Source organism: Carettochelys insculpta, chromosome 17 (assembly GCF_033958435.1).
Source record: "Carettochelys insculpta isolate YL-2023 chromosome 17, ASM3395843v1, whole genome shotgun sequence".
In the NCBI taxonomy this organism is placed as follows: domain Eukaryota; kingdom Metazoa; phylum Chordata; order Testudines; family Carettochelyidae; genus Carettochelys; species Carettochelys insculpta.
This window is the reverse complement of record NC_134153.1, coordinates 27,884,447-28,014,038: the sequence shown is the minus strand read 5'-3', so window position 1 is coordinate 28,014,038 and position 129,592 is coordinate 27,884,447. Positions and strand designations below refer to the sequence as shown.

Here is a 129,592-nt window from a genome sequence, read left to right as displayed (position 1 = left end):
GCTGCCAGCCAGGGCTCCATGCCCCACCCACCTTCCAGATGCAGGGCCCTGGGGTCCCTCTGCTCTTCCCAGTTTTTGGAATTCTTTGGTGAGACAGGCAACCACACTGGGGATCCCACAGCGAGGGCTGCCTGTCCCATGTAAGTTTTCCAAAAATCTGGCAATCCTAATTAACTGGCATGTGTTATTCTAACAGCAAAGTTTTAGAGGAGTGGCCATGTTAGTCTGTTTCTGCAAAAATAACCAGGTATCGTGTGGCCCTTTAAAAGATTAACCAATTTATACCCCAAAAGCTTATGCCCAAATAAATTTGTTTTAGTCTTTAAGGTGCCTCATTGTTTTGACAAAGTATTATTTCATCACCTACAATTGGTTAAGAATATACTAAGAGCATATTAACTGGTTCATAGCTTAGACTGGGTAATAATTAAACCATAAAGTGTTTTAACATGTGCTGCAAAGAGCTGCAGAAGACACATAAAAGAGCCAACTTGCAGCATGTGAGCCTCAGTTTGAGTAACCATGTTAGAGTTTGATTGACAGGAATTCACATGATAAATTTTGATGTTTGATATTGACTACTTGTGTAATGGCTAGGATTAACTTTTTGCATTTCAGTGCCTACTGCTACTAACTAATTGTCTGACTGACCCTTCCACCTCCATTAGTTTCCCATAACTGAAAATTATTAGAGAGGTAGCCGTGTTAAGTCTGTATCTTCGAAAACAACAAGAAGTCCTGGGGCACCTTATAGACTAACAGATATTTTGGAGCATAAGCTTTTGTGGGCAAAGACCCACTTCATCAGATGCATGAGTGGGATGGGGTGTGGTTTCAGAGGGGTGTTTAAAGAGAGGAGTCCCAGTAAAAGGGAGGGCCAGAGCTGACAAGGTCTATTCACCCTGACTGAATAAACCTTGTCAGCTCTGGCCCTCCCTTTTACTGGGCCCACACTCTTTAAATACCCCTCTGAAACCAAGCCCCTCCCCCCACTCATGCATCTGGTGAAGCGGGTCTTTGCCCACAAAAGCCTATGCTCCAAAATATCTGTTAGTCTGTAAGGTGCCACAGGACTTCTTGTTGTTTTCGAACATAACTGAAAATGTAAAACAATAAAAGAAAAAAAAACTTTAAAGTGAACACCGACAGCCATTTCTCTATCTCTCTCAATCAGTTTCTTTCAAGTCTTTTAACAGATGTAGGGCATTGAGGACAATCCTTTATGCAGAGACCCCAAGATAAAACATGTCCCATGCTGCCAGGTTGCAAGTGCTGAACCCCTAAGTATTGTGGGGTTTAAAAAATTGTTACATTTTAAACAGTTGCTGTGCTCTAGATTCTGTTTATGTGCTTACTGGTTTCTCAGATCTAGGTTAGATCTGCACTGGAAAGTTTTGCTTGCACATCTATATCAGGCATCAGGTGTGATCTCTGACCCACATAACTGTTCCAGCAATAGCACCAAGGGTAGACAGCTATTCTGGCAAAACAGTGCTTCTCACAGTAAACAGTACTTTATTTCAGAGGCAAGGGATGTAATAAACTATCCAGGCAAAAATGGCTACAAATCAATATATACTGAGCCCACAATTGGATGCTTTAAAGGTCTACTTAACGGTAGAGCTAGATCAGCAAATCAACCTAGTTCAGGTACAGTTTATACAATTCTTTTGCCAGCATAACTTAAATGAAGACAGTCTGTTCTGGTCTGGCTATGGTCTGAAGAAGTGGGTCTGTCCCACGAAAGCTCACCTAATAAACTCTTTTGCTAGTCTTTAAAGTGCTACTTGACTGCTTTTTGTTTTAAACGAAGACAAAGCTACACCAGCAAAGGAACATTTTTGCCCACATAACTGTGCCAACATTGGGGCTTTTGCTAGTATTGTTGTCGGTTAGCGCTGTGTTTGTTTTCACATGCCAAACCAACAGTAATGCTAGTAAGATTTTCTGGCAATAGACCAGATCCAAGTGTAGCTCTGATTATAGTCTAGATTAGACACAGCTAATGTGTTTTTATACCAGTGTATCTACACTGCCCCACCCAGCTATTGCTGACACTTTTCAGTATAGCTTGTACGGATTCCTGTATAGCCCTGGCCTGAGCCTTTAGGATGCACCTGGATTTTTTTGAGATATCCTCTACAACGAGGAAGACTAGAGACATTCATTAGGAAAAAGAAGCAATCTCAGATTCACAGCTAAAAATTTGTTCCTAGGAGATAATGCTTTAAGAAAAATACATCATTAGAGGGCTGCACACTTTGTTACTTCCCTAGGCTGAGCATTTTGCACGTAGCAGAGGGTCCTTGCATTTCTCTCTTCCCAGACACAAATTCCGTTTTTCTCCCTGCCCTCCTCCTCCTCTGTTTTAGGTGCTCTCTTCCCCTTCCCTTCCCTTCCCTCAGTCCTGCCCTCCAAGCCAGGGTCTATGTCTGTCTGTCTGCCTGTCCTTTCCCCATTCTTCCTCCCACACCAGCAGCTCTGAATACCTATCATTCACCCAACTGCCATGCAGGAGATCATGGGTGTGCATTCTCCCCCTTCACCTCATTCTCCTTTCCTCACCATGGCAGGGGCTCAGCATGCCTCCCTATTTCCCCTTCCTGGATCTCTTGGTATCCTCTATGCCAGGGGCTGTGTATGCACCCCTTGCTCCCCCCTCCCCTCTGACCTCCAAACCATTCTTCTTCTGTCTCCCTAAGACATGTCATTCAGGATGTCAGTAGGTTTAAACTGCACTAGGAACACAGCAGAGCTCTTATTGGGGTACTGTTATGATGGAAGGCTGCCTGGAGCTCATTCTTTGATCTACAGTCACCCACGCTAGTTGGACTTGCTCAGTTTGCTAACCAGCTGCCTGACGATGTATGCACTTCCTACTTGTCCTTCCTAGCTTTTTGATTTTCATCCAAAGCAATAAGGTTTTGTCCACTGATACCTACAGCCGTCCCTGAAATTTTGGAGTTCAAATGCAACATTCAAAAGTTATCACATTGTGGACAAGCACAGAAAATGTTTCTGCCGCAAGTGTAAGATTTCATTTCACCTGTCTAACCTGGAAAAGAAGTTAAGTTGAAATTGGTCTTAGCTACCCACTATTATCTAAGCCCTACCTAAATTTGATTTTTTTCTAGTCCATAGTCAACACTGCTCTTTATGTTTGATCTCATCTGTTATGTCTCAAAAATGAATTCAGCAGTGCAAGCTAAAGAAGAGGGAAGCAGTAGCAATCTGGCTCCTGGAGTGACCATATGATGGATAGTTTTGGAAGTGAATCACCTTTTGGTGACAGGCAAGCCTTCTGAATGTAGTATGAACCAGCACCAGCAGAGGAGAAACCCAAACAGGACAGGATGGATATGGCTGCTCAAGATGCAAGCTTGATTTGTGAAAAGTTTCCTTAAATTCACAGAAGAAAATGAACAGACAAATGTATGATGCAGACCATAATACCCTGCATGACTCAGTTCCAGTTAAGCCTAAAGAAAACCCTTTGTGATACAACAAGACAGCACAGTCTGTATTTGAGGTAATAGGGAGAACCTAAGGAGAACTACAGGATCTTTGTCCTACAAGTTCAGTAAAGAATCCCCATTAAATTCATTACAACTACGTCAAGTTTCTTCCTACCATGAGTGCTAGATACCCCAAGGACATATGCCCCAAAGTCATTGTATTTTATACCAGATGGCTGATGGTTTGGGGGGTGGGGGGGATCACCAATTAAGTTCATTTACCTTCATGCTTTATTAAATCTTTGAGCAAGATGGTGACAACTCACAGAACCTTAAAACCAGCCACATTTCAGTTGCTTCTTAATCTTTTTCCTCTAGCACTCTTTATTGTGCACATAAATCACATGACAGAACAGCAGTATGACTGTTGTAATTAATCTTAAGTGATGCTTTTACATAACATTACCAGATTCTCGTGGTTTTGGCAATTTTTATTTGTTATAATTCCATAGTTGTTTGGTAAACTCCTTTGAAGAAAGATTACGTCTGACTGTAATAAGAGATACAATCTTAAAATCTTGGTTGTTTATTTGGATACATTTTGAAGTTACAATAATAAAGATCTCCCACCATTTAAAAAAAAAAAAAAAAGCAGATAATCACATAAATATTGCTTTTTTTTTCTCCAATCACAGCAACACCACCACATAGGAAACACTGTTACAGTAAACTTAATCGAATCATTACATAAAAGAGGACAAAAAGATCATTTAGAAAAGTCAACCATCAGTTTCGAATACAAATATACAAAAGACACAAAATTCTGATAGAACAGTTAGCCTGACAAGAACATTCTGCATAGACCACAACATTTGACCTTAAATGCACTAATCCTCTTCATGCCACACACACACTAAAATACTAGTACAAGGATAAAAAACATCATGGATATTTACTATTACTGAATATTCTTAAATAAGGCACTTCTATGTTTTAATGCTCCAAATACGCCACTGTGCATTGTGAAAAAGGTGCATAGGAAGAATCACAAAAGTGCTCTGTGTAAGCCTGAAAGCTTATTTCTTTCACAAACAGAAGTTGGTCCAATAAAAGATTACTTTGCCCGCACCGTCTAATATTCTGGGACCATAATGGCTATAACATCGCAAACAACAGTGCATAAAAGCAGATCATGCACTAACTCACTCCACCTGTCTGTGGCCATTTGTATCAGGAAAAAGTATGTCAGAGGCCCAGTATTTTTTCCTCTAGTTGATATTGTACGGTATAGTTTGGCCATCAGTATCATTTTTCAGTCAAATGCCCCTGCCTGCAGGGGTTGCCAAAAACAAGATTGAGCTTGGACATGATTACAGAGCATAAAAGTGTCTGTCTATCTATTTTTCAGAAGGAGACCTTTAAAGCAGTGTTCTCTTCAGTAGCTGAAGTCTAGAATAACCAGAGTCATTGGGTTATGAGAACACTGACCTAGAATAAGATGTCTAAGTGCAGGAGAGTAGCTAAACATAAGAAGTTCAACAAGGGTTATTCACATGCTGGAGATCCTTTAATATCACAGTTTGTTGGCCTGTGCTGTAGTGGCTTTTAGCAGAACCACCAAATACTGCCTTCTCAGTTTAAGGTTTGTTTTCAGACAGCTATCATGACAACACTGGCTTGCAAGGTAATATTTAACTTTGAGTGGACAGTGTTCACCTCTCTATGCTCCAACGTGGCCTTATGGCTGCAGAGACGTTCCTCTCAGGCAACGGTGGAGATACTTGCATTATGATATTTGACTCACACTTTGTCTCCCTGGAGGCATACAACCAGCTCTGTTTCCTTCTCCTGTTTCCTACAAATGCTCTAAGGTAGAAAATCTCCATTCTCAAGAAGTTTTCCTTCATCAGGTCTCTGGAAGCCTTTGTTCTCCTGAGCAGCTGGTCAAACATTCCACTCTTCTTGCAATTGAATGATAATTTGGAGTTGATAGATTTCGACCGTGCGAAAAGGATCCGGAATTCCAGGTCAAAGTGTGCCACCACTGGGCCTGACAGAATCAGGATATTGCTGCTGCTTAGTTTCCCATCAGTCCATGTAAAACTTAAGAATAAAGAAAATTCTCATTGATGTTAATGTATTAAATTAAATAATACACCAAAGAGTGAAATAGTGCTTATGTGCATTCTCTTTCAATGCAAGCAACTAGATTCTTATTGTACTATGGATAGTTATCAACATAAATTTTAGGGCAAACATCAGATACAATAAACAGCCCATGCGAAAAACAGTTTTGTACTGTTATCCTTTGCCCCACAATCCAAACAAGTCAGAGGAGTCAAGGACATGAAAAGAAATAGTGTACTTGCCTGTAAGAACCGGTTGTCACTCTTATGCCATCAACCAAGAGAAACTTTTCTTGGACCTTCCCCACAATTTTGACTCCTGACCTTGTGCAATACGTATTTCCTGATAAAGTTCGAATTCTCATCAGCTATTTTAAAAGAGAAAAAATTAATTAATTTTGACATATCAAAATGAAATGGATTCTGCCTAAGAGGGAAACACAACACAAATGATAAAATGAGAGCCTGAAGACCTCTTTTGATCAGCTAGCATGAGATGCTACTGAGTGGAATAAGATTCACTCTCTTTAGGAGCCAAATGGACATTCTAGGGGGTTCTTGCTCTCTCAGGCTACGTCTGCATTAGCCTCAAACTTCGAAATGGCCACACAAATGGCCATTTCGAAGTTTACTAATGAAGCGCTGAAATGCATATTCCGCGCTTCATTAGCATGCGGGCGGCCGCGGCGCTTCGAAATTGACGTGGCTCGCCCCGACGGGGCTCCTTTTCGAAAGGACCCTGCCTACTTCGAAGTCCCCTTATTCCTGCGAGCAGATGGGAATAAGGGGACTTTGAAGTAGGCGGGGTCCTTTCAAAAAGGAGCCCCATCGGGACAAGCTGCACGGCGGCAAGCCACGTCAATTTCGAAGCGCCGCGGCCGCCCGCATGCTAATGAGGCGCTGAATATGTATTTCAGTGCTTCATTAGTAAACTTCGAAAATTTCGAAGTTTGGGGCTAGTGTAGACACGGCCTCAGGGAGACGAACATTAATTTAAAATTTGAACCAGAATTTAGTGTCCCTCTTTGTAAAGCAGCGAGTCTTGGACTGACAACACCACACAAGCTTTTGTCCTTAAGGAAATAGAAAATGGACTAAACTGAACTGAAATCTCCTTTGTGTCCTTACAAAAGAGTGACTAAAATATAGTGGATTATGTATTTATCCTGTATTAATTCCCTCCTCCCACTAAATAATTTATGGCTGTGGGAAGAAATCCTCTCTTTCAACAGATTTTTTACAAATAGGGAAGAGAACTTAAAATTATCTAGACCAAAAATGTTCAGACATTCAATAGGAAGACTGCTAATTGTAAGGAAAATCAATGTACTTTATGGGATGACACGAACATAAAGGTTCAAGCTATAGATATTTAAACAGAGAAAGAAGTGTCTGCAGTGCTTCCAACAATCCCATAACAAGGGGTAAAATGATCACTTCAATATAATACATAGGTGTTAGTGTACGTCCAAAGAAGTCATCATTTGGGCAGTTAATGTCTTGTTTTTCAAGATCAGTTAAAGTTTACAAAATAGAGCTGCATGAATCATATTTCTTTTGGAAATCCAGATATTATGGTGGCAATAGGGCCAATAATCAATTGTTTGTTGCCATGAATATAAAGCTTACCTTCTCTTGCTCAAGATCAACTTCTAGATTTCTGCACATTTTCAGAAAGTGGGGAAAAGAAGCACAGTCTAAAAGGATGTACACACTAACACTCCGTTTTCTACAAGCTTCCAGGAGGTCTTTGAAGATATCAATGTCTGTGAAAGTATCCATAACCACAGCAATAACCTGAAACAATGTACAGAAGAAAACATTAGTTCAAGAAAGCCTTGGGAACCTGGGTCTTATTTTTCTCGGCACCCCAGGAGAGATTTAGAAGGGGCACAGGGGCTCATGCAGCAATTTAGCTTCCAAATTAAATAATTCCTTAGTTGATTTCCTTTTACAAATATCATCTTTCCTGGACAAGTTTCTGTTTTCCTTGCCTTTTTTTTAAAATAAGTGGTATTTCCTTGTGGTATAGTCACTCTGTCCTGTCATTCCTAGCTGCATTCCTAGGCCCACTGATTTAGGGGGAGGGGCGATTGAACAGAGGCCTGAGACTGCAGCAGCTAGAGTCTCAGCCCCCTTGGAATTCCTGCTGGAATGCCACTCCACCTGCCTCTGAGGGCTGCAGGGTGGTTGGGAGGGAAGGGCAAGCCATATAGATGAAGCTGCAAAAAAAGGATCCACAAAACTAAACTTGTAGCTGAAGCACACAACGCTACATTAGATGTTGAGAGGGATAACACTGAATGACTTCTTAAAGATATTCAAAAGATTCGATCAATGAGACACAATCATTTCTGAGTCCAAATCAGTAGCACAAGGTATTGACAGTTTATCCGAGTTTCTCCCAGTCACAGCCTGACATCTCAATCTTATACAAAAAGGCACCATCAAGTCAATTCTTTCTTATTATTATTGACTCCATCAAATCTGGTCTTATATATCAGTGAGTCATTGTGCTAAATTTGTACCCTTTTTGGATTCCTTTGGGAGTTCAGAGAACTAGGTGATGAAGATCTATATTCAGTGGCTGAATGATTTCAACAAAGGTACAGCAATGAAATTTCACGAGGTCTCTGTGATGAGACTGTCTTCCTGAAATGTATACCTTCCACCAACTTTAAATCACACTGCACACCAAAAGAACTGCATCAAGCAAAATCAGCTGTGTTTTCTTATATCACAAATGCATTATGTATTTTTGTCAGTCTCCCTGCATCCGTGGCTTCAGGTGAACGCACATTCAACTTGTTAAAACAAGTAAATAACTATCATTCCACAATGGGACAGGAGTGTTTCAATGGGCTCACCACGTTTAACATTGACGGTGATGTTGCAAATAACTTTTATTCTTCTTCAATTATAAACAAGTTTGCACCCGACAGAGCCAGAAAAGCATTCCTAAAATGAAGAGTTTTGCTTGCAGCAGAAACTCACAATTAAAGTTACATTTTTAAAATCCATGCTATTGGTATAATGACTTAATTGTTAATAAATAAACATCTCAAGTGGTCTTTTTCATATATTCTTTTGGTTGTAGTGTGACCCTGGCGATGGGAAGGTAGATTGAGAGAGCCCAGGCCCTGACCTTTCGCCCATATTCCAGGAAAGTTTTATAAGACACTGGACCCCCCGCATTTGTTCTGCATGTCAGACCTCTGATGCCAAGGGACTAGTTTCTGGAGAAGGAGAATTTCCATCAGGAAGGAGAAAGGATCCCTGCCTTGAAGCCTTTGTCCCTCTTCCTTCCTTCTCCTGCAGTGCTGGGCCAGGGCCCACCCTGAAAAGAAGCTTCAGGACAACCAGGAACATCACAAGTTCTTTGCAAGAACAAAACCACTGAAAAGAGCCACTGCTTTAAAGGCAACAGATAACAACGCAAAGTGCAGGTTTCAGTGGCCAACCCAGGCGGCCGGACCAGCGGGTCTCACCCCCCCACTCAGCGCCCGCACCGTGGGCCGGGACTCACCTCGCGGGCCGAGCGGATCTGCCGGCGCACCGCCTCCTTGCAGCTGTAGACGCTCTCCCCGAAGCCGGGCTGGAAAAGCGCCTCGGCGCGGGTGAGGCCGCGGAAGGAGCCGCTGGCGAAGGCCGGCCAGCCCAGCTCCAGCTCGGGCGGCTCCACGTCCGACTGCTCGGGGAAGTAGGTGAGCGAGGAGCCGTCCAGCGAGGCGCTGAGCGAGGGCTCGGCCACCCCGGCCTCGGGCTCGGCCACCCCGGCCTCGGGCTCGGCGGGCGGCGCGGCCGCCTGGAGGATGGCCTGGATCTCGGGCTCCGACAGGAAGCCGGGCACCTTCTCCCGGCGCAGGAAAGCCCGGAAAGCGGCGCGCCCGCCCGCCACCAGCTCCTCCAGCGCCAGCCGCTGCGCCTCGCTGTACAGCTCGGGCGAGCCGGGCTCCCCGCGGGGCCAGCGCCCGGGCGCGTCCTCCAGGCACTGGGACTGGTTGGCCATGGCGCGCCGGGCAGAGTCGCGCCGCTGCCGCTCCGGAGCCTTTTATAGGGAGTTTGAAGCCAGCCCACGCCCCCCTCCCCGCTTCTCCTCCGCTCCCCAGCAGCGCCGGCCCGGCCTCCGCCTGCACCTTCCCCGCTGAAGGCAACTGGGGTTGCCGAGTTCACGCGGCTGGGGGCTTCCGCCTGCCCCAGCTCCCGGCGAGGTTCTGACTCAGGCTGGGCTGGGAGCAGTAGTGGGGCGGGGATGGGCCGATTTTTCCCACGCTAGATCCAAGCCCCGTATAAAGCTTTCGGCGCGCTGCTCCGCGGCCGGGCCTCGCACGGGGCTGTGCCCGCTGGAAAAGGCTAGATCCAGAGCACTGGAGGGGCCCTGCCACCTCGGTACAGGGAGCCAGCGCTTGCCTGGTACCGCTGAAACCGCACGTAGGGAGCTACACCGCAGCATAGGGCACCTGGTACTCTGATTTCTCACCCTAACAGGAAGGAGCCCTTCCGAACGTAGGGAAGGGCTGAGTGCCCCCTGCCCAGCCAGCAAGCAGCCCAGAGGAAGGGAAGGCGTTACTGCCCCCTGCCCAGCCAGCAAGCAGCCCAGGGGAAGGGAAGGCGTTACTGCCCCCTTTAGCCGTGGCTGAACAAGCTAAAGCTCCCGTGTCCCAGGTGGAGGCTACATTAAAGTCATTCTCCCCTTTGCCTTAGAATGAACAAACGCAGGGTCTTCAGCACAGACCTGTTCACTTCCCCTCATGAAAGCCCACGTCCAAAAACAGGTAGTACAAAGACTGATTTCTTCCATGACTAGTTCTAGATCTTAAGTAGGTCTATCACCTACTAAAGCATTTTGTTAGCCTTTAAAGTGCTACGTGACTGCTTTTTGTTTTGTGAGTATACAGACTTACACTGCCACTTCTCTGTAACTATTCTTCTATGTGCTAGAGTGGTTAATAGTAGAACCAATTCCAGCCTCAGTTAGCTGAATATAATCCAGGTACCCCAGCAACTCAGACTAGGAGTCTTGAAACAAATAGAAGAACCCCTGAGAAGGAAAAGTCATATTTAAGAAAACCCACAATGCCAAATTCACTGTTCACATTTATTTGTGAAAGTACTATACTTTGAGGAGCGGAAAATACCATATAGCAGTCCAGCATTAACACATCCTAATAAGGACGTGAATCTTCAGGGTTCATAATAGAATGTGAATTGCTACCATATGAAGCATGGAACAAATCCCTCTACTGGCTGTTACTGTGTATATTGACAACCTCTGCAGAAGCTGATGAAACAACTTCGGCCACCTGAGCTCCCTTTTCCACTTGTTGAAAACAGTGTTAACAGAGAGCTTTAAAAGTAGATGCTCCTGTCCTCACAGTTGCATAGTACAAGCAGGGTAGCATAAAAACAGTGAATTCTCAGACTTCCCCAGGTGGGGAAGCAGCAATTACTGCAGGGATAGGTGTAGCTACCAACAAGAATCCAAGAAGAGGCTGATATTAATAGACAAATGTTACTGCATTGAGCCAGCTTGTATTGTAGGCAAGTTGGACTTCATGTCTTTCTATTCATCAGCATATAGAAGAGAATCTATTAAAAAGCTGTTTTGTATCAACCATTGGCCACATTTTTATAATATACATTTCTAAGACCTGAAATTACAGCTGTACAAAAGTGACAATGGGATTGACCACTGAAGGTTCTGTTCATGCAGTTATCAGCAAGTACTAGAGTTTGCCCATATTACTCATCATACAACTTGACATTTGTGCAACATCATTGTGACAGCAGGAGGTTGCAGGCTTGTCAGCTTAGCACATATCAGAGCACCTACTGTGTAGAGAAGAGAGGTGCTAGATGGGCTGTTCACAGTTATGGCAAAGGCCAGAAGTCACCCATGCTCCCCTCATGAATTAGATTATACTGAACAGTTTTTATCCTTACAACTTATACCAGGTGTAACATTATCCAATTAAAATGGCCATCGATCATGGTTACCATCAGTTATATAATTGTAACTAGTTGTACAAAGCATGCCAAGGTGTTGCTGGAAAGCTTATGATTATGTTATATGCATGCATCTACTAGTTTTGTGTTTGATGTTATGAGTATTGGCTATGAAGCATGTGGCCACCATATTGCAAAGGGACTATTCAAGTTGAATAGCCCACTGAGCCATGATTGACTCTCAATGGACCTAGGGAGACTCCCATCCACACCTGATGAACATTCCTGTAAAACATTAAAACTAGAATAAAGACAATGGTGTTACTATACTTGTCCATGAAAAATAGAAATTCCTCTACTGCGGAGGGAAAAAGAAAAGGCCCTGGATACCCCACCATTCTACCTTGTTCCTGCATTATTGCTCCAGTCTATTTGTATAAGTCATTCTATCAAAGAAAGTGGGGTCCTTCCAAAGATTTGAAAGTAACCAGAGACAAGCTAGCAGTTGATTCCATCAGTCCGAAAAAAAAAACGCTTTGCAATACTTATAGTTTATAAATCTTTATATACTAAAGATTGGGAACAGCAAGATTTTGGGTAAGACCTGATATATGTTGACTTGGGAATATCACTGGTCCTTTGGGATCAGAAGAACCTTTAATTGTAGACATGGGTTTTCATAAACCACTTGTCCCAGTAAGGAGTGCCAGTGGGTGGTGATAATGGAGACCTGGTACATCAGAGATAATTACTTGTATGACTTTGTTATCTAGTGTGCTGAAACAGAAGTTTTTATGCTACTTTACAAGTGAGAACACCCATTTTAGGCATGGCTGCCTCATTTGAGCAATTCACCTTGAATAGACACTCTCACTAAAGAGCTTTGGTTTTATATTTAAAAAATGCAGAAGGACAAAAAGCTAGAAAATTGGCTAGTTCAGTACCTTTTTGAGTTTCATTAGTTTGTAATTAAACAGAGTGCATACAGCCAGAAACAAAAACTATTCAATCTTTATGAAACCTCATGACAAGCTTGCAAACAAACCCATATCCAAAATTCATCACTGAAGTCAGATTAGAAACAAAAAGTCTTTATTGCAGATTTGTATTGCTATCTCCCCATATTGCTTTTTAATATGTTTTATTTTCAAAATAAAGTTAAGTAAAGCCCCACATTAAACATGAATTACCTTCGTTAGTGTCAATCAGAATAAGATCTCAGAGCCCAGTTTGAACAAAGTCATTGATTCAATAACTTTTTGAAGTATAAATAAGTTAAAACCATAAGACTGACAGTACTACAAAAGCCAGTAATGATCCAACAGGGATTGGAGAGCAAGCATCCCTAGACGGGATGAATCTTCTTATTATTACATATTTTAAAAAGTGGAAGTACTTATGGCATTAAAACATATTTAAAAAAATTTCAATGCTCTGTTTAACAACTTGCATAGAGCGAGACAGTGTTGGCAAGTTGCCACCCTCCTCACACACAGATACCAGCATGCACCGTAAGAATCAGCAACCAGTAGTAAAGGATTGTGCAGTGAGCTCAGAGCTCCAGTGTTTTATAGCCAACTCCACAGTTGCTTATTTGAACAGTGAAGCATCTCGGAGATTGAATAGGCTCGTGCTGATTTCACCCCTCTGTTTTATGTGGCAGCTTGTATAACTTTCAGGCAAACGTCCCCTTCGGGAGAGGATAGCAACCATATGGCTCAGTTTGGACCGGATAACAGAGTAGTGGAACTGCCTCTCTTTATGCAGATTTTGGAAGTACTCTGTCTTCTGGCTCCCAGAGTATTCAGTGGACCTCAGTGATGACAGTGAACTGGTGGAGCTTGCCAGAGAACACTGGGAAGATGATGAAGAAAGGGACCGTGAACTAGAAGATGTGGACTTTCCAGATGAAGGCGATCCTTCTTTAGATTGTTGTCGCTGAAACAGAGGCTCTTGTACACTCTCCTTGCCTGTCTGTGTCATGGCACTCTTCTGTGGTACTGCTGTTTGAGTGCCTGTCATTCTAGCATCAACAGATGTTTGGGTACCACATGCTACCATCACAACACTAGTTTGTGTGACAGCATTAGATAGAGTCACATTGGGCTTTTTCTCCCCAGGTTCAGTTTGAGTGGATGTGCTGTTCACCTCCTTTGGTTTCATGATGGCCTCATGACTTCCAAAGCAGTCCTCTTTACCAGTGTAGGAAGGCCTCAAGTTACAGGATGTGCCTCCTTCAGCATCATCAACCAAATCAGTTATTTTCAGTCGTTTTTTGGGAGTGCTTGACAGTCTGGCCAATTCTCCTCTCAAGAGGTTTCCTATAGCGTAGTCTTTAGGGGATTTTGTTCCATGGACCAGATCAAATATTCCACTGCTCCTGCAACTGGGTGGCAGTTCAAAGTTGATTGGCTTTGACTGTGCATAAAGGATCCTGAACTGCAGGTCAAAGTGTTCAACCACTTGGCCGGACAGCAGCAACAAGTTACTGCTGTTCAGCTTCCCATCAGTCCATGTGAAGCTATTGGGGGAAAAAACCCACAAGTTTTACAGTTAGTTTCCCTTTAATCAGTACATTAGAATGACTATTACCGTTCTATCCACTAGGTGACAAGGATTTATTAGGAGGCCGAGTCTCTAACTTTGTGCTAGGGCAGCTCATCCAGTAAAGTTCTCATGCCATGAATGAGACTTTGTGCCACAGTGATCTAGTCTTACAGTTAATTATACAGAACCCAGGTGAGATAATGCATTGTTGCGTTTTCAGAAACCCACCACACACTTAGATGACATCTCTGATTCAGCAGCAAAAACTGAGGGATATGTAGGATTGACCTTCCACAACAGGCTGTGTGTGTTAGAATACAAGTCAGAAGTTCCCCAAAATTGGAGAAGTTAATGAAATAGCATAATAGGGACCAGACCCTGCCAGAAACAAGGTTTTCCTCCTCACGACCCTTTTCAATTAAGCTAAATGCTCAACTGAAATGCAGACACTCCGAGAAATTAACCTACCAAACATATGGTGAGGGGACAAACACACCAAAGAAGTAGCAGGAACACTATATCATGAGACTTGTCCCAAATGAACAAACTACATTGTCTGCAGAAGCCCAAAGCAACATGGGCATTCCAATTAAACCACCCAGGTCCAGAGGGCATTTTCTATAGACAGTTTGACAACAAATTAATCTAACGCCAGTCATCTCCCCCAACATTATACAAGGCTGACTCAAGAAGTTCATGCAGCATTAAACAGTAGAACTACCATTATAGCTTTTGATCCCATCCTGTACTTTTCATATTAAGTCTTGCAGAAATCTCCTACCTCAGGCACCTTAAAAAATGCAAAGGCTCCCAGTACTTACCTATAAGAACCTGTTGTCACTTTAATGCCATCAATTAACATGAATTTCTCATGGACTTTCCCAACAATTTTGGCTCCTGACCTCGTGTAGTAAGTGTTCCCTGTTATAGTTCGAACTCTCATCAGCTGTTTGAAAGAAAATAATTGAATCAGTTCTCTTCCACATATAAACCACACAATGTAGGAAAGAGGAATGAATCTGAATTCTTTAGTACTACTTACTGGCCAACAAGTGTTGATACTTAGTGACATAATTATTGTTTAGGACATCAGCATAGAAGCAAGTGTGGCTCATGGTGCACATCTTTACACAAGTCATGTTCCAGATCAGAGATGTCACAGTTTGCAGAGATGGTCTAATTCCATTTTTAATTATTGGTCGTTAGTCAAAGCACAGGTTAGGACTACAGTAAACCCTCACTTTATGCATCTTCAGGTTGCGTGACACTCACTTTAACGTGAGGTTTCACAGAGTTTGAAGATGCGGGGCTGTCAGCCTGCCTAGCTTCTGGCAGCTACATGCAGCTAGGCAGGCAAAGAGTCCCTTCCCGCTGCCTTCCCACAGTGGCGCTAGGCACCACTCTGGTCAGGTAGGGCGAAAGCTTTTAGCTCACTTATCTGCTCACTGCTGTGGGCAGCCAGGTGGGCTCAAACCCCCTTGCCAGAGCAGCACTGCTGTCAAGCTGACAGTGGCTCTGCTCTGGGAAAATAGCAAGAAGGGTTTTAGCACCACTGGCTGCAGGCAGCTAGGAGGGCTAAAATCCCCTTGACCCCCCACCCCTGGATGAGCTCCCCTCCAGAGCCCCAGCTCAGCCCCAACCCACGCACAGGCCTCCCAGCCCCTAGTGCACTACAGCCCCGCACAGGGCTCAGGCTCCAGCCCCCAGTGTGGCACACAGGGCTCAGGCTCCAGCCCCCCCACAGACCCATATCAGCTCCAGTCTCCTGCTTCCCCTGCAGCCTTAACCCACCCCAAGCTTAACCCCTTGGCCCCAACCCACCCCCAAAGCCCCCTAAACTTATCCAAAATTTGGGATTTGTGTGGGTTACAAGGAACGCAACCTCACGCACCCCGAGGGAATACTGTACACTGAAACTCCCACCTGTGTCAACTGGAGGGCTGTGCAATGATCCAAGGTAGAAATGGCCTCGTCAGTAGTAACTGAACTTTAAATATTTAGTGATTTGCTACCAGATTTCCCAATGAGTGTTGCTGAGTGTGACAAAGGCTTTCCCTCAGGGTTATCATTATCTCTTCCCTATATTTACCCCCCAACCACCTTTTGTCTCTCTGCATTTTCTTCCCTGAAGGAGCTTCCAAATTGTACCCTCTTTCTCAGTCTGTCCTCCAGTGTCAGTGGGTTTTAGCACCAACCTCTCAGTGAGTGTCAATCAGGCGCAGGGGAGCTCACATTTCAGCATATCCAAAAACTTAAGGCAACACCACATAGATTTGTGCGTGGATCATTCCTCAGCCACAAGAGGCAGAATGTTTTCATTATAATAATTGAAGTGGATTCTGAAGAACTGGAACATTGCCCATGACCCACATGGCTACATCCTGTGTCAGACATATGTCACTTCATTCAAAAAAGCACACGTTACGAGGGTGGGGGAGAGAACAAATGCTACAAAAGCCACCTACATTGTCGTATTGTTTGCTTGCAGGGCTTGTTCTATTTATTAGCAGACTCACTTGAGCAGAAGTCACTGTGCAAGTAGTCCTCTAGCATGCAAGTTCATCAGGACAAGGATAGTCCCTTCCTATACATATGGCACTCAGCACAGTAGGGCTGCTCACTCTGTGACCTCTGCTTTGTATTGCAATGCAATATAGATAAGTTGGGATAAGGGCAAATGCGCTTCTTCAGCATGGCTCATGCTGGCTTAGGAAACCTATTCTGTTGAGTTAGTGCAGGGTCCATGTTCAAATCCTGCAGCTTTACCCCCCCAGCCACTGGGATATGCAGAGGCTTCCAAGGAAAGAGTATATAAAACAAAGTCCAGGCAGCATGTGAAATACAAGTGTGTTTTTCCAAAGTTTATGCTATACTTTACCACAGAAAACTCCACTGAAACTTACACCTTCCTGCTCAGGATAGACTCTTAGACTTTTGCACATTTCCATGAAGTGAGGTAGGAAATCTTGGTCCAGAAGGATGTAGACTGGGACCTTCCGCTTTGTATAGGCTTCCTGAAGGTCGCTGAAGATATCAGTATCTGTGAAGGAATCCATAACCAGAGCGATCACCTGCAGAAATAGATAAAGCCTATGAGGCCCTGCGTCTCATACAAGTAAACATGACTTTACCTGCCTAGATCAGCAGCTCCCCAGTCGGTTCTCATTAAACAGTATTATACAGCTGGACACATTTCCCTTTCATGCTTTTTTTTTTGGCAAAATAATTGTTGTATTCCCTTACTTTAGTCAAGCCCACTGTGCCCCAGAGCATACAGGATTATTCCCACCCCAGTTGATGGTCTCACAAGTTAGTTTGCTTATCTGCACAGCCTTGCATAACAGCATCTTATTTCAGCACCTGGGGAACTGGTGTGGCACAGTCAGCATTCTTTCAGAGCTGGCTCCACTCCCTTGCTCCCAGATATGCTGGGTGGAGCGCCTCCTGTTGCACAGGTTTGCCTTAGCCCTAAAGTTGCTGATCTGTGCACTGTAGCATGGGAAAGTTTTGCTGTAAAAGCTTCTGTCTAGACTGGACAGGCTAATGCACCTATTCCTGGAGTAACTGACCATCTCACAAGCAGCTGTGAATTTATCCTCACATCATGTCAGTGTGCAAGGGTTATATCACCATCCCCATGCACACAGAGATTAAGCCACTTACCCATGGCCCCAAAGGGAGTCTGGGGCAGGCCTGGGAACTGAGTCCTGACAGAGCCAGGTATTAACTGTTTGAATTTCAGTCCAGTGCCTTCACCAGAAGATCATTCCAGCAGCATTTGCACTATTGCACACTGTTAATAATTCCCCTAGCATAACCAGGGCTCAAGATAGGAAAGCCCTTCTCTTCGAGGCCACTAAGAATTAGAACCACAGCCATGAATACTCTAGCAACCCCTAGGTCACCACAGAGCGAGGTAAGCACATTTACCTTGGGGATGAGGGAGATGAGGAAAAGAATTCAGGTTGATAGTTTTTGCCAATATTCTAAAGCACCAGTACATCCTGGGAGAGCAGCTATACAAGTAATGCAAGTTTATGGGAGTTGTGCTTATTCAGTGTATCATCAACCCCTCACTCCTCTCACCTGCCCTCCACCCAGCAAGGCAGATATGGGTTCATGGCATAACCACTACTTGTGCAGCATTGCTCACAAGCACAGAGTTACCTCCCATAAATACAGAGGCTGATTCATTATAGGGCTCTTTTACATACTTTGCTTTATCTAATTCTTGACTCCCCCTCCTTCTACCCCTCTGCTCTCTGATTTGCTCACCTTGATAATTTTTCTGATTTGTCCACCTTGATTACTATTTTTGGTCCTCTGTGCCTTAAAATATTGAGTTTGTTCTGGTCTGGCTATGGTCTGAAGAAGTGGGTCTGTCCCACAAAGCTCACCACCTAAAATGATTTTGTTAGTCTTTAAAGTGCTACTAGACTGCTTTTTTGTTTTCAGAGACTTTAATTTGTCATCCTACCCTGTTTAAAGTACTGGTAATTACAGTCTGCAGAAATACCCAGGCATTTTTAAACAGATTTGCTTTCTGAATATATCCTAACACGACTTTAGTGTAGGACACATTGGCAGAAATCACAACTTCAATGGGTATTGGAAAGATACCCACCAAAAGTAGATGAATTTTTTCCCCCCAACTCCATCATTTTCACTTGAATCCCAGTTCTAAGAGTCATGCATACCTGAGAGGAGCAGTACCATGTGATTTATGGGTCCAGTGAAAGAAAACAGATTGAACTTTAGCACTTGCAACTATCTACAATCCAAGAAGTATTCACAAGAGGTTGGTGAATAATTTAAGAAAACAAGTCGGTGAGACAAGGCCTACCCAGCAGAGGGAGGGGAGGGGAGGGGAAAAACCCAACACCCCCTCCCATTCAATTTTTGTCTACTTCTGCTTCCATTAAGTCAATGGTGTACCTAGTCCTATACCTATCTCAGAGCTGGAAGGGGTCTTCAGGTCACTGAGTGCAGTCCCCTGTCCTCTCAGCAGGACCTATCACCATCTCTGGAAGATGGATTAAAAGGAGGAGGGGAAAAAAAAAAATCTGCCCCAGACCCCTAAATGGCCCCCTCAAGGATTGAGCTTACAATGCTGGGTTTAGCAGGCCAATGCTCAAACCACTGAGCTACCCCTCCCCTTAAAAAAGAAGCAGCCCTTTTTGAAATTCAAAAGGGAACTGTTAAGCCAGAAATGGGGCCTTTTGGAAAGCCCATTCTAAATTGGTCAGACAAGTCATGGGCCACACCTTCACCAACACTCGCAATTTGAAAAGTGCCACTAGCAACTGTGCTTTTAAAAGGTTTGTCTCCACTAGTCAAAAACTGACATCTAGCCCCAGCTCATCTCCAGCTCCCAGGACTCAGGCCAAGTGTGGTGCACACCTTAAGGCTGGGACTGAAGCACAGCCTCTAGGACCCTGCCAGGAAGAGTATCAGAGCTCAGGCTGTGGCTGGAGCCTGCGTATGTACACACCCAGCCCAAGTCAGCAAGCACAGCTGTCTTATAGTATATACTTCCCCCCAGGCCCCCCCCACCTTTCCCTTTGCATACTTGAACTACAGCGGCAGACACTAAAATACCAGTGGGTAGACACAATCTTTCTGGTTCACAGGGTTCAAGTGACATTCTTGGGAAAGCTAGTGACTGCATTATGCTCACACTTTCTGGCTTCAGGGCATTTCTGCCAGTGCCTCAGTCACTAAGGGCCCCAAGGTTCAAATCAAATCGTGATCTCACCAGTTGTTAGGCAATAATAATCAGCTGCTTTTGACAGTCATGTCTCACCGATTAATTATGTTTTGTCCAACATATCTACACCCTTCCCTCTTTTGGGTATGTGCATGACCTCAAGCGAGAAGTTCATTAATCCCCTCTTCCCCCATATACAAGCCTCACTCTTTGAGAGTTTTTTTGGTATACGTTGTGACTATCTAGCTGCACAGCCTTACAACTAGGAAAATGGCAATACTGCTCCCTGGACTGACCATCGGAAGAGTAATTATGATCCATTTGGCCAATGTTTCTTCCTCCAGGTGGTCACTTGTGCTGCAAATGAGCTCCTCAGTTCAACAAACAGTAGCGCTCACCGAGATCTGAAGTGGCATTGGAACCCTGACCTCGTCCACCCATGTCATAGAACCACTTGTCTACCCCCTCAACTGTCCCTTTAGTCTGGAGGGAAATATGCATCCAGAGACAATTAAGCCTGGTTATAAGGCTATGGAAAGGGAGGGAAAAGAGTGAATTCCATGAAGAGACAGACTGCATTTACAGTTTTCGCAAAAAGTTATTAGGAACCTGGTTTTCTATGGCATATTACAGATGTACACCATACGAAGCTGTTTGCATGCAGGCATGGGTACATACTAGACCAGAGAAGTTGCCTGGAAGCTGGGTGTGTAAGTGGGTGGGCAGGAAAAGAGACAGACATTCTGTCCTTGGATCAAACTGCTCATGGCCTACAGAAGTCAAGGGACTTTTCACACAAATAAGGTGGAGGACTCTTGGGTAGTTGCGTTCCACCCCCTAAATACTGGTTACCTTTTCTTAAGCCTGGTCTACACTAGGTGGTTAGGTCAAATGTAGCTGACTTGGGTCACTTTTCTAAGCAGTTGGTGCACACTACAGGGTCTGTTCCACTGACTTAAAGGTGTCCCAAAAGTTGAAACACTTGTGGCAGAGGGTACATATCACTACTTTGATTGGCTGGAATTCTGGCCAGTCAGAGCAGCAGATGGTACTACCTCGGAGCAAAGGGAGGGAACACAGAGCCATGCCCATCTGGCAGTAAGCAGGTAAGTGTACCCTCACCACCCACACCCATTGTCCCTCAAACAGTCCTGCACCCCTCCCACACAGGACCCCACTCCCACCTCCTTCCTGCAGTCCCTCCCACCCTGCTCCTGCTCCCTCATCTCCACACACAGATCCCCTCCCTCTCCCGTAAACCCCCCCACCCTCAGCCCATTCCTGTAGCCACTCCCACCCAGAACCCCACACGCAGCCTGCTCCTGCACCCCACTCCAGCCCAGATCACCCAGTGCACGCCCACATCACTTGTTCCCAGGCAACTCCCGCACCCTCCCTCCTGGCCAGATCCCATAGCTCTGCCATAGGTCAGCTGCCCCAACCTGAAGATGTTTCTGCCCACCCTTTACAGGATGATCCAGGCCTCCACTTTAGTGTGCATTCTAGGCCACAGGAGCATGTGTTGCTTCAGGTGAACAGTGTGACCAGTTTCTGTCATTGAAGGGTGACTGTCCAGTACAGCGGGGTGTAAGTTGCTCAGTCTCCTGCTGTTACCTTTCCACGCACCAGCTACACACACGTTGTGACAAGCTGGTTTAATAGCTGCACCTCCTTTGTTATTTGCAGTACCTCAGTCACTATTTTACTTCTCTAAACTGGAGTTTTAATCCCTCCTTGTAAACAATGGAGCAGGTGAGGGCAAGATACAGGCTTGTGCCATACTGTGTGTGGAGCTACTGCTGCAAGGGGCACATGGTGTGCAGATGCAGACACTAGCTCTAGCAGCTGTGCACTTTCAGTGGCATGTGGCAGACAGCCCACTTGAGGGCCCCCCTGAGCTGGTAGGCAGGAGCTGCCTACTACTGTAAGTACCTCCAGACCAGAGCCTGCACTTCACCTCCCTCCAACTCTCCGTCCCAGGTCAAAACCCAGACCTCCCTGAACCTTAACACACACTCCATAGCGCTCTCCTAGGTCAGAATCCTTTTCTGCACCCATACCTGCTCCTGGGCCCTGTCCCCCCTCCTGAATCCCAGTCCCCTGCCCCAAGCTCCATTCTGCACTTAACCTCCAGCACTATCAGTTACCCAGCTCCTGAAGGGCCCCACCCCACCCATCAAAAATTATTGCCCCCTGGAAAATAGAGAATGCTACTTTAGCAACCTTTCCTGAAGCACAACAGCTGGAATTGATTAGCCCCTCAAGGCACTGACCTGGCCTGATTTAGCAACTTTCCTATGTGATTAAAAAGCCAAGATAAAGAAACAATTGCTCCCAACATTTGGGAACATCTGCGCAGACTTGGGGCATTTCATAACAGAGGTAATCCCTGAAGAAGAGGCCAGTCTCATATGGTTTGAGTTATGTACAAGTCACAGCAAGCAATTCTGATTTCAAGTCGCTTCTGGCACCTCTGACTTGTAGGAGAGGTGGGTTTGCCCCAGCAGATAGGATTATCCAGTAACACTGCCCTGGCTGAATCGGAGACTTCTAGAATTCGTATCAGTGCTGAAGTAATATGCTGGAGTTAAGTACATTGCTGAATACTCTGAAGTGTTTCTAGCCATCCCACCACCTCTGGACTTCACCTTCCTGGGTGAAGTACATTTCCACTGGACTAGTCAAAGTTACTTCTTGTTGCATGTCCACATCTACCTCCGAACCACTCAACCCCACTCCTTCCACTGTGCATGTGTTAGTTAGGTACAGAAACACAGAAAAGTGCTGGGCAGACCACAACTCAGAGCCAAGCACAAGTAGATCTGTGTTTTCATTCAGGTATTTTAGATTTTCCACAGCCACCTCTAGGACAGGACTTCCTGGCATTTAGTAGCCAGCCTAGTTATGGGCTTGTTCCATCCCTTCAGGCCTACAACTCTGCCAGCTCTTCTTTAACCCCTGAGTCAGGGACCTGCTGTTACTATTGAATAAGCCCTTGACCCATCCAGCCATGGCCAATGGGAGCAGTAGGGGACAGTGTGAGCAGAGCCACATGTTCTGTGGGCGAGCAGAGCCACCCCTCCTCTGCATAGACTTTCCCCACCTCCTACATAGTCCCACACCTGCAACTTGTGCCTACACCCTCTCACCCCCCTACACAACCTCCCCATTCCTGCACCCTTGCACCATCCAGACCCTGTACCCCCCCCGATCCCAAGCAGACCCCTCTTCCAGAGGGAGCCCCTCATTTTTGGCCCCATGTCAAAGCACAGGGAGCCCCACAAAATTTACTAGCCCTGGTCCTCCAGAAGTATTAATCTGGCTGTAGGGGAGTGTGGTGTCTCAGTGGGGGGGAACACATCAAAGAGAGTTGTTCCTCCATGCCCCCACCCCATGCTTCTCATTTGTGTGTGGCTTGACACTGATTTTCCTATGAATCAGTGGCCCCACCCCGCAGAAAAGGCTCCTCACTCCTGCTCTGTACACTGCATATAGAAGCAAGCGAGACATACCACGGTAAGAAAGGAAGAAAATAAACTCTTTCTATCTCCCAGTTTATGCCCTAAAGTCAAACCTGGCAGTGCGAGGCAGGTAATGAGCAAGACTTTCAGTTGTTGGATGCCCACTTGGTTCTTAGCATTGTAGGACCTTAGGCTCTGCTTATGCTACAGTTACACAGCTATGGTGTTGCACCTATACTGCTGTAGTGCCACCGAAGACGGTTTGTTCTTTGACTATGGAAAAACACCTGTCCAAAGGAGTTAATACACATCTCCAGGCAGTAGTAGCTTTGTTAATGGAAAAATTCTATCAACTTAACTGCACTTCTGAAGATTAAGTTGATATAGCTGCGGCAGGAGAGGTGTGAACATTTCTCAGCCCAGAGTGGACAAAGCTTATAGGAACTATGGTTGTCCAGAGATCTGGGCACTACTTCAGTGGCGATAAACAGCTATTCTAAATGTTACTCCACTGTGACAAAACAGCATCGAGCCCATTGATCTAGCAATAGTAGGATAGAAGTGAAAGTTTTTGGTCATGTTAATCAGCCACATGAGGTGAAGGGCCTGGTTTAAAATGTCTAACTGTAACCACCAGAAACAAATGCTTTCCCACTGGCTCAGTCACTGGTGGAAAAACCCAGTAATTGTGATAGCCTCAGTTGCTGAGAAATCTGCTAGACTCTACACAGGGGCTCAGTGTTACTTTGCTGCACCACTAGTAGGCATTGGATGTCAAAGTGACAAGTCCCCCTGCAACACCATTCCTTGGATACTAGCTACTAGAATAAATAGATTATACTTGCTTTTTTCCCCCCCACCTCAGACATCTGGCTGATGGGGAGAAGCAGCACAAACATGCAAATACAGCAGAACAGAACATAAAGGACTTCTAGGTTGTCTTTTTGCCAGCTTCCATTTTAGGCATCTTCAATCCCACTTGCCAAAAAGCTAAATCAGTGTGAAATTGACATGATTTGACAGTTTCATAGCTCCTTGGGGGCTCCCATTGGCAGTGGTGACACTGGCTAGCATGAGGTGTAGTTTTACTCTACTGATGCAGAGCAAGAGATATAAACATCAATTATCTACAGACTAAAGAGCTGAGGAGTGGAGGGGAATCACAACATTGTTATGGCCTAAAGGGTTCACCCTTCAATGGCAGAAACTGGTCACATACACAGAATGGGAAGTGACTGTCTAGGAAAGAGTATGGCAGAAAGATCTAGGGGTTATAGTGGACCACAAGTTAAATATGAGTCAGTGTGATGCTGTTGCAAACAAAGCAAACATGATTCTGGGATGCATTAACAGGTGTGTTGTGAACAAGACAAGAAGTCATCCTTCCGCTCTACTCTGCGCTGGTTAGTTCTCAGCTGGAGAGGCAGTTCTGGGCACTGCATTTCAAGAAATATGTGGAGAAACTGGAAAGGGTCCAGAAAAAAAAAGCAACAAGAACGATCAAAGGTCTAGAGAACATGACCTATGAAGAAAGGCTGAAAGAATTGGGCTTGTTCAGTTTGGAAAAGAGATAAGGGTGGACATGATAGGGGTTTTCAGGTATCGAAAAGGGTGTCATAAGGAGGAGAGAGAAAACGTGTTCTTCTTGGCCTCCGAGGATAAAGCAAGAAGCAATGGGCTTAAACTGCAGCAAGGGAGGTTTAGGTTGGACATTAGGAAAAGTTCTCGACTGTCAGGGTGGTCAAACACTGGAATAAATTGCCTAGAGAGGTTGTGGAATCTCCATCTCTGGAGATATTTAACAGGTTAGATAAATGTCTATCAGGGATGGTAGAGACAGTACTTGGCCCTGCCATGAGGGCAGGGGCTGGACTCTATGATCTATCAACGTCCTTTCTAGTCCTAGCATTCTATGATTTGTAGATAAAATCCTGGTGCATCAGTGGGAAGCTACCTCAGCAAGATCTTAGAAAAGCAACACAGCATCTACTATGGAGCTGCATAAGACAAGATCTGTAGGCACTTTTGCCCAAGACAAACTTCAGCTCATAAGCAATGGAACACTGGAGTGAAAAGATTTGTAATGTCTTGGCAAGCAGCATAAAGGGAGGATGGAATTTTACCTTTATGTAATTAACAGTTACATCGCTTGAAGGGAAACAATTAATGAGCGAGTCCCTGATCCAAAACAGATCCTCAATAAAAAAAATCTAGGGCGTTTAAAGCATATGCAAGTTTGTGCATGATGTTTTTTCTACAAGATGGTAAAACAGATCAATGCATTAATAAAGTACTGTTTAATAGGTTTAGTTTTCTTTTTTTTAAAAAGAGTTCCTTTACCCTTTCTGCCATATAGAAACTATTTCTAAGAAAGAAGTGCTAAATTAATAACATTTTTAGTGTTAGATTTATAATTCTCTTAATCTTGCTAAGTTTAGTTTGACTCATTTGTTCTGAAGGAATTAAGCATCACGTGTTGAAACGATACACACATCCTAATATTCTGGCTAGACTAACATGTTAGATGCACAGTTCGTATTACATTAAGTGCAACTTTTGTACAGGGCTAGGCAAAGCTTCTGTTTTCTACAAGAAGTTGACATGACTAATTACAAAGAGAAAAAACCAGACACCACATGCTAAGCAAGGCATGTGCACAGGGCCATTCAGCCTTCACTTAAGCAGAGTGCTGCATACAGCATGGCAAGAATAAATGTCAGAAGGTCTGAGCATAGATTACATATAGTCTCCTGTGGAGTTTCATTCTCCTCATAGGAGAAAAGCTATTTCATATTCCATAGCTAAAGCAATTACGACACTAAAGATGTTCTCCTGCTGTAGTCCACATCAGCTGGAGGAGTCACTGTTAAGAGGTCTATGTCCACACAGCTTTAGACAGTCAACAGGTTTAGCCTCACAATGGGGCCAGTATTGGTCCCTGCTACACTCAAGACATGTTATAACCACTCAGGGTACAGCCGGGTGATGATCAGCCCTGACATCTCAGGTTGGGGGGGTTTATTTTGAGCTCTCATACCAGAGTCCTAAAGCAGGGGTTCTCAACAAAATTTTTGGTGGTCTCAAAGCGAGGCCATTAACTCTTGAGGCAATTTAGATAATTCTTCCTAAAATACTTACATCAGCTTTACGGAAAATATCCACATCTTGTCCAAATTTATGGATGGATATAAGGTTGGTTTCTGCAGACTCAAATCGTATTAAAAGTAATGTACGGTTGTCTATACTCCTCACTGGACGAGAGCAGAACAGAACCACAAATAAGGTGCTTTGCCAGTTCTTGCCTCTTCCCCTGCTCCCATTTTGCTTCTTTGGTTGCTTTTTTAGACTTGCTATCTAGTAAGTCTGTTGTGAAAAGCCATATTAATAAACATACAAATCAGTTTTAGAGCAGACTAACTCAGCTCTGCCAAGCCTGGGGACAAATTAAGCCCCTGGACAGGGAAGGATGAGCTTGGGTTAGAGTTGGGAACACAGCCTGAAGCCCCAGGGCTGGAGCCTGCCATCTGAATGTGCAAGCCTGAATCCCAGAACCTGTGACACTCACTGGCTGCCTGCTCCTTCAGCTTGTGTGTCTGCAGAGACGGGACAAGGCCCAGGCACTATGTACAGCCCTTGGGTTATAGCAGCAAGAAAAGTCCCCGACAACACATGGGAATAAAACTACAGCTTTAGCTCAGCCTGTTTCAGTGCCGCCTTCCCTCCTCTCTCACACTTGACATACATCTTAACACACAGCCAAACATTCCCTCAGTTTGGATTACATTAGACTGGTTGGGGAGGCCCAAATGTTAGTTTGGGCAGGCAAGGATACTCTCCCCACTTGCAGCCCAAGAATCTGAAGCCCCAGGCATGACCTAAAAGGGTTCCCTCCAGACAAGCACAGGGCAATACTTTTTGATCAGTGGTCCCAAGCATTTGTAAGTGGTCAAGGGCTACAGAGATCAGACCTCCCTGGTCTGGCACCCACAGGACCTGAGCAGTCCCTGAAGAGGGAGTTTGTCAGACCACGGGATGTCAGGCCACTCCAGGCCGGCCCACCGGGGGGTTCCGCTCCCCACCAGGAGTGCCGTCTCTGCCAGACCGCTGAGCTTCCAGCCACTGGCTACCACTGTGGCTGGGCTCTCTGGACAGATCATGGATGTTAGTGGACCAGAGAGGTTCAGCATGTACTTTTCTATGCTATTAATGGAGGAGGTGCAGGAAGGGGCTCGGGGCAGGGGGTTGGGAGGCAGTTTGGATGCAAAAGTGGGTGCTGACCTGAGGCAGGAGTTTAGGAGGGATGCAGAGGGTTTGGACTGTGACAAAGGCAGGAAGTTGAGGTGCAGAAAGGAGTAGGGTGCCAGGTGCAGGCTCTGACTGGGAGACCCTTACCTAGGCAGCTCCCAGCCAGCAGCTCAGTGGGACCCTTGGGCAGGCTCCCTCCTTGCAGTGCTGCCACATGCTACTCAAAAACTGTCCAGCTGCTGGGGTCAGCATCTCTCTGTAGGGTACACACCATGGATGCAGGGGGGGCTCTGCCAGCTGCCTGCACCCACGAACACAACACAGCCAACTTCCATCAGCCACAAACCAGGCAACAGGAGCTGCAAAGATTGTGCTGTGGGAGTGCGGCTGCACAGGGAGAGCCTCTCCCCAGAGGGAGCAGATGCAGCGCAGACATGCACATGCTGGCTCCAGCAGCTGGATGCCTTGAGCAGTGTGTGTGGGCATGGCGGGCAAGGAACCCACCCAAAGTTCTACTGGGCTGTAGAACCTTGGCAGCCCGCACTTTGCCCACCTCAGGTCCAGACCCATGAGTTGTGCATCATCCCTGCCCTGTAAAAGGGCAACTCAGGTTACACCCTGCAGCTGTAATCGGCAAACTAGACTGTTTTCAAACATCCTCCAGAATGTAAGTCATTCCCAGCTGCTTCTGTTTGAACTGCATCCAGCCTGCCCTTGGCTCTTGCCAGCTTTACCATCATAACCAGGTGACCCCAAAATTTTGCCCCAGGAACATATGACCTGTCCATACAAATAGATTAAGTCCATTATTCCTTTAAGAGATTCATCAGCACCCCAAATGAAGTTACCCAAACTCTTCTGTTTGAGCACACAGTGCTGGATTAAAAGAAGCAAAACAAGTTTATTAACTACAGAGAGATTTTCAGCGAGCACCACTAATGAGGCATGGAAGTCAGAAACCGTTCCAAGAAAAATAACACTTTTCACAGCTTTCAGCCCCCTCCCACACTTTAATAGCTTTTTCCATCTCTTCAGGTGAGAGTGAAGATGAGGGCACTGGACGCACACGCGGGGCCTTTGTCCCCGCCTTGACAAACGTTTGCAGCTGAGACTCAGAGACAGCCTGTGGGTAGGATGCTTCCTGCTTCCCTCCCCACCACCCTGTCAGCTTCCTGCTCTTCCTATCCTTGGCGGTTCCGTTCACTGCTCAAACACCCAGGAGGGCTTTGTCTGCACTTGGGAGTTTAAAGCCAGCCCCAGCAGCGGGGCCGTGGCACCAGCGCTGGGAGAGAGCTCGCTCTCCAACCTTGTAGGGAAAGCACCGCCCGGAGGGGAGCAGCTCGCAGGGCGGGGAGCCCGTTCGCACTGGCCCTTTACAGCACAGTAACGTGAGAAACACCCCGCCTCACCCGCCGGCAGCAGCGGAGCTGTACGGACAAGCCCGGGCTCTGCGTGGAGATTTCCAACGGGTCAACACCCTACAGGGGAACCTAAGATCTCCCCTTAGGCCGTGCGGCCGCACTGCGCCGGCAGAGCCGCTGGCCGAGAGCGAACGAGGGGCTTGCAAACGACACCGCAGCAGGCGCAATGCGGCGTGCGGAGCGCGGCCGGGAGTTAATGGGGGGCGTTTAAGGAGATGAACGGGAAAACCATCCCGCAGCCGGGCGAGCGAGGGGCAGCCCCGGGGGCGCCGGGGGTTGTTCATGCTGCAGGGGGTTAAACTCTCCCCCGCAGCCCAACGCCGCTGGGGCTGGAGTAACCCCACACCAGGGAAGCGAGGAGCCGCCAGCCCGCGCAGGGGAGGGAAATCACTCCACGCCCGGGGGTGACGCCGCCAGCCGCCCGAACCGCGGAGCGCAGCGCGCCGGGCCGGGACTCACCTCGCGGGCCGAGCGGATCTGCCGGCGCACCGCCTCCTTGCAGCTATAGACGCTCTCCCCGAAGCCGGGCTGGAAAAGCGCCTCGGCGCGGGTGAGGCCGCGGAAGGAGCCGCTGGCGAAGGCCGGCCAGCCCAGCTCCAGCTCGGGCGGCTCCACGTCCGACTGCTCGGGGAAGTAGGTGAGCGAGGAGCCGTCCAGCGAGGCGCTGAGCGAGGGCTCGGCCACCCTGGCCTCGGGCTCGGCGGGCGGCGCGGCCGCCTGGAGGATGGCCTGGATCTCGGGCTCCGACAGGAAGCCGGGCACCTTCTCCCGGCGCAGGAAAGCCCGGAAAGCGGCGCGCCCGCCCGCCACCAGCTCCTCCAGCGCCAGCCGCTGCGCCTCGCTGTACAGCTCGGGCGAGCCGGGCTCCCCGCGGGGCCAGCGCCCGGGCGCGTCCTCCAGGCACTGGGACTGGTTGGCCATGGCGCGCCAGGCAGAGTCGCGCTGCTGCCGCTCCGGAGCCTTTTATAGGGAGTTTGAAGCCAAACGAGGAGCCGCCGCCGCCGGGGATTGGGGCAGCCGCTGCCCCGCCTCCCCCGCCCTGGTTGGCTGCTTTGAATGTGTCTGGCCGCCCCCGAGCCCCTCCCAGGGCTGGGCTGACCCGGCTGCCGGCGTCGCTGCTCTGGGGCCCCGCGGGCACAGCCAGGAGCCCCTCTGCCGGGCTCGCCGCTGCGCCCGGGCCTTTCCCCTGCTGGAGAGGGGCGCCGCGGAGAGCCAGCCGGCCCCTCGGCCTCCTGCCCCCGCTTTCCCCGGGACGGGCCTGGCTGGTAGGGGACGATGGACTCCCGGGCACCGGGCTGTGTTTAACAGGAGGCACCACGTGGCTGTAGCAACCAGGAAAAACACCAAGGGGGCAGATAGACCCGTCTCGTAGTACTGGACGGGCCCGTTCCCTGCACTCACAGCGGGACCTAGCGCCAGCCCCGTCCGATTATTTATTTTTTTTAAATCTGTTTGTTCCAGATCCCTCAATGGCCCCCTTAAGGACTGAACTCCCAACCCTGCGTATAGCTGTCCCCAAAGAGGGGTATACAGGCGCAGACGCTGGCAGTGGGGTGCTGCTATCACTCTTGCCTCCCCCTACCTTGAAGTGGTTTCATTATATCCAGGGATCACCGTTTGGTTCAATAGCTCTCGGTACCCGCACTATAAAAGTTGCTCAAGCCCCCGGGGTATGCGGAAAAGAAGAGAAGCCATCAAAACCGCCGTGGGAAAAGCCCTGCGGCCGGTAGCACAGACGCGAGACACCGCTAATTCACTGCCAGCTCCAACTTGCAACCCTCGTTCTCTTCAGAGAGCTGTGTCTTCACACAGAAAAGAGGTGCATTTCCCACCTGTGCTGGACCGCTAGTGAGGACACCTCCATGGCCATTTTAAACATCACCCAGCTGAGGTACATTAACACCCCTTCAGCCTACAATCCCATGTCTTCACATATGGCTTAAATACAAGTTACTCAACATGGATGTATTTAGACTTCTTTTCCAAGCAAAGACAAGAGCCTGTACGGGGGCTGGAGCTGCTGGTATTTGTGATGGAGGGGAGGGTATACACACCTTCCCTGACTCTAGGGCTTATCTATAGAGGAAAATTAAACTGGTGTAACTGTGCATGCTCTTTTTCTAATATAAGCCAAGCTGAAAAAAGTGGGTCTATGTAGAGCATTAGAGCTGCATAACTAGCAAAACTTAATTTGCACATGATTTAAGGGGCTTAATCCTTTCCCTCCTTCTGCTGCAAGGGTCTGTTCCCAAACCTGCAGCCACTCTCCTGCAGCAAACAGACAGTGACATTGATGAAGGACTAGTATGACAGTTGCACAGTGGTCTGTTTGCTATGAGGGAGTGGGGGAGGAGGTCAGATTTATACTGCTCCAGTTACACTTGTGATGGTTATGCTGAGGCCCCAGTAAAGAGAGCAGCACTAGATCCTTGTTTGCAATAGATGAGGTACTCGTACTCAAGCAATTAAGTTACTGGGGCTCAAGAAATATTTTTACTTTCATAACTGACTTGGCAAGCCCAGAGGCGCCAGTGCTGTGAACTGCCAAATCCAGAGGTGCTGAGCCTCTCTTCTGGCACAAATTAAGTGCTGTGCTGCAATCTATCCTGGAGATGACAAAAGCATCAAACATAACCTCCAAGTCCTCAACTGTGGAAGAAGGTGATGGTTATTGGGTATTTGACAGTGTATGAAAGAAGTCTCTGCTACTACAGCAAGCTGTTTATACAAAATTAGTGGAATCCACCCTGAGCACAAAGTTCCACGCAACTTTCAAAGTGGTAATTAAGGATACCAGACCATTGCTTTGTTCCCACAGTACTAAGCTCACATCTGTCAATCATATGTTGATTTAACCTCACTGTGTTTCTTCCCCTTGCCTAGCTCTTCTAACCAGACAATTTTGGCAAAAAAGTCCATGGTTGTGTCATAAGAGGACACACATTCAGGTACAGTGCCCACCATGGTGGTAACATTGTTATATTAAAAATCATGCCATAGATTTCAAACATTAAAAAAGTAAATAAAGACCCCAATGGCAGTTCCTGCTATTGTCAAAAGAAATTTAATGTATATTTTTAAATTAAAAAATTCAGTCAGTCATTCTGTTAAAGACACTGAGAAGTCAGATACTAATACTGTCATACACAGCCTATTGGCATGAGAGATTTACCTAGTCTGAGATTTAATCTGTTGCTTCAATGTGTTAAGAAACCAACTTTTCATAGTTACAGTAGCAATATGAACTTAATCCCATACAATATCAAATATCTTTTTTAAAAAGTTTTAAATATATTACTCTGCCAAAATGCCATTTTATACACAAAGCTGCTAATACAATATACAATTCTTATATTTTTTTTACATAAAATACATTTTGTCCAGTTTTATGTATACATCATTACTACAAGTCAATGGAATCATGAATTATTGCAGAGGGCTGGTCAGCCTGTGGACACGTACTGGATATGCAGCAGCCAAAACTAATTGTACAAGGCCTACAGATGCCAGAAAAGTTAGTTTACTGCTTCCTTCTCTCCTGGTGAAATTAAAAACATTGCAGCCTGGATGTTGAGAAGTCAGATAAAGGTCCAACAAGAGGTACATTTACATCTGCTGTTTGGAAACCTCCTCTCCACTGGCTCCCACTAGGTGGCATGATAGTTTACCTGGGTTCAGGCACAGGACTGAATAATACCAGCTAACCAAAATGCCTGACTCATCTTTCTCCTAGATCCTCCACCATTGCTATCACCAAGAGAATGGAGCAGTGGAGAATAACAAGCTCTAAGTTTGTCATAGCAGGTGCTTCTTTAAATAATCCAGTCAGATGTTTCTTGTGTAGGCAAGTGTATATTGGCAGCTTTACTGCATGAAGACAGAAGGATCAGGCCTGGAAACTGCTAGTTAACGCCAAATCCCATTCTAGAGCCTTAGAAGAATTACAGTGGCCTGTAGTAATGGACTACATCTTGTGATACAACCATTGTGTTTGGGCACTTATTATACAGCCCTGAAATCCTTTTTGGGGTAAAGGGGATGTGCCAATGTCTGTTAAAACACACAAGGACTCTGATCTCAATTTGCACCCGCATGACCCGAGAAAATCAAAGCTAGCCTGAAGTTTTCACCTTACACAAGTTTTCGTTCATAAATCAGCCAGTTACTAGCAAGATAGTATTTTAGGAAGAACATTTCCATGCTCATAGTGCCTGCACCAGGACATCAGAGCTAGAACAAAGATTTTATTGCTGGCAGCAGACAATGTTGGAATCAAATCACCACTAGCAGAGAGGAGCCAGAGCTGAGTATAACTTAAACTGAACTCTTCATGGTGGTGTGCATCTAAGGTTAGACCATGGCCTTAAACTAACACAACTAGAACTCATTATGCTTTTATTCCAAGTATCACAGGACTGTGAGAAATCTCTTATTTCAGTTTAAATAGAGACATGATTGCGGGGGTGGGAGGGACAGGAAGAATCCCTCTACTTCCTCTCACTGGAAGAGCAGAGAACAGATAGGTGGGAACAAAAGAAGCAAAACAAAAATTTGCCCCTGGCATTGAAGAATTTTCAGAGGAAGTGAAATTTTGAAGAAAAGGTTTTCCTTTGAAAGTGTATTTTGTCAAAATAGTTGAAGCTTACTGTACAGAGAAGCTGCCTTTTTAGCCAGTGTGGTAGAACAGAAATATGCCTACAGATGCAGGAGAACCCCCTGAGGCTGGCTGAAACCAATTAAGCCACTGAGATCTGCTAATGTATAATTCTAGTGCTTCCCAGGGTGAGGTATTCTTATTTCAGAATATGACTGATAGTGTTTCCAGCACTGACTACTGGGGGAACAGATGCCTGACATCAAGGTGGTATGTGCAAAGAATAAAGCTCCGTGCAATTCAGAGGCTTGTAAGTGCTCAGTTGTACTGCAAACTCATCAGCAAAAAGTCCGTTTGCATTATAAAAATTCACCATATCCATTAGGTATTGCCCTGTCTCATTATTTCTATTTACCTGATCTCTCCCTGTCACCATCACCCACTTCCTTCCCTGACATGGGACTCCCTGTCCTGTGTAACATCACCTCAGGGCCCAAGCTAGAATACTAGAACCAAACCTTCAGAGGAAATTCAGAACCAGGTCCAAACGGAGGCCTCATTCTATGATGGCGTGGGCAAATAGCAGCCTGCGAGCCAGATCCAGTCTGCCAGGGTTAGGGTGACCTGTATTTACCTGTGCCTCCACAGATCTCAGGCAATCGCAGCTTTTGTTGTCCGTGGATCGCCATTTGCAGCCAATGGGAGCAGCAGGTAGTGCTCCCATTGGCTGCAAACTGCAATCCATGGCCTGGTATCTGCAGAGGTGCAGGTAAATATAGCAGTGACAGCCCACCAGTGAGTAACCCTGGTAGGCCACTGCTTTTTTATTGGTTACCTGTGCTTTAGGAGCTAGACTGGGACAACAAATTTCAACATCTTGAAGGGGAAAGTTTGGATCTAGGTTGGAAATGAGATCCAACCTTCATCATTCAAGCCCATCTCTAAGAACAGTCTATTGATCAAGAGCAGGCAGAGACTGCTCCCAGGTACTATTATGCATCAGGACAAGGATCTTCAGCAAGGTAGCTGGAGCCCGCTCCAACTCCCCATTAGCTTACTAGCAGCACTACGGCCCAATGCATCACAAACTCTTGCATGCAGTAAAGCTGTATCCATATTCTGTGCTTAGGCAGTGGTGACTAATAACCAGATGGCCACTGGATTCAACCTCCTCAAAAGTTCGGGGAAGGGCAGATCTGACATTTAGGACCTGGGCTCATGTCTAAGAAAACAAGTCTGACGTGCTTCCCCACGTTACTCAGATTTTAACAGAGCCAGGCTGCCCTGGCCTACAAGGGAATATGCATGCAAGAGAAGACTGTGCACCAAAGAGGCAGGACCAGACCACTGTGTAGGTTTTAGGGGGAACTTGAATGGTGCAACCAAGAACAGAGTGCTAAAGAGAAAAAAAATATTTCTGCTAACCTAAGTGCTAGACATGCAAATCCCGACATGGTTTCTATTCTCAGCAACTTTTCAGTAGCATTGAAGTCTCCAGCAAAGTAGCTGAGTATCTGCTATTGTACGCTGCAGAATAATCAAAGCATCCTACTAAATTGGCCCCTGACTGCTAGGTAATACAGAATTCAGTATCACAGCTGTAGCTATAGTGCTTTTATAGATAAATAAGGACTACATCATAAAGGAGGGCACTTGCAATATGTCTACAGATGTGCCTGTACACTAGTCCTACCCACAAAAACCTGCATTTGCAGCTACCACATAAATACCTGAAGGTGGAATAAATCCTCATTTTGTGCTCAGAGTTATCCATTGGGTGCTTATTAGCCCCACTTTGCACACAAGTTTAAATTGTCCATATTCTGCCCTGCTGGTGTCCCAGGGCCATCAAGCCCTTCCAGAGAGCAAATGGCTTACATCCTTTTCAAAAATGTATCCCAAGCTGTCAATTTGGTTCACAGTCTTAAGGAGCCATGGAAAGGACCCTAGATTGACTGTCCCGCTTCCAAATCACTATATGCACCCACAGCAGGGAAAGGTTGTCACTACCACAGAAAAACTTCTGGGGCATTCCTTGATTCTGAGCTTGTCTCCCTTTTGAGCAGAGAAAAATTACACTACATGAGACCCCCATCAGACAGCTAGGGAGCAACTTATTACCAAGATCATATTTACAGCCCCATGGCTAGAAGCACCACATTAAGCAGCTGTAAAGCAAATGCTATGGGGTCAATGTTACAGCAGTCCAACTAGGGGAGTATTTGTGCAACCTACTTCATGAAGTCCCTCTTCTCTTCCACGCCCCCAATAGTGAAGCCATTGTTGCTTAGTTAGATATCACAGCATCAGCTGGAATAAGGAAATCCTGGAGTTTCACATCAAACAGAGGTGACATTGATGCATAAATGCTATTTGTCTAAGTTATGCTGGATTCATGCTGCTGTAGCGTAAATAACCACTGTCAACAAAAGCAACCCCAAGTGTAATTCCATTGCATTCAAGTGTCTGCCTTCTGTTTGCTGGAATGAGATATACAGCTTCTCACAGGTGTAATCTGACTTCTTTGGCGTTGCTTCTGATTTACGGTTGGTGTGAGAGAGAAGGAACAGGCCAGGATCTGATATCCTCTCTTGCTGGGAAGACAGTAAAAACTAATAACTGCTCAGCATTTGGCACAGGCTGCAATTGATGTGCAGCAGCACCACGCTAATTCTGCTCCAACAAATCTCCTTCGAGTGGGTTTGTGGGGAATAATGCCTTTCTCCCGAGTCCCCGGTAATGGGAAAAGGGGAACACCATAAAAGTTCAAACAATGCAGCAGCAGAGTTTCAAGGCAGGCAGGGCATCAGGAAATGGAAGGGGAGCCACAGGCCCCCTGGAAATGAGGCATGAGTATCAGGCAGGAACTCCGGGGTAATGGAGAGGAGTCACTGGGTATGGTATTAAATTGAGCCAAGGCACTTTTACGTAACATAACAGACTTTCTGAAATCTGGCCTGACTTTCTGTTCCTTATGCCAAAATTCTGTTCATTTAAGGAGAAAATGGAATGGAAGGATAGGTGGACTCTCAGAGTCCAGAAGACTGAACCATGAGCCTGAGAGGAAGAGCCAAGACACCCAGATACAGCCTGGCACCTTTCTTGGAGTAACAGATGCTCATCTCCACTGCCTGTAGAGCAGATGCTAGGTTATGCAATGTCCTGCCTTCTCCAGCAGACGGCAGGATGGCCCAAATTCCCATGCCACAGATTAGGACACTGCAGACACGGACTCCAGTCCAGAAAGTGCTACCTCCAAAGCAAGGGAATGGGCGAGCCCTCAAGGCAACCTGATATACTGCTTGTACCTAGTGGAGCTCCTCTGCCATAAGCGCTTGCTTCCTTTCCCCTGTATAAGGACATTGCCACTTTGGTACCCACCACTGCCAAAAAGCCCCCATCTGTTCTAACGCTGCAGGTCTCGCTAGCACACGGCTGGTCTCCCTTGTAGCGATGGAACACCACATCTGGTTGTGAGACGGCCTTATCTTTATGCCAGACAAGAACATAGCGTTGCTCTCTAGAAGAAGCTGGAAAGAGAGGAAGCTGGGTACTCTAGGGCAGATACAGTGCCGTGGAGAGCATTCTACCCAGCTGGGGCCTAAGCACACCTACAAGACAAGCAGTCGCAATGCAGGTTGCTTGCAGTGGCCCCTTTGTGCAGACAAATAGGTTGTAGATGTAACAAAACATGTTTTGAATATTTTACTTGTTTATTGCGGAGTTGAGTCTGCTGCTCCAGAGCTGGCACTCCCCTCACAGGTAAGGTCCTCCTGCTCCCACCATTTGGGTGACGGTTCTGCTCCCTCAGGGACAACTGCAGAGACTGGCCCAGCCAGTCACACACCCCTTGCTACACCTAGCCACAGATTCCTCAAACTCAGCTGGGCACATGGTTAACACATGTTACCCCCAAACACTGGTGTTCACTTCCTAGCTATCAGTGCTTCACTCCAAACTTCACAGGCGAATGCTGCTGGCTGATGGTTTTTGCTCACTGAAAGAAGCCATTTTCTCTCTCATACAAGATCCTGAGCCTTTTGTTGGCAGCTACTGTACTGCTGATGCTGAGCACAGGAAAAATACCTGGAATACTGAAGATAAAACGTTCCCATCCTACTATGATGCCCAACCATCAAAATCAATGATTGGCACTTCCATATTTAGATGCACGAACAGCTTAACCCCAAGAACACAAGTTTGCACACTAGAATGTCAAAACTTAGTGGGACAGGAAATATTTCCATGACATTTTTAGTGGAAACAGGTATTTTTTTTCTCTTCCTTCCTAATTTAAAGAGGGCTCTGACAGTCCTCAGCTAGTGCAGGGGAGACAGAAAGCAGCAGAACCAGTCTAGTTTTTTAAGCAGAATGAAGCATTGAGAGTAAAGAAGCAGCACCAATAGGGAAGGCGAGATTGTTAAAACTGAATGGATTTCACTAATCTAAGGGTTTCAGTAACACAAGCAATTTGTTTCTATCCTATTACTGAACCTTTCACTCAGGATTTTATTGCACAAGCTGTTTCCCCATCAGGAGTTCTGTTTCAAACCTGATGGCACTGTACAACCCCTGATTTCCACTCAAGAGTCTGCAGCTGTTGACAATGGGCTGCCATAATGCAGGCATCACACAATTCCCTGAAGTACATGCATGGGTGAACTGCTCCGCTTCACCTCTGTGTAGAAGTCCGAAGACTCAAAGGCTGCACTTGCAATCTCTGGGCTGTTTCCACAAATACAGGGAGGTGACCACACATTCTCGGGGGGTATACCTATCCCACCGGCAAGCGAGACGCAGGCCCAGCTTGTCACATTCCAGAAGCGTGGGGGCTCCTGGCAGAGGCTCAGTAAGGAGGGACTCCAATTCAGATGGGTTTGTCTTTGAAGACCCTTCAGGCTTTAGAGTGGAGAGCCCCCACCGCACCTTTTATAACACTGCTGTCAGGAAGATGGGGGATGGTTTTTTTTGACCGCATGCAATGACGTGTAGTTCATTTCTCCCCTATAAGCCTCACTCCACCAGCCTTCCTCATTTGATTGCAGCAGGGTTACTGGCTAGGTATAGTACTATGAAACATGAATGAGGCTGGCAACCATCACGTCCCCTGTTAGTCAACGGAGTTCTCCCCATGCAAGGATGGAAATAGCCCATCCTCAGCAATGAAGCTAAGCTGGCCATCCCACTTTTAGTCTCTTCTGTGGTGAGACATGGATGACATTAGGAAATCCTGCAGCACCCGTGGACTTTCTCCTCCATTTCCTCCATGGGAGCTTTGAATTTCAAGAGAGGAGGATCACCACTGGAGGCTGTGTAATAAACCGAAGTCCCATTGGAGCTGTAAGGTGAAGTCCTGGAATCAATCAGATGTTCCTTGGCCTCACCCCCATTCTCAATTACTCCACCCACACTGGTGCCGAAGTGCGTGCTGATGAAGGGGTGGTTGAGCAGTTTAGCGGCTGCCCGTTGGCGCTTCAGTTCAGAAAGCGTTTGATGGCTGCGCTCCTTGTAGCCACCCCAGATTTGTGGAGAGTCGGGGCTGCCATAGGGCAGCACCTGGGTGGTATTACAGTCTGGACCTGTGTGCATTTTCCAAATGTCCCCGTTGGAAATCGAGTACTGGTAAGTGCTGGTTGGTGCCATGAGCCCATTCTGGAGGGAAGCTTCAGAGTCACACTGTGTGCTCTTGGTTGCTAACTCGGGAAGGAGCATCGAATTCTCCAGCACTGAATTCTGTAATGAGAAAACATTAAAGAGGAACAGCTCCCATTGTGGGATCCACAGCTTCCTAGTTTGGGCCTGTCCCTTCTAACCCACTCCCACAGCCAAACAGTGGCAGTAAAGGGGTGAAATGATTTACCCCTTGGCCCTATTATTTCATTAATGTGTGAACTCAAAGGCCTAACTGAACCAGTTAAATGTTAACAGTTCCGCATTTGTCTTCCTTCTAAAAAAACAAGGCAATTCAATGCAAAAAACTGGTATTAGTACAACATGATAGCAGCTTAGTTAAATACAGACAACCAGAGAGTGTAAGATCAGGTGTAAGATTATTTGTCCATTAAATTTACATAAAACACACACTGTTATAGGAGAACGTGAGGTTTTGCAATTGCCTGTCTGCTGTGGCCAGCTTCTGGCCTCATTTATTTTGTTGTAAATCCCACATCATTTCTTTCACTTCCAGGGCAGCATTCCTGATTTACACTAGCATAGCTGAGGCCAGAATCTGGCCACATATTTCAATGTTTGATATTAACATTGTCCTGCAACATAATTTAGGTTCACATACAGCACCCATCACCAGAGTGCCAAAGTGCCTACAACCAACATGGCCCTCACCACTCTGGTTTGAGGCTCCTTATGAATTCTGGTAGGAAACTAAAACATGAGTTTGGTTCCTTACTGGATCTGTGTTCTCTTGGTCGGATCGAACTTCCATGATTTCTCCAGCATAGCCTGAGTTTCTTTGTTCTTCTTCTGCTCCCATTTGGTGCCAGACAATGGCCTCCTTCTCGTACTCCTTCCTGTAAAGGTTGGTTCGGTCTGAAAGACTTGCCCTTCTCACCACCTTCCTGAAGGAGAGAACCAAGGAGCAGAGACTTTAGCTAGATGAGCCATGATGTTGCTCCTCTTCTCACGATCGCTCCTTCATGTCCTCCTTGCACTTTACATCTTCCATCTGTGTCTAGGAGCACGTTACAAACATGAGTTAAGCACCTGAGCACCCATGAGCAGTAGACAAAGTCCCTCCTCCCACCTTACAGGGAGGAAAGGGAAGCGTAAATGGATGCAGGGGTTTTTCAGAGATGCTTTGGGCTTAGAAGACAAAATCACACATACAGCTCTGCTAGTGGATAGCTTTTTACCCAGCTTCCCTAGAGTTTGATCTGTTTTGTTGTAGGAGAGGATCTGTGGACTGATCAGTGGAGTTAAGCAGGCCAGAGCTTGAAACAATTATTATTCTACAATCACAAAGGAAATAAGTATTTTAAGTAGACTGTGTGTTCAGTCATAACTTGAAGAAGAGAAGTATGGTTTTGTCTTTAAGTTACCTGTTGCTGTATATCCACTTTTCTCCACATCCCCAGTCATTAAAGCTATCACAGATGAGATGATCTTCTGAATGCATTAATCAGTGATGGCACAAATACCAATGATTTAGGAGGTGAGAAACTCCTGTTACCTGCTACATTTTCCAGCAGTGTCTTACACACTGCATCATGGAGGCTACTTTTCCAGAAGCCATACAGTACCCAAGAAAGCAGCTCACTGAATGACTCCCTTCAGAGCAGATAGCTTTGTATTTGAATGCATAAATACTGCATGTTCTGCTTTCAGGTTTGGAACAGCTAGGTGCTCTTCACCCTAGCGTGTGACACAATCTGTGGGAACAGCAGCTCTGCACTCACCCTCGGCTTCCCGTGCTGGAAGTCCTCCGGCTGAGGGAAGACTTGTGCCTCATCTGAGACTTCATGATCACGTCATGCTTATGTTTCAGCTCCAGCAGTAAAACTTTAAACTCCTCTTCTTCACACAAGTCTAAAGCACACACAAACCAAACCACACCATGAACAGGGCTGTCCTAATGTCATTCCTATTCTGTTCAGCTGACTGCGAGTGGGGACTATGAGGAGAACAGATGATAGGGCTACCATAATTAGACACTCCTGGGCAGCAACAGGCAACCTAGGCTAGTGAGTGGGACACATGAGTGGCCCTCCATTTCAGTGGGCTGCAAGATTGTCAGAACCAAGATGGCCTCCCAAGATAGGGTTGTTTTGCTAATGGCCCTAGAAAGGGGTAAGGGTGGGCGCCCTTACTGTGTGTGAATGACAGAGAATTTTGTGCAGTAACAGTGCAGAAGACCTGAAAAGAAGGCCTCCTGGAGGTGCGCTGGATATGGGGGAGGCCACATGAGCAGGAGTGTATGGAGGAAAGACTAATGCTTGAGAAGGTCTGCTTCTTCAAGAGCAAAGGAAACATTTTCAAATGCACTGAAGTGACTGATGCACTTATGCTCTTAAATCCCTTTGACTTTCAATAGGATTTATGCTTCTAAGTCACTTGAAAAAAAGATCAGCCTTTAGTGCTTTTAAAAATGTTCCCCCTGAACTCCAGCAGACTCGGAGGCTCCATGGCTTCTCTGACAGCTTTTTGGAGAAATCCCAGTGATTTAGCCAAGATCAGAAGGACCCTTACAAAGGAGACAATTGGAACTCACCTATTGGCATCTCATCAAAAGCTGTCCTGGCACTCAGGCTGGCCCCGTGGGACACCAGCAGTTCTGCCATCTGCATCTGCAGCAAGGGAAATAAAGCCATATTCACAGCCCTGGTTTAGGTGACTAGTAGCTGCAAGGGACAAAGCAAGTTATGGAGTAGCGGGGTGCATGATTCATTGACACCAAGATTCCTGCCTGGACATCCACCAGCACTGTCAAGATATCAGGTACAGCTCCTACCAGCTCATACCCTGGGAGATTTCCCAGCAGCACTTCCAGGGATAGCGGTTCTCTTAGAATCACCAGAATCTTAGTGAGGCTCTCAGATTTCACACCACCTCCACCCAATGCATCCAGCACAGGGACAAGGGACTCCACAACTGGAGTAAATCCACTTCATATCTAATTGCCAGCAGGGCATTGTGTCCATTTGCAATGGACTCAGGCATGTATACCCTAAGGCAGGGGTGCTCAAGTTGGGGAGCAGGCCCCCTCTGGGGCATGTGAAATTTCAGAGGGGTGTGCAGCAGAATGGGCTGCTGGGTGTTAGGATCAGCCATCTCATTAAAATGTTGAAATACCTTATCGTTTTTATATAGTGTATTCACATTTCTATATCAATTAATACATTTTTACATGCTAAATACTAACTTTCTTACATGTGTCCAAAGGATTTTTTTTCATATGAACAAAACCGAAATTTCTATCGGTTTGGATTACATTAGAAAGGTTGGGAGGGCGCCCTGCTAATTGCAGGCAAGAAAAAGGTGGGAGTTGGAGAAAAAAATACTACAGGTTGAACATCTCTAGTCCAGCACCTTCAGAACCTGACTGGTGCCAAACGAGAATTAGCCAATCCACAGGAGGGCTGTATTGTCTAGAAGCATTACCAACATTTCCACTGCTTAGTGAGCTCTAAAGATATTTAGGGGTAAATTTGAGCTAAATAACAGCACAGAACACTGAGAGACAGGACTGGTGCCTGGACACAAACATACGGGATGATGGGAAACTTGGCCACACCTGTGATAAGTGGATATCTGGATAACTAAAATCATGCCAGACAACAGATATTGCTGATTATAGGGTGCCAGATAAGAGCAGTTCAACCTGTAGGAACAAAACAATTCCTTTTACGCACATGTATATGCTAAGGACACATTCCAACCTCCAACCCTGAGCAGGTGAAATTCCCAGCTACACAGTAGAACCTGTACTCATTTCTACCACGGGGAGAGCTGGAGGTGTCAGACTCAAAAACAGGAACATGGATGTCTGAAGAGCAGTTTTAAGTCTTTTTTAAAGCTGCCTGAGCCCTGGATAACTGGTGAGTACTTTTCCAGCTTTACAAGTAGAAGAACACAGAAACAATGACATTTTCACGGTATTCCAAAAACATCCTGAACAACAGGTTTCCAACGTCAGGCCCTATGCAAAATATTGGATCGTGCATGTAAGAGATGGGGAGGGCAAATCATGTCATTACTAAAGCTTTATTGGCACCTGTGTTGAGCACAAAGAGACTGTGGCTAGAACACTCGTTCCTTACCCTGAAATGTTGCCCCAGCCTCCCACTGATGTGAACCTCCCGCACAAGGCAGACTTGCAACAAAAAAGTTTACCTGTCCCCAGAAGGCGGCAGCATGAAGAGGTTCCCAGCCATCCCAGTCCTTGATGTCCAGCCGTGCTCCATGATCTAGAAGCATCTCAGCTGCATGCAGGTAGCCATTAGCCCCAGCTATGTGCAGCTAAGAGACCAGGAACAGAGATTATGAATTGCTGTCTAAGGCTCATGAACTTCCATCTTCACCAAGTAACCCAGGTGATGCCACTGCAGTGCCTGAGTTTAGGCCAAGAAAAAACAGCAGCGCTGGATTCAGCTCCCATTGAAGTGAATGACAAGACGCTGCATTGGCTTCCAGGGGAGTTCAGTTGGACCCTGGAATGTCATCAGTGGATTTAAGTAAATTTTTGCCACTGAAGGTCTTTTGTCTGAGCTAAAAATTTCATCCAAGGGTTTGTAAAATGAAAATGGTTTTCCACTTGTACCGAAACAAAAACATCATCCAAAGCACTTTTTAAATCAACGAAATGACCTATCTGTGACTATTTTTGGAGAGAGAAATATAAGGCACCGTGTGAAGCTATGTACAATGCGACATGCCTCTGTGTCCAGTGGTTTGCATTTTCATCTCAAAAAGTTCTGCAGTGCTTCATAAACAATAAGCATGCAGCACCAACACAATGCCAGCTCTGGAGCAATGTTCCCTCCATTTTTTTTTCTATCCATGTGTGGAATACATTTTTTTGTGAAGGGGCTTGTGCAGAAACGCACTGCCACTAGAAACACATGCTGCCAGCTGTGGGCACACTGTTAATCAGCTGGCATTAGAATCTCTCTGGGATGACAACCCAAGCACTCAGCTTGCAGGGAACACTGCTCTGGGGTGGAAGATCACTGCTAAAGGGCACTCTGCACACTTCATGACAATGAAGGGGAGGGAAGAGGACATTCTTTTAAGATGCTATGGAAAGAATCTCTAGGTTTCAGCCCAGCCATAAGCAGCTTGCATCTCTGGGGACATGAGTTTGCACATGCCCTTGCTTACACTCACAATTTAAACATCTTAGACATCTAAATCTCTGACTGCTCGCGTCTCAGGGACTCTGCATTTCAGATATTGATCTCCAACGTCTGATACTGAGAGCGCAAACTGCAGCCGAGTGTCCTTCAGTTGTGGCCTCAGCCATGGGATCTTTTCTACTCTGTGAGGACAGCTAGCGCTCTTTTGGGAGATTTTATTAATACTGTCTGCACACTGCCCTGTGGGGAAGGAATGGATCATGCCACAGGAATGAAATTATGCCAGCTCTCTTCTACATGGATTGCTTAGTGTTCCCATGCATGTTATTTAAGGGGCACCCTCAAAGCAGGGAGTTCTGAAGCTCAGTTTGCCCTTTTGATATTCTATCATCCTGTGTAATAATATTTTTGTACTAAAATTCAGTGCAGTAGTTTTTCAAAGGCAGTGGTCATTAATACTGAGAACAGGGATGTTTTGCGCTAGGTGCTGTTCTAACACACCGGCGGACAGTCTCTGACAGAGCTGTCACAGTCTAACACAGCTACATAGTAAAGGTGGGGGTGAAAGGAGTACACAATCAGATATACCATATGGATTTGCACTCCTGCACACTTGTAAAATATATTCAGCACCCAAATCCCATCTGCTCCTCAAAGCATCATGAACTAGCTAATTCCTTACAGGTTTTGCAGCAGTGTTCATTGTCACAGGACCGCTCGTGCTTTATAAAAATGGACTTATGCATACGTATAACTCAAAGATACTTTAGGGCAATTACATCATGTAAGATCTCATTTTAAAGTTACAGTCTGCTGAATGCGTATATTCTATTTTTGTGCACGTATCATTCTGGTATGTGAAGTTAGAAATATGAAGTGTGGATCTGTTTACGATTCTAAATGTGCTAATGTGGGCCATACCTTGTACTTTGGAAACATGACTCAGTACTCAAGGTAATGATCTTTAAATCGTTTTGTTTCTCCTGTAAGCCCAAACTGTGATTGGTCCAAGAAAGACATGTGACCATGCACCTGGTACTGGAATCCATCTTGAATCTGGTATTTTTCCATGGGGCTGGGGAGATTAAACACAGGATTCCCACCTGGGGAAAAGTCTATTTCAGAAATGGAAAGCACTCAGACTTTGGTCTTCAGCTGGCTTTTGAAACTGTTTCCCCATTTTTCGAGGTTGCACATGAAAAAATGTGAAAACAAAAGTACTCTAAAAAGTTGTACTGTAGACCAGGCCACAGAGAAAGGACAACATTATCTTCAAAGATTTTACTTGAACCAAGCACAAGGGGTGAGGAACATACTTTGAAACAATTTCTCATAGTGTTTTAGGTTTAATTGGCATGCTTTGTTTATTTTGGCTTTGTAACTTACTTTGATGTTTCTGTTTTCACTTGCAATCACTTAACAACTATTTATTGTACAGTAGGGTCTCAAGATTCGTGAGCTTAATGTTCGCAAAGTCAATTATTCAGAGAGCTGTCAGCTGCCGCTTCCCTCAGGGTTCTGGGCAGGAGTGTGGTCAGCCGCTGCTTCCCCTGGGGATCCAGGAAGGAGTGCCGGCAGTTGGGCTTCAGGTGGGAACCGTTCAACATTCTTGAGAGTTCTCAACACAGAACCCTCATGAATGTTAAGACCCTACTGTACTTAAAAAAAAAATACTGTTCATTATCAAACCCAGTGTAACTGATTATTACCTGGGGGAGAACAACTACTCTGCATCTCTCTCTTTCATTGATATAAACTGAGTGACCTTACGAACTTTCTCTGTGTAAAACAGTTATACAAAGTAAGTTGGATTTATCTGGGTTTTTGGTCCTTTTTGGCGCTGTCATCAGCCTTGCAGCTAAGTGTCCCAGAGCTGAGCTGTTTCAGCGTCTTTGTTGCTCTGCTGGTGGGATGGAAGGTGGGGGCAGTTACCCTAACTCTGTGCCTTGTCTGGTGGAGACAATCATATTTATATAAGGCCAGCAGGGACTGCATGTGAGTGAGGAGCAGTCTATCATTCTTGACTTTCGCAAGGAATAAGTTGAAAGGCACATGCAAGCTTGATCCCCATGCAGGAAGCTGTCAAAATTATCACTGCTCTCGTGCACTGGTAGGAAATCTTGCTGCATATGATGGAGATTTTAGGACTGCTTGACAAGCCAGAGCTGGGTGATACTACTGGAATCATCAAACACGAAAGTCAGAACATTGAAAGTTAGTTAAAAGGAGAAAGCTCAGAATGCCATGAAAAGATAAGCCTTGTGAAAAATTCCAGTCACCAGCAACTTACTGCAAGAGCCAGCCCTCCTCAGAATATGTACCTAGTGATATGGAAAGATTTGTGAATCTCACTGCTCAACCTTTTAGAGTTAGACTTCATCACTCCACCAATGTCTGGCCACTTGTATAATGATAGCAAGTAACCTAAAGACCAAAGCTTTCTCAGATACCTCGGAATTCAAATGTTAAGTTACCACAGTCACAGCCACATAGGGTACAACACATTACAATTTAAAAAAACACACAAAAATATTGCTAGGGCAGTCCAGCTTCTGGAGAAAAATTTAAGTGATAGGCCAAACAGACGCCTTTGAGGCAACCAAAAAGGCATGAGGTCAGATCATTCAGTTGGGTATGATCCCACTGAAGTCAGTCAGGATTTTTATTCTCCCTTTAGTCAAATTCAGATCAGATGCTAACAGGATTAGGAGTGAAAGAACTACTAGTCCTCTACCTCCTCACACTGGGCAGTATTTGTCCTTGGAGATTAACAAAGGCCACACAACACTGACAGCCTCCTGGAATTCACACAGGCTGTAGGAATGGACTAGGGTAGACACTGTAGCAATTCCACTCACCAATGTAGCACCTTGAGCATCTGTCCTGTTCAGGTCTTGTCCTGCTGCAATCAGGTCTTGGATGTCAGAGATCATGGCCTGCTCTGGGGCAGCTCGCATCTCATTTATTTTTTCCTGTGTGATGCCTGAAGTTAAGAGGGAGAAAGAGAGATGGTTTTTTCCTCTCCTAACCCAGTAAACAGCAACAGTACTCGTGTTAGATGTCCTTGTCTGTCTACAGCAGCATGCCGAACATCGACAGAACACTTGCCCCTCTCTATCTGTAACCCCAAAGCACAGAGATACCCCAGCGGTGGAGGGAAGCGGCCAAGTTAAGTGTAATAATTGCAGCAAAAATCCTACCCTTGGGACAAGAGCCAGCGAGTCTTTAATACCCCATGCAGAGCATACAGGAGCTCTACTTTACAGACCACCCCTGGAAACTCAACTTCTCTGTGTCAGAAAGATGCTAGACTATCAGACCCTGGTGGCTTATAGGCAGCTAGCTGCATAGGTTGAAAGCTGATGGCATAATCACGGTTTCTTTAACCCTTTGCATGCTAGAAGCAATTTTGAGCTGAGGCACTACCCGTTTCAAGGGTAGCTTCATTCCTCCACATTTCCAGCAAGCCGAATGGAGGGGACCATCTGGAACAGGCTGCACGGCTGACAGGGACCCCCCTCACTGCGCTCCAGAAGCAGACACCCATTGTCAGAGGGAACCGCTACTTGCCATAAGCCATGACTGTCCTATGTGTATATTACAAAGGGAAGGAACTTGGTAAAGGAGAAAAGCTGTCATGCTGGAATGATAAAAAATCACAGCAATGTAGGACTGGAAAGGGCCTTCATAGGTCATAGACTTCAGCCCCCTGCAGTGAGGCAGGACTAAGTATTATCTTGTTCATCCCTAATGGGGACTTGTCTCACTTGTTCTTAAAAACCTCCACTGATGGAGGTTCCACACTCTCCCAATGTACTTTTGCTCAACTATCCTTACAATTAGGAAGTTTTTTTCCTAATATCTAACCCAAATTTCTCTTGCTGTAATTTAAGCCCATTACTTCTTGTCCTGTCCACAGCAGTTAAGGAGAACAATATACCACTCCTCTTTATGACAACCTTGTATATATTTGAAGACACAACGTCTCCCCTCGGTCTTCTTTTCTCCAGATTATACAAACCTATTTTTCATAATCTTTCTTCATAGGTCACATTTTCTAGACCTTTAACCATTTTCATCGCTCTTCACTGGACTTTCTCCAATTTCTCCACATTTTTCCTGAACCATGGTATCCAGAACAGGGCACAGCACTTCAGTTCTGGCTTTATCAGTACCGAGTGGAGTGGAAGAATTAATTAGCACGTGTTGCTTACAACTCTCCCACCAATATACCCAAGATTGAGGTTTGGCTTTTTTTTCCCCCTCCCAACAATGTTACATTGTTCACTGATGTGTAGTTTGTGATCCACACATCTACCTTCTTCTCCCAGCTGGGGTTTTTAATGGTTTACTGTCCCTCTGCTCCTAAACTCTATCCTGGGAAAGGTAAAGAAGCTAGCCAGCCTGGAGCCAAGAGTTAAACTCTGATCCAGGTTCAGATTACAAACTTGCCCAAAGCTTGCTTGATCTACATTCATCTCTTTCTCTCCCAAAATCTTAGGGTGTCTTTTAATACGAGTCCCTCTGGCATAATGATCACCACTACGGGTGGCTGTATGGCTCAGGGGACTGGTGGCTTGGTAGAGTCCTTTACCATGGGGTTACTGTTCAGGACTTTATGCATTAGGTGCATGAAAGTCTAGCTACCAAGAGCTGCCAGGACGAAATGCAGCCCAGTGACTGCTACTTTCCTCTAGAGATGTACCAACAGCTGAGGAACACAACAGCATGATTCAATACTTTTTATAACCCGCTTCTAGTGTATTTTGCGTCTTCCCAGGCTTCCTTACCCTGGTATGCCATGCAGGTCTCAATGACATCAAGGGTCGGCTCATCTTCACAGAGATCATAGGGCATGTTTCCATCTGCATTTACTGCCAGCAGGTCTGCCCCACTGCAAAGAGAAAGTCTCTCATGAAGAAAAGACAAAGATACACACAGAGGGAAAGGAACCTCACATGCTGCCCTATAACAAACAATATCCAACAGGTAGGTAATGGCAGCGGGGGTGAGTCCTCAGAACACCAAGCTGGGCTTTTAACTGTAATGTTTCATATGTGGTGCCCAAATACCTCCAGGATTGGACAGACACAAAGATACACAAGGCAATATCCATGGAACCTGTGAAGGCCTGAAATGTGTCCTGATGTAGATGTACAGGTTGAACCTCTCTAGTCCGGCACCCTCGGCATCTGGTCAGTGCTGGACAAGAGAATTTGCCAGATCACGAGAGGTCAACATTGTCGAGCACCATTACCAACACTGCCGTTGCTTCCTGGGCTCTTAGAAGATATTTAGGGGCAAATTACAGCAAACAGTAGCCCAGAGCACTGAGAGCCAGAACTTGTGGTGGTAAACAAACTTTATGGCACCACAGGAAACTTGGCCACACCCGTGATAATTGTCGCCCAGCCAATTAAAATGCTGGATTTCAGAGGCTGTCAGATTAGAGAGCTCCGGATTAGAGAGGTTCAACCTGTATTCATAGCACACCGAGCCTCCTCCATGGGACTCGGGTCTAGTGGATCTGGGCTGTGCACGGCCCCTGCAACCTCTTCTGCTACGCTCACGTTCCTCCCTCCTGTGCTTCCAGGAAGGAAGAGGTCAACAGCCCTTCAGTGCCAGAAGCAATACCTCACAATGAGCCGCTGTGATGTGATATTCTGAACACAGCACGAAACCATTAATAAGTGGCCACCAGGCTGGTCCTCGCTAAAATAGTTCTGAGTGCCCGGAGGGTTAATGGGAACGTAGATGGGGATTAAACTAGTAAATTCCTCTTGGGGCAGAATTTTGTCGATCATCCATTGTGAGGTTTCTTCCATCTTCCTCTGAATCTCAGAGTGGTTGCTGCTGGAGTCTTAAAGAAGTGGACCGCTATTCTGATCCAACAGGATAATCCCTATCAGTATTCAAACTCCCTGCAGACTGACTGTGTATTTCATGTTGTAACCTACCTAAGGCTTGACTTGCTTTGATGGTCACAGCTTTTGAAGAAAGGCAGACAGCATCCACCAGCAATTATATTCTTGTTCAATTTTCTTTTATGTCAGGAGAGCAAACTACAACATAACTTATGCTCACAATGTATTAGAGTCAATTTAAGCAATTACCAAAGCAAGAGAACGGACATCCTTTGGTAGTTGCTGCCTTTGGAGGTCTCTGTGGGTTCTCTGTTCAGGCACCAAAGTCTTGTGATGCAGGGTCTAAGCAAACCCTATGAACTGTTGGTGCAGAAGCCGTCTTTGAGCACAGAACTCCACAAAACCTGTCATTCCTTATCCTTAGAAAGAGGCAACTGACAACTCATTTTCTGAGCATGGACTGTGGTGCAGTGTTACTTTAGTGTTGGTTTGCCAATGCTTGGGTCAGCAGAGAGCACCCTGCACCCATCCAAATGGGATGGGCCATAACATACGCTCTCAGTCCCCAGACTGACGCTGCTTGCTTGTTATCCCTCATGCCATACCCTTTCCTATAACCACAAGAAGGGACGTTGCAGGTCCCAGTTTGGGTGCAATATACATTCCCGTACTCAATTTATTTGGGTACTCTGTTTCTACTCTCCTTCCCCAAAGCTCTCAGGTTCCCACCAGCTAACTCCCTGGGCTTGCCCACAGCTCGATGTTGTGTACAGCTGCTCCAAATAGCGTATGCCTGGCAGGGGTTCAATTTCTTTTTTAATCATTTCAATAGTTAATGTTTATTTTTAAGATTTTCTGTTTCTATTTTTATTGATGCACTTTTTCACAGTTGCAGGAAATTATGGAGATCAGACAATTTAATGAAGCAGGTGGTAAGATTAATAACATTACAGCTTTAAAACCAGTAAAACAGATACAGTCAATACCGCATGTTGAGATATACGGAGTAAATACCCTTAAATCAAACTTTAATTTCTCAAACTGCATTTCTCTGACTTTGCCTAGCTATAGATTTCAGTTATTACTGAGGTAAATTGCTTTTATTCAGTGTGTTCATGGTAAGATCAGTATCTACTAATGAAATCTAGCCTTTCCAACTCTAAATTATAGGCTAAGAAAACTGTAAGACGCTCCCAGCAATGGATGGGTTTGTTCAAAGACATAAAATATTGTTTCATTATCTTCCTTCTAGGCAGAATCCACTGCCCAAGAAACAGGCCAAAATGTGAACTCATGTCCCCCACCTGGCAGGGCCATGGTCTATGGCAGTGGTGTGCAACTGAGCGGCAGGCCCTGGGGGGAAGGGTGAGAAATTTTGTAAGGGGGAGCAGCACAATTGGCTGCTAGGTCTCAGGCTCATCCATCTCATTAAAAATGCTGAAATGCATTACTGTGTATATGTCGGTGTATTCACATTTCTATACTGATTAATAAAGTTTTTACACACTACAGACTTATTTTCTTACATGTGCTCAAAGGGTTTTTCAATACAAACAGAACTGAAACTGCCATTGGTTAGAATTACATTAGATAGGTTCGGGAGGGCTGCTGATTGCAGAGATGAAAAGTGGGGCCCAACATAAAAAGTTTGCTTATCCCTGTCTATGGCCTACAGACAGGGGACAAAGACACTGCTTGTGAAGGGTAACCTGTTTAGCATACAGCGCTCCTTCTCAGGCTTTTTGACCTGCCCATGTGATAGCACACGCTTGATGCAGAAAGTGCAAGGTAGTCATGCTACAGCCAGCCAAGTGCATGGGGCTTAAAGAGTAGGCCTTCACCCAAGTGTTCTAGGTGGGTTAAACGGGAAGCCCAGTGTTATTGCCCTGTGTAGTGCAGCTGGGCTCTCTATAGTGCTTGTCCTATGTGAACACCTTGTCCTTCCCATGTCAATGTTCCTAGCCTTGCCTGCAGGATGGGCATGGCTTGTACAGCATGGTGGGGACATTATGCAGAGGAGTTTCACCCTCTGCTATTTGTTCTTCCTAGCTGTTCATCATCTTACTGCACCTCTGCTCCTTGCCCACCTACCGTGAACAGGAACCATGAAGGAGAGATGAACTACACACATCCAGCCAGCAGACACATCCAGCCAGCAGACTGAAATCCAAATCCAGAGGCTCTACCCAGACAAGCACCTGCTTCCTTCAAAGCAGACTGATCCGGGTCATTCTAGCCGTGTCTACACGTGCATGCTACTTCGAAGTAGCGGCACTAACTTCGAAATAGCGCCCGTCACGGCTACACGTGTTGGGCGCTATTTCGATGTTAACATCGACGTTAGGCGGCGAGACGTCGAAGCCGCTAACCCCATGAGGGGATGGGAATAGTGCCCTACTTCGAAGTTGAACGTCGAAGTAGAGCACGTGTAGACGATCCGTGTCCCGCAACATTGAAATAGAGGGGTCCGCCATGGCGGCCATCAGCTGAGGGGTTGAGAGACGCTCTCTCTCCAGCCCCGGCGGGGCTCTATGGTCACCGTGGGCAGCAGCCCTTAGCCCAGGGCTTCTGGCTGCTGCTGCTGCAGCTGGGGATCCATGCTGCATGCACAGGGTCTGCAACCAGTTGTCGGCTCTGTGGATCTTGTGTTGTTTAGTGCAACTGTGTCTGGGAGGGGCCCTTTAAGGGAGCGGCTTGCTGTTGAGTCCACCCTGTGACCCTGTCTGCAGCTGTGCCTGGCACCCTTATTTCGATGTGTGCTACTTTGGCGTGTAGACATTCCCTCGCAGCGCCTATTTCGATGTGGTGCTGCGCAACGTCGATGTTGAACGTCGACGTTGCCAGCCCTGGAGGACGTGTAGACATTATTCATCGAAATAGCCTATTTCAATGTCGCTACATAGAAATAAGCTACTTCGATGTAGGCTTCACGTGTAGACGTAGCTTCTCTCTACTACTGTTTTCGCCTTAGTTTTCCCCCTTCTGTCCTCGATCTTTCAACTTGGGCACTGTTTCCTAATCATGAGCCATCAGTGTGCAGCTTGACCTGGGCAACAAGCCCTTTTGGCCTGATCCCCCCATGAGATACTAAGTGTTCTCCATTCCTACCAATAACCCTGGAAGTGGTGAGTACTCAATAGATCAGTGGAACCAACCAGGATGTGGCAGAGTCAGGCCCACTGAGACAGACACAAAAAAGGAAGCAGGGGCCACCTACTGCTGAATTAGGATCTTCACCAGGTTGATGTGACCACAGGTGGCTGCTGCATGCAGCGGAGTCCATAGCTCATTGTCCTTTGCATTGACATTAGCCCCGTGGTTGAGGAGAAGCTTAACTATTTCTTCAAAGTTGTCTATGCAGCACTGGTGGGAGACAGAAACAGAGGGGTTAATTTTTACTTAGGTCCTGTAAGTGATCATAGGACCACAAGTTGCATGCTCCATAAGAAACAATTGCTAATAGTACAGTAAGAAAACCTGGCACTGTATTTCATCCAGGATACAGTTCATGCCATGGCTCCTGCCTTAACCCCCCACTTCACCCTACCAGTGACCGGGCTTGGGAGGGTTTTCCTGGCATGACTTGAGTTGCTGGCAGTGAACGTAATGAAACCGCTGACGTCACAAGCTGGAAGTATTCCCCGTTGTCTGCAGAACAATGGCCCTGGGGCAAAAAAAGCTTTTCTTACAGCCAATGTCCCTCCAGCCCTGGGGACAGAAAGCCATTTGTATCCAAACCCCACTCCAGCCACAGAGTCAAGGGGAGTATTTATAACTGGAGAGAGGCTGAGCTCAGCTGCCTGCAGCAGGGACTCAACTGTTCTATTGCAATCCACCCCCAACTCCCAGCAGCAAACAGGAGGCTGGCACTGCTAGTCACTGCAGCTCCTGTGTGCCCAGGAGCAGTTTGCTTCTTTGTGTATCTCTGAGCTAGAAACTGGGATTTATGATCTGGGGAGGGGATTCAAATTGGTTTGGCTTAACAAATTGCAGTTCAGCTCAGCGTAGTCCCCTGCGTGGACACTGGGAAAGGTGCCTGAGGCCCAGGGACCTCCTTGTGCCAGCTGGCAGAGGGCACAGAGGTCGCAAGTCACAAAAAGGTGATCCACAGGGTCCTGGCAGGTGGGGAGGGGCAGCAATAGGGTGATGAAACTCCCTCGGGCTTGTGATTGGCCAGTTGAGTATTGTCTGGTTCGCAGCCTGAGAAGAATGCTAATCACTAGGCTGAATGGGTTACAGGAGAAACACAAGCAGCAGGGGAGGGTAATCCTGTTTAGGGTTAAAGATAACAATCTTGTGGAACTGTATCTGGGGCAGTGACCAACTCCCACTTAGGCTTCACTGAGAAGGCGAGCTGCCAGTGGGGTTGGCCTTACAAAAAAGGATCATTGCCGTCCGGTTAATAGACAAGAGGGCACCTTGTTAGTTGACTTTAGGCTCTCAAATATGTGAAGGTTTTTGGCTTATACCCCGTGCTTATATATAACTGTATGCCCAATATTTCTGTTTGCCACTGCACAAATCTCCACTCTCTGGTAGATAAGCTTTTATTCGACTTCTAAGGGCTGTGTGTATGAAGCGGTGCTGTTGCTCTAAGGTGAGCTCGTACGCTACACTGCACTCTTCTGTTTAGGGACAGCTGGCTCAGTAATTCTGTGATTGTCTGGAGGATAAGTGTCTGAATGTGCCCAGGGATGCTCCAGGCACTGGCTGCTTAGCTGCAGAGGGACAGCGGAGTCCACAAGCAGAGAGGAGAGTGCTTGTGCCAAGGTTGACAGGGTGGATGGTGGCAGATACAGGCAAGGTCAGGGGGCCTCACAATGCTGGGTACCTCTGGGGGGCATCACACTGCTTCACATCAACCTGTGAGTCTCCACACAAGAGAGCTGCAGCAATTTGCCCGAACAGCTACTGCCCAGATTGAGCCAACCCTGTGAGTAGCCCAGCCTGTTCTGTGACTCAAAGCCCCTGCCTTTAAGAGATGACACCCTGGCTTCCTGGGGAGTTGGACAGGAGTTGCTTTTTGTATGTGAGCTTGAAATCCCAAGCCGGGCCCGAGCACCTCCCTAAGGGAAGCAAGTTTGGATGTAAGGAGACAGTGTTGAGCTCAGCTTTGCTCCAGAGAACAAGGTGCAGCAACCAGTAAAGATTTTAGGTGCTTTATGGAAAGAAACCCACAGCTAAATACCCATGGAAAAGGAGCCTTCCCTTGCCTCGGTGAGGTGCACTCACAGATGGCTCTGCGCAGACACACTGGCGATGACTACGGACACCATGGAAGACGACCACATTAGCAAGTAGCCGAGGATGATGAGGGTAGCTCTTGGCCTCACCTGATGGAGTGCAGTGAGTCCATCTTCATTGCACAGGTCTGGGCTGATGTTGTTCTTCAGTAGGTAACACACTGCAAGCGAGAACAACAGGAAAAAAGGAACTTCGGTTTACCAGTCCTGGATCCACCTTTCACCCTCAGATCTAACCGATGCCTGGCCACAAACATATATGACTGTAGGAAAACAAACAGCAGTCAAGTAGCACTTTAAAGACTAGCAAAATAGTTTATTAGGTGAGCTTTCGTGGGACAGACCCACTTCTTCAGCCCATAGCCAGATGGTCTGAAGAAGTGGGTCTGTCCCATGAAAGCTCACCTAATAAACCATTTTGCTAGTCTTTAAAGTGCTACTTGACTGCTTTTTGTTTTGATAGTGTATAGACTAGCATGGCTTCCTCTTTGTTACTATATGACTGTAGGCTGTGACAAAGCCACGGACACCAAACTTCCCCAGGCATTCACTGTGCTGTTTACTGGCCACTTGGGACATCACAGCAGCAGTGGAAGACTGACAAAAGTGTGGGCTTCTGGCACTTGAGCTAAAAGTTATAATTCGTATAACCTTGTGCTGCCCAGTTCTAGGCAGTAGAGGGCACTTGCACACAGTTTTTCCACTAACTTTACTCTAAATGCATTACCCTAGGGTAGAACCTCAGTTTTATGAGCAGCAATCATACCAACAACCAACGATATGGGCCATTGCTCCAGACAAAAAAAAAAAATCATGTAACAAAAATAGCACCTGTGTCATCCCTTCACATTTTGATGCTTCCTCTGCATGGACAAAATCTCTTTGCAGCAGTTTGAAGGACAAGACAGCAGTGCAGGGCACCGAACTGCAACTTATGCACCAGGTCCACTGCAATTTTCACATGGGTCACTGTACATCTCAAAGATATCCCAGGCTTTTAAGATGACTGATGAGTTTGTTAAAATCCTGTCTCTCTCTGCGGGTATTGTCAGGTTTTTAAAGCAAGGTTCCTTTTATTACAAGAAAGCTGCTAAAGTATTTTTAAATCATCTACCCAGTGCAAAAGAACAAAAATCTTGGAACTGATACCAGACTCCACACAGGGTAACAGCAGTGACCACAAGTACCAAAGGTTCTTATCAAGTATCAGCTAATGACCAGCATGGGGAATATTTCAAATCATTTGCACTGTAGTTGTGATGTCCTACATTTGTTTGCTGTGGTTTAGTTTTTGATCCCTTAGGGTATTTCAGGTTTAACGGCCAACCCAGAGAGCTCACACTTGATGCTCAGCACACGGACGGCCCCACCTCTTTCTGCACTTCTGCCAATACATCTGATTTAATGACTGTGCTTCTCCTATTCCCGGCTAACCCCATCTTCCTGGCCTGCTAATCGGATGTGACTGATAGACATGTCACTCACTGGTGGATCTGGTTTTTTTTATTTACTTTGGATGTGATGCCATTAGGAGGCTTAATTCAATCTGGCTCATTTCAGAGCCATTGTATACTAATGTCACATGGCTCTATAATCATGTTTTGCCTGCTTACAATGATTTGGACAAGTAAATGTGGGCAGATTAACCTTACAAGTCCATCCATGTGGAAGGAGCAGGGCACGATCCCAGCTCGGTCAGCATTAGAGAAGCACCAGTGTAGGTGCAGAAAAGTCCATATACTCTCTGCCTGTATGGGCACTGAAAGGGTTAAGGACCACGAGCAATGGACTGGCATGAAGCTCACATGCACCCCTTGAGTTGACCTTTACTACAAGGCATGTTATATTCTCCCCTTCTGCAGACTCAGTGAGGTATTATTTATGAGGGGGACCGCACTAGCTCGCGCATCACACTCCCTGCAGGCCTGGCCCAGCCCCTGCACCTCACTCCCAACAGGAAATGCCTTGCAAGGAACTTATTCATAGGCCAGATGCACTGAAACCAAAGCAGCACTGACAGCCAAGCCCTCCTGACTTGGACTCCCAGCTCTGCCACAGACGTCAGGAGCTCTCCCTATGGTGCAGTCTGTAAAATGGGCGCAGCAATACTGAGGTGAGGGGGTACTTACTGCTGCAGAGTGCATTCACAACAGTGTGCTATGCAAATTCTGAGAGCCTGAGGTAGCTGCCTAGTGCTCCATTTAGTGCAGGGCTGGGCAACCCCGGAATAGTGAGCGGGCTGCATGAGGGGCCCTTCTTCACCTCAGTGGCCCGCAGCCCATTGAGGCTCCACCTGAGACCCACCGACCCGGTCACCCCCTTACCTCACATGCCTCTCACGCACTGGGGCACCACACTTCCCACACCTCCCCCTCCCTCCCAGCACTTTACGACTGTGCAAATCACCCGATTCCAGCTCTGGGATGGAGGGAGCGGAGCGGGGATGGAGCACGAACCAGGTGATTCGTGGCTCCTCTGAAAGTGCTGGGAGGGAGGGGGAGGAGCAGGTAGTGTGGGACTGTGGTGCCCTGGTGCGTGCAAGATGCGGGGGAGGGGGGCAGCCAGGGGGCCTGTGGGCCACAGGTGGGGGCCCAATGAGCTGCATGCAAGCAGCAGGCCACAGGCTGCCCACCACTGAATTAGTACATAAGGCAATGGGGCTGCTGCCCTAACAGCAGTGGGACCATTGGGCTTCCTCAGCAGCAGGGCTGCTTTGAACCACCATCCTTGAGCTGGAAAGATTCCACACCCAGGGTTAACCCTGGCAATACCCTTCCTTAAGGTTCTCATACCTGACAAGTGACCTGAAATCTGAGCACCAGGCAAGCCAATAAGAAAATCAACAAGATAGGAAACCATCAAAGTTTTAAGCTTGCTTGCTGGAATGTGCGGACCATGCTGACAGGTCTGACTGAAGATCTTCAGGACGTCAGTGACACCCGAAAGACCGCTGTCATCGATGAGGAACTGAAGAGGCTCCAACTTGACATTGCTGCTCTGCAAGAGACACATCTCGCAGATTCGGGATCTCTAGAGGAAAAGGACTACACCTTTTTCTGGCAGGGTAAAGCCCAAGAAGAACCCAGGGAGCATGGTGTTGGCTTCGCCATCAGAAACACCCTTCTACAAATGGTGTAATTAGTCAAGGGTGGATCAGAAAGACTCCTTCAGGTCATACTTCAAATTCGCGCCGGTCCTGTCCACCTGATCAGCGCTTATGCCCCAACCCTGTACGCCGCACCGGAAGTAAAAGACAAGTTTTATGACATGCTTAGTGCTGCCATAGCGCAAATACCTGTTCGCGAACAACTGTACATTCTGGGTGACTTCAATGCGAGAGTTGGAGCCTATCGTGACTCATGGCCTTCCTGCTTAGGCCACTTTGGTGTGCGAAAAATGAATGAAAATGGTCAGCGTCTTCTCGAATTGTGCACGTACCACAATCTGTGCATCACAAACACATTTTTCCAAACCAAGCCACAGCACAGAGTGTCATGGAGACACCCACGCTCAAAACACTGGCATCAACTAGACGTGGTCATCGCTAGACGTGATAACCTCAAAAACGTCCTTCTGACATGCAGCTATCATAGTGATACAGTGATACAGATCACTCATTAGTTTGCTCCAAACTCAAGGTGATTCCCAAGAAGCTGCACCGCTCTAAACCAACTGGAAGGCCCTGCATCAATGTCAGAAAGATGGCTAACTCAGAGAGAGCTGAAAAGTTCAGAGCAACCCTCGAGGAGAATCTGCGTAGCAACCCTGGGGGTGCCGATGTGACATCCAGATGGCAGCATCTGAGGGATACAATGTACAACACGGCCTTGTCGGTGTTTGGAAGAAGAGCTAGAAACACAAATGACTGGTTTGAAGCTAACTCCGATGAGATGACATTGAAAAAAAAGCGCGCTGCGCTCCTCGAGTACAAACATTCACCGAGCCAGAATACCCTGCAAGCGCTCAGAGCAGCCAGAAAAACAGTAGAGCAGACAGCCAGATGCTGTGCCAACAACTACTGGCTCTAGGTATGCAGCAGCATCCAGACCAGTGCTGACTTTAGTAACCTCAGGGAATGTACAAGAGCATCAAGAAGGCATTAGGACCCACCCAGAACAAGATGGCACCTCTGAAATCCAAATCTGGTGATGTCATCACTGACAAAGCCAAAACAGATGGAGTGCTGGGTCAAGCACTAGTCAGAGCTGTACTCACACGAGAACATTGTGGTCGACTCAGCCCTCGATACCGTTGAACTCCTACCAGTAATGGACGAACTGGACCAGGAATCAACTGTGGATGAACTGAAGAAAGCCATCGACAACATTGCAGTAGGAAAGGCCCCAGGCCAGGATGGTATACCATCAGAGGTAATCAAGTGTGCCACGGACACCCTTCTGGAACCCCTACATGAGCTACTGTGCCTGTGCTGGAGAGAGGGAGAGGTTCCACAGGACATGCGTGACGCTAACATCATAACCTTGTATAAGAACAAAGGAGACAGAAGTGACTGCAACAATTACCATGGAATCTCCCTCCTAAGCATCTCTGGTAAACTGTTCGCTTGCATCATCCTCGGCAGACTCCAGAAGATTGCTGAGAGGGCGTATCCTGAATCACAGTGCGGATTCCGCGCAGAGAGATCTACCGTCGACATGGTCTTCTCTCTGAGGCAGCTGCAGGAGAAATGCAGGGAGCAGAGGAAGCCACTCTATATTGCCTTCATCGACCTAACCAAGGCCTTCGACTTGGTCAGCAGGGATGGGCTGTTCAAACTGCTCCACAAGATAGGCTGTCCTCCACGGTTACTCAAGATGATCCAGTCTTTCCACGAAGACATGAGAGGAACCATCCAATATGATGGCACATTATCAGATGCTTTCAACATCAGGAGCAGTGTCAAACAAGGACGCGTCCTTGCTTCGACACTGTTCGGGATCTTCTTCGCACTCCTCCTTAAACACGCCTTTGGATCTTCAACAGAGGGCATCTTTTTGCACACAAGATCTGACGGGAAACTGTTTAATCTTGCAAGGCTGAAAGCTAAATCTAAGGTGCGGGAAGTCCTCATCAGAGAGATGCTGTTCGCAAATGATGCTGCTGTCATGTCACACACAGAAGACCAGCTTCAGAAGCTGCTGGATCGGTTCTCTAAAACATGCAAGGACTTTGGGCTCTCCATCAGCCTAAAGAAGACAAATGTACTTGCTCAGGACGTTGCTGATTCTCCATCAATCAGCACTGACAACTATACGTTAGAGGTCATCCACGAGTTCGTTTACCTCGGGTCCACCATCACTGACACCCTGTCCTTGGAGACTGAGCTAAATAGGAGGATCGGGAAAGCAGCCACAACTCTGTCCAGACTCAGCGAGAGCGTGTGGAATAACAACAAGCTGTACACTCACACCAAAATGCAAGTCTACAGAGCCTGTATCCTCAGCACCCTCCTTTACGGCAGCGAGACTTGGACCCTGTATGCCCGCCAGGAAAAGAGGCTGAACGTCTTCCACTTGCGCTGCCTCAGGCGCATCCTTGGAATATTGTGGAAGGGCAGAGTGTCCAACACTACCGTCCTTGAGAAAGCTGGAATCCCAACTATGCACACCCTCCTCAGGCAGCGGCGGCTCTGCTGGCTTGGCCATGTCCGCAGGATGAATGATGGAAGGATCCCAAAAGACATCCTGTATGGCGAGCTAGCCTCTGGCCAAAGGCCTCCCGGACGCCCTCAGCTGCTCTACGAAGATGTTTGCAAGAGAGGCCTCAGGGAAGTAGACATCAAGCCAGACAGCTGGGAGGAGCTGGCAGACGATCGCAGCAGATGGAGGCAGGAACTATACAAGGGCCTTCAGAAGGGTGAGTTGAGGATCAGACAGCTAGCAAAGGAGAAGCGAGCCCACAGATAGCACAGCAAGGATCTGCCAGACACCCCTTACATATGCAACAGATGCAGCAAGGACTGTCACTCTCGTGTGGGTCTTCAGAGTCACAGTCGATGCTGCAAATGAGGATGCCAAACGGAACTACGAAGGGCGCCGATCCATAGTCTACGTAGACTGAAGGATGCTGCTACTACTACTACTACTACCTTTCCTTGCCATTTCCATCCAGTGTTATTTGGGACAGGGACTGTGGAGGTCTGATGTGTGGTAGAAGCCCTGGGCCGAGTTTAATTCCCAGCTCAGCCACCGACTAGCTTCTCAGAAGTGTTCAGTGCCAATGAACAACCTGAGCTTTTCAAAGCAGGTCTGGGGAGGTCATCATTTTCCAAGGTGCTGGGCACCTGTCCCACTCAGTGACTTGAACTGAAGTTCTGATTGCTCAGTCCCTTTGGAAACATGAAACCAGACCTTAACGGGCCATGCACTTGCTAGGTGACTTTAGCCAAGTTGCCCCCACCCACTCTTCCTCAGTTTCCCTCCTTTGAAAGAGGGAGCATAAAGCACTGAGGTTCTTGGCCCCCATACTGACTTTCAGCTGAGGGTCATGATTTTGCACCTTAGCTGGCCAGGAACAAGCGATCCTTATCACGAGACATCTCCCTGATTCTGTTAGAGGACCCTGGGGCAGTGAGCATACCCAGGGCTCTAACAATGATGTAGAGAACCTCCTGGGGACAAGACAGACCAAAAAAAGCCGGGGGGGGCAGGGAGCAGGGCCTTACGTAACGGTGAGCCCTGGCTTTCATCTCTGGAGTCTAGGTTCAAAAGCCTGCTTAATGTATGACTGAAAATGAGTTTGGTGACCTCTGCTGTGCTCTCAGTGATTGTCTGACCAGATTGTCCATCCCGAGTCCATAGCTGGAAGTTTTACCATGGCTATGTCGAGGCCTTCATACATCCACTGCACCTTAGCAGCTGTATACTTTGCAGATAATTAATTTAGTTTTTCCCCTTTGTGCAGCGGGGAAACTGAGGCACCCTGAGAGAGACTCCCCCAGTGTCCCACAGCAAGTCTATGGTGGAGGCTGGAATAGAACCTTGACTCTCAGGCCCATGCTTCAGCTCAGATTCAGTCCCCCTCTCTCAGCCCAGCAGGGCACGCCCACCCCCAGGGCTTTCACAACACTCAGCCACTGATCCCCAGAAGCCAGGTCCAGAGGGGTCACCTTGGGGAGTGACACGAGTTCAGTCTCCACGGCGTGTGCTTTTCTCTGCCACGATGGTCAAAGAGGGGCCCACCATGATGCAGGCACCTGTCAGTTAAGGCTGAGACCACCCACTTCTTTTTACACAGGCCCTGAACAATGGGACGGGCTTTCCTTTCCTGCCTGCTGGCTGCCTACCCATTCACCACTTGTTCCGCCCATTGAAATCTTATCTGCCTTTTCTCTTTGGCACAAGTCCTTTCATTATTTCCGTCTGCTGGAGCCACGTCCTGCCTCTGTCCCTGTTGCACACGTAGCAAAGGAAGCAGGTGATTACCTGCTGTGCTGCCTGCCTACAGAACAAACTGCAGAGCAGGCTGCCACTCCAGGGATTTCTGCTTTGCTGTCAGGCACAGAAGCAACCCAAAAGAACGGCAAGTGGCAACACGCTGCCAGCAAATCGTGAACAGTGCTCGGGGAGAGCCCTATTAAAGACGAACTGGAAAGATGTACAATAGGGAACCTTATCCAGTAAATCCCAGTTGGGGAGAAAGGCAGGAGGAGCGATAAGTGTAAAACCACCTTAACCCCATGTTGTGGGCCCCTCTGGGGGGGTGCACTGCAGCGTGACGGACAGAGAGAGTAGGAGGCCTAGGGCTTCGTATACAAATATCTCTGGCAGGTCCCGTGAGACATCCTGGGCAAGAGCCATTGCCATGTGGGGAGGAGGAGCAAGCCCCACCTGCTGGTGGAAGAATTAGGATGAATACAAATGTATTGACTTTCCAATGACCTAAGCAAACACTCCCACACCGGGAACTATGAGGTGCATGGATATTTTGCAGAACACTGTGCCTAACAATACCAAATGACATCGACTTGCTGAAAATGTTATGGCATTAGCAATAAAACCACATACCAGGGATGCATTCACGCAGTTCCTAGAGAACAACAAGAAGTCTTGCGGCAGCTTACAGACCAACAGATATTTTGGAGCATAAGCTTTCATGGGCAAAGACCTGCTTCGTCAGATGCATGAGTGGGGGTCTTTGCCCGCAAAAGCTTATGCTCCAAAATATCTGTTAGTCTGTAAGCTGCCGCAAGACTTCTTGTTGTTCTCGAAGCTACAGACTAACAGGGCTACCTCTCTGATGCAGTTCTTAGAGTTAGAGCGTAACACAGGCTACTAGACTAGATGGACCTTGGGTCTGATCTGGTACAGCAATCACTGTCTTTGACAGCAGCCGCAACAGATGTTTAAGGAGAAGGTGTAAAAAACTCCATGGGACATCAAACAATATGAAATATACAATGTTGTCTCCAGTCTTTCATGAGGCCAAATGAGAAGTAAGTGAGTGGACACCCACAAATCAGGCTGAGTTCTGCAGGAAGAGCTTTTTAACTTAACCCAGGACCAAAGGAAACCTCTCAAGATGCTGCTATGCACACTAACACTGCAACGGGTCAGTGTTTCTCCTGCAGCATTTGCATATCAGATGTTACAGCATTAGGCTTGAAGAAGAACTTTCCATAGTGGGTACCACGTCTTATGGGAGAGAAAATGTCTCCTGGGCATTTCCTTTCACATTTGCAATGCATCTGTCAACAACAACATCTGTTAACTTGCATGGGAAAATAATAAAAGGAAAGGATTTACTTTCAGTTTTCAGTACGACAATCAGAAACAGCCAACACTATGTGACCCACCAGCTGTGGGCCACCAGCAAATTTATCACGGAGCACAGATGCTGGGTAGCCATGTTAGCGGTATGAGTGGGCCACTCTGTGCCCAGGCTTCCTCATGAGAACAGCCTTTGAACAAGTTCATTCATAATAAAAGTTTCAAGGTACTGTTTAGAGCAAGGAACTAGGAAAACCTTATCCTCCATGGGGTAATGGGAAGGGCTACAGAGATGAGAGCCACACATCCACGGATTAATAGAAACTGCTCTTACTATCTTCCTTAAAGTGAGCTCAATAGAGTTCAGCATCCAGAAACCAACTCTCATTCTGACTGCTTATAATTAAGTCCTTAAGTCCAGTGCTATGAGCTCTGTTATCAAATCTGGCCACAATTACCTGTAATTGATCGACCCATTAACACACTGTATGCACCAAGGAAAAAGTGGGTGAGAAATAAGGACCCCCTCTCAAATGGAATACGTCAATCACAATAGGAGCCAGGTGAGCAAACTGTTGTGAATTATTCATTATGAAGTATATTCATAGAATAATTATTCAAATGTATTTTCCATCTTTTTATCCACCCCAGCTATAATTAAACTTTTCATGCTGCTCAAGAAGATTTGACATTAATGCAGTTTCTACACCTATTTAGTCATTTAAATCTACACTATATTAAATAAAGAGCTCCCATGACAACTATGAAAATACATCTCTTAAAAATGAACAGATAAACTGGCAGCTACCGAAACAAAAGCACTTACTGAGCAACATCAAACCTCCACTTGAATCACCCCCAACCTCCTTCAGCTACATCCCAGTATCACCTATTTTCTACCTAAACTGCAGGTGTTGGTGGGTAGAGATGACAAAGAAACCTTTATTCCCCAGTACAGTAAGGGCCGTACATATGACACAACAAAATGTTAAGCAGCTCACTCACTTGCAGAGTTGTCAAGATTTCAATGTAGTTTCTTAGGCCTGAGATATTAATATAGCTAGTCCACGTGAGAAAAGTTTTGCCAGCATAGCTGTACAAAACTAGCAAACCTAGTGTAGAAGCAGCTTATAAACAGCAAAAAAAGTTCTTTTGCCTGTATAACTTGTACCAGTCCCCAGAGCTAAAATGCCAGCAAACTTAGAGAGACATCATGGCTGAGCTCAAAACCTGGTCTCTCTCATCAAGACAAGTTGGTCCTTATCTCCAGAAACCAGGATGGCTATAACAATACTGCACACACATATCAGCAAAAGCTCTTATGGCAATATCAGCACATCTACACTACAGCTTTTGGCACTATAAAAAGTTTTTCAAATAATAATAACCACACTCCTAACTGGTGCTACCACATTGGCAAGGGTTTCTTGTGTAGGCCTGGCCTCAGGTCCTGATTCTGCAGACATATGCAGTGGGTTAGGTTTAAGCACATAAACTTAACACACTAGTGTGATCAGGGCTAATTATTATTTGTATTACTGGACCACATTGCAGCTCTAGTTATAAACAAAAACCCCATTGTGCTTGGTGCTGTACAAACACAGAGCAAGAAGGTTCCTGGCCAGAGAACTTACAATCAAAGTATAAGACCGACAACAGGTATGGACACAGACAGGTGAGAACAAGGAAACAATGAGAATAATTGTGTGCTGGAAGTCAAGCATATGAGTAAGGATTTATAGAATATGTTTTATTATTAAAATGTAGGCTTATCATAAGCCATTTGGATTTCGTTCTTAGTTTGAACAGTGAAATTTAGATGAGTCAGTTTCACTGCCTACTAGTTCTCAAGCCTTTGCAAAAAGCCATACTACAATCAGGTTTTCTACCCCGTAGAAGGGTTGTATTTTTAAAACTGGTTCCACGGAATAAAACGTAGCAGCATTTCTATTCCCCCTAACTTATTAAGTTTTACACTATCTAAAATTAGGAAACTGAACTAGTCGGTAGCTTCCACTTTAACTTCAAAATAGAGCTGATCAGAAAAAAAATTCTTTCCTCGCCAGCTAAAAACTTAAGTTTTCGGACAACAAATTCCAAATATTTGGAGGAAGCTGGCCACACATACACCAGCAATTTTCCATGATTTTTTTTCTTTTTTTGGCCGGTGCTACTTCTAATGTTCTAATTCAGTGGTTTTCAATCTCTTTTTCATTTGTGGACACCTAAACATTTTGAATAGGGTGCAGACCCACCCAGAAATCTCAGGCATAGTTAGGGTAGTGACAAGATAGCATACATGAAAATTGGGATGGGTGTAGGGGGCTAGAGGTGCCAATACAAGAAAAAAGCCATAAATATTGGGCCTGTCCCTATAAAATCTGGTCACCCTAGATGTATTCTACAGACATCCAGGAATCCACAGACCACAAAGTTCTCATTAGTTAGAGTGCCTGGACTGCCATTTTCAGAACAATCTGATGCATTTGGCCTACTGCCCACAGCAGTGGTTTTCATGATGTGCCACGAAATTTCATCAATTTCCCCTGGCTCTTCGCAGGGCCACCGCAAAGCTGCCTGAGTCCCATCGGGCACAGGGTTTGTCAATTCTGCCCTCTTTCCTGTGGTAGCTCTTTGCAGAGCCACCGTGAGGGGAAATGCTAACCCCAACCAAAAAGACCCTGTTCATACCAGGAGTCAGCTGAAATGCTGCTTCTCAGCCCAAATGAGCTGGCAGGGAGCCATCCCTGACTCTTTGCTATGGCAAGGGAAAGGGGAAAGGCAAGGGCCTCTTGGAGCTGGGACACAGTTTAAAATCTGCATCCTGACTCCAAAAGGCGGGCGGGGAGCCTGCGTTTAGTGGTTACTCATTTACTTAACATCCCTAGAACGGCACTGGGCAGATTTTGAAAATGTGCCTGTGCTTGCTGTCAGTGACAGTTTATTCTGTGGTGGATCTGAAACATTAATGCATTTGATCCTTGTTTAGCTGGCTGTATGCACTACTCTGTTGCAAACCTCTCTAGTAAGGCTGTAGCTGTAGTAAATGTATGTTAATATGACGTTTAGGAGCAATCGATTCATCTGAAAAAAGTTGGTGTGCCATCATAGGCTGAAGTGTGCTGTGATACTGAAAAGGCTGGGAATTCTGCAGCTATTGTAAGACAAGGAAGAGACAGCTTTAAATCGTTGACTCCAACATTTATAGCCCAGTTTACCTAAACTCTAGTTGCTGCGTGAGGACCGATAATGGGATGACAGATTTCTTCAACATCGACTCCAGAGTACGTCAAGGGTGTGTCCTGTCTCCATACTTGTTCCTTCTGGCAGTGGACTTCATCATGAGAAAGGCAATGAGCGACACACATCTAGGTATCTCATGGAAAGATCAGCGTCGACTCGCAGATCTGGACTTTGCAGACAATATTGCACTGCTAGCAGAAACGAGCAAATGCTTGCAAGGCATGACGACAGATTTGGAAGCAGAAGCCGGCAAAATTGGGCTGAGGATAAATAGTGATAAAACAAAGTTGATGAGGGTTGGGAACACTCAGACAAACACACCATTAGTGGTCGGACACCAACCCATAGAAGTAGTACAGCGGTTCACCTATCTTGGCAGCACTCTGTCTAACGACGGAGGTGTCGAGGCAGATGTTAACTGCAGAATCAGAAAGGTGTCAGCAGTGTTCCAAAAAGACTGTGCCCAATTTGGCCTGCATCAACAATCGACACTGCAACAAAAGTTTGACTGTATAACACCATCGTCATGCCAGTTGCCATTTACGCTAGCGAAACGTGGAAAATAACGTCGAGTAGCATGCAAGCTACATGTATTCCAGCAGCGTTGCTTACGAAAGATCCTGGGTGTCACCTACTGTGATCGCGTTACCAATGAGGAGACACTACAAAGATGCGGGTCACAGGCACTGCAGGATATCATGACAGAGTGCAGTTTGCTGCACACATTCTGCGTCTGCCAGATCAACTGCACCCAAAGACCGCAATGAGATGGATACCAGCAGAGGGAAGAAGGAAGAGAGGCAGACCACTCAAGACCTGGCGCACCACATTTAAGGAAGACTTATGAAACATTGGTATATCATGGGAGGAGACGGAATTATCTGCAGCCGACTGAAATCGCTGGGAGCACTTGTTGCCCAATGTGCCAGATGCACAGGCGGACCTAAGTCTAAGTAAGTTATCTGCTGAGTTAGGAAATCAAAAAGCTGGCAAAAGATTGATCACTTCCAGCCTTCTCAGGAAAGCTCAAAGCCTGCAGAGACCTCTCCCACCTCACTTATTCGCACAATTTCCCTGCTAATATTCCTGACATGCAGTTTAGCAAGTCTGTGAAAGGATTCAGGCCTGCAGGGCACATCTGTTACACACTGCACCCACAGAGAGAAGAAAATTCCATGATGCTGAAATAACCTAGACTGTTAGCTCTCAAGGAAGTCTGTACCCACCTGCCATACTTATTGCTCAATAAAATGCTTTCAACTCTGCACTATGGTCATATTCATTACAGCAGTATCTAAGGGCCAGCTGGGTACTGTACATACAGTAGTTGATAATCCTGCTCCAAAGTGTTTACAATCTAAATAGATAGGGAAAGGGAAAAAAGTAAATCATACAAGCAGAATGATCAATAATAACAGCAAACAGATCAGTGCCACAATTTTTTGGGAGGTGGGTGGAAGAGGCTTAGTTAGAAGGCAGATAAGCTAATTTAAAAACAAGTGAAGGGAGTTATCCCACCTCAGGACTCTTGTTCCCAACCCGAAGGTGCTGTAGTTTGCCCCCTCCTTCCCCAGGAGAGCCCCTCTCAAAACTCCCTCCTGTTAGCAACCACCCTGTTCGCAACCCCCCGGTCGCAAGCTAGTGAGTGGGATACATGAGTGGCCCTCCATTTCAGTGGGCTGCAAGATTGTCAGAACCAAGATGGCCTCCCAAGATAGGGTTGTTTTGCTAATGGCCCTAGAAAGGGGTAAGGGTGGGCGCCCTTACTGTGTGTGAATGACAGAGAATTTTGTGCAGTAACAGTGCAGAAGACCTGAAAAGAAAGCCTCCTGGGGGTGTGACAAGAGAGCAAACTTGGCTCTGATCCTGCAACGTTCTCAGCGCTCTTAACTCACGATGAACCTAACAGTACTCAGCATCTCACTTAATCTGGCCTTTTGAGCTGTGTGCTGTGCCAAGATGTACTTTGTAATAAGAGCCTCTGAAACTCTGAAGTGACACTGCAACAGCAAGGTTACTAGACCTGATAGAAAACTATGACACTTAATATCTGCGCAATTTGCTAATGCAGATATGCCACAGAACACCCACCAAAACTGCATCACGTAAGGGATCATGCAATCCTGGGATGTCCGAATGGGAATCTCGAGTAGCAGAGAGGTTATTCTATTTGGCACTGATGCACAGGGCTGGATTAACTCTTCTGGAGGACCTGGAGCTATGAGATTTCATGGGATTCCCAGGCTCTGGGTTAGGGCCAAAATGAGGAGTTCAGTGTACAGAAGGGGTCTGCAGGTGAGGCAGGAGGCTGTGGGTTGGGGTGGGGTGAGTGCTCTGTCCTGGGGTGGGACTGGGGATGAAGTGTTTGGGGTGCAGGAAGGAAGAGGCTCTAGGCTGAGGCCAAGGAGTTGGGAGTGTGTGAGTGGGCACAGGGAAGCGGTTGGGCTGGGAGTTCAGGAGGCGGCTCAGGGTTGGAGCACCGAGTCTGGGAGGCAGTTAGGGTGTGGGAGGGACTCAGCACATGGGATGCAGGATCTGAGAGGGAGTTGGGATATGGGAGCAGGCTCAGGGCAGGAGCAGTGGGCTGGGATGCAGGGCAGTTACCTGGGGCACTTCCTATTTGGTGGGGGAACCAGGCGGCTCCACATGGCCCATGCTTGCCTGTTGGCACTGTCTCCCGCAACTCCATTGGCCACGATTCTGAGTCAGTGGGAGCTGCAGAGACAGAGCCGCCAGGTGAAGGCAGCAGAGGGACAGAGCTTCCTGGCGCTCACAATGACACAGCTCCTGCCCTGAGGGGAAGGGCAGTGCATGGAGCTAGCCAAGAACAGGGGGATTCAGTGGCTGCAGCCCAGGGCCCCAGGCTATGCTAGGAGCCGCCCTTAACCCAGAGACCTGGCTCCACGCCCTACAGCACCTTCCTTAATCCAGTCCTGCCGGACAAAGCACCGTCCAGTTCTAGTGCCTACAAGTCAAGAAGGATGTTGATAAACTGAAGAGGAAGTTGAACCCACAAACACTTCTCATTTCAGATTTATTTCCTTCTGGACAGAAAGGAAACTTTGGTGTGAGGTTATAAAAGGCCTGAAGTTTATCCAAGAAATAGTAATGGATCTCCAGGAGCTGTTCCTTTTCAGGGCAGGTAGCTAAGCTATGGTCAATTTTCAAGTGATTCAGTGCTTTGAATAAGTTTCCAGAATACACTGAGTATCTGTAGCATCTTTCATTTATGTATGTCAGGAAGCTTCACTGCACTAGTAAAGTAAGCCCTGGAAATCCCTAAAATCTCAATTAGTTGAGTTGACACTCTTGAGATTCATGCTTCTTGTCAAAGAGCGCAAACTGAGTGTGCGGCAGAGCTGGGACCAGAACCCTGGAGTCTCAAATCTCTGTCAGTTGCTTGCAGTACTAGGTAGCACTTCATCTCCAAATGGTCAGCTACTTTGCCCATTCCTTTGGTTTGGAAATCTCAGAGATCAGGTCTCATGACATCGTTATGAATTTTTAGGGCTCTCCAAGTTGGGCAGATCATGAGATCTTGGTCCCTGGATTTCTGGTACCCATCAAATTCAGACAGTATAACTCCCTTGACAGTTTTAGAGAACCAAGTAGTTACTTCACCCTGAGGGCATTAATGGTTATCCCCAGCTATGGGTCACATAGGATGTGGCCGTGGTGGGAGATGGGTCATAAGTAAACTGGGGAGTACTCCATCCTGTTCCATCTCCTTCCATGGGTGGGAATATCGTTCCCTTCTCAACCTCCTCCTCTTTCTTTGCTACCTGGGACAAACCCCATGTGAAGCAGGGGGTGGGGTGCACAGGGGAACTGCATTAGGGTAAGAATGGGTGTTGTGCCAGAGTGGGGGCCAGAGCCCCAAGGCAAAGGTGGGAGTCATATTAAAGAACAGGGAAGAAAAGCAAGGAGCATTTGTCTGAGAGGCAGAATTGATTGCTACAATGGACACCATTTGAGCCCCAGAAGTCAGCAGAGAAGACGAGCCTCTAAAAGCACAACTGCTTAGCCAAAGCTCCATTCTGAGACCCTCCCAAGTCAGGATTCCTGGCCAAGGACAGGACGGTAGCCTGGAATCATGCTCTCTTGTCTTCCCCACCACAGCCTAGACCTGGAGGCACAGGAGAATTTTAGATGCAGGCAACAGCTTTGTTTTTTCCCAAAGCTTGGACTCAGTTTCCCTTTTATCTCAACCTGCTGACGTGTCCCACAAAGGTAACTCACAGATTCAGCAACTCAATACGCTCACCTCTGTCTAGGACAGCTCTGTCAAGGGCTTGAAGAAAGAGGTGTTTAGTCTGCTCTCCAGACCAAGTGCCTTTCGCAGGCTTGAAATTCAAAGAAAAGCCCTGAGATCAGCAGTGTTTACCATCTCTCCATCTGCAACTCAATCCCCTCAATGGTAAAGACAGTGGTAAAGGCAGCTGCAATGGGGATAGCTGCCCGATAACGATAACCACACAAAGCTAGACAGTTCAAGTGAAAGTGTCAATGTGAATGTTACCTACTGCCACAGTCTGGTTTGTGCATGCAAACACAGTGTGCAGCAACTGGTAGTGTGATGAGCACATGTGCACTGACAACAAGAGTTGTTCCAGAAGAAGTTCTTTAAAGAGGCATCCTGGCTGTCACGTGCCCACTGCTCACAACCCTAAATACAAGCAGACTCAACACTGAAGTCAGTCACCTCAGAACCTGGACCATTGCTGATGGAGTTTGAGCAAGCAGAAGGATGAGGTAGTCAGTCCTGGTGATGCCTACGCCACTGCAAGGAGATGATGTCACTTCTCTTTGACAAAGGGCAATGCTGTCAGGGAAGTCAATGCATTTTCCAACCCCTTCATAGGTGTTGAGATGATACACGCAGAGTAGCACATGTTAAAAAGGAGTCTGACCGAAATCAGCCACCAGATTATCCCAGGAGCTAACAAAGGTAGCAGAACAAAAAAGCAGTCACGCAGCACTTTAAATACTAACAAAATAATTTATTAGGTGATGAGCTTTTATGGGACAGACCCACTTCTTCAGATCTATAGCCCTACCAGAACAGAGTAAATATATAAAGCAGAGAAGCCCAAAAATTGTTGGTTGGAAAATCAGAGAAGTTGTTATCAAGGTTGACAAGTCAGAAGAGTAGCGGGATGGCGGGGTGGGGGGAAAATTAAGCAGAAGTCAGACTGACAGGTGACTTCTATTGGAGAAGACAGGGCCAATGTACTGGTCATGGCAGGGATTCTTTATGAAGACTGCTAGACTCAAATGCCAGCATGGTTCTCACTAACTGTAATTTTGAAAGCTGTCGGCCTGTGAGCTTTGGACAAGGCGCTATGGCCTGGTTGGACTCAACAAACAGAATGGACTTGCTGCGATACCTGCAGTTCCACTGTGTGGCTCAGCTCACCATGCCCAGCAAATTAACACCAAACAACCAAGGAAAGGCCCAAGCTCTCAGAAACTGAGGGCTGACACTTAGTTTTCTTACTTGAAAAACTATTTCCTTCACCACATGGAATACGTTTCCCAGGTCCCCAACTTGCTTTGTTAACCAGCCCACGTCCGAACCACAAGTCCAGGCCTCAGAATTTGCCCAGAGGCTAGATAAAAATGAAAGATTTCTAAATGCAATCACATTAAGTATATCATACAAGTGAACAGATGTCCAGAGCCTCCATTGGCCCATGACCTGGTTATTAAAGTGCACTAAATACAAAATAATTTAATATTTTTTCATCAGCCTGGAAACACAGTAAACTCTGTTTAAACCGATATTCAAACAACTGGGAGTCTCAGGTTACCAGCATTCCATCACACCCCAACCATCGACGCCGCTTCCCCTTCTTACTCTGGTGGCTTCTCACACGTTGCCCAGCATTCCTCCATGCTGCAGATGTATGCAGCCTGCCGGCATGGCTTCTCACACATCGCCCCACCCCTCATGGGCCGGCCTGTCCAGTGCACCTCCGTGTTGCGGCTGTGCACGACTGGCCAGCTCCTCCACTCTCCGGCGCAGCCATGTACAAGCCCCTCATGGTGCGGCTCCCTGCCATCCCTAACAACAAGGTAACAGGGCAGTGGTTGAGCAGGAGCCGGTGGTGGGCTGGGGAAGGGAGCTGAACTTTGGTATCTGACATATATGAACATCCTGCAATATCCAGGTCCTAGAGCTGCTGAACATGAAAGCGTTTACTGTACAAAGTTGATACCTCCCTGAAATTCAGAAGATTGCCACAGTTTTTGTGCATTTGTGCTGTTTCATGCCAGGCTGACAAGAGTCGTCTTTGTCAGATGGTCTATATCAAGTCTCAGGACAAGGTTGGCTATGAGAATACTTGCAGTTACATTCATTAACCAATCCCTATTGGCACTGGCTCAGTTTCAGGAGCTTTCTTGGCACAGACGTATTAGGATGGGAGACCAATAAATTAAGAACCATGTTTACCATGGAATGCTGCAAAAACACGGTGACCAAGCATTTGCCAAAAGCTTCAATGACGTGATAAGATCACCACTGATGGACACAGACCAAACATCCAGTTAGGCCGGGGGGAGGGGAGGGCACAATAATTTTTGATGTGGAGGCCACTCCAAGATGTTGGTAAGTGGTCATGGCCACACTTTTCTATGGAGGTGTGGCTTCTAGGATGGTGGTTGGGTGCTAAAGAGAGCTTGGGCTCAGGGACTGGGGCACAGAACAGGATGGGTCTGTGACCTGGGGCAGGGGTGAAGGGGATGACAGAGGGTTTATATGGTGAACTGGGGTAAGGAGTTGGAGTTCAAGAGGAGGTGGGAGAGCCTGCATCAGGGTCCTGGTGGGGTGGGAGGCCAGATCAAAAGGCTTGGGAGGCCACATTTGGCCCACAGGCCATATCTTGTCCACGCCCAAGCTAGACTGTCTTAAGGACCTATCTAAAAATCAATCCATGGGGCCCTCCATCTGCAAGAAATCTAACTTCACTGGGGAGTGGGAGTTGGCCTTAAATGATGGCGAAACTGGGGTGTCACAATCAGGTTCCCCTGTATGATTTTACCACCACATTAAGCTGCAGTTTGAAAATTCGGGGACTATTTTCACAAAAAATATTTGAACCTGCAACATTTCCTCCCTAGTGAACAACCTCCTCATTCGCCAACAGAACCTGAAGACAAATGTGCCTACTAGCATCGCCATCCACTGGCTTTCCTAAACAGAGATACAAGGAAATAAGACTGAATCACTACATGGATAGAGGAGATATTGAAATCCAGGGTTTGTGTGCATGGATGCAGTAACTTAACATTCAGACAACAGTGTCATCATGGGATCTTACGCCATCATATGAGGGAAACACACCAAGAAGCAGAAGTGGCAAGTGTACCGAGCAAAAAGATGCTTTGCTTTCATCTTAGCTCTTGGAAGTGCCTCTGTCATAGGCTGAATGTTCTTTTCAACGGCCTATGCTTCAGCTCATGAGTCAGATCTCCCCATGCCTCCCCTAGCAATAGTACATCAACTGGGTTATGGTTTTCCTTTCTTTGCCAGTGAATGAACATTCTCATTTCTCAAAACGCTTTCCCATTCCCAAGTATTGAACTGAAAAATAAAGCAGACGTCTAAATTATTTACTTCAGAGTTGTTAACTCAAGAATCATAAAACACCACAACTGGAAGGGACCTCAAGAGGTCATCCAGTCCAGTCCCCTGCTAACACAGAAGGACCAAGCACCATCTATCCATGTGGATGCTCTGTTAGTTGCCTCAGGGCCTGTCCTTTTCTCCACACCGGTGAAAATCTGGAAGAACAATGATTTCTGTAGCGTTACACTGAGTTCTGTGCCCCATATGCTGAATTACTAGAAAATTAGACTGCCAGCTCTTTAGAAGAGGGACCTTTTGTTGTGTGTTTATACAGCAATCAGCACAATGGAGCCACATTGCATGATTAGGGACCCTATGTGCTGCCATAAAAATAGTAAAGAAAACGTAAACCATCTGCATATTAATTGAAGAGGGTCCTGTTTTGCATTCTGCCCCTAATATCTGAACGTCACATACAAAGGGGACATTTAAAATTGATGGTTTTATTAATCACAAATAACAGCATCGATTCTTTGTGATGGACAAGAATCATCAGACATTAAGATGATACAACAAGATGGAGATGAAGATACAGCAACAGTTACGCTGGTGCCCCCGCCATCATCTCCCAGAAAGACCACAGCACCATCTTTTGCATTCCAGATTTATAGTAATAACAAAACGCTTTAATAGCAAAGCCCATCTTTTCAAGTTCATTAAAGTTAATTAATGCTTCAATGGCTCATATACCGCTCTGTTGATGGGTAAGCTAATTACCTGCTACAGGGGTGAATCACGCTGATGTTCCGGGGAGCCATGAGTCAGTTTTAATTAGTGGGGGAGGGCTCAAAGACTTGCTTTCTGCACTGAAACAATTTTTCGTGCCATTTAGTGGCACTGTGCATGCTCCGCCAGTCCCCTGTTCCTCGTGTACTGCCAGAACTAAATGAGAGGCAATATTTCCAGCTTCATGTGTTACTGAGCCAGGTTATTAGTAGCTGGATGCAATCAATACAAACTCTAATAATGCTTAGCAATTTGGGCTTTCAGTCAGGACCTCAGATGCCAAGGGGAATGTTTCCATTGATGGTAAATGGGCAGGGGGATAGGCCCAGCGTGCTCCGTTCAGCACTTCTTGCACAAGCAAGTCTTCCATCAAAGTCAACATGGGTTGTGCTGGGCAAGTGCTGCTATGCGTTAGGTTTGGTTTGAGAGACAGCGCACTTGGGCTGCTGTCCTCCGGACCAGCTTTTGCATGCTGCAAATGACTAACCAATGTCCCCTTTTGAAATACTGAGGGAAAACCCCACGGATGCATGGGGCCGCAGCAGACCTCAGCAATGAACGGAGGTCTCCTTCCTACTTTCAGAGTGATTCTAGAACAGGAGACCATCTTTATTAGCACCAAGGATCATCCCCGCTTTGCTGATTATGAGACAGAGAAAGGTTCCAGTTTTGCAAATGCTTCAGCACATGCATAACTTTCGCACCAGGAGCAGTTTCTCTGAGGTTCACAGGCCACTCACAGGAGTAACATTATGCCTGTCTACAGCGGGCTGGATCTCAGCTCTGTGTCCAACCAGGCAGTAAGTTACCTTGAGCCCCACTCCTTCAGAGACCTGCGTGCCAACTGATTTCAGCATCCACTGCACACCCGCCAGGCCCCGCTGTCAGCGTGCTGCCTTGGGCGCCTCCCACCAGCTAGGCCATCTCTGCACTTAACACTTCTTGCAAAGGTTTAGAGCTCACCTTTGTCTGTCCGTAGTGCATAAGCCCCTCTCCCAGTCACACTCCCTAAAATCCCCATCTTTTGTTTCAGCAGTCTGGGGGGAAAAACACCTACGACTCTGGTTGTTTCCATGGAAAAGAGCCTTCCTGTGTTTCACGTGGAGTTTGAAGTGAGCCCACTTCCAGGCATTTCGTAACCCATCAATAAGCACTCTCACAGCCTGTGACGAGGGAGCCACATTTCTTTCCCTGCATGCCTCGTGCTATGCAACATGAGCCATTCCGATGGAAAAGTGGGCCAGCTAATCTCTAGCACCCAGAAGGACTCTCCCTCCAGGATCGGGTGCCAGGGAAGAATAAACCAGAGTCGTTCTGTATGAAAGCCTGACAACTGCAAAGGCCTGGCTCAGGCTGTTGCCCTCTGACGGCTGGTTGGCATATGCTCAGACAAGCAGGAGGCTGAGCAGACTCAACTTTTCCATCGCGTACGTGGCTACAACACCAGCAGCCTTGGGCTTTCCTGCAAGTGCCTATTCGACATGCCCATCCCGTGCACCAGGATGGACAGCATACGGTTCGCGGGATGGACCCAGATGTCCAACCGCCAGATCCAGCTCACCACTGTCCCACGGCCTAGCAGGAGCCTCCGGTGGGCACCCTGCCTCTGAGCCCCTACACATGCTGCTCAAAAATGGCCAGCTGAGGGGGCCATGTCCTTCTCTGAGCCATGAGCCCCTGGACAGGGGTAGCGGGGTGAGGGGGCTTGAGCACTGCCCCTAGCAATCTCACAGCTCCCATTGCCCAATTTCTGGCCAATGGGAACTGCCTTGGCTGTGTTTGCAGTGCACACAGAGTGCAAAGTACCCTTCCCCCACTTCTACTCAGGTATCCACATCCATAGCTGCCACAATGAGCCGCGGGTAGTCACACCCGCAGATGCAGATATAAAACAGACACAGATTTGCAGGGCTCTATTTAGGAGTATCTTGAACAGCAGCATTCCAAGTACGGATCCTTGGATGACACTGTTATTTCCCTTCCTCCACTGTGATAATGAACCACTTACTCCCACCCTTTTTTTCTGGTCTTTCAATCAGTTGCTGATCAACAAGAAGACCTTCCCTGTGATCTCATGACTGATTACTTTGCTCAGCAGCCTTTGGGTGAGCGATCTTGTCAAAGGCTTTCTGGAAGTCCAAGTACCCTATAACCATTGACCTATGCTTGTCCAAGTGCTTTCTGACAACTGCAAAGAATTCCCATAGCTGCTTGGTGGATCTGATGAGAAACCAGAACTAGCCTCACAAGGACGATCCGGGCGTTTATGACTCTCATTCAGATTTTTCTCTACACATGCAGTCAAACAGTTTTTGCCGTCATATGCATGACAAGAAATGATGGTCTGAAACTGCAGCAAGGGAGGTTTAGGTTGGACACTAGGAAAAACTTCCTAACTGTCAAAGTGGTTACACACTTGAATAAATTGCCTAGAGGTAGGTTGTGGAATCTCCATCACTGGAGATATTTAAGAGCAGGTTAGATAAGCACCCATCAAGGATGGTCTAAAGTCTCTGGACGGTGCTTGTTCCTGCCGTTGGGTCAGGGGACTGGACTTGATGACCTCTTGATGTCCCTTCCAGTTCTGTGACGTTCTATGAACTTCTGAAATGGAGACCGTTAAAGAGCAGATTCTTAAAGATTTCCAGCCTACAGTGGCACTGAACTTTTACAATCCTTTGAACATCTGCCCACAATGCCATAGTCAATGTCTGAAGGAGAGTCATTTAAAATACATCCTTAAGTTACAAAGGTCTCCAGAAACGACTTTGCTGACGTTTCCTTCCCAGAGCTGCTCCTCCTACCTGCCTGCATCCCCTAAGCTCCAGAATAGCAGAAAATGATAAAGAATATTCCTCAGTATTTAAGTGTCAAGGAATGGGGGGTAATTTAGGCAGATGCATTGTTGAGTCATGTTGTTAGATCTGCCCTAATTTTGTTAAATTCTCATACAAGATAATCTACCCTTGCTCACAAATGACACTTCCTTGTCACAAAAAAACAGTATCTGATGAAAAAGTTGCTTATCACAGGCTGCAGGAGAAAATCTGAAAGCACTCTGGAGTCAGGAAGTGACAACACACGAGGCCCTTTCTGGTTTATCTCTGTTCCTTTTTGGCCACTCAGAGAACAGGAGTGAAACAAGAAAATTGCAGCACAATAAAAGATACTGTAGTCTCCCTGCAATTAGACTGAAGAACAAATCACTGAGGAACATGATTAGTTTGTCCCAACTACTAAAAAGTAATTCACGATCCAAGAGAAAGCTGGCTTCTTGCAGTTGTTCTGAGAGCCGCAGGAAATGGGGTTCAACAGTCAAATCTGTAGGAGGCTATGTTATCTTTCAGAAATATTGTTGCCTTGCTTTGCAGAACAGTAAACCTCAAGTTTAAGAACCGCACTTATTTAACAGCATGTTGACTGCATGTGTGCAAAAGTGGAGTTATGCATTAAAGCCCAGTAACTACAAAAAAGCGATGACCAGATTAGTAATTTGCATGAGCAGTAAAAAGGTAGATTTTTAGTAACTTCTTGTGTTTTGATGCCCACAATTATGCAAAACAGGTAATTTTCAGGTTCAGATTGTTACACATGTGAATGCTGAGCTGCTTTTCCGCTCCACCTGCATCACAAACTGTGTTGGGCTCATGCTTCTGCTGGGACCCTAACATTTAGTGATACTAGAACACTGACAAAACAAGCTGCCTGAAGAAAGTATTGATTCATTTCTAATTCTAGAACTAGATTAACTAGATGGATTTAGCTGCAAGGGTACATCTACATAGCATCAAACTACCCTGTGGCCAGGAATCTCACAACACTGATCAACTGACTTGGGCTGGTGTTATTGGGTTAAAAAGGTTGAGAGGGTCTCAGAGCATCTGCTCCTGCCCTAGTGGGAACAGCTACCCAGTTATTTTTATCCCCACAGCGTCACCCCCACCAGCCTGAGTCTGTTGGCATCGACTCTGAGAAGCGTTGCTGCAGGGACTTTTTGCAGTGCGTGCCCTAAACTACAGAATAGCTTATCAGTGATGTTTTTCACTGAACAGCTGCTATGCGGTGAGGACTGACTTCTAGACTTAAAAGCTAGTGAGTTTGTTAGTTAAAAAAAAAAATCTGCTCAACGAATATAGCCAATAATAGGCAAGACATGCTGTTTATAAATGACTGCATCCAGTGCTCTGTGGCAGAATGACACCATTCGGAGCTGGACTGGCATCACAGAATTAGAGCCATTAATGAGTTGGAGATTACGGGAAACATTCAAGAAAATCACAGACATGTAAGGCTGAAAGGATCTTATGAGATCACTGGGGCCAGAGTTATCCCTAAGAGGAATGTGGGGCCTGGGGCAACCCCCACCCCAGTGACTCAGGCCCGGGGTCCAGGGCAGTCCCCCCACTGTAGGATAACAGACCTTGGGGGGCAGACCAGTCCTCGCCTAAAGACAGCCCCCCAACCTGAAGCAAATACTCACCAGCAGCCACACGCCACAGCCCAGAAACACTAACCCAGGAACTTATCACCTCAACAACCCCCTTGACAACTCTGTCCAAATATCTACACAAGTGACAACAGCAGAGGACCTAACCACATCAGCCACACCATCGGGAGCTCATATACCAGCACATTTACTAATGTGATATATGCCACCATGAGCCAGCAATGTCCCTCAGCCATGTATATTGGCCAAACTGAACAGTCTCTGTGCTAAAGGATATACGGACACAAGCCAGATATTAAGAAAGATAACATATGAAAACCAATAGGAGAACACTTAAACCTTCCTGGACACTTGGTAACAGATTTAAAACTGGCCATCTTGCTACAGAAAAACACAAAAAAACAAAAACAAAAACAAAACAAAACCTTCAAAACCAGACTACAAAGACAAACAGAAGAGCTGTGATCCATATGCAAATTTAACACAACCAAATTAGGACTGATTAGGGTTTAGAATGGTTCTCTTGCTACAAAGGTAACTTCCCCTTTCTTGGTATTCACACAAATTTCCCCAGAGTCAGATCAATTCTGACTGAATTGGCCTTGTTAACACAGGTCCTACATTTGATAAGTAACTCCCTTCTTCTGATACACTCAGGTATGTAATTCCCTACCTCTGCAATTTCCACTCCATGAATCTGATGAAGTGGTTTTTACCCACAAAAGCTTATGCGCAAATAAATCTGTTAATCTATAAGGTGTCACAGGACTCCTCACTTTTTGTATTACCTGGAAGAAAATTAAGCAGGTTAGGAGGGAAAGAAATACTGGTCCAGATTCACTGGTACATCTGCTGATTTCTGCCACTCAGCAATGCACAAGAGCTGTAAACGCAGGGTTATGGCTGATTTGCTTTACCAGAACTGCAGAAAGGACTCAGAATATGCTGGTAAATCTAGCTCAGATTCACAGCCTAAAAGGGCTTGCAGAAGAAGAACTATTTTAATTAAAGCATTCCTCCTCTTTTGGGTGCTCACACTCCCAGTTAAACTGTTCTCCAGAAAAGGACCATTCAAAACTAAAAAAGCCAGAAAAATGCTTAATTAAATGATGCATTAAGTTAATTGTAGTTCAGCTTTATTATTTTCTTTTAACCTTCATTGGGCAGTTTCTATATTGAACTGAGATGGACAAAAGTTGCATCAGAGACAGGGAGCCAGCTCCATATTTAGGATTTGGCTCTGGAGTTTAGTTGCCCCTCACCCATGTACTGCCCTTGGGAGCATACACAATGCACGGTGGTGTACAGGGGTCCCATGCATTCCCCACCCCACTCTTACTGGAAATGGCAGGGGTGCGGAGAGGGTGGGGTATGGGTGGAGCAACGGCAGGAGGGGGAGGGCATGGATGGGGCACATGGTTGGTGCCTCCCTGGAATCTGTTCCAGTCTTCTCTGCTTGGGAGTTCTATCAGGAAGTGAACCCAAAGAGATTTTACCACTCAACGTGTAAAACTATGTCTGGTCTGAGCTAAGCTATGGTTACAGCCCACCTTAAACAGTGATGTTGCACAAACTGCATCTCCTACAATATTAGATTTCCACTGCAATTTTTATTTGAATACATTTTGTAGTTTGCATCACACTCTCTTTACCCCCATTAGTGCAGGAGAACCCCATTTATCTGAGCTCACAGCGGCTGGGCCTCAGGCTACCAGTCCCTTGCATGGCAGGGCTCCAGCTGTCATCCCCAGGCATTAACGACTGTAATATAGTTGCAGCAAAATGTCTGACTATCAAAAAACATCAAGTTCATACTTGAGTGTTTATATTGCTCTAGCAAATTTTTTTTAAAACAAATAGCTCTGGCTTTTCTAAATTCCTGAAGTTAATAAAGGTCCATTATTACTATTATTACTTTTCTGCAATTTTCCTTGTATTGTCTGCAATTCGGCCATAATGATATGATAAGCCATCCTGCAACTCAAGAGAGGACTTAGCTTTGGTGGTTCGGTTCTCTCAGTACCTCCACCTGCCCTGGGTCCTAGCAGGTTTGAAGTCTTCTGGATTTGGGCAAAGAGATAAACATCCTGCTTCCCACCCACCAAAAAATGGTCTCTTGGTTCCTGGGATTTAAGGGAGACAGAGTGACTGATACTTTCATAATCAAGGGCTTACCTGGTAGCTCTGCAGCATGGTAGGAAAGCCTGTTTCCAACTGCAGCATGAGCCTGAAACAGAGCGCCACTAACCCTTACGTAGCACTTATCTTCAAAGCACTGTACAAGGATTCATCTCTCCTAACATGACTCTGAGGTGCACACCCCAATAGTCCTGTTTATGGCCACTTGGGAAACCCAAGAGCTGTATGAACTCTAGCTCTTTGGTTTGGGAATGGTGGGTGAACACACAAATACACGAAGATTTCACCAAACAGCAGCCTGCCTCCAGAAGACTTACCGTAGCAGAAGTGAGTTACTAACAAGCGGGGACTCCCCTGAGAAATCTGGCTGGCATGGAGCAGGAATCCAGGAGGTAAATGCAGTGGAATTTCCTCCTTCAGTCCTCCACTACTGAGCATCTGCTCTGCACTAATCCTCTGAGCAAGAGCCCCCAGGCACAGATTATAGGTGCACACTGACAAACAGCAACAGAGGTAGCTGTGTTAGTCTGTACTCCAACAAAACAAAACTGCAGAAATATAGCACTTGAAAGCCTAACAAAATGATGCATTCGGTGCTGAGCTTTCGTGGAACAGACCTACCTGATCTGATGAAGCGGGTCTCTCCCACAAAAGCTCATCACTGACGAACAAGCCATTCTCCCAGAGTTCAAAGTCATTTCACTTGTGCACAGTGTTCCCTGTAAGCTGAGCGTTTCAGCAGCTGCCCAGGAGAGATTCAGGTGCTGCCCAGCTGGTTAGCAGGGAACCCACAGCCACCTACAAGTGGGCAGCCAGTGTTTCTATTGGTGGTGCGCATGCCTCAGTGCATATAAATATGTTATTCCACCCACGGATGGAAAAAATTAAATGGATTCAAACTTGTTCCTCAAATTACAACATCCCATGGGCCTGAGGCATTCACAAAGAGGTCTTACAAACGGTCCACAGCTCCTAGTTCCAGACAGAGATCACACAGCCAGGCAGCTGAGAGCAAATGGATCCTCCTCTACTAAATTTTCTCACATGACAGATTAACTTGTTGTTATTCACACCAGCCAATGCCACTTACCAAGGGCTAATTTTAGTTGAAACTGGCTGATTAGCATATTGAAGGACTTTTATGGGCATCTGAACTTCCACTCCATCAGTCAATCTTTAACTGCTACGGTAAAATGTAGAGTAGTTCACATATCTGGGGAGCAACATAACGTATGATCTAGACTGTAAGAAGGAAACAGCGACTAGAATAGTGAAAGCACAGCGAGTTTGAAGGCGATGGATAAGATCTGGAAAAGCAAAGCAATTAGCTTAAGAATGAAGCTGGGCATCTTGAAAACGTGTGTATTCAGCAGCATGTCGTACGGATGTGAGACATGGGTGATAATGAAAGATTCGAAAAGAATAATATTGGTGTTCGAAAGGAGTTGTTATGGAAAGATTCTGAGAATAGGATGGATGCAGAAGGTCACCAATGAGGAATTATATAGGAAGATACAGGCGAAAGAGAACCTGCTGCAGAAGGTTATAAAACAGAAGCTACAACTATTTGGACATATTTGCAGAATGAACAACGAATGAAAATCAAGACCCTAGTATTTGGCATAATGGATGGTTCAAATAGGACAGGCAGACCCCACAGAGAATGGATAGATGATGTAGTAGATTGGTGCAGAGCTAGTCTACAGAAACTAAGCCTCTCTGCACTGGATAGGGAAAGACGGAAGGAAATAGTGAGAGAGGCATCAGATATCAATGGGAGCTGAGCCCACGGTTATTACTGATGATGATGATGTAAAACCCTCTGCTCCTCCTCCCGTTGCATCTGTGGAGCTGACAATTAACATAATGGCCATCTTGTGACAGCAGATTTAGGAGACAGGGAGGAAAGGGTTGGAAGCTGGTGGACCAACCAGTCCTGCTGCTTTCAGGAGTCCTCAAAACCCTGTCCTTTCTAAACACCATGTTAATAATTCACTCCCAGCATTGGATGCAGGGCTTAACTGCAGCTGGAGCTGTACAGCGCTCTGCCACCGGGCAGGAGCCGCAGCACACTCTAATTTACTCCTTCACTAACATAACACAAGAAGATCACCCAGTTACATTTATAGGCAACAGATTTAAAACAAACAAAAGAAATTATTTCCTCCCGGTCAGCCCGTGGAACTCTTCGCCAGGGAGATGGTGGAGAGGCCCAAACTGTAAGGGGGTTCCAATAGGAACAAAATAAGTTCAAGGAGGACAGATCTGGCTACTAACCAGGATGGACAGGGGTGGCGTCTTTAGCCTCTCCTTGCCAGAAGCCAGGACAGAGCAACAGGGGATGGATCATTTGATGATTGCCTCTTGTATTCATTCCTTCTGCAGCATCTGGCATTTGCCACGGTTTAAAGACGGGCTACTGACCTGGAAGGTCCATTGATCTGAGCCAGTGTGGACATTCCAATGCTCTTATACAAAACTCAAATGCATCTGTCCCTTGCTGTGACCCACCCACACGCCTTCCAGAGCTGTAATAGAGCCCAGGAATCCTAACAGTGTCTCTCTTTCTCTTTGCAGAGTTACTAACCAAGACAAAATATACATTAAAAATTTAAGCCTAACCATGTGCCCTAATAGGGCCCCGCGCGGATACAAAATTTGTATCCACTTTGCAAAAATGAGCCATGGATATCTGCATGGACATCCACGAATGTGGCTACCCGTGGATATAAGCAGATATCCACGGATTTGCAGGGTTCCACCCTGAAGTGACTTGCCAGAAGATGTCTGAATATGTTAGTACTAGAACTGAGTGGGTCTAATATTTATTTAATTTTCTTTCTTTTGTATGGGAATTAAATACAGGGCTCCTATCCGCCGATTGCTAAATCGTCTGTCAAAAAAAAAAACAACGAGTTTTCAAGTGCCTCAGTAGCTCCTGGAAAGAGTGATGGCGGGGGGGGCGGTTTGACCCTCCCGCCCCATTTGGTAGTTGGCTTGTATGCTCAGTAACACTGCTGAAACCGCTGTCCTCAGTGTGCCCTCCATGCCCTTACTCTGCCCCCTCCAGACCCTGAAATGGTGCCCCAGCCCCACAGGGCAGAAGCCCCAAGCCCTGGTGCCTCCAGCGTGACTGAAGCCCTGAGGTCTGGCACCACCCACCCCTGCCAGGCTGAATCCCCAAGCCCCAGGGCTCCTGCAGGGCAGAAGCCCCTGCACGCACCGTGGGGCCAAAGCCCTGAGCCCTGGCACATCCTATGGGTGGGCTCCAAGAAATATTCAATGAGAACTGAAGCCCTGATTGGATAAGCGTGGTGCTTTCCCCATGAGGGAGTCCATCATTACTCACTCTGCAGCCGGGTGTTTAATGAGGCCCTGTCTCAGCCGGACCTCTCAACTGCCTCAGTTTCCACAGACTGGATACCTCTTGTAGGAGCCCACTGAGCACAGAGCCCACGTGGTGAATCATGATGGCAGATCTCCGTTAGATTCAGTTTGTCACAGCTCTGCCCTCAAAAGTGCCCAGATATCAGTGAGAAACACAGTAACCAGCACAGACCAATCAGACCAGTGGTTTGTCTAGTCTGTATCCTGTCTGGTGGAAAGTACCAGGTGCTTCAGGAACAAGTGCAAGAAAGTCTGTACAGAAAGCTGTTGAGTAGACAGATTAACAGACGCTGCAGGCTAGGCCCCCTTTCTCTGCAGAGGGACTTTACCTGCCCAGTACGTGTCCTTTTTATCCTAGGATCCTTCCCCTAACTGCCCAGCTCTGCCCAATTAATAGCTCAGCCAGTGTTTGCCTAAAGGGCATCTCCCTTTTTTACATGTATATTTGCCTGCAACTTATGAAACTGAAGCTGTATACAATAGCAGTACCTTGTCCAAAGCTGCCAACATAATGCCTACTGGGTAATGAGAGCGTCCCTAGTATTCTATTACGAATTCTGCTAAAGATGAACACGGCAAAAATTACGCAAGCTGTCACTACGTGGCACACCTTTGCTACTCAGGTAGGCAGTGGTAGAACCTGGATATAATGGCTGCAAAAGCACAGGAGCTAAAAAGCAGAGGCCATCTGGCTGTGAAAGGCAAATAGTTTTGATCCTATTCATTAAAGAGCAATGCTACAGAAAACTAGCTAAGCTCATCAAAATGCAACTGTGAGGGAGAACTTTGTTCCACCTAGTTCTCCATTCAGCAAAGAATGACATGTAAAGACCAACGCCCCATCCTGTGCTTTGCTAGCTCTGCTTACGAAGACATGAGCAACAGACATTGGCTAGCCTCACAGCCCCAGGGGCTGTTTTAATTATGAAGTGAAGGGCTTTTCCCTTCCATTGGCTGATCAGCCAGCAACTAAGATGGCACTCCAGGCCCAGCATGTGCAAACATACTGGAATATTTTTGAATCGAGCAGCCCGGGGCACAGCATTTCAGGATGGCTGGTCATAAGTGCAGCAGGCTTGGGAACTCTTCCCAGAACACCACATAAGGCTCCTGATAGTGATTAGCATCACAGGTTGACAGAGTTGAACAATTAACTCACTCTTGCTGGGAGACTTAAAAAGCCTCTCCTACCTTTTTCCTGCCGGGTGCCTGGAAAACTCAGAGTGACTTCCTGCTTAATAGAAAGAGAAGGGTGTGGGCACCATCCTGTTTAGACCAATCTCTAAAACAAGGTGACTGAAGCCAAACAGTCCTCCAGCCAGGGCCCTGCTAATTGGTAGGGCATTCCTACAGGAGCTGGCAACTTCCAGCACTAGCTGGACTGATCCAGAATTGGTTCGTGAGGGGCACAAAATGACAGTTCAGGGCTGATCACTACTGCAAGTGTTGCCATTGGCAGGTTTTGCACCAACATCTACTGGCAAAAAGCAGGTGGTTCACTGACTCAGAGTAACTAATTCTTAAAGAGTTGAATGCCCAGGGGTCCGCACCCAAAGCTTCCCACGGAAGTCACAGGGAGTTGTAGGTGCTCAGCCCATCTTGGAATCCGGACCAGTAAGAATAAACCTGCCTTTTGCTTCAAGAAAGCTGGCAAAGTTCAGAGGTCATGAGGAACTGCATCCAGCAGAGCCATCCAGCCACAGCTGCTCTGACCATCTCCTGCATCCCTACCCCAGCACATAGCTACAAGGAAGTGAACTCTGAATACCCACTCTGTGCCTCAATTCAATGGCTTTCAAAAGTGCTGCCACTTCAGATCAGATAAGAATGGATTCTGCCATGGGACACTGTCATACAGCTCCTGCCTGATCAGTATGATGTGTGTGTGTGACAGTCTTAAGATGCATCATGGTTGTTGGTGACCTTACCAAGCCCAGTGACCATTTCACAACCACAAGTGGGAAGTCATTATGAACAGGAGTGCCACTGACATAGACAGGGATTCTTCTTCCCCCATGCACTTTAGTGCTTAGATTCTACACTGATGGCTACAGCAAGTAAAAACAGATGATTGGAGTCAACAGCCAGCTGAGATGTACCACTGAGGAGCGCTGTATGAGAACTAGGTATCATCATTATTTCAAAGCCAGGATGTATTTTTTTCCTAACATCACTCACCAGCAAACTTGGAATTTTAGTGTTGCTACCCACATCAAAGGGTGTTAGCGTAATGCAAGCCTGGGCTCTTGATACCTTGCTAGTGGCTATTTAAAAGCTTTCAAAACAGCTGTGAGAGAGTTAGGAGACTGCCCGCATCTATAGATTCCACTGGGATTGTCCTCCTTTGGTGGAATGCTACCCCATTCCTAATGAGGGCTATTTCAGGCTACCCAACCAAATTTAATTAAAAAGAAGAGTGCATTTAGCTGCCTGAGGAGTTTTCCTGAGGTCTGACAGACTGCACTAATTAAGAGAAACTTACAGAGCTTAGAAAATCAGGTCTGAAAAGTTCTAAAAGTCACAGAAGGACTCTGAGCTCTTAAATAGGTTAAAACTTAAAAAGTAAGCGGTTGAATGAAATCTCCCTTTGTGCCCTCACACACACACAAAATAAGAGACTTGTCCTTTACTCTTTTCCTCCTTAAATCTGATTCCTGTTTCTATTATGTGCCTCATACACTGAGAGCATGCTGTTAAAATGCTGTCTTCCCCCCACACAGAGATTTAAACTGGAAACCCCTGAGAGCCTGGATCCTGCCTTCATGTTCGTCTTTAAAGCTCAACATACACCGACAACAGACGCTTAGCACACTCAGTTTTAAGTAGTTCCGTGTCACCTAAGAAATATATTAGGTTGTGTGCTACTCCTCTGAGGCAGTTTTAAGTGTAATTCAGACCTGCAACGGTATAGAAAAAACAAACCCAAGCCTTCAATATTAATGTAGTGCAAAGGCTCACTGGTGATTCACTTGGTGTCAGCAACTTGTATCAAGACTGACAAACTCACTACACCTAACACATTACCCTCATAGTATTTATCTAAAGAGTGTGCCTGCTAAGGTACTGAATGAAAGCCAGTAGCACTCAGGCCATCAGTATCATTGGGAAATGTATGTATTAATGCTATGTGAAAAATTAGGGACCTTTACGGACATTATGCCTTAGAGCTGTTGTGTCCAACCAGTTCTGAAGCAGTAGACACTATAGTGCACGAGCCACATTATTCTGAAAATATAGTTATTGTTCAAGCCAACTAGACACACTCAACTGGCCAAACAGCCACACGTGGCTAGTGAGTTGGACACCAGGGCACTGAAGCCTGTAGCCAAACAAAGGAGAAATAGGTTTTGTTGAAGGAGAGAAGACAAGGTAGCTGGGAGTGGGATTTGCACATAAATCAATAGGAGAAGCCAGGCTTGCTGGCGATGTGAAATCAGCATGGGCAGACACCAGAAACTAAAGCTACAAATTCCAGAGCGGGTAGCCGTGTTTGTTGGTTTCAGCAAAAACAATGAGGAATCCTCTGGCACCTTAAAGAAAAAAGCTATGAAGAGCTGTTTTGTCTGTGAGGCCAAAACAGTTTGTTTTGGGGAAACCTAAAGGGAAGCAAAAAGATATTTTTTCATTCTCTTACCAAGGAGATTCCTAGCTGGAAGAATCAACGGGGACAGGTTGTGGGCACTAAACAAAAATTCACGGAAGCCTGTGACCTGTCCCTGACTTTTACTAAAAATACCCTGGAAAACGGGAGATGAAGAGCTGGAGCGCTGCAGCTGCTTCTGCTATGCCACTAATCCTGTGGCAGAGGCTGTCTGCCATCCGTCCAGCCCCAGGGGGCTGACCCAAACCCAGCCACTGCTTCAGCCCTGGGCTGCTGCTCTGGTGGTCCCAGCATCTGACAGCTGCTCCCGCCCTGCCACTGTGGAGATGTCCCAGAGCTCAAAGGGATAATTAGTATAGTATCTTACAAGGGTGTCAGTCAATGAAAGTGCCCCTATTACTACTAGTACTGCTACTTTAACCTTGTACTCCCAAGGGAGCATAGGTCATCTTATTACTAGTACTTTTTTTATTCATAACCAATACTCCTTCCACTATCTTTACTCCATATCATTTAAACCTCTACATTATTTAAGAAACTCCTCTTTTATCAGAATCGGATCACAGTGCTGTAATATTACACAAAGTGTAAACTCTTATTTCAGTCAAGCATTCTGGAGCACATGCCCTTTGGAGATGGCAAATTCAGTAGTTTGGGTGACATGGGCTGGATACACCAGAGGGGCACTCTGCCAGAGAGCTCGGGAACTGGACTGCACCATGCGTTACCCACAAGGCAAAGCACACAGCCTGCAGAGTCCTGAGACGTTTTTCTGTGGCGATTAACAAACTGGGATGGCAGTGAGTTGTCCCCCAGATTAACACCAGTAACTCTCTCTCCAGGAGGCAAGAGGGTTAACACAATAACTTACACTTATGGACACCCCAAGACAAGACAAGGACAGCCTCTGATCACGGACTGGTGTAAAATACGCCAGAAGGCCCTGCCTTGCTCTGCCATGTTCAGGTGGAATCAATGCCATTGCACATCACAGGCTTGTTCTTCTTTGAGATCTTTCTCATTCCCTTCAGAGGCAGGTCACATTTTGGGACTGGAAAATGTCATTTGATTGAAACATCCATTTTTCCACCCTGGAATCAGGTAGGAAGGGAATTGAAAAAGGAAATGGTTATTTTGGTGTCTCAAATACCACCTAGACATTTGCAACCAAAAACTTGGGACTTTTGTTCTGCAAAAAATTGTGTGAGGTTCCAATTGAGAAGAAAGAGTCATTCTAAGATGCTGCAATTTCCCACAAAAAGAAATTTACTTTTCAAACAGCTCTAGCTGCGTAACCAATTAGGTCAAAGCAACTGCATTGTGAAGCTAGGACACCCCAGCTGCGAACCAGGATTAAAGCAAAACATGAAGGAGCAAGGTGGTTGGACGGGGGTTGCTTTCAACTTTCTTCCTATGTCCACATGGTCATAAGACCTGCTCGCCTCACTTCTCTCCTTAGACACTGGAGTTGAGGCAAGAGTCCTCCTTATTAGGAGGACCTATCTTCTTGCCTGCCACCATCAGGTATTAATATGATCTCTAGGAGCATCTGAGTCTCTCTAGTGTAACCAAGCCAGCACCCTGCCTCAAGGAGCAAACAAGGTGAAAGGGAGGCATTCCCCTACTGGGAGATCAGGTGCATCAGAAGTCATTGGGAAAAACTAGAAGGCCAGGTTTACTGTAAGCTAACAGGCCAAACTCTGGGACACTGTGAAATGTCCTGTACAGAGTCTGCTGACTGTGAGGGGAAAATATTACCAATTGCCCCTGTTTCACTTTCAGCTGATGCTCAAATTGAAGGCAGGCTGGGAGTCTGGAGGCCAGCTTCAGGAATAGGCAGTCAGAAGCCCCTCTGACTTCAGTGGAAGATTCATCTGCTTACTGTAGGCTGCATTTGATCTATTGTTTTCCTAATTAAGGGCAGCAGCTTTGGGACCATCAGCAATGCCCTAGTTTTCCTCTGGCGCTAGAATCAAACTGGCAGTGGCTTGTTTACTGGAGTATTACTAGCTCAGAGGTGATGCAGAACAGGGCAAGCCAGGCCTAACACTTCCAGTGATATTTCAGATTCTGATTATTTTGTCAACTCTTTCTGAAGAGGTGATAAGACTTCCCCAACTCAGATTACTTTCTGCTTGGGAAATGCATGGCCAGGCTCCAGCCAAGAAAGCAAACACCAGAGAAACTGCAAGCCAAGCAGCATTACAATAGGTGATCAGGAGCTACCTTGACAGCTGCCATAGCAACTGCTATTAAATAAGGAAATAGGACGTTCTTCACCCAAGTGGCACAACTGCAGCTAGGGGATCTGAAGCAAAAGAGGAGGAGTGTGGAGAACGGTGATAGGTGAAGGGCAGGGGTAGAGAGCCAGCATCATTTACACAAACAGACACGCTGAGTCTCTTCCATACTATGGAGATCCCTGTAAACACACCAAGACATCTGATCACAGCCGAGAGAGGAGGAACTGCCACTGTAAATGTATACAGGCTGATCAGGGCCAGGTCCGGCTGTTTACACTTGAAACTCTACTGTGCTTCAGTGCAGGCATGCAGTACAGCAAGGGTGTGGGAGGGGTTCTGTCAGCAGAGTTAATCTGCCTTCCTAAGAGGCAGTAACTAGCTTCTCTGGCCCCATCGTTGTCTATGTGAGTGGTAAGGCTGGTTTACACTACATCACTCAGGTGCATGACTGATGTAGCTGGGTTGGCTTATCTTCTTAGGGCAGACCAGGCCTCCGTCCCAAAGCCAAGTCAGGGATTCAAATCTGGAATAAAGTGGAGTGCATATAAATTCTTCCTGCGTAGGAGAAAAGGCAAAGCGAAAAGTCAACAGGCATGTTAAACTGCAGTGCACAGCCCAGGGACTGATTCGCAGCTCTGTACAAACTGCCTGCAAGCACGACTCCTTCCCCCACAAACCCTCACACAACCTCCACACACTCCTCAGGAATGCAGACATATGAGGGCCCTCAGCACCCTCAGGAGGGGTCTTCCTCTTGATAAAGTCCATGACCCATTTACAACCCCCCTCCCTAATAAAACAAAGTAGGGCTGACTTTGCTCTAGACCACACTGCTTTTGTGTACTGGCCCTTTAGATGTCCCAGAGCACTGTTCATGTACAAAGACCACTGCCACTACCTAATACACAGGAGGACTAATATGATCACTCAGGGGACCTTTATTTTTGCTCTCCTATGGATCCCTTCACTGAAGGAGCTGGAGAAAAACAGGTGGGAAGCAGCAGTCTCAGGAGGCGGGGAAGTACAGGAAGAGAAGTTTGGCTTACTGTGGGAACTTGCTTGCCGCCACCCCCCTTTCATCTAGCTGATGTCTGTACTGTAATAAACTTCCTTGGTCTTTTGCTTTTGTTGAAACAGACTCACGCAGCTCTCTCAGTTCCCACTGTGATACTAATGCCACTTTGGTCACAGTCCCTCCGATTAGGCAATGACTGGAAAACAACCAGGCAACCTGCGTTTCAGACCCAGCTCTGCAAAGTTACCCTTTGACACTCTGGACTAGTTATTTGAACTGCTGTGCCTTGGTTTCCCAGTTTGTATACAGGGTTAATAAATATCTTGGGGGAAGAGGGGAGGGAAGTTGCAACATTCAACATGCTTTGAGCTAGTTGGCTCTAAGGTGTTGTGTACAAACACACCCTAACTGGGTTGAGACTCGGAAGTTACAGCCTTTGATATATGGCGGCTGAAGGATATTAAAGAAAAATATAAACTCCTAAGGGGCTGGTTTGATGGCAGTAACTTCACCTCCCGCTCCTGCAGGGCACATGCATTGCCATGTGCTTCCTAGCAGCAGCCCTTCCTGAGGGTGAGGGAGGGCACTCCTGCCCGTCCTCCTCAGTTATAAGTACAGCAGCTGTGACAGGAGCACTGACAGGTTAAATGGGAGAGATTTAGCACTTTGTTTGGAGCACAAGCCTCCCCCTGCCCACCCACTTGCACTAAGGTAACATTAATAATCTGCCTTGAGATGACAAAAGCTATGACATTTCCAGCTGAGGCTGCTGCTGCATCCTCAGCTGGGCCTGCTGGGATGTGGCCATGCGGCATTTGCAGAGCAGATGATGACCTGACACACCCTACCTGCCCTACCTCACAAGCACACCAGGCAGAATTTCAGTGTCAGCTCCGACTTGCCTCAGTTTTTCCCCTCTCAGCTGGAAACCCTCCACATTACATGGTGCACATGCAGCAAGAGTCTTCCCCTCTCAAACCAAAGAAACCCTTGAACTTAAGGCAGCATATAGGAACGGATACAAACCTCAATGAAACTTACATTTCAAGTCCCACACGACATGCTTCCTCTCAGTCAACATATCCCTGGGAAAAGGGAACCCATCTCTATGCTCCCGCTGAAATAAAGGTATTCTGAAAACAATAGTAAGTATCGTTTGCAGTGTTGCTGCAGCCGCTTTGGACTAGATGGCAAAGAGACAACGGGGAGAGGGAGATAATATCTTATATTGGACCAGGTTCTGACCTGAGCAGGAGTTCTGTATAGCTCAAAAGCTTGTCTGTTTTAACAACAGAAGTAGGTCAAATAAAAAAAAAAAGATTACCCCACCCACCTTCTCTCACAAGTATTAAGTATTGTGATATGTAACAGCAGCCTCAAATACTGGGGTCCCATTGCATCCCCAGCCTAACCTGGACAATGCACTGTTTGACTAAGACAATATCATTCTTGGATGGTTAATCAGTGGGATTATCCCTGCTAAAGGAGTCTGCTTAAAACCAAGCCTGTGTCGGCTAGAAGTGTACCACACCAATGAGCAACAACAATCTCAGGTGATGGGAATCAGTGGCTGTTCACAGTCAGGCAACTCAGCTGTTTTACTAGTGGGTTCTTGTTTAAAATTTACATGACTACAGACTGACCCTCCCAAAGTGTGTCAGTTTTTCAAAGTGAAACCAGGGTTACAAAGCTGCTGATCCCAGTCTCCAAACCACATTTTTTCCAGCACTTTAAAAGCAGCTTAACCAATTTAAGCTACTTTTGTTAAGAAACAAAATCCAGGAGTCGGCAAGAGGCATTGGCCAAGCCCAGGTTCATTTAAAATGCTTTTGGATACAATAAAACATTCTTTGCAAAGAAGGACAAATAGTTTGGGGCAAATAGTACCTTTAGGGTCTTCTGTAAAGGCTTTTTAAAAAACCTATATGAAATATTTTCAGTTCCATATAAACTGTTTTCAATTTTATCTTTTCACAATATATCAGAAAGTCAACCACTGTATGGTGGATCCTCTGTTAACTCTTGATAATGCACCCAAAGCAGTCAAGGGTTTATCATGGACACCTCTGAAACCGGGATCAGGGTTGTAGTGTGTAAAAAAAACAGAGTTGAGTATTAACAAACAATTAAACCAAAATTCTAGTTTTACTGTGTAAGGTGAAAGAACACACACACTGGGACAGTGTATACACACGGCATAAACTTAGACATTTAATTAAATAAAAAGGAACAGTGTACAGAAGCCAGCAGAAAAATCCTCCTCAAATAGGTAAGTGCATTTTCTGATAAGCCGCTTTGAAGTCTGACAGCATACATACGAGAAAGGCTGAGTAAAAGGCATCAGAAAAGTAATCATGTGGGTGGAAAATTAAGGCACCTCATAAAAGGTATTTTAGTAACAAGGGAACAGATCACATCTGACTTGAAAAGGTTAGGGAAAGCAATTTATAGACGCTAATTAGGGCCTTTTTAAAATGCTTCTTAATTGACAAGGTCAGTTTTATACCAAAATGGTGCAAAGAAAACAACTTGAACAGCCTGGGAGACTGCGCAGTCTGAGCATAAGGTTCTGCTGCAGCTTTCTGGAGGGTTTTCAAGGGTCACAATAAAACACCAGTGTTATAACTGTCACTTAGGTAAATACTTAACGAATACAGAGCCCAGTCCTGAAGCCCTACCACAGAACAGTTTCCCATAGACATGAACATCTGCGCCAGGCCTCTGGCTTGGATCCATGCATAAGAAACTCCACAGCATTTAGGAAAGACTCCTGATGTACAATCCCAGTCATGGTTTCAGTGAATGCTGCCTACACTCTTGCCACACCCTGTATTCAAGTCATGAGGACTGTTTTTGTTGTGTTGTGGTTTTTTCTGTCTTATTAAATAAAAGCAGCATTTTTGTCTGTCTTCTGTTTGCAGCTCTTTAGGTTTGGTGTTTTCAAGCTTATGCACAAAGAGAAAAGCCAGAAACTTACGTGAGACTCCGACTTTTACTTCCACCATAACCCTACAAGGAGGGGCTTTAAGAAATAACAGCAATTTTCAGGTTGTACAGGTTAGAAAAACTGGACCCCCCTCCAATCTGATTTGTTTGCCTCCCCAGCTAGCTTTTAACAGAAGAGACTCTGCCAAAGCCTCTTGCTTTGCTGTGCATCAAGTGGGAACTGAAAGCGCAGCCTGCTAGTAGCTGTACAGATCCCCAATCAGAGAGAAAGTGCAGCATGTTCCAGATGCTGAGCACACACACCTTCTTCTAGACACAGGCATTCTGCCACGCTTGCACAAGAAGAAAGGCCTCAGCTTTCCTATGTGATTGAGCAACGAAATAATTCCAAACTAGTTGCTGGGTTCTAGACAGCGCTGATTGGGTCACAGCCCTGGGGATGAAGTCTTTTATTCTCAAACTAGGTAGAGCATTGGGAATGGCTGGGCAAGCCTCCACCACTTTGTTCTGCCAGCATGCTTAACCAGGGGTTTGGCAGGACTACCTCCAAAAATGAGTGGGGTGCCTGTTGTCTCAAGTACTTCTACTCCAAATACACCTGCTACAAGAGTTAAATCGAATCCACTGATATGCTACAAGTTGTCTTCATTGCCTGCTTTCATCAGCTCCTATTCATAATTTCTCCCTTGCAGAGAAAGTAGTTGTGTTCACTTTCCACCACACAAGGTGCACTGACTATCCACCTTCTCACAAGGAGTGGAACCAGCTTGCAGGGACTGTCATCCTGCAACAATTCTTCCCATCCCAAAGCTAGTCACAGCAGCTTTGACAGTGAAATCAGCAAAAGCTCTAGAGGACATTTCTGAAGTTCCAGATGATGGCCAGAAGGTTATTAGAATTCAGCGCAGCTGGATGTCTGCCAGGATGTCAGTAGGAAGGAAAACCTTCAGACAAGGCTAGGAAGGGGAAGGTGGCTCTCAGTTAACCAACAGTGCAAGTAAATAACTAGCAGGAAGAAGAGTGATGGGGCTATATATAGTTCCACAGATGCCAATGATGTTAGTCTTGATTGTAGGTCCAGCTTTCCACCAAGCGTTGCTCTGCTCTTGTCCGCTGCTCCTTAGGCAAGAACGAATCCGCTATAAAAAAAGTCTGCACACCCATTACCTTATCTTGACAATCTCTGCTGAAAAGCCATCTATGCCATGGATCAGAGAGGTAGCCATGTTACCCCATATCCACAAAAACAACAAGAAGTCCTGTGGCACCGTATAGACTAACACGTATATTGGAACATAAGCTTTCATGGGCAAAGACCCACTTTGTCAATGCATCTGATGAAGTGGGCTTTGCCCACGAAAGCATGTGCTCCAATATATCTGTTCATCCATGTCATGACACTCTGAACTAAGCTGCTAGTGTGCTGCCCTTTAGGCTGATCACCTATCTGCTGTCTGGCCTCTAGACATGACTGCAGTGCAAACACGGGTGGTTATTTGTAAGAGGAAATGGCAAGGCTCAGCAGCATTTCCTCTTCTAACCCACGTTTTATTACAGCAACTCATAACTTTCTTTAACAAATACTTTCATTTGGGTTGCTGTTTGTATTATGACAACTGAGTAAAGAGCGGCTGCTGATTTACTTTTATGCTGCCATAACTGAAAACAGACCAGAGAAGGTAAAGACCAGTTTGTTAAATCACTCAGCCTCTTCCATGGGGCACATGCAGGATTGTTCCCTAAGGAAGCTTTATGATATTTTATCAAGACTAGTCCCAAGACACAGGGGTTCTACCACTTCCCTTGGGAGGTAATTCCACAGCTTAATAGATTTCCCATGAGACTGCTAACCTGATATTCAGCCTAAAGTTCCCCACCCTATTTTAACTCTGTTACTCCAAGCAATACTCTTTGGTACCACTTTACAAGAGGAATTTAGACTATTGTGTTGCTGAACCTAGTTACCTCTGAGCCAAACTATACACCACCCGGTGCTTGAATTCTTTCCCCAAACTGACTCTTCAGCCTTGCAATCATTTTTATTGAACATCCCATGAACAACAAGGGCCTCCTGTAAAAATGAGACCAGAGGCTGTGTCCCTTAAAAGTCCACCGCCAGCTGAAAAATGACAAAGCCGAATTCTGCCCCCTAAAAGGGATGTGGGGCATTTGCCGAGAATCTGACTCTGCTTGTTCTAAACCAGTGGAGAATTCCTCGGCCAGGAAATTCTACACTTGGCAGCTGCAGTGAGATTCCACCCACCCTTTGTATTGACTACTCAGGAAGGACAAAAGGAACCAGAACAGGGACAAAACCTGGTCTGTGTACTATTTTTAGACTTGAAAACTGAACACAGCACAGCCACTTTGAGTTGAAGTATTCTGGTGGCATCTGAAATAGTCAGCTAAATGAGCAAGCAAACGTTGCACTGGGGATATGATCCCTCTGAACCCCGTAACCCACCTCCTCCCACCCCACCACTAGGATTTGATCCCTCTGAATCCCCTACCCACCCATCATAGCCTCCAGTTAGCTGATGTAGTCAATACAATCCAGTCTCTTTGATTTTTCTAGCTCACGTTGAAAGCAACTTTTTCACATGTGGTATTTGAATTAGTTTGCTCAGAAGAGAAGAGTAAGAGGAACACCCAGACACACAGGCCAAGCTAAGGAAAAGGAATAGAAGTGGTGACAGGGTGCTGGAAAAATTGTATGGTGGGGGTGCTGAGTGCCGCTGAACCAAACAATAAGCTTTGTACACAATGGAAACCCATCAAACCCCAGGGTGCAGCAACACCACTATTTCCATACCTATCTGTGGTGACACTGCACTTAAAGAGAGATCAAATTCAGACTTTCCCATTAAGTAGAAGAGCTGCGTGCCCACCTTCTGCTCCCCACATAAACACTTGTGCAATGTGAAACTGCTTTCTAGAGAACCAGTGAGTTTCAGGGTCCAAGTGCTAGCAGGTATCCACAGAGGGTCATCTTCCCTGAAGACCTCCAGCTCCACAGCTAGGAAGGGAATATAAAGGTCTGGCTTCTAAGCCTGTGCAGCATGCAGTTGAACCATTTCACTGCCCACACACAACTGGGGACTTTTCCCAGTTATATGGCCACCACTGGAAATTGGAACCCAGCCCTGTCAGCTGGTGTCCTGTATTCAGATTCCTTTCCTGGCTACTAAAGGCATTGGCGTGGCAATCAAAACTGAGACAAGATGCTAAGGTGACAAGATATGCTTTGCAGAACAAGTTCTCTCAAGTTCAAAACTCTTGACACAGCTGGTCAGGATTTTTTCAATAAAGTGCTTGTCAGACAAGGCCTGTCGTAAGTGGAACCTCTGCAGAGAACATATCAGCTTTAATTTCTGCCAGGAAAGGTTTCATAGCCCCAGGGCTGAATTTTGGGTCAAAATGTATATGTTTAAGAACCTCCCACCCCACCAGATGATCTGATAGCCCGGCGTTTATGGTACTCATGTCCAGTTCAGACCAAGGTCTTGAGCCTGTGCCTCTCTATTCCCTAATCACGTGACATTTGGCTATTCTAGGGTGGGAGACAATTTTCATGAACAATTTTGGAAGTTCTCAGTTGCAGCAATACAGAATGTGCATTTATTTAAAAAAAAAAAACAAAAAAAATTTCCATCCAGCTGTTCTCTTGTCTCAGTACAATGGAAGCTGCAGTAAAATTACAAAGCAGAAAACTACGTGGGGCCAGACTGGTTTGATCTCCCTCTGTTTGATCCAGTCACTGATCACAGGAGAATCCCTAGAGCTCATTTCAGAGGAAAATAAAAGCGTGGGGGGAAAAAAAAATAACTTGGCTCTCCCTACAGATGATTTTATTTTGGAAATATCATCAAATGTTTGCTGCACAGGTCTGACTGTTATCGGACATAAAGTAGCTCAAGGAATAACAATCTGTGTCACTCAATCCAAAACTGAATTCCCAGGCCCTTTTATACATATAGAGTGAACTATTTCATACCCAGCATTCTATCATCCAGAGCTCTCAAATAACCAGGATTTTAACCATACATAAATTTTAGTTCCGTTTTCCGTAAGTACAGAGTAGAGAAGGTAAATGCAAATAAACCCAGCAAATACAGTGTAAGTTTATCATGTACTGTACTACTGTGGTCGGTAAATAAAGTCCTCTGCACACAGTTCTGTTTGTTTCTTCCTAAACAATCTTGTTTTTCTGTCGAGTTACGCATTGTTAGGTACACCTCTCTATTACCCAAAATGTTGGAATATCCGGCAACCTCCCAGTCCTGGGACTGCTGGCTATGAAAGAGTTTACTGTACACAGTATTTTGCATTGTGTGAGCACATGGCATTACTGTCTATGGGGAAATTAACCAATCTGCTCAAGAATTTGACAGTCAGTCTGAACTCTTTCAAGGCTGGGGGCGTGGAAAGCCTGGATGCCAAGACAGCTAATGGGAATTCTTTAGTTTAGTTCATATGATGGGGGCAGGGGAGGGATCTAGGTCTTTGCACAGGACATGTTCTGTATCTAACAAAACATGTGCATAGTTTATATGGCATCCTTGAGGTAGCCACAGATTTTCAACACAAATGGGTGCCAACTCATTAAGCTCCAGATCGCTCTTTATGGGCATGGTGCTGCTAATAGCCATTTTCCCACTAGACTAGGACCCCACAAAGAAAGACGTTTTAGAAAAGCTGTCTCTGAGCCAGGCCTAAGGAGTCAGTTCCCACCCCCCAAAGCCCAAACACCCCTCAAGGTCCTGCACTGGGAACTGTGTCATCCAATGTCTCCGTTAACGATCTGGAAAAGGGAGTGACAAGTGACACAGCCAAGCTTGAAGAGAATACAAAAAGTTATTCAAGATAGTTAAGCAAATTAGACTGCGAGACACTACAGAGGGAGCTCACAAAATGGGGCAAATGGACAAGAAAATGGCAGATGCAATTCAACATTATGAAGTTATTATTACATAGAATATTATGTTATTAACATTGCCTAGAGAGGTGGTGGATTCTCCATCCCTTGAGGTTTTTAAGTCTCGGCTGGACAAGGTCCTGGCTGTGATGACTTAGTGGGTGTTGATCCTGCTTGAAGCAGGGGGCTGGACCAGAGGACCTCCTGAGGTTCCATCCAGCCCTATGAGTCTGTGATTCTCTGAAGTGCGAAGTAATGCAGACTGGAAAAAAATAATCCCAGCTGTTCATATACAACAATGTCGTCTAAATTACCTGTCACCACCCAAGAAAGAGATCTTCGAATCACTGTGGATAGTTCTTCAAAACCTCAATGCCCAGCAGTGTACAAAAAGACTAACAGGGTGTTACGAACTATTCGGAACGGGATAGAAAATAAGGTTGGAAATAATAAATGATACAGTATAAATCTGTGGGGTGCCCGCCCCACGAACACAGTGTCCAGTTCTCAAAAAGGATAGAGTGCAACAGGAAAACAGTCACGGTGGGCACTAAAGATGATCATGGTTATAGAATGGCTTTCACACTAGGGGAGAATGAAAACTTAGAGCTGTTACCTTAGGAAAGAGACAACCAAGTGGGAAATAAGCTAGAGATCCATAAAATCAGGAACGGTACAGAGAAAGTCAAAGTGTTATGTACCCTTTCCTACGACACAAAAGCAGGAGTCACCCAAGGAAATTGACAGATGTCAGGTTTAACCCAAACAAAAGGGGGCAATCTGGCACACAACGCACTGCCAACCTATGGAGTTCATGGATGTGGGATATTGTGATGACCGAAAGTCTAACTGGGTTAAAAAAGGAACTGGCTCATTTCACTGAGGATAGGTCTAGCAGTCGCTGTTAGCCAAGGTGGTCAGGGATGCAGCACCATGCTGAAGATGACACAAAACCTCAGACTGGCAGAAGCCTGAAGTGGAAGGCAGGATAAGTCACCCACAACTGCCCAGTTCTGGAGACTCCCACTGGAGCTGGCGCATGGGTAGAGTGAACCATGGTCTGATGCAGCTCTTATACCCTTACCTCCAAATCTGTATGATACAGAGCCAGAAGAGGCAGAGCCAGACCACAGTCTTTAACAACACTGTAGGCCTTTGCGCCTACTGAGCATGGAGGCTACAAGAGTTCGCGTCCAGACCCTTTGTGAGAGAGAGGAACAATACCCTACTTAATGATGTTACTGACTGCTGGGCCATCAGTTTCAAACAACAGCTACACAAGAGGCTGACATCTACCTGCCATCACCAAAGGATGCCTGCCAGGCAGGAACCAACTTACCACTCGTGTCACATATCACAGCTTTGTGGTCCCAGCCAAGGTCTAATGGACTGGCTTTTGCAGTGCACAACCACAGTCATTTTTAATTGGCTCCACATTTAGCATTTGCCAAGAAGCCAGTTATTCATGAAACAGCATCAGAGCTGAGAGTTTGGCTCAGGCGCAGAGCGCGCTGTATCCCAGTTAAACTCTCAGAGTGAAAAATATATATATATATATATATATATATATATATATGTAAATCTTTTTCCAAAGGATTATTATAAACCTACCAAGACCCAATGTTGAGGGTCAGACCAGGATTCCATACACAAAAGCTGTTCAGTATACACTGCTTTGCAAAATGCATTACAGACATACAATAGTCCCCACTCCACAGCAAACACAACCTGTCCCAGGCTCAGACACTTTCATGTCCATTAAGTACAATATGCCCTTATGAGGGCCTAAAAGCAATACAAGAATGTGCCTCAGAGAGAACAGCCCTGGGAGGACCTCTGGGGAAATCCCTGCAGAGTAGACCAGGTTACCTCTACCTCTGCTTCTCCTCATCACCACCAAAAACCCCTGTGCAGAACCCAAAGGAGCTAACTGCAGTCCCTATCCATCACCCTTTAAGTACAAAGTCTGTGTGACTATCATTACAGTGGGGACCATATGCTGCCACAAGCAGGAGAGGTGACAGCTCCTGCTCAGTCTAGGCTAGAGAGTAGAAGCCACCACATAAGCCTGCACCAGCAGAGTTAAGCTGCAGCTCAGCAAGTTTCTAGACATCTTCACTTACCCACATAAGTGCAGGAGACTAGATAAAGCTTCTGCTCAGATAGGCCTGTACTCCTTTCAGCTCCTGGGGTTGTTCTCATACTCATTAGCATGGGGATTTCAACTGGCATTTTCAGGATAGTTAGTCAGAGAAATTGTTAAGAGTGTTTCCTTGAACGCAGACGGAGCAGGGGGGCTACCTGGGAGGTGGAGATTGTAGCACTAGGCAACAGCGGAAGACTGGTGTAAATGGGATGCATGGCTTTAGGGAAAGGCCAGGTAAGGGGATATTCTTTCCTGACAAGTATCCCCATGAATGTGAAGCATTGCAGCAGCATCGCTACAGTAGAACCGCAAAGATACAAACACCAGAGTTAAGGACTGACCAGTCTGTTAGATGCCAAGTGAAACTGGAAGTAACTAACCAGGCAGCCGCAGAGATAAAAATAAAAAGGCAGCAAATACTGAGCTGCCACATTGGTAGGGGAGAATCTTAAAGATGGGCACATCTGGCCTGTTTGGCCTCAGCCCAACACCACTCCCACACATGGGGCAGCCACTCATAGCACGTGCCAGCCAGCAGAGCAGGAGCAGCATGGGAGTCTGCACAGCCTTCACTCCCCTCCCCCGGACACGGTGCTTTTAATGTCCCTCCAAAAGGGGAGACGCTGCACAGACCCTCATGAACCCCTGCCGGGAGTAGGACAGGTTTGCAAATTCAGGTGGAGCTGAGCAGAGAGCAGGTCAGCTGCTGCTGAAGTCTGGTTGGCGCGTCAGCTGCTGGACCTGAAACCCAACCTGCGCTTTGTTCAGTTACAGGTGTTTCAAACTGACAAGCTCCTTTCCCACGTATCTATAACTTGGAAGTTCTACTCTACTGTGGCAAGGGCTTGGAAATCAAGCTGGTCAGAGTTCTATTTCCACCTGTGACAAGGATTTGCTGCAGAGTCTTCAGCAGGTCACTCTGCTTTGTTCTGCTATTCCTCCATCTATGAAGGGCAAAGAGACACTGACGCACCTGCCAGATGCTGGAAAGCTTCATTTACCCATGTGTACAGCACTTTAAGACCCTCCGGCACAACTGTAGAGTAATAGGAGCTAGTAGCTCCCCTACCAATGTGGGGCAGAAGCACTCTGGGCCAGCTTACACCTGGCTCTGCATGGAAGGGCTGGACAGAGTGCAAAGAGCCTCCCATCCCCAGGCAGGCTCGAGCCTGCATTCTGGACATGTATTCTGGTCACCTTCTGACACCAGGCTAAGGAAGTGTTACTTCCCACAGTGACTGCACCCCCTCAGCCTAGCTGTGCTGCCAGGCCTGGGGTCATCACTGCAGGAAATGCCAGCCCACAGGGGCAGTGCACCTGTATAGGCCCTACTGGAGGTGGACCTGCATGCTATTTGGAGGTCCAGCAAGTTCACAGATGGCCTCACCATAAGGATGTTGTCCCCAGCCAGTCCTACCTTCCTCCACGTCATTCCTCAGCGATGCCTCCAGCAATGCCACACTGGCCTCAAAAGACACCTTCTTGCGGCTGACAGCGTTCCTCCTTCTCTCGTGCTTCCGCTTCTTATGCTGCAGCTCCTTCTCGTACTGCGCCCACTTCTTCAGCTGCTGAGCCCTGCGCTTCTGGGCTGTCCGGAGCCGCTCCAAGGTGGGCACCTTGTCCAGCAGCTGCAGTTCCGTCAGGAGATCCATGTGGGCGTCCATTGCCTCCGTGGGGAGAGAGGGCGTGCAGGCCCAGGACGTCCCTACTGGAGCAAGATCTCACCACGCACACGCTGCGCATCAGCAGCTCAGCCCTATACCAGCATCCTGGGGCTGAGCAGTGACCAGTGCATCCTCATCTTAAAGGAGTGCATGGTGGAACCCTGAGAAGAGAAGGAAAGACCAAGGTTAATTCTCCAGCAATCCCATTCAGAAACGTCACCACCCCGGCCCAATGCAGAAAACCTCTCATGACAGCAACTGCTGTCTTTAAAGCAGTTTTAATTTGGCTGCCGTTGTAACCCAGGCCTGCATGGTGTGGGGTTCCAACCTCCTCTAGGGACACCGAGGCCATCCAGACCAGCGATACACACACTGAGACCTGGGAGCCACAAGTGGCTCTTTGATGGGTCTTCTGCTGCTCTTTGCAGCATATGATATTAAAACACCATGTAATTTCATTAACACCACCATAAAAACTTCCTGATGTGTTAATAACCTACAGTGGTACCAACCAGTTGTAGAACGCTTGGTCAGTCATTTCACAGTGCGACTAATATATCTATAGTTGTATTTACTAGAGAGAGAGAGAGACTAAATGAAACAATTCAAATGACTGTGGCTCTTTTGGGTAATGCTGATCACTAATTTGGCTCCTAAACCACTGATGTCAGAGTGGCATTAATGAGTCTGCTACAGCCCTAGCTTAGAGGCATGCAGCTTTTGCCTCACAGAGCAGAGGCTCATGCACTATGTTTCAGAAATGCCAGGTTTGACCGCACCCACCAACACCACTGTCAGGCTTTTGGCTACATAACTCAGAGAAGAGCTGTGCAATTGTTACCCACCTGCTGAAAGGAAGTTGGGGTGAATTCATAATGGAGCACAAAGGGAGACTCCCCACCCACAAAGCCACAAGTCATCCAAGGCTTCCTCTGTGGTACCATGTAAGGATCTGCAAAGAATTTGATATTGGCCAGATTCCCAGCTGCACTCTGCTCAAGGCAGCAGGGCAGTTAGTTGCACAGGGACCCACGGGTTTATAAGAGCTCCAGATTAGCACCGCCCTGATCAGGCTAAGGCCAGCTGTGTAACTTAACGCTGTTTCTAGCAGCCTCAGGGGCAGAGTCCCGCTGGGCTAGACATAGATACATATCACGAGTCCCTGTCCTGCAGGACTTACAACATCCAGGAGTAAGACAAAGAGCAGAAAATGGAACAGAGGCACAAAGCATGTCTGTAGCAGAGTCAGGAACAATACCTAGGTCTGACATCCTGCCTTGTGCCCAAGCCACTACAGAAAGCTGTCTCACGTGTCAAACCAAAGCTGAAGCTTGCAGACTTGTGATGTCACCCAGTTCATCCCCCGAGACTGACACAGGACACACACACACACACACACACACACACCCCAAGTGACAATCGAGGTGGTAATGTTACCTTGTGAGCTGTCTACCCCATCTTACTGCCCTTATTCACTAAGGCAGAGCCGGGCCGCCAGGTCTATGCAGCACCCGGCAGTTAGGCTCCCAATCCCAAACTGGAGCTTTAGAGGGTCTTCCACAAAACCAAACACAGCTCAGCATTTTGCTACTGACAGACCTATATTCACCAGGAAGCCATTTTTTAAGTGACAGGGTATTTTCCCCCTAACCACTTGCAGCCCAAAGTGTGCATGGGGGGGTGGAACAACATGACCCAGGGGGGTGGTGCAGTCACACCTGAACCTGCACTTTGACACCAGCTAGTTCCCCCGGAGACAGCTGACTGGGGTAATTAAAGATAATTAGTTAATCAGGCTGATGAGCTGGGTGTGCTACCAAACCAATTAGCCCATCAGCTTCAGGCTAATCAAGAGGCCCAAGAAGGAAGCACCAGGGAGAGGGGAACAGCCATCCTGGGTATCCTGCACATTCCTCTGAGGACATGAATTGGAGACACACTCAACAAGGCACAAACCAGTTGCCTCAGTGATGAGCTAGTTTCAGTTAAATGTTCCACTACACAGCATACAGGGTCACAAAGTTCCTGCATAGATCCAAAGCCTGCCAAAATTCAGGCATATTTACAAGCAACTCCCTTAAAGCCCCATATTAAGAGATTTTCCTATCAGTGTTGTTCCCATCAACACAATTTCAGGCCAATCAAACCACCACCTCAGGCGCCCGGAATTCATTAGGCAAAATCTGCAAATGCCCAAAGATTTGGAGGGGTGCACTCAAATGTGGAGGGAAACTGGCAGGAATGTTCTGCGCTCACCTGCCACTCCAGCGTAGAGCGAGATCAGTAGTGCCACTAAGCAAAAGAGGTACTAAAATCCTAAAGTCCCTTTGGGACAGACAATATTTGCAAAACACGGAGGCAGACTGAAACCGATTAGTAGGAAGTTCTCAAGACAGCTTAAAGTGAACCATGCAGAAGTATGGGCCTCTGCTAGACCTCAGCCCTCTTTGGAGAGCACAAGCCACTCCAGTCAAACATGACTTATTCATGACCCACAAAGATGCATCTGAAAAGTGAATTCTTCCCCTTTGGAATGCACCAGATCGTACCAAAAGGTGGCTAGTTTCACAAGGTTTATACAGGGAAGGATACCTGTAGGCCCCTTACAACAGCTCTATCATCCCTCCACCTTCCTGCAAATGCCTCCAGAGGCCTTTAATGTAAGATTCAGCCCCTTTCCTAAACACTTGCAGAGCCTCTTGAAACAAGGCATTCCGCTGCCTTGGCAAGTCACACCATCCGAAATCAGGAACCTGGAGATCAACTCTAATTTACGTGTGAGCCACAGTACACCAGTGGGTTCTAGTCAGCTCTAGTGAAACAGCCATGTGCAGGAAGCACCAGCATAAAGCCTAATGCCACACAAGTGGCACGTGTGACTGACTTTGTTTGAGGGTTTCTGTCAGTGTAGAACACAAGGTCTAAAGCACCCGACCATAGTGCAGAATTCTGCCTGCCAGGGAGCATCCTTTTGAGGAGATGTCTGTTCCAGCAATTTTTTAGCCAACGCTGCAAATTTTAAGCCCAATGTATTCAAAAAAACTGGAGGGCTTCAGAAGTAAAGAGCACACTTTAGAAGGCCTGGGAGGAAGCCGGGTGGGTGGGAGGTTTGCTCTGCCCTTGCCTGGCTTCACCTGAGCTCTACTCAGGTTTTAGCACTCTTGTAGATCTAAGCTTGACACAAGTAGTAGTAGTAGTAGTAGTAGGCATCCTTCAGTCTGCATAGACTATGGATCGCGCCCTTTAAAGTTTCAATTGAGGACTTCATTTACAGCATCTATTGTGACTATGAAGACCCACACGAGAGCGACAGTCCTTGCTGCATCTCTTGCAGATGTGGTGGGTGTCTGGCAAGTCCTTATTGTGCTTTTTGTGCACTCGCTTCTCCTCTGCTAGCTGTCTGATCTCCATCTCGCCCTTCTGAAGGCCTTTGTGTAACCCCTGCCTCCATCTGCTGCGGTCATCTGCTAGTTCTTCCCAGTTGTCCAGCTCGATGTCTACCTCTCTGAGGTCTCTCTTGCAGACATCTTTGTAGCGCAACTGGCGGCATCTGGGAGGTCTTTTGCCAGAGGCTAGCTCACCATACAGGATGTCTTTTGGAATCCTTCCATCATTCATCCTGTGGACATGGCCAAGCCAGCGGAGTCGACGCTGCCTGAGGAGGGTGTGCACGGTTGGGATTCCAGCTTGCTCGAGGATGGCGGTGTTGGTCACTCTGCCCTTCCATGATATTCCAAGGATGCGCCTGAGGCAGCACAAGTGGAAGACGTTCAGCCTCTTTTCCTGGCGGGCATACAGGGTCCAAGTCTTGCTGCCATACAGGAGGGTGCTGAGAATGCAGGCTCTGTAGACTTGCATTTTGGTGTGAGTGTACAGCTTGTTGTTATTGCACACTCTCTTGCTGAGTCTGGACAGAGTTGTGGCTGCTTTTCCGATCCTCCTATTTAGCTCAGTCTCCAAGGACAGGGTGTCAGTGATGGTGGACCCGAGGTAAACGAACTCGTGGACGACCTCTAACGTATAGTTGTCAATGCTGATTGATGGGGATTCAGCAACATCCTGACCGAGTACGTTCGTCTTCTTTAGGCTGATGGTAAGCCCAAAGTCCTTGCACGCTTTGGAGAACTGATCCAGCAGTTTTTGAAGCTGGTCAAAACAGAACAGAGGGTGCTACAAGGAAAGAAAAGGCAAGGAGACAAGGAGGGTGTGCTTTGCAAGCCTGGCCTCCGGCTTGGCTGAGCCTGCCAGCAGGGGAGCGGATGGGGGTAAATGGGGAAGTTGCCCTGGGGGCTGGAGCTCCAGCTACCACCACTGCTCCGTACGGCTGTGAGGAAAAGAGGGGGACAGCATGGTCCACCCCTTCCGCCCTTGGCCCTGCCCCCTCTGGTGCATGGAGCTGGGGCCCCTCTCCCACATAGCCCCAGGGCCTGTGGTGACGGTCGGCCTCACTGGAAGGTGCTGGAACTAAGGGTACTAGAGACATGTGCCCTGTCTTGAAGTGGTTTCCATTCTGTTCAGAGTTTACAGTTTGAATCAGGAGCTCTCAGCACTGCCACTATACAAATGGTTCCAGCACCTCTAGCAGCCTGGGTGTCATGGAGAGGCAGCTGCCACTGCCAGAAACGCTAGGTCATCCCCAAGCACCAGAGAACTGCTGCAGGTTTACAAGGCATTGCAAGGTGGCCCAACTAGACCTGCTTGCATGCTGCTCCTTAGAAACCACCGTAGTCCACAAAGCCCCACATGCAGCCAGGCTCTGAGCTCAGGCTGCTTGTTTTCAGATGACCTAGTTTCTTTCACTATACAAAAAAAATTACATAAATAAAAAAAATTTTTTGCACATGTTAATTTTTCTTCATGCAAACTGGTCAGTCTAATTATAGCACAGCACAGCACGGCCTGAATGTTCCTTTTACCTGTAAAGCAGCACAGGACCCAGCTGTGTGGGTGTCTGTGGCTTACAAAGCTTTGCATCTTAGTTTCTCTCTCTTTTACTTTTTTAGTGAAGTGTTGCTCCCTGCCTCTCTGACCCAGCTCTGTTTCCCTGCGCTTAGCTGCTCTGGTTCTTGAGAGGTGCAGAGCACATCCTGCAAGTCACAAGCAAACCACAGCTGCGTGACAGAGAGAATAATGAGCCGACTGCAGCTGCCAGTCAGGAGGTGGGCATCTGCTATTTTATGGCACTCATGTGATCATGGTTTCCACCCTAAAGTAATCCAGCAGCTCCAATGGGGGCTCCAAAGGTAGGTCCTACTAGGTCTACCTCCAAGTGTCCTTACTAAGCACCAGTAGGGACTGGCATTTGTCATCATGTCCTTTTCCACAATGCAAGCAAAGCCCACGCTTCTTCTGGCCATGCCTTGCAAATATGTGATCAGCCCCACTGAGCTCCATGGATCTACTTTTCAATCAAGTGACCCACATGTCCTGCGGGATCAGGGCATCTTCCTGCAAAGCAGCAACTCCCTGAGCCACAAACAAGCAGCCCCACTTTAACCTGTGACAGTATTTAGCTAAACAAAGAGAAGGTGAGGGGGTGACCTCGTGACAGTTTGGAAGTACCTACGTGGGAAGCAAGTGTTTAACGATGGGCTTTTCAATCCAACAAAGAAAGTCCCAACGGCTGAAGATGACAGCAGACAGATCTAGGCTTGGCCTACACCGAAGAGTTAGCTCAAATCAGCTATATCAGTCAGAGAAACCCACAATCCTGAGCAACGGAAAGTTAACCCAACCCCCGTTTGCTCACTAGCTCGCACATTAATAAAGCAAGACGTAATCACCTGTGATCCAACCACACAAAAGGAGTCTCCCTTGAGTGACTATAGGTAAATTAGTTCCCAGCATTTTGTATGTATAGTTGGGATTTTTTCCAACATGCATTACTTTACGTTTATCAACATTAAATTTCACTTGCCATTTTGTTGCCCAATTCTATTTATTTGATTTATTTCTATGTATTTATTCACTTGGAGGGTAGAACAAGTTTACAGACCCTCACCATATAAATGTCAGAAAGAAAACAATTACTGTGATAGTTAGCTTTTTTTAAAGAGGCACTTTGCAGAAGCATGGCCACCAGTTCTTTTGACTTACTGAGGTGTTATGGTATTTCCATATGAGCATTATTACAGCACCAAGTAGCTGTGTCTTCTGATTTTATTACACTGATGAGATCTCTGCAAACACTGATTTAACAGACCAGGTAGGTCCATCACGTTAACATTAGAGGGGAAAAATGATTTAGAAACACTGTGTTTCTGACACAGCATCCTTTAAACAGGGAGCCCTGGGATGTAAGTTTAAAATTCTTCAACTGCCCTGCTGTTTCTATTGGTCTTTGAAGCAATAGTGAAGCTAAGGGCCCTGTCACACAAACATGCACAGGAGTAATCTTATTCACAAGATACCGCTGTTGAAGTCAGTGGGATTACTCCTGAGCACAGGTGCCTGCAGGATTGCGCCCCAGGCCCCACGGTGCTATCAGTGCACAAGGAACAGAGAACCCATCACCCTCCCTTGCCGATTTACCCCATGTTAACCTTCTTTGGGTTGGAATCAGAAGCCAAATGAAAGCATCTATAACAGGGACAACAGCATTCTGTAATCAAGGCGGGTTGGTTTATTTAATTAGCATCCATTCCTAGCCCACGGCAAGGTCAGGGTTTCTTTACTCTGTCCCTTTCCATGCATAACCAACATTCGTTCTCTAGCACTGCATGAAGACCTTGTCACACTATCCCTACCCACCACCCGATGTCAGCTCTTCTGCTGTCGCCCTCTCATGGACGCCTCCATCAGGCACACTGGCCTAGACTCCTGAGCTGGACTCCCAGGCTCCTTGATCAGGCTTTGTTACCAGTAGTGCCACAATTCTCACTGAAACTTGCTGGTACAAGAGCCACACTGTGGCTTGGGCTGACAGACAGCGCCCACACTTAGGGGAAGTTTAGAAACTATGGCGTTGGGTGACACGGAAGCCCAGCAGCAAGAGTTCCTTGGCAGCAATGGACACAGCAGCTCCCTCTTGAAGATGGGACAGCCAGAGGGAGATAGTTTGTAGGAGATCAAAGAAGGAGACAGAGCAAGGAGGGTATGGGGAAGAGAGGAAAGACAAGAGGGATGGGGAAGATGGAGGCAGAACTCAAAAGGGCTCCAAACAAAGCAGGCAGGTGAGGGAGTCCAAGTCCTGTCTGGTGGGTGCTGAAGATGGCACGACGCTTTTCAAGGGAGTCTGGAGCATACCAGTGTCCTACTTAATACTCTCTTCAGTCATACATGCTCTGCATGATATCCTAAGCCGCGCACGAGTTCTTGCTGAGTGCGTACGGGTGCCTGGTTCTCCAGCAGCACCGCACTCTAGCACACTCCTCTCTGAAGCAGTTTGGGATGCTGTTAGGGCAGGTGTGGTGTCACCAAAGCCTTTTCTGTTGGGACGTTGGGAAGGAACTGTGACAACAGCCCTGTACTAGATCATTAGCTCACTAGCCCCAGAAGTCAATCCGAGTAGCAAATGTTCTTATAGCAAATGCAGCAAGTTTCTTTTCTTATTCTTACCATATCACTGCACTAACAGTCTCTTCAACTGTCAGCCACCAGCAGTCAGATTAGGACAATGTGCCAGTTCTTACTACTCCACCAGCCCGTGCCGACTAGTTTTCTCTGCTGGTGACAGTTCCCCCAGCTGTGGGGCCTTTCAGATGTAAAAAAGGCTAGACCAGCTGGCAGATGGACTTCATGGTACACACGTGGGTGGGCTCAAGAAACAAAAATACACGGAGTTGCCCCTGCTTTCTAAGGGTTCCTGACTCCACCTCCCACCACTGTTCCCTCTAATCTTTTCCATTCATGTGTGAAATAAATTTTGTTATGTGCACCCAGGGATATGGGGATGTGCACCATCAGTAGAAATATATGCTGCCGGATGCGGATACCGTGGGCTCTGTGCTAATCAGCTGGACAGCACCTGAACCTCTCCTAGGTGGCCAACCAAGTGCTCAGCTTACAGGGAACACTGCTTCCCACCTCTAATCTGGATCAACCAGAACAAGTTCCCTCTCAGCAAGAGGGTGTGAGAGCAAACATTGTCTCAGCACTGGAATGTTTCTAAGGTAACCAAGTAAAAAAAAAAAAAAAGGATTTCCTAGATCAGTGGAGAATTTGCTTTTGTTCATTTGAATTTAAACATCTACTCCTCTGACCATGGTCAGAAGCAGCAGCTGGATGGACTGCCTCACCGCACTCTCCTTCATCTCTAAATCTGCTCCTCCACCACCCCAAATCACTACGCAAGGCAGCACCACTTAGGACCTGCTTCGGGAAGTCAGGAACCAGCAGCAGAGCTGTGGGAGGCAGTTAGTGTATTGCAGCATCTGCAGCACTAGGCTCGGAGGAGTGCGTGAAACAAAGACTTGGCATAAGTACACCAATTACCCTGTCAATGCACTGCGAGATGAGTAACCTTCCCAGCCTCCAGCGAGCGGGATAAATACCATCGCTCGCATTGTAAAACACAGGAAAAGGGAGGTGTTCTGGGGCAAAGTGACTTGTCTCAGACCAGACAGCAAGTCAGTGGCAGAGCCAGGTCTAGAAGTATGAAGGTTATTTAGTCCTAGTCCTGTGTTCCAGCCATCAGATGCTGAACCCATCGTCCTGACTTCCATGAGCTCTCAACTCACCCTTAGCAATTTCAGCAACTGTTGCTGAGAGAACAGTCTTACTGCGCCATCTTGGTGGGTACATGGCACTGCCAGCTTAGCCATAAGCATGAGTGAGAAGAAATTATGTCAGTGATGCAAATCAGCAGCTGTTCAATTACATCAGTGCTTTAGGGCAGTGGTGTCCAATCAGACTTCAAATACTGCCACATTTGTGACTGTCATCCTTGCACATTCGCCACAGCCCACCCCCACCCCAAACAAACACTCTCCCTCTCCCCCAGAGCCGGGCACCCCCAGCTCCCCATTCTAAATCAATGTCAGCAACTCACCAGAGCTGCCGGGGCAGCCGCCGCTGTAGCCATGTGCTTCTCCCATCAGGTGGCGGGGCGCATGTGCGGAGCGGGCAGACGGCACTCCGGCGTGCGGGTCTAGGAGGAGCCGCATTTAAAGGCTCCAAGAGCCGCATGTGACTGCAGAGCTGGAATCACCATGGGGCGAGTGGCGAACATATTGGACACCATGGCTCTAGAGCATGTCTACGCTGCCGTGACAAACCTGAGGCTGGCCTATGGCAGCTGACTTGGGCTCTCGGGGCTGTTTAATTGTGGTACGGACATTCAGACTTGGGCTGACACATGGGATCTAGGACCCTGCAAGGTGGGAGAGTCCCATAGACCCAATGACTGTACAGCATTTAAACACCCCCTGAGCCCTTGCCTGAGTTAGTTGGCTTGGGCCAGCCACAGGTGCCTAATGACAGTGAGGACGTAGCCTCAGACGTGTTCAGCGTTGTCTGTGCTCAGGACTCCCAAAACCTGTTTGTAACTGTATCATAAAGAATGCTTTCAGCTCGGGTGCGACGGGCAGCAGGCAAGAGGCATTATACTGTATAAAGTTGAGGAAAGAGGTATTTTTGACTAAGGATGCTGAAATAAACCATAATTTGTACAGAAAAATGTTCCTTTGAATACTCAGAAGTCCCCTTCTGTACATGGATATTAAGTCAAGAAGGGCCTGTTTTTATGGGTAGATTGGGGCTCAGGAGCTCTGGGTTTGATTCCCAGCTGACACAGGCTTCCAGAGTGACCTTGGACAAGCCACTTAGTCTGTGGTTCAATTCCATGTATGAGGTGGGGATATGACCAAGCCGTACTACTGAGAGGGAAAATTCATAACTACTTGAGATGTTGTGGTATTGTTGGAGCTACATAAACTGGATCAAAGTTCAACAGAGGCTTACAGATTTTAACAAAACACCTCCCCAATGACTTCAAGCCAATAAGTTTGTGAAGAAGTGTTTCGGTTTGGCTGTTTTCTAGGGTTCCAGATCACCTCTCACTTCACTGAATTTATTCCTAACACCTGGGGCAAAATGCCAGCCTAGGAAAACAGAGGTGCAAAGCAATGAGTCAGAAATTATTTTAAGACTGACACTGTTAATAACAAAGTTGCTTGTTTTTTTTTTTTTCCCACCCACCAGCCGTTCTGCTCTCAACAAGGGCCAGTGGAAGCCTCAACATTTTCACCTCATGTTTCCTGCAACATTTAACACAGAATGCCATACAACATCCGTTTTCCTCCCCATAACCTCACCTTGGACTCATTTTCTTAAAAGGACCCTGCGCTCAACGTTCCTCCTCCCGAGCAGCTCGTGTATTTGTAACATACGTGCATTTCCTAGTGTACCTCCATGCAAGTGAAACAAATCGGGTGGCAGCCTCTGCGCATCCACAGGTGCTCTGAGACAGTTAAGGCTTCCAGAAGCACACTATGGACAGAGTCTCAGAGGATTGTCTAATGGTAGCCTGTGGTGTGTAGCTTTAGAGGCCAATCCTGGAACTCCCACCAAGGTCAACAGCAGTGTGTGGTAGGTATGTAAGATGCAGCCCTCGGGGGGCGGGAGAGGGGGGAATCTTCGTACATAATGAGGTGTGGTCTGACCTCCTGTGCAACACCAGCACGTCTAGAGCAGCGGTGGGCAACCTGCAGCCCCTGGTTCCAACAGGTTTCCGATAGGGCGCACGTGTTTCATTACATCAGAACATTTAAAGCCCAAGTCCCACCTCAAGTCAGTGTGTGTCAGGACACTTCAGAATATCCCAGCCCTCAGGCTATGCTCAGCAAAGACTCTTCTATCCTGTTTCACTCACTGCACAGCTACCATAATACAGGGCAAACGCTGAATGTGGAGGCCCTTAGACTAAGGAGAACTGGTGCATTTCCACTGCACAGGGCAGGAATGACTCTGGAGAGCCTGTGTGAGGAATGGCCCGTTGTGGCATGAAGCAAACCAACTAGGGTGGCCACTCAGTCATCCCCAGAACACTGAATATTCCGGTTCCCCTAGGAATGGTGTGGGCCCACTCCTGCCTGTGCTCCCCACTTCCCCCAAACACACACAAGCACGACCTTGCAGCACAACGTGTGCGCTCCCACAGCAAGGAAGATGCCGTTTGGAAGGGTGCACCACCGCATCCCCACCAACGTGACCTCACGTGCACTGTGACACTAGACAAAACCACATTTGGGTTTGTCTCAGCACCGGATGGGGAGACATTACTTAAAAACTTGACAGCGTCCTAAAGCCAGGGAGATGGCAACCAAGGGTGCTTCTAGCACACAGGGGACGTGTGCAGTAAAGCAGAGACAGGCAAGGAGACCAGCAAAGCAAAGTGATCTGCTTGTCCACTGAAAAGAGATGCAGGAACTGCAATAACTAACACAGCCTCTGGGTTCCTTGCCTCCTCTCCCAGGCTTCTGCTGGACCCCATTACACAGCCTGGCCATTCAGGCCTTAGGTTAGGGCACTGATTTGTCCCATCGGAGCAAGGGTGCAGGAAAAATCAGTGCAGTGTGGATGCTGAGAGCTGTTGTAAACCCTGCATAACGGTAACAACTTCAAGCCAGGAGGTCCTGCAGCACCCCACTGCCCCTTGTCCCTGCACCTATGCATAGGAGTCATCCACCTCCTCTTCTGGTTGGTTTATTACTACACTTTCTTTTGAAAAATCTGAATTTAAATGCCAGATGGGCTTTCTGGGGGGTGCAAGAGCTCCAGGTAAAATTAGAAAAGTTAGATTTCACATTTTTAATAGAGACAAGCATGTCTCTCCAGAATCAGGAGATTTCATCCAAGGATTTACTGTTAAGCAACATCTGTGTGCACCCTAAGGGGTCTCTGGCAGCTGCGGAAACTGCTCCTTGGACACTATGGAGGTAGATGCCTTTTATTTGGAAATCTGCTGCCAGCCAGCACTGGAAAGCTGAGCCACCGGTTTCAGCCTGACTGGGGCACAAAGCCCTTGGGAAACAGCTCAGGCCAGAGGGTCATCAGATACAGGACATTTGAAATGCAGTGCTACAGTTTAAAACCCAACCTTCGTTTTTCTTTGGGTGGGGATCGAAAACGAGGTTTGGAATTAAATCGGGGAGAGACTACCGTCTAAAAGTCCAATTCAGCTCCTTTCTATCCCGCTCGGAAGAGAAATCTCCTCTATTTACTGATCTGTGGAGTAGCAGAGACTATGGCTAAATTTCACTGAAAGTGCATTCTTTTCCTTTATTAGGGCCATTTCTTTTTATACTAATTTTATGCATGAAGACATCCACTGAGAGCACTTGTGCCAAGGTGATAGGCACTTAATAAACAACTGCAATAGCTACAGTGAGATGCATTATATATAACCTATGACCCTGGGGATGGAGAACATACCAAGGGCACAGATAAGGACAATGCTGGCCTTCAGGGGAACAAGGATGCTTTCCTTCCCTTGAAAGTTAATTTCACTCCATAATTTCCCTGTTGCTATCCCTGCAGCAAAGTATCTGCTACCAAAAGCGATCTCCAGTATCAGATAAGCAGAAGGACGCTGACCCAGAACTCAAGAGTTTACTCGGGAGAAATGGAAAGACCAGAACTGCACTTCTGTGCAAACACGAACTGAATTTTAAAAGCCACCTTGCAGCAGGGCAAAGCATCCTCCAGTATAGGCTGAACTGCAGCAATGAAACATTATAGGGAGGCATATAAAGCAACTCTGACTATAAAGAACAAAAAATAATTGAGAGCATAAGCCTCCAATTTGGTTTTTTGAATGCACATTGCCAGGCCAAACACCTGCCTGGAAAGCGGTCTGATCCATTTGTGACAGCAACTTTATAATTGCCCTGTATTTGCTTTTCTGGTTCAGGTTTCCACAGCTCTGACATGAGTATGGGTGGACTTGGTCCCAAAGATCAGTTCCTTTGTTGACATTTTAGACCACAAATCTGAAAATATCCCGGTTTGAAGAATCAGATTTTCCAAATCAGCCTACAGAACAAGGAGACATGCAGCAAGCTATGGCAGCCTTCTCAACCCTGGAGACTGTAGGAGACAATCTCCTTCACCTAAGATATGCTCTAATGCCCTCTTAGGCCAGAGCTGCCTTAATGGAAGCAGCCAAAAGCTCAAGTTATTTTTACAACAAAGTACTAGAATATGCACAGGGAACGATCCCACCTGGACACGGAAATAAACTAGGAGAATTACCAGGTTTCCCTTTCTAATTTCTACAGCATCTCAGAGGATGCACACGGTTGCAGCTTCCCTCCTGCACCCACCACATTTTCCCCAGCGGGTGCTCGTGGATAGTTAGAGAGGGTCATTTCAACATGCCCCAGACATTATGGAAATCCTGGTAACAGCAGCCAAGCACCTTGAATTTCATAGGTACAGGACAAACTCCTACTTGAGACATCCGCATAAACCAAGGCTGGAAGGTCTTTGCCCATTTGCTCTCCACCTGCTAAGGGTGATGTGGAGGAGTACTTGAGGGGCACACAGCAGGGGTTCAGGAGAGGGTGCCTTCCAGTCCAACTGCAGCTCCACTCTGCCCCCCAACTCAGGTCCAGCACTAGCCACAGCTCAGCCTTAACGGGGGGCGGGGGGCATGGACAGATTCCACCACTGCTGCGGGAGGAGGGCGGGTGACAGGAAGAGTTTGGGAACCACTGCTGTATGATACCAGCATCACTGGGAACAGCTGAGCTCTAGGCCCAGATCTGCAGAATCTCCCACAATCCTCCTGTTTGAGCTAAAACCCAAGCTCTGCACAGGACAGGAGAGGCTATTGTGAGGGGATTTCAATACCTATTTCACTACCAGCACACATGTATCCTTGGTGTAACTCCATTAACAGGATGGACTGGATCTGGGAGTTATTCTTCGCTAACAAGGAGAATTGAGCCCCATTCAACCCTTGACGTCTCTGTGATCGGAGCTGTGCTTGTGTATGTCAGCTGCAGCAGCACAGGAATCTGACTGAGGCCTGAGCTGCTTCTGGCTTTGGCATGAAGAGGTCCCTGCCTGGAGCACCAGTGCTGTACGTGCACTGAGCAGGGGAGAGCCCTGGAGCAGACCCAGCTCCGAGCTGCAATCTTCCCAAGTTTGGCACCAGTACTGTCGTGTTCTCTCGCTCTGCTCCTGTCTCTCTTGTTAAAAGCAGGATCCAGGCTACATCCACCTGCAGGCTGAGTGAGTCATTGAGCAGGGCCACAGGGGAGGGCGCTGGGGGAGAGAGAGGAAAGCGGGAGCTGATGCCAGCCTACGTGTGTGCATTTAAAGCTGCGTTTTCAACCTGTGATTGTCACAGGAGCGGGGGTAAGCAGGGAGCCATTAAAAGCCATGATTCATTCAGAGCAAAACACCCATGCGTCAGACCCCAAAGAATCATGAGATGTTAAAAGAAAATAAACACTGCTCACTTGTATGACTGTTCGTGTTTTTCCCTCACTCTGGTGACACCACGCAAACACACACTTTCACTTCTTCCCAGCAAGACTGATTAACCAAGTGTGTAGCACCATGACAGTTAAGTTCAAAACAATTCACACCAATAGATAGCTCAGGGGTCAGCAACCATTGGCATGTCTGCCAACCATGGCATGGAAGCCAATTTTCATCAGCACATGAGGTGGGAGGTCAGCCCTTCCCCACTTCCCCCATGCAGCTGGGAGCTTCTCAAAGCCATGCCACCTGTGGATTAATAAAAGACCAGCTAATGCTACCAACCACCACCTAAACGGTAAAGCTCTGCATCTTAATTCCTTTACTAATGACGCTGTTGTAAGTGTGATTATTAGTGACTTTTAAAAGCGCTGATTAGGCCTCTGTTGGAGCATTGTGTCCAGTTCTGGGCATCACATTTCAAGAAAGATGTGGAGAAACTGGAGAAGGTCCAGAGAAGAGCAACAAGAATGATTAAAGGTCTAGAGAACATGAGCTGTAAGGGAAGACTGAAAGAACTGTGCTTGTTTAGTTTAGAGAAGAGAAGACTTAGAGGGGACATGATAGTGGTTTTCAAGTACCTGTACGAGGTTTACAAGGAGGAGGGAGAAAAATTGTTCTCCTTGACCTCTGAGGACAGGACAAGAAGCAATGGGCTTAAACTGTAGCAAAAGACATTAGGTGGCACATTGGGAAAAAGCTTCCTAACTGTCAGGGTGGTTAAACGCTGGAATAAATTGCCTAGGGAGGTTGTGGAATCTCCATCATTGGAGATATTTAAGAGCAGGTTAGATCGACTTCTATCAGGGATCATCTAAAGTAGATGGTGCTTGGTCCTGCCATGAGGGCAAGGGACTGGACTCGATGACCTCTCGAGGTCTCTTCCAGTTTCATGTTCTATGACTCTTTCACCACCACTCGAACAATACACATAGGTCAAAAGGTCAAATTTCAGCACTCCACCTCAGAAAAGTCACTGACCCCAGTATAGAGGGGGCTCAGGGATAAGCTCAGTCTGTTACACCTGATGCTATGTTCCACTGCAGATCTACCTGGAATCTCTGGAAAGAGCAGATGCTGGGCAGCACAGCCAAGTCCAGCAAGAGACTTTTGATTCAATTTTATTAGGCCACACTGAGCCAGTCAGCTGATTGTTTGTGTGCTTTCAACATGCTGTAAAGTCAGGGAGTGAGTGGGCTGATCTTTAATACTATATTCAATATCCAGAATTCAGTCTCAGCAACTGGAGTGAGATAGGCACAGTCCCATCAAGCCAGGATCTTTGCAGGTTTCAGCAATAACAAATTCAAAGTAAATTCAACAGGACACAAACCGCATTATGCCCCCAGAAAGGACAGTCAACTGGTAGTGTGGACAGGGCATCACAAGATTACATTTCTCTTTCTGGCTCTGCCACTGTCCTGTTGCATGTACTTGGGTAAGTTACCTCTCTATCTAACCTGTGCCTCAGGGCTTGTCCTCATGTGGAAGTTATTTGGAATAAGACAGCATGTGAATTTAAAGTGCTGTAACTATTCTGGAATGACTCCCCATGCAGACACTTTTTGAAAGGGAAGAGAGTCTTTTTCCCCTTTTGTTCACCTCCAAAGCAGACTAAGCAAAAACGAAGAAATGAAACATTTCTTTGGAATAGGTGTGCACATGGGAACTTTGCAGAACAGCTATTCCAGTCCTTTTTACATGTACAAGCCCCCTCTTCTTACCATGCCCCTCTCTCCCCTCTGTTAAAGCATTGCTTCTCAACCAGGAGTCCAGGACCCACCAAAATATACCAATAACTTGAGTCAGCGTTAGATTCACTGGTGCCTGGCACGGAAACCCAAGCACCACTACCCTGGGCTGAAGCCACAGCCTGAGCAACTTAGCATTGTTGTGTCCTCTGTGATGTGAGACCAGTGTTCCCTGAAAGCTGAGCATTCGTGTGGCTGGTCCGGACAGATTCCGGTGCCGCCCAGCTGACTAGCAGAGCTCCCACAGAGGGCAGCATGCATTTCTTTTGGTGGCGCACATCCACACATCTTGGTCCACATAACATTTATTCCACTCATGGATAGAAAAAATTAGAGGAACACTGTGGGGAACCCACACAACTGCCATGCTTGCTTGCTTCTATTGCCAGCCCTGGCATTTAATCTAGCAGACATGCAGAAAAAGCCTTGCTGTGGCACAAGCAGGCCATGGCATTTTATAGCATATTGGGAGGCTGGGAAATTGAGTTAAAAGAAAAGAACAAGCCGTATGAAACATACTTTCAGGACTATGAAGCAAAGCACTCAGGAAGATCCCAGCACATTAAACTAAAGAGCTTCACTTTATACTGAAGCAAAAGCCTCCCTCTGAAAATCATTTTCCTGTTTGAAGCTTATCTGGTAATCTGCTATCTATCAAACTCTTATTTGGCTTCCTTAATCCAGATCCTATCAAGTTGTTCTAAGTGTGAAGGGGGGTGGGAGCCATTCAGTTAACTTCCGTCATTCCAACAGAAGGGGAGAAAACAGGAAATTCACAGAGCAGTAGCACCTATCAGCCTTCCCAGTGCATGTAGCAATTCCCATAAGCATAAATTTCAATTCAGCTGCTTTGAAAAACATGAGATTTAATATCGATCTCATAGAACTAGAAGGGACCTCAAGAGGTCTTCAAGTCCAGTCCCCTGCACTCACAGCAAATCCCATCACCACCCATGACACATTTTTTTTTAAAGTCTAATCTGCCCTAGATCCTTGAAAGGCCCCCTCAAGAACTGAGCTCAGATATCCTGGGTTTACAAGGCCGATACTCTAACCACTGAGCTGTCCCATCTGTTAGAGACTATATGTTCCAAGCAAACAGCTGAGTGTAATATAAAAGACTAGGTATAGCTTACTGAGAATGCAGAGGACTCAGGAGGCCTATGTTGTACCCTGGGCTTTAACTGGCATAACTTGGGTAGTCATGTCAATTCTGCCTCCGTTTCCCCTTTTGTAAAATGAGGACATCACCTACTCGCCTTTGTGAAATGCTTTGAAAGCTACAGTTAAACTGTTAATTTTAATTCATAATGAGAACCAGACTTTGGGTTCAATCCCTTGTCTGCCATTAAATGTGGAACTCTGAGCAGGTCATTTCACCCATGCCTCAGTTTACTCAACTGTGAAATGATGTATCTCAATTGCCTTATTGAAGTATTGAGGCTTTACGTTTGTAAAACCCCTCCATCTTGTCCAGGACTCACATGGCCCTGATCACCATGGTATCGGGCTACGTTTACAAGATGGCCTCAGGAAAGATGCCATAAGAACAAACTATGTATTACAGCAAATCTCAGGGCAGTCTGACCAGCTCAACCACTGATGATTTTGAGCACCCAGTTAAGACTACGAGTATCAGCTCAGATTGTCTGGTCACTGACAGGCAGATGGCATTAAGCATTTTTGTCTTTGCTACAGCAAATAGAGGAACTTCCAACTTTTGTACTGTAGGGAGAGTATATTCTGTATAAACCAGGAAACATTTGGGACTTTCCAACCCTTCAAGTGGGAAAACTGTAGTAAGAAATACTTTGTACTATTGATCCAAGTGTCAGTGGAATTAAACAATTCAGCCTCCCATGTGCGGTAAAAGTATCTCTATTTTATACTGGCAAACAGAGGCATGAAGCAGTGATACACATGCAGTAGGTCCTGACTTCAGGTCCCTAGCACAAGACAGGCTGGACTCGCGCTTTATGAACATCGCTGTTAAAGCCATGTAGGTGCAAAAGCAGAATCAACAGCAAGAGGGCTTTTTGGTTAATTGCTGAGGGCTGGAGAAATTGATTTTCTATTCAAACATATCAGGTCTCACCTGGGCAGTCAACAGAAGATTCATTTTTAAGACTTCTTAAGCATATGGCTTAGCATAGTTCAGAAGTGTCACTCTAAAGAAAAATATTAAGGACAAATGTATGCTGCACAGCAGAAAGTGACACTCTACAAATGAATGTGCCATAAATGGGAGGAACACTTCATTGAGCAGCACAGCTGGGATGGAATAGATAACTGTGCCCATGGAGCAATGGATCTGTCTGTAGGAATGAGGGAGCGAGCGAGCACATGGGAGGGAGATGGAGAGACAAGCAAACTAATAGAAGAGGACAGACTTCTAGTAAGATTGCAATAAGCCTCTTTAAGGTTCCTAAAAGGAGAGCCGGCTGGCAGGCCTTTCCCAGGATTGGGTGTTACTTGACTCAAGAGCCTTGCAAAACGTGAACAGCTAACCCCTTTCAACCCCCACCAGTTCATCCTTTAGTTCCTTTAAGAGTGGGGAAGGCTAGACACACACAATCCCATGGTCTAAATAAGCATTTACTCGCAGTCAACAATTGTTGGCCTTTCTGGCACAGAAGAAAACCGGCTGATCTCTTTTCAAATGGAAAACAAACAGCGAATTCAGACTGGCCATTAGCATCTTCAGAACAACCAACTACTATTACTCACCCACCAATCTCATCCAGCCACTTTAGCCCAAAAGAAAAACAACACATTTGAAACGCATAGCAAATTGTTCTATGACAAATGCAACCCTGGACCCCTCCCTGCAACTGAGCAACATGCAGGCAGATTCCTGAATTTGCACAGAGACTCTGAAGTCAAGACTAGCTTTGTGTGGGAAGAGGTATCTGCCACATGTTGCTCATTGTAGGATTGGGACATTAGCGTGCACAAATACATGTATGGCAAAATTTATTGGTTTGGAGCCGAGATGACTTTATGATCCACAAGAGTTCTTCGCGTCAAAAGCATGAAGCACCCTCTCTTTTTAAAGTGACAGGTTTTGATCCTGCTGAAGTGGGGGAAGAGGAGGAGGAGGACTGTCAGCTGAATTTATAAAACCTGGTGGGAAATTACCTCACTGTGCCAGTATTTAAAAAATAAAGAAAGAAAGAAAGAAAGAAAGAAAAAACCAACCCTGCAAATGAGACAGGAAGAATCAACTGCGACAGTTTGCAAAAAAGAATTTCCAGGAGATCAACAAGCTGATAGGATTACTAGCTATGATTAATGGAGAGAATTTACTACACCCAGCACAAAGACAAGATGACAAAGTGAAGCTCTGACAAAGATCCAGAAGTAACTAAGGTATAGTGACAAAGTTAAAGGTTTTTAAATGAGCTGCAGTCTTCAGTGAATGTTGAATATTAGGTAACATTTCCCACCCACCCCGAACAGCTAGGTCAGTGATCTAATTGGCCAAGGGAGGTCACTGAATCATCATTTATCCAGTCTTATTTTGAAGCATCTATAGCTGAATAAGGCAGGTCAACAGTAGAAAATTACCTCCATTTAACTGCATTGATCAGAGATGTAAAAAATACACACCTGTGAGCAGCATAGTTAAACCGACCTAAATCCCCACGCAAAATTCACGCATTGACCAAATTACTGCTTCTTGGATAGGTAGATTACCTATATGTAGAGGAGAATGCTGAAGCCTTGCAGGGAGTGAGTCCCTTCTAGCCACAAATGCTGATTCTGGGAAGATACTAACCAATAATAGGCCGGTTTCTAGTCTCACTTAAACTTGTTTTATCCCAGTTTAATTCCAGTGATGCCTAGCTGCATTTAGATTTACACAGATAAGCAAGAAGAGAATCTGACCCCTCAGAGACACTAAAGTGATTTTACAGGTAAATTCTGTATTTTTTTTTTTTTTAAAGAGACTGGATCCCTTTTGTTAGGGTGTGGCCCAGAAGAGAGCATGAGCTAGTAACCTAGCATCTTTTTTGGAACAAAGCCTACCTTTTCTCTAGTGCACACCGGGGTAAAATGAAACATTCTCTGGTCAGCAAGACAGCCATGGGCTTTTTGTTACCTGTGAGCCAGATCATCTCCAACTAGGATACCACCACCACCAGCATTCTGGTGAACCCTGGTTGATGTTTTTGCTTTACCTGAATGAAATATGCCCAGAGGCAACAGGCATTTTATAAATGACCAAAGTAAAAATAAAACATGGCTGAGTTCTGCCCCGACCCAGCAGAATTGCTGCAGAGATGATTCAGTGCAATCCAGTCACCAAGAAGAAGCTGGTACCCAGAAAAACCACACAGGGACAAAAATCTCACCAAAGTTTCAACAATAGAACCTTGTTAGAGACAAGCTGTTTGGACATGCAGTCATAAGGGGATAAAGAAACAGTAACATCTTTATGTCTAAATAATATCACATGCATCACACACATTGGAATGGGAACACTTTTCATCTTACATTTACTATGAAGTCTTCAGTCTTTTTCCACTCCCTCAGCAGCTCAGCTTTTAGAAATCCTGGGGCTGATACAAAGCCCAGGGGAAAAAAGGAAGCCATTCAATTAGCTTTAATAGCTTTGGATCCAGGCCGTCAATACAGAAGTTAAATACGTAAGGGAAAAGTGCAATCAGAGGTGATGTGTATACAGCATTTGTGACAGTACTGTATGTGCTTTCCAGTGAAACCAATGCAGGCATGGACTAGTACCCCATGATTAAAATCAGTTCTGAATATTAATAAAGACATTATGTTCTTCCTTATGCAATTTGCTAGTAATAATCTAAGGTTCAAAACAGCTTTGTTGAGGAAGGCAAGGCAAATACCCTAAGACTAACATTGTAACACTGGAGATTTTCACCCTGATTGGTTTGCTTTGTGACATCCACAAGCCAGTTTCACTATTGCCCTTACAGAATTAGAGGAGTCCCCTTATTTGTGTATATGTTTCTGCAGCAGAGAAAATAGATGTTTTTAAAGATAAGAAAGTAATTAGAAAACAAAGTCTGGCAGGTAGGCTGCAGGCTGGCAAGGTCCCTTCAAAATGACTGAACCACATACAAGAGCCTCAGGGCAGGGATAGGACCTGATATTATTAGGTCTGAAGTTGGCTGACAGAGCCCCTGGAACCCCCTTTCACTATATCACACAGCAAAATGACTGGGATGATCACTCACCTCCCTGAAGCCCCCGTGTTTGAACCATCAACCCATCTCTAAATGCGGTGGCATATGTTTTGCTGAAGTACATCAACATATTTAACTCAGGCCAAAGAAACAGAACGTCCAATGAAGCAAACAGAACCAATGCCAGTGGGGGAGAAGGACACAAGAAAGGAAGGCCTTGAATTCTCCAGCTTTCCATAGAGTGTTTTCAACCCTGAAGCCAATCAGCAATGGAATGAGCTGCCCTAGAAAGGTAATTATGTCCTGTCACTGGATGTGTTCAAAATAAGGTTAGACTATTGTGGGATTAACAGTGGCTTATCCTACTTGACTAGAGAGCTAACTAGATGATTTAAGTGGTTCTTTCCAGACTTGCCTCAGGTTGCACAATGCTGGAAGTTACCTCCTGACCTGACACTGCAGAGTATTTTTGTCATCACTGCTCAATAATGGATTACCACCCCCCAACCGCTTAGATTCAGAGACCTGGGTTTGCACCACTGACCTCAGATCAGCCATGAAGGCTAATTCAGGGGTCTCAGGTCACTACTGGTCGTTCCGTCCGCTCTGTGAAGCCACCCTGCACCTGGGGCATCACGGACACCACTAGAACTGGAATAGCTGGGAGCGCTGTGGGTCGAGTGGGGATGCACTGGCACAGCAGTGTGGAGGTCTGGGCCTGAAATAACAGGGGTACAGCAGGTCAGGACTAAGGGGCACTGTCTGAGGACCCCCATACTGCAAGATAAGGGAAGGGGCACCTCAGACATAAGGTGCCAGGTCCACTGGCCGAGCTCTGGACAACTGCAGGGTATAACAGAGCGCACTGGGAGAGCTGCACAGCGGTGAGGAGGTCAGGAGCTAAGCACAGTCCCACAGCCGGATGCCCATAGCACCGCCCCTGCCTCCATCCCCCCAGCAGCCAACCAAAGTCGCGGGGGGGCGGGGGGGAGGTAAGAGCGAGCCTCAGTCCTGCCAGCTCCCCGGAGCGCTGCCTGGCTCCCCCAGCTGCTGCTTCCCCCTTTACACCCCCCCGGCCCCATGCAAACCCAGCCCTGCCCGGGCGCGGGGGCTGGAGCAGCAGGCCGGCGCTCGGGCCGTGGGCAGGGGCCAAGAGCCGGCGGCTCCCCGGGGCTGCAGCGCCGGGCAAGCGACGCAGCCTGAGCTGGGAAGTTGCTGCATAAGGGAAGCGCCGTGGCTGGCCTCCGGGGGGCCCCCAGCTGCTGCTCCGGCCCGGCCCCGCTCCGGCTGCACCTGCCCCTGCTGGGGTGGGGGTTCCATGCCAGGCGCCCCCGCGGCTGTCACTCACCCGCCGCAGGAGCCAGCCCCGAGCGGGCTGCGGCAGCCGCCAGGCCGGCGGGAGGCGCGCACAGCCCGGGCTCCCCCCAGGCGCGGAGCTGCTGCAGCCGCCGAGCTCCGGAGCGGCTCCTTCCCTCCGCGGGCGGCCGTGACCGGCGGCGAGGAGCCGGCGCGGCTGGAAGCGCAGCAGCCTCTGGTCCTGCGCTCAGCCCCGCCCGGCTCCTCCTCCGAGGTGTGGCCAGGGTGAGAGGAGGGGGTGGGGACGCGCGGCGCGGCGCGGCCCTGCCGGGGGGCGCAGCGCTATTGTCAGGCGGGCGGGAGGCAGCGGCGGCCGGGCCGGGGCACTGGCGGTGCGGGGAGGGCTCCCACCGGGGCAGCGTTTGCTGGCCTCCGCATGATCCAGATCTGAACTGGCCTCTCACCCCACCGCATGCGGCAGCTCTCGGGCGCCCCCATCCCTGCTCCCCGCCCGGGTGCCAGAGCCATGCGGTGGGCCCTGCACTGTCGCCCTGGGGAGCGGGCCGGGCCGGACCGGACCGGAGGGGACCTGAGGAACACCTCGCCCTAGAGCAGACAGGAGGGGAGTCCTTGGTCCATAGCCGAGGTGGGGCGGCCTAGCCTGCCCTGTGCTTCTGGGGGCCCCACAGAGGCTGCCCCAGCTGTCCTATGACAGGATGGAGGAGACTTACCTGGGGGAGGGCACAGCAGGGGGTGGCCTCCTCTCCCTGCCCCACCACCCTCACCACGTGGCCCCAGTGGCAGGTTGTTCTGCTTCACTTTGCCACGCTGCACCCTGCCTGCCCGCAGAGCCCGGCTCTCTGCTGCCTAGGGAGAAGCAGGGCTCGGAAGCGGGAAGGATGCCTTGTGGCGGAGTAAGCTTCCACTTGGGCTACGTGGTGAGGGAAGGGGAGGTGACCCCTCTGCCTGATATTGTCTCCCACCTTAGGTAATCCCCAGGCCCTGTTGCCCGGGAGGTGGGCTAAGAGGGCAGGATGGAGGTGGGGGTGTGGGACCCTGTGCTTGGGGTACTGGGGGGTTGCCATGGGCACTGCCCCACTCCCAAGGACATCCCTGTTTGGATATAACAGGGGGAAAGGGGGATCCCCTTATTCAAGCACGAATTTCATTCAGGGAAATGGAGCTAAACCCTTGGTAGAGCTGAAAAGCAGGCAGGGGTCTATGGTATGCCCCTCTCCCTGACTTGTGAGAGGAAGGTGAATGAAGAAAGTGTAAAGGAAGTAGTGAAAAAGGAAAACATGGGATTTTTTACGATAATAGAAGGGTTAGGTCAGTCTACCCCCCACCCGCTTCAACTGGGCTTCCCTATTTGGTTCTGATCACTTGATGTAAGTTAGAATAGCACTACTAACTGCTATGGAACTCCTGATTTACATGGCTGATGATGTGATCCTCTAACTGCGTATGAGCCCTTCCCTGAAAGAAGCACTCCATGTTTGGACTTGGCTGATGTCAGATAAATTACACTGTTTAGAGACCAGAAGACAGGGAACTGGGGAGAAAACAGTCCTCCAAAAATGGTTTTGGAAACAAATGTTAGTGGGTATTTGAGAACCACTGAAACAATAAGTGCCCTTGATTGTCCAGGCTTTGTTTAAAATGGTCTCACTTCAAGTTGGTAGAAGATTCCAAGTATCTGAGTTCCTAAAACAGCCTGCTATGGATCCAGATAAGATTAGCATTTTAATTCAGAGTGAACACACCCGGAACACTGCTGACATTACTGAAATTAAGCTGCTGTTGTTACAGGAGGAGATCCAGATTTTCAGAATATCTACAATTTCTTGTCGATAACAGAGCCTGATTGTAAGTTCCTGTTTATCACTAGAAGAATTTACTCTTTGGGGCTGGGGGAGAGGGGCAGATGGTTGCTGCTTTATAAGGAACACATTTAAAACCCACTTAATATGGTGCACTTACAAGGTGTTCATTTAAGGCTCTCAAAGAACTTTGCATGTTAAAAAAGAAAGCAACACCCCAATGATGTAATTTTCATGCCCATTTTGTACATAGATAAACTGAAGCGTAGAAAAAGTCATTTGCCCCTAATCACAGTAAGTCAGTAACAGAGCTGGGAATAGAACCCAGGAGTCTTGGCTCCAAATCTCCTTTAACCAGTGGAGACCCTCTCAGTGTGGAATAAAAGTCTGCATGTGCATGACTTCAGAAGTGCACCCTAGAATACTTCTGTACTTTTTCTCTCCTCCCATTACAAGTACCATATAGTGCCAGTTATCTGAATTCCCTTCATCCAGAAATTCAGGTTATTCAAATCTAATTTGCATCCCTCATGCAGCTGTCAACGAATCACTTCTGGTTACCCAAAACTTTCAGGTGTCTTCCAGGCTCTTCAGCTATGCAGGTATGTATCATGCTACACAAATGAAGGCTTGGTGTGAAGTGCTTGGTCTAGTCATCTAAGACGTCCACTCAATATCCCCTGCAGCAATCCACCTCCTGCATACACAAGGCCTACAAACTTAAGGCAATGCTTAATTTGTAATGCAAGAGGTACTTGGGCTAAGCAGCAATGAAGGGTCCTGTGGCACCTCATAGACTAACAGAAAAGTTTAGAGCATGAGCTTTCGTGAGTTAACTCACTTCTTCTGATACTTGGGCTAAGCAGTTACACATAGCAAGACTCAAGCAAAATTTTTACACTCAGCTGA

The 129,592-nt window shown here is 46.8% G+C and overlaps 3 protein-coding genes across 3 annotated transcripts; all 3 read right to left on the bottom strand.

The window, feature by feature from the left end:
- Positions 1 to 3,830: 3,830 nt before the first annotated feature.
- Positions 3,831 to 9,646, bottom strand: LOC142022171 (protein FAM83D-A-like). The gene is made up of 4 exons (XM_075011741.1): positions 9,108 to 9,646; positions 7,211 to 7,378; positions 5,825 to 5,949; positions 3,831 to 5,558 (listed from the first exon to the last, which is right to left on the bottom strand). Exons 1-4 carry the CDS (start codon positions 9,588 to 9,590, stop codon positions 5,168 to 5,170), a joined length of 1,167 nt encoding a protein of 388 aa, XP_074867842.1. The 5' UTR covers positions 9,591 to 9,646; the 3' UTR covers positions 3,831 to 5,167.
- Positions 9,647 to 12,657: 3,011 nt separating this feature from the next.
- LOC142022207 (protein FAM83D-like) lies at positions 12,658 to 29,829 on the bottom strand. The gene is made up of 4 exons (XM_075011800.1): positions 29,368 to 29,829; positions 16,978 to 17,145; positions 14,896 to 15,020; positions 12,658 to 14,048 (listed from the first exon to the last, which is right to left on the bottom strand). The coding sequence occupies exons 1-4, from the start codon at positions 29,827 to 29,829 to the stop codon at positions 13,118 to 13,120; spliced, it is 1,686 nt and encodes a 561-aa protein (XP_074867901.1). The 3' UTR covers positions 12,658 to 13,117.
- A 2,133-nt stretch (positions 29,830 to 31,962) lies between these two features.
- PPP1R16B (protein phosphatase 1 regulatory subunit 16B) lies at positions 31,963 to 127,057 on the bottom strand. Its single transcript, XM_075012048.1, has 11 exons — positions 126,916 to 127,057; positions 103,981 to 104,388; positions 55,508 to 55,578; positions 53,392 to 53,537; positions 49,101 to 49,204; positions 47,169 to 47,293; positions 43,349 to 43,474; positions 41,727 to 41,802; positions 40,915 to 41,044; positions 39,909 to 40,077; positions 31,963 to 39,235 (listed from the first exon to the last, which is right to left on the bottom strand). Exons 2-11 carry the CDS (start codon positions 104,225 to 104,227, stop codon positions 38,723 to 38,725), a joined length of 1,707 nt encoding a protein of 568 aa, XP_074868149.1. The 5' UTR covers positions 104,228 to 104,388; positions 126,916 to 127,057; the 3' UTR covers positions 31,963 to 38,722.
- Positions 127,058 to 129,592: the final 2,535 nt, after the last annotated feature.

Coding starts and splice junctions, on each gene's coding strand:
- LOC142022171 (XM_075011741.1), bottom strand. CDS start 9,590: ATGGCCAACCAGTCCCAGTGCCTGGAGGACGCGCCCGGGCGCTGGCCC. Junction 7,379..9,107: donor AGATCCGCTCGGCCCGCGAG/GTGAGTCCCGGC, acceptor ACATTGTTTCAG/GTTATTGCTGTGGTTATGGA. Junction 5,950..7,210: donor TTGATCTTGAGCAAGAGAAG/GTAAGCTTTATA, acceptor CTTTTAAAATAG/CTGATGAGAATTCGAACTTT.
- LOC142022207 (XM_075011800.1), bottom strand. CDS start 29,829: ATGGCCAACCAGTCCCAGTGCCTGGAGGACGCGCCCGGGCGCTGGCCC. Junction 15,021..16,977: donor TCTATCCTGAGCAGGAAGGT/GTAAGTTTCAGT, acceptor TCTTTCAAACAG/CTGATGAGAGTTCGAACTAT. Junction 14,049..14,895: donor GTGACAACAGGTTCTTATAG/GTAAGTACTGGG, acceptor TTCCCCCAATAG/CTTCACATGGACTGATGGGA.
- PPP1R16B (XM_075012048.1), bottom strand. CDS start 104,227: ATGGACGCCCACATGGATCTCCTGACGGAACTGCAGCTGCTGGACAAG. Junction 55,579..103,980: donor GAGGAATGACGTGGAGGAAG/GTAGGACTGGCT, acceptor TCTCGCTTGCAG/TGTGTTACCTACTGAAGAAC. Junction 49,205..53,391: donor GTGAAGATCCTAATTCAGCA/GTAGGTGGCCCC, acceptor TTCTCTTTGCAG/TGGGGCAGACCTGCTGGCAG.